The sequence below is a fragment of the Aptenodytes patagonicus genome, chromosome 6 (genome assembly GCF_965638725.1).
Source record: "Aptenodytes patagonicus chromosome 6, bAptPat1.pri.cur, whole genome shotgun sequence".
Classification (NCBI taxonomy): Eukaryota; Metazoa; Chordata; class Aves; order Sphenisciformes; family Spheniscidae; genus Aptenodytes; species Aptenodytes patagonicus.
Window position 1 is genome coordinate 52,757,484 of NC_134954.1, and position 144,179 is coordinate 52,901,662.

At 37.2% G+C, this 144,179-nt stretch overlaps 5 protein-coding genes and 1 long non-coding RNA gene across 18 annotated transcripts in view; 3 read left to right on the plus strand and 3 right to left on the minus strand.

Moving 5' to 3' along the window:
* Nucleotides 1-9,768, plus strand: part of SLC25A12 (solute carrier family 25 member 12) — a 50,961-nt gene extending 41,193 nt beyond the window's left edge. The window contains exons 14-18 of the mRNA XM_076342624.1: nucleotides 3,596-3,736; nucleotides 5,721-5,859; nucleotides 8,166-8,324; nucleotides 8,514-8,604; nucleotides 9,154-9,768. Of these exons, the coding sequence (XP_076198739.1) occupies nucleotides 3,596-3,736; nucleotides 5,721-5,859; nucleotides 8,166-8,324; nucleotides 8,514-8,604; nucleotides 9,154-9,343 (720 nt within the window). The 3' untranslated portion in view covers nucleotides 9,344-9,768. The remainder of the gene's footprint in view (nucleotides 1-3,595; nucleotides 3,737-5,720; nucleotides 5,860-8,165; nucleotides 8,325-8,513; nucleotides 8,605-9,153) is intronic.
* Nucleotides 9,769-12,523: 2,755 nt separating this feature from the next.
* On the minus strand, nucleotides 12,524-42,987 carry DYNC1I2 (dynein cytoplasmic 1 intermediate chain 2). Of its 6 annotated transcripts, none has more exons than XM_076342626.1 (17): nucleotides 42,911-42,987; nucleotides 40,921-41,038; nucleotides 38,843-38,957; nucleotides 35,353-35,497; nucleotides 30,824-30,883; nucleotides 29,467-29,582; nucleotides 20,614-20,703; nucleotides 20,187-20,349; nucleotides 19,995-20,094; nucleotides 19,354-19,479; nucleotides 18,270-18,416; nucleotides 17,828-17,941; nucleotides 17,320-17,453; nucleotides 16,162-16,306; nucleotides 15,178-15,318; nucleotides 14,041-14,166; nucleotides 12,524-13,315 (listed from the first exon to the last, which is right to left on the minus strand). In XM_076342626.1, exons 2-17 carry the CDS (start codon nucleotides 41,026-41,028, stop codon nucleotides 13,202-13,204), a joined length of 1,944 nt encoding a protein of 647 aa, XP_076198741.1. In that variant the 5' UTR covers nucleotides 41,029-41,038; nucleotides 42,911-42,987; the 3' UTR covers nucleotides 12,524-13,201. The 6 variants fall into 6 exon arrangements, with proteins under 6 accessions (XP_076198741.1, XP_076198743.1, XP_076198740.1 ...); XM_076342628.1 differs by lacking the exon at nucleotides 42,911-42,987 and adding an exon at nucleotides 42,748-42,828 and having other exon boundaries at nucleotides 35,353-35,443; XM_076342625.1 differs by lacking the exon at nucleotides 42,911-42,987 and adding an exon at nucleotides 42,748-42,828.
* A 121-nt stretch (nucleotides 42,988-43,108) lies between these two features.
* LOC143162369 (uncharacterized) lies at nucleotides 43,109-75,557 on the plus strand. Its single transcript, XR_012995692.1, has 3 exons — nucleotides 43,109-43,173; nucleotides 52,613-52,670; nucleotides 75,451-75,557. It is a non-coding gene; the product is annotated as an uncharacterized LOC143162369 (long non-coding RNA).
* Nucleotides 70,473-85,517, minus strand: CYBRD1 (cytochrome b reductase 1). Its single transcript, XM_076342635.1, has 4 exons — nucleotides 85,266-85,517; nucleotides 77,722-77,930; nucleotides 74,915-75,069; nucleotides 70,473-74,754 (listed from the first exon to the last, which is right to left on the minus strand). The coding sequence occupies exons 1-4, from the start codon at nucleotides 85,450-85,452 to the stop codon at nucleotides 74,454-74,456; spliced, it is 852 nt and encodes a 283-aa protein (XP_076198750.1). The 5' UTR covers nucleotides 85,453-85,517; the 3' UTR covers nucleotides 70,473-74,453.
* Nucleotides 85,518-94,483: 8,966 nt separating this feature from the next.
* Nucleotides 94,484-113,151, minus strand: DCAF17 (DDB1 and CUL4 associated factor 17). Of its 3 annotated transcripts, none has more exons than XM_076342613.1 (14): nucleotides 112,828-113,055; nucleotides 111,433-111,536; nucleotides 109,990-110,080; nucleotides 108,908-109,047; nucleotides 108,046-108,124; nucleotides 107,779-107,868; nucleotides 105,514-105,621; nucleotides 104,877-104,982; nucleotides 101,164-101,306; nucleotides 99,711-99,820; nucleotides 99,237-99,324; nucleotides 97,570-97,653; nucleotides 95,980-96,135; nucleotides 94,484-94,817 (listed from the first exon to the last, which is right to left on the minus strand). In XM_076342613.1, the coding sequence occupies exons 1-14, from the start codon at nucleotides 112,990-112,992 to the stop codon at nucleotides 94,725-94,727; spliced, it is 1,557 nt and encodes a 518-aa protein (XP_076198728.1). In that variant the 5' UTR covers nucleotides 112,993-113,055; the 3' UTR covers nucleotides 94,484-94,724. The 3 variants fall into 3 exon arrangements, with proteins under 3 accessions (XP_076198728.1, XP_076198729.1, XP_076198727.1); XM_076342614.1 differs by having other exon boundaries at nucleotides 94,728-95,203; nucleotides 112,828-113,151; XM_076342612.1 differs by lacking the exon at nucleotides 107,779-107,868 and having other exon boundaries at nucleotides 94,728-95,203.
* Nucleotides 113,152-113,262: 111 nt separating this feature from the next.
* The window catches only part of METTL8 (methyltransferase 8, tRNA N3-cytidine), a 36,651-nt gene continuing 5,734 nt past the window's right edge, over nucleotides 113,263-144,179 (plus strand). For 2 of the 6 annotated variants that reach the window (XR_012995691.1, XM_076342618.1), the window contains exons 1-9: nucleotides 113,457-113,602; nucleotides 114,195-114,307; nucleotides 120,470-120,625; nucleotides 125,045-125,136; nucleotides 129,833-130,224; nucleotides 130,817-130,866; nucleotides 133,359-133,422; nucleotides 133,755-133,894; nucleotides 143,912-144,034. Coding sequence is in view for 5 of the 6 variants with exons in the window: in XM_076342618.1 (XP_076198733.1) it covers nucleotides 114,303-114,307; nucleotides 120,470-120,625; nucleotides 125,045-125,136; nucleotides 129,833-130,224; nucleotides 130,817-130,866; nucleotides 133,359-133,422; nucleotides 133,755-133,894; nucleotides 143,912-143,999 (987 nt within the window). In the remaining variant the exon portion in view is untranslated. Of the gene's footprint in view, nucleotides 113,353-113,456; nucleotides 113,603-113,988; nucleotides 114,052-114,194; nucleotides 114,308-120,469; nucleotides 120,626-125,044; nucleotides 125,137-129,832; nucleotides 130,225-130,816; nucleotides 130,867-133,358; nucleotides 133,423-133,754; nucleotides 133,895-137,005; nucleotides 137,113-137,207; nucleotides 137,274-138,419; nucleotides 138,647-142,252; nucleotides 143,001-143,911; nucleotides 144,035-144,179 lie in introns of those variants that run through there. The other 4 variants (XM_076342619.1, XM_076342615.1, XM_076342616.1 and 1 more) reach the window with 4 other exon arrangements.

The window sequence follows — 144,179 nt, forward strand, 5'->3', positions numbered from 1 at the left end:
GTATTTTTGATGTGTATGAATAACCTCCATTCAGAAACAAATTTGTCAACCTTTTTTAAAGTGTCTGTTGTAATTTATGTGTGAAGAGAGGTTTTTATGGGGGGAAAATCTAGATTTAGTGCACCTTCTCCAAAAGAAATTCAGGGACTGCAATGTATACCTCTGTGTGTATATATACACGTGCACGTGTATTTAACATACATAGCTGACGGCTGAAGCAAGATACTTTGAAAAAGAATGATGATGATTGCCAATGATTTGCACAGAAGCATGGAGGTTTGTATTGCAACCCTGCACGCCGCCGGTTCATTTTTATTTGGAGATCCTTTGTGTCATTCTCCTCTGCACCCTCTTCTGGGGAGTGCTCTTCCTCTGCTCCCCAGGCAGCACTCTCCTCCGCCTCACATGTTCTTTGTCAGATAGTTAGGCAACCGTTTACTTAAAAAGAAAAAACAAACAAACAAAAAACAACCCTCACATTCATTTTTAAAAAACTACACAGTGAAAAAGTGAGTTTTCTTGTGTTACGTGTTCTGTATTAGAGTCAATGCTTGCCTTATCTGTACTTGTGATATGTCTAAGGACCTAACTCATTCGTGCAACTCCAGTGAATTCAGTGCCCCTCTTCACGTGAATCAAATCACTGCTGCGCAGAAAAGTTTCCTGAGCTACAAGTATAACTGTATGAAAAGTCAAGACTTGGATAGAAGTACATATTGCTAACAGGGAGTATTTAACTGGGTATCTTGACAGTTACAGCTCTTTTTGAGAAAGCTGCCTGTTGAGAAGTTTTTCAACACTGTAAATACTCAATGTTCAAAGTGTTAATGTAATTAAAGAGTTTTTCAAATGGTTTTCTACTGATTATATAAGCATATGTTAGGGTTTTCCGTATATTTTATTTTGCTCAATAACTGATCATCAAGTCATATTTTAATATTGTCATAATATATAATTCTGTATTAACAATATACAATTTGTAACATAGTATATATAATTACTATTGCTACTAAATTATTAAAATGTGTTGTGTTTAGAGTCTTCTCTTTTCATTTCTGTATCAGAAGAGGGCTGTTGCTGATTTTAACAGAAGGGTAGGCAGTTGTGCACCTAGGAGAGGAGAATGTTAATTGCAGGGAGATTGAATTCAGGGTAGAAAATAGAAATGTTTATGAATTGGCCTATTTGTGTTTCTGTGGTGGGTGTTGGGCAAATAGGAAGAGTTATTTTGGCTGCTCTGCAGGATGTGCTAATTTATAACATGAAAAATAAAAAATGGAATTTCACATATATATGTAAACAAAGAATGCTTATTTAATAGGCAGGTAGCAGGAGTTAATTTCTAGCTTACTGTCTAAATTTAAAGTTATTGGAATTTTTTGTGTGGTGCATTGTATTATGTAGTAAGAGCATTCTGCTTAATGTTTTATCTACCAAAATTATTTTTAAAAATGATGTAGGGAAATGATAAACATTTGAAATTGGTTTTCTGTTTAATGCAATACGAACAAAAGAATTGGTTATTGTTTAACAGAACTTGCCAAATGAGAATTTTGTAAGTTTTATTTAGATTGGAACTTTGCCTGGCAGGATAGCCATTTCATCTTGCATGAATAGGTGTATATGAACTGTGAAGGAAAAGGTGAGATGAGAAGTAAAGAGAGTCTGAAGAATGGCTTTGGACACGAGTGGTGTCAGGTAACAGGGTAAACACAATGCATTAAGTCCAAGGAACAGAAGATGGGATCAGTTTGGCTGGTCTGGGAGCGCCAGTGACCTTCCTGATGGTTGCGATAAACGTCCACGAAAATGTAGGCTTTGATTTTCTTTCAGAAGGGTGAAGAAGTGAGGGAATGAAACAAGATTAACAACCTAGACTGATCGTTTGAGTGGAAAGTGTTAAAGACAGTAACTGCTACAGTGGAGATAATTAATCAAAAGCAGAGGTTGTTCTCCCACTGTTTGCGTCAAGGTGCTTTAGTAAAGCCATAATGATGATTTTAAATGTCAATATTGAGTGAGGTAATAAACGGGGCTTGCAATAAAAGGGTGGCGGTGTGGTCAGTAAAGGTTCTGTGAAGTATCGGGTGCTTGGTCAGTGAAGATTTTGATGCTTCATGCGCCCCGTCCCATAGATACTACCTGAGTGCTTAGTCATTCTCACTAAGAGCTGTTGAGGTTTGCAATGCTCTTTTGTCTCAAGTCTAGAATAATTCAAGTTACCAACTTCTAAGACGTGCTTCAGGGCTAATCTCAAATTTATTCTGCCTGCTGCTGGAGAGAAGAAGATTGTGCTATAGACAGAAAGGATTAGCGTTCATTAGTTCTGAATCAATTAGCAAAGAACGCCGTGCATGCTGTCCAGGAGGTGCTGTAGCAGACTATTGATTTTCCTTCACGCACACACACCCAGCATCACAAAGAGCGTTTATTTCCTGGGGAATTTAGAAGTGGAAAAAAGCTTTACTTGCAGATGTTCTGCATCTTTTTCCTTCACTAAGATTTGATGGGTTGGAGGAATAGATCAGGATTAAAAGGAGCTTTTAGATTGTGGAAGAAATGCTTCTTAAAGTTGGCTGTATTCAAGTGGTTATATGCCATAAATTTTATGGAAGTGATTTTTAAATGAAAAAAAGGTGGCTTAGGAAGAGGGGAAAAGAAAGCTTAGTAAAGTTTAGCTGTTTTGTGATGAACCACACACTTCTCCAGAAGTGAATGGTAGTACCTACAGCAAACCAGGGAGAAATCTAAACATGTCATTTTAAATAGGTTTACATGCTTCTGCAACTGAACTGTCAGATTGAATCCCTCTCAAAACTGAAATATATTTCTTTGGAAGTCTTTGGTTAAAGTGCAGAATCTCAAGCAGCTCTGCAACACTATTGCTAGGAAGTATGCAAGATCGTCCTTCAGCACTGTTAACAGAGTATTTCCTGCATGTAAAATCTGCCATGCTCAGCTCAGAGAAGGATATGACTCCTGTTTCTATCTAGTATCATATTTTGAAATGTTACTCTTTCTGTTTAAATTTTACATTTTGTTTCCACTTAGAACAATTAAAGGCTGCTAAACAAAACCCCAAACACCTTTTCTAATAATTTAAAATTACACCATTAAATGCAAATTTACCTTTTAAACAGCATCACCACTAAATGCAAATAGCATGCCTACACATTGGTGATGGATTATTATTGAATAAACATAAGGTCTTCTTTATATGTGTTTGATGCTCTAGTAGCACAAGTCTAATGATTATTTTAGTTTAGTATTTTGTGTAATATCTGATAGACTTTTAAACACAGCCACGACTTCTAGAAAGTGATGTCAAGGAGAAAAGCAGAGACAAACTGAATTAATCCACCTCTGTGGACTATAAACATAGAAATGTGAAAATTTATTTCGTACAAACCCGTGATTTCTGGTTCGGGGCTTTTAACTTCCAGACAGGTGCTTTATTAAATCTCTCTCACATATTTTTACATGAGAATATCAGCCAATGCAGGGAGACGTGAAGGCACTCAGCGCCTTGCAAAAGTCAACCTGTCATCACGTGCTCTAGTAACGCAATCGACTTTCTTTTTCTTGGGGTTTGCAGGCAGGAGCTTCCCAGGTCATCTTCACTAATCCACTGGAGATTGTAAAGATTCGGTTGCAGGTCGCTGGAGAAATTACTACAGGACCCAGAGTCAGTGCCCTCTCTGTTATGAAAGATTTAGGCCTTCTTGGTCTTTATAAGGTATGTATCTCTGCTTTGAGTGGCTTCATCGTTTTATGTTTTATGCTAAACTTTTACATTGTTGAAACAAAAACTGTTAAAAACAAAGAAACCTTTTGAATTTAAAACCAATCTCTTCCTGCAGGGCAGCCCCACAGTGGAAAACTGAAGAAAACCCACTTCTATATTAATGGCAGTGGGATACAAAAAAATACTCCCCCATTCTATCCTTTGGGCTTTTATGCCAAGCTACAGGGAGTCCTGTATTGCAGACCTGCTGGCTTCTGGCACTGATCATTTCATTTGGTGGGGTTTTGTGAAAAGTTTCTTTAGCTTTCCCTGTGTGTTTTTCTTATGTTTATTTTGAATCTGTGTTATCTCTATTGTTATCTTTGCAGCAGGATATTCTTTTTGTCTTAATAATTTGATGGCAGTGAAACAGTAGTGGAGTTTAGTAGGATTCACATTTTTAAGAAGTTAAGTGGTGGGATTTGTCGATAACGAATTCCACTAAAAAAAAGCCCATACTGTACTGTACTACAGCAGAATGCCAGTCAACAGATTCCTTCCCTGCAGGTATACTTACTACCATCATTACAGATCAGATGTAATGGAGCAGAAGCTATTAGTTTTCTTAAACAAGGAAGAGTATTTCTTCCTGTATCTTCTGCCAGCGCAAGGGGTAATACGTAAATTCAGCAGTTATATTAGCTGTGCGCTTCAAAACATTGTTTTACGTGATTTGTCCATAGACAGGCAATAATACTATAAAAATGTGCAAATTTACTTTTAGAGCTGAAGCTTTTGTTTTGAATTCGGTGGATCAGATTCATGACCATTACATTTCCTAAAGATCACAGATGTTTTGGTACATGGGACAAAATTACCATTTCCGTTTGCAGTAATTAAACAATTGAGCTTACTAAAAATTCAGCTGTTCTTTAGAATTGCATTATCATTTGTGAATAACTGTAAGAACTCATTGTAGAGCATAAAGCATCTGCATGAAAATCACTGAAGGGACGAGTTTGTCTTTATCAGGTCTTCTGCTTAAGCCAGGTAGGGTTTGTAACGTGTGCTGTCTGTTATTATAACTACTGGGAGACTGGCCTCAGTTGGGTCCGTTGCGTGCAGGCTGCTGGCTTGGAGTATGCCGGTTGGGTATTTAGGCCAGGAGTGCTGTTTTTATAACATGCGCGCTCTCAGGGTATGCAAATGAGATTTTTGGGCATATAAGTGCTTATTTGAGCTTTGCACAGAAGGAGTTATTTTAGTTGGTAACAGACTGATGACTGAAGTTGCTAGAAGAAGAATATTAGATATGTTTTATTACGAGTATTCCGCTGTTTTTTCAGCATGCAAAGTTCTGTTACGGAACTCTTTAATGCCAGGTTGTGGCCAGGAGCTATTCCTTGCAGTATTATCATAGGCCGCTGGTTTTGTCTCCCTGTATCTTCCCTTGACTAAAAGACTCCCATTTTGCGACGGTTTCCCTCTTTTTGCTAGCCTTCCTGTGCAGCTTCTTCAGTCAACCAGATGACGATCAGTGGAGATCACTATGAGGTCTTACAGTCCTCACTGATATTTTAGTAATGCTTTTGTGTTTGGTGGAAATAATGGCATGCAAGGACTTGTCTTGCTGCTTCCGTGGTTGTGGGTTGTTGTCAGCAAGACATAAGGACAGACCTTTGTCACTTTCTTCATCGCATTTGGACACATCATATGTAAAATGTATTTATCCTAGCTACTGATGCCACGTATTGCTTACCAAAACTAGACGTGAACCTTGACTTCTCCTCATTCTAGAAACTTACTTTAGATGTGCTTTATTCTCTTTTCAAGTTCAACTCTACATCTTCTGTTTCCTGAGACATTTTATTTTCTGTGTTATTTACCTGGTAGGTCAAAGGAGTTGGTACTTCCTGGGCTCAGGCTGCTTGCTGGATGTCAATTTTAACCTTATTTACAAAATTTATTTGTATTATGTCTGTTTTCTGTGTGACAGGGTGCCAAAGCATGTTTCCTCAGAGACATTCCCTTTTCTGCAATCTACTTTCCTGTTTATGCTCATAGTAAACTGATGCTTGCTGATGAAAATGGCCATGTGGGAGGGCTTAATCTCCTTACAGCTGGAGCCATTGCAGGTAATTTTGCAGAATGTTTTCTGGAAGTAATTTTTTTCTTTTAGTGAGTAATATTTAATATTCATTCAGTAAGGAAGGGTACTGTACCATTGTATCTGATTTAATCTAAATTTGAACACTGTTATCCTTAGTGGGAGGCGATGTAATTTTGATGAGAGCTAATTACATTTGCATAATGTGGATAAACAGCGTAATGCAGCTCAGCAACTTGTAGTCAAATTTGATCTGTCTGTCTCAATGGGGTTTTACTTGTTACTGTGCTCTCAGAGTTGAAGGCTAATTTGAATCTTTGATGAACATAAAATGAGGTATCATAAGAGCTAAGAAGAAAATGACTTGCCTAGTTCTGGATTCCTGAATAACTGAGAAGAAACTTAGTTTAAATGTAATTGCTAAAAATAGGGCATTAGCTCGTAAAGAAGCTGAAGTTAAAGTATCATACTCTGAAATTTACAATATTTTAAGGCTTCTCAAAAACATTTAGTATAAAGAGAACAGGCAGCTGTGATAAAAAGATGTTTTTACTAAATGGCAAGTGGCATAAAAATACTAGATGTAGGAACTGCGGTGGTGGATATTTAAAAATGTGGATACAGGTGGCCAGATTCTGCACTGCCGAGGATTAGATCACTAGAATGAAAACCAGGTATCTGCAGCCTCTCCATCGTGAACGGTTCTGTGTTGGCATCTGTGCCGTTTAGAAACATCGTTGGGCTGAACAGACCTTTTGTTACTTGTTACAGTCGTAAGGAGTCACTGTATATCATATACATCAATCATGAGCCGTCTGCGTGTAAAGAGCAGTTTCCCATACTGGACTTGATACAGCTTGGCTGCACCTGCTCTTTGCCAGTCGGTACGTTCCTCGTGCCAGAGGGGAAGGGAGAGACCAGCTAGGAAACTAGTAACAGATTTGTAGCCCTGTTTATTCTCAAGTAATGCAGAGCTGCCAGAAATGGAAAATTATTTAGCTTACTGTACTCATAGAAGCACATATAAATATTATTATTTAACTTGTATCTCATATAAAGACTCACTGTTTTTAGGTTGCAAACTTCACAGCTTCGTTTGTTTGATTGCTGTTTCTGGGTCACTCATACTAAGCAATGAACCCTATTAAAAATGAGTGTAACTCTTGTAGGCCTAGTTTTACAGCGCGTACAGGAATCTGCCTTTCTGAACTGCAAATTTCAAATTCCCGATTGCTCGATCTACTCCTGTTATGCATGCGCTGCAGGGAAGAATACGGTCTGAACATACCTGCCTGTAAAGGAAAATCTGCATATGGTTGCTATTAGTGCGTGCTTATAGGCTTAACTACATTGCTTCTGTTTTCCTTTAAAACCTCCGGAATTGACCGGGAACACTTTGAGAGTTCATGATCACCTGTGCAAATCAGTGACTCGTTAAACTTTTAATTCAATGTTAACCAATAGTAGAGGTTCAACAGAAGTCAAAATCAATTTCAAAACTCTAAGTCAGAAGATGGTTCCTCTTTTTACGAGGTTGAAATTTTTACAGTATTCAGAAGTATTCAGAAATATCTCAGGTAACACAGTTGTATATAACTGTGGAGTACATTTCTGAAAACCTTCTCCTTTCCTTTGACTAGAAAGCTGAGAGTGGTGCCTTGGAAGTGGAGATTTGTTCTTCCGTCACTGTTGGCTAATATCACACTGCTGGTACTAAGCAGACTTGTAAAACACCTTCATTGTCCTCAGTCTTTTTATGGCTTGCCTACTGAAGTAAGCAGCATCTATTCTCCCACAGAACAGTCCAAACAGCAGTACAGACATATTTCTGTAGAATAGGTGTTTTAAGCAGTAGTTTTCTTATAACACTTTTAACAAATGGATGGGTAGGATTCAAGTTCCCAAATCAATCATCTATGTAATTTGCAAAATATGTTGTAGAGTATTAGCAAATACAGTAAGGTTGCACAACTAATTTTTGTCATGGATATCTCATTACATATATAGCATAAGTGTGAACTGAAAAATGCCTCTTTTATCTATATTTCAAACGACTGTTAATGACAAGACCACTAGAAGATGTTGAGAATTGCTGCGGATAGTAAAGAACATAATAATAAACTATCAGTTATAGCCTTTAAATTTAGAAGACACTCAAAAGGATTATACCAAGAACAACAGTTTATATTAGCATCAAGTGTAAGAACTTGCATTTTTAGTAATGTCTAATGCTTGCAAAAAAATATTGAAGTTTGCAGTTGTATTTTTCGGTTAGAAGCCTTTCATCTTTTACAAGATTCTTTGTGCAAATTAAATGTGGTTTTCTTCTAAAAGGTGTGCCTGCTGCTTCTTTGGTAACCCCTGCTGATGTCATCAAGACAAGACTGCAAGTGGCAGCTCGCGCTGGTCAGACAACATACAGTGGCGTTATTGACTGCTTTGGAAAGATTCTAAGGGAAGAAGGCCCTTCGGCTTTCTGGAAGGGAGCTGGAGGTGAGAAATGCACTCTGAATATTAAGGCTGACCCTGAATCTGCAAATTAGCAGTTGCTTCGTTAAGGACTCAAATTAGAGCAGTATTTGCAAGGTCTGATTCTGAAAAACGTAACATTTTGTTAAAAATGTTTAGCTTCTCTCCTGAGAAACTTTTCTTTGTTTGACACTGATTTGTAATATTTAACAGCTCGCGTGTTCAGATCTTCACCCCAGTTTGGTGTTACTTTGGTCACTTACGAACTTCTGCAGAGATGGTTTTATGTCGATTTTGGAGGCCTGTAAGTCAAGTATTTGCTTTTTAGCATGCACAAAAACCCTGCCAAGTTAAAAAAAAAAAAAAAAATCTTACTTTTCTTCACGCATGGGACCACTTAAACTTGGAGACTTTGAGCACCTGGACTTAAAATTACAGTATGCAAAAAATTCCCCCATCCTTCTATAATTGAGAGAAACTTGCATGCTACTTCTAAACAGATGAGGAGATAAAGAACCATTTCATATTTATTTTAATATACTACATAAATTTTGTATGTCCATTGTAGCAAGATATTTTGTCCATTTTCCCCGTGTCACTGAAATTAAAAGAACTTACAAAGCTACCAGTAAAAATGTAACTTCAGTTGCGGCCTTGATTTCCCATTAAGTAGTGGTCTGAACTCACAACTTTACCTGACCATAGAATTGACTTAATTAAGGTCAGCTTTAACAGTCTTCCATACTCAGACAAAAGCCTTGAGTATTTAGTCTAGATTTTGTAAAGTTATTCAGGATTAAGAAAACACTTTAAATAAAGGAAAGGCATTTTTTCTTTTTCTTTCTTCAAACAGCAAACCTTCTGGAGCAGAACCTATCCCAAAAACTCGAATTTCAGATCTTCCTCCTGTTAACCCTGAGCACATTGGTGGATACAGACTTGCTACAGCTACATTTGCTGGTATAGAAAATAAATTTGGTTTATATCTTCCAAAGTTTCGATCTCCTGGCATTGTCTCCGCTCAACCAAAAAGTAGCAGCTGAATCCTGAAGAGATGTTTCAACCTAACAAAGCGATGCAGTGGAAAAAGTTCACAAGAGTAGTACTGTATTTTTTCCAGTCAGCTGCATGTTGTTCTAGCTGAACTGAGCTTGCAAATCTAATTACTCCTTTCTAATATTAATATATACCTGCATTTATTTGTTTATTTGCACACAAGGAACTGGCTGAAGCTGTAGTTCCATGCCTCGTTTTAACCAGTGGCATGAATCTGTAGCCTAGACTTTGCCTTGCACAGCTTGCATTTAATGTTACTGTACATATTGTACATCTTTGTACAGAGACATCATGGCATCTACACACGTACATTTATATAATGGGCATTGCAGTTCAAAATAGTTTGAAATGTACAGAATGTTTTGAAGGCGTTTTGTTAACAATCATATGACAATAAAGTATTTAAAAACACTTAAGTCAGTTCACTTCTTCGCATTTATAGAAAAGTTGTCCGGTATGATTTCCACCCCCCCCCCCCCCAATAATAGATCAAAATTTAAAGATTAGATGTACCCATTTAATGAATGTACAGTACAGGACATAACCTCTGAAGGATGGCAGCAAGTTGCTGCAAAGGTATTAAAATGCAATGTGCTGGCTTGTAAGTGTAAGAGAATACAGTAATTAGATGAGCACATGCAATATTTTATTTTGCAGCCCTACTTTGTAACAAGGAATTCCCTCGAAATACATGGTAATACTAAATGTGTAATAGACCTTACCTCTATGGTAGCATATTTAAAACACCATGAGATATTTGCCAGTTATTAGCTGACTCAAGAATCTTTACAGATTTATTACTCAGAGCGCTTTTTTCCCCAGAATGGAAAACTTTTTGTAACAAAAATTGAAGGCATTCTCTTTATTTTTAGATTGTTTTACCATTGAAAGATTAGGTTATTCGAGGCGGGCGGGGGGAAGACTTACTTACTTTTATATTCTTTTTATATGCAAAACTGATTTTTTAGACTTCCAGGAGAGGAGAAAGGAAAAGCTTGAACTATTTTTGGCTTAATGTCTGCCAAAAGTCTATCTGGTGTAATTTTTAAATGCAAAAATGTCAGAAGAAATAGGGGAGTCTAGATTTCTACAGTCCTAGAGGAAAGGTAGTTATACTACCCATACAGCCAGAGAAAAGATGGGTGGGTTTCCAGCCTTGCTTACTGAAGTATGGCAACCTCCAATCTTTAGTTTTACATGTTTCTTTCAGGGTTAAACATCCTGGAGTACAGGTTATCCCAGCGATATAAACCGATGTGACGTTCTGTTATTTTCTTGCTCAGGTGACAGCAGGCCAATATGAAGAGTTTTAGTCAGCTTATGAAGAAATGGCTTCTTAGAAACTGAACACTGCACACACAGACAAGCCCTCCTCCAGTTCTAGCCTCTAAACAAGATGCAAAATCTTTTAGTGCTGAATACTATTTAGTGAGCTAGAGGTTACAATACATTGAAGTTGGGAGTTTGATCACTATTCTGCAACATGCATATATATATATATATATAAAAACCCATTAGAAGAAGGCTTCTGGTTTTTTTTTTTTTTTTCTTCTGTTTAAAGAATTACCTGGTCTGTACAGTTTTCTAGAGACAGGCTTCCCAGGAACTCTCCCATATCTATGTATTTGTTCTGCGCTTTTCTAAATAGATACAAAAGTGGTAGGTACCCACTGGAATTTAATCTTAGTCACAGCTTGTTGACTGACTCAATCAAGGCCTTGGGAGACTTCACAACGCAAGACAGCAGTTGTATTTCTTACAGCTCCAAAACCGGACAGTGTGGCTCCCAGGATGATCATTTACAGTATCTAGCATCACTGTTGGTCTCTTAATGTTGCAGGTATGGGTTTTACAACATTTTTAACCTGTACTCAACTATTTTGTGAGGGAGGAACACAAGCAGGAATGAATACAGAATAGTTTTGTTGAAAATTATTAAAAAGTTGAAGTTACGCGACACTAATGCCATATGACCTATATGTTTATGCTACAATCTACTGAAAGAAAGCCTTATCTACTGGATTTCTGAAAATATAAGTCTGAAGGAAATGGATTATTAGATGAGAAGTAACAACCTCAGTAAAAAAAAAAGACAAAACCAGAAAAACCCCAAAAAACCAGCAAGACAACAGAACATTCTGCTCGTTAAGAACTCCTGTGCCTAAAGGGTAAAAATCATCACATGATGTGCCTGGTCTTTATATAGTTCACATGTTTCTCAACGGAACAGATAGCTGCTGTCCTAAGGTTGAGGAAAACATACAAGGGAAATGTCAAACTGAACAGCATGGCTTTGCACTGAAAGGTGTGTGGGGGGGAGTTTTGACAAGTCAACACCAATGGAAGCCTAAACACATTTCCCTTTCAAACCCACTGAAAAAGAGAACCTCCTGAAGACAGAACTGCTGTTACTGCTGCCTGTGTCTCTATGAACTGCTTGTAACAGAACTGAGACAAGGAGAAATAGGAAAAAAACACAACAAAAAAAAAAACTTAACACACAAACAATGAAGAAACAATAAGAATACTTCTGGACATAAAGCTGATTAAGGAATATAAACCTATTTCCTACTTTTAAGCATATAAAACAGCTCTTCTGGCAAAACGATAAGCTTGTAGCAGATTAAGAATACCAGAAACAAACCTAGAGTCCTAAATTAAAAGCGTCAATCCTGGTTTAGTGCCTAATTAGTACAAAGTCAGAATATTTACTAAAAAAACCAAAAAACCCAAACCAAACACCCCAAAGCCCCCCCCAACCCCAAAACCAGTCTTCATGGGAAACTTTATAATGTCCTAAGAAAGATATACTCAAAAAAATTTAACCTTTAACATAAATTCCAACCATTCTGTTTCAAGCCATTGAGAGGTTTGGTTTCAATAAAAATGTTAAGCAATTAAAATATCTTTAACTTAATATGGAAAACTAGTAGCAAGTCTGTAGTTAACAGAATGCAAATCATTATGCTATAGAAATTAAGTCAAAATCTAGTTCCTTATCCTTTGGAAAAGAAAAATTTGACAACAGTAGACTTTTTCGTCTTGGCCGATTGCCATGGTAGGAAGCGGAGGTTGGGGGTAGAAAACAACTCTTGTGATGCGTGTAGTAAAATTAAAGCAGCAGCTCCCAGGAACTTTCTACTCTCAAACTACTGAAGGGACACAGATTAGGGGTCAGGGCAGCTGACAAGAGCTCATATAATATTTATTTGTGAATCAGTCTCACCTTTTAATGCACCAATTCAAACAAGAGAACTTGGTATTAAATATGTATTTCATTAATTCAGGTCCAATTATCAAATAAGTTTGTAACTACAGACAAGTTTTTATTCACGTATATTACCCGCTACCAGAGTCTGAGGCTTATCTATATATAAACAAATGAAACTTACTTGGAACATATGCATGCATATCCACGGGTAATTTGAAGAGTTCAAATTAAAGAATGCTTCAGAAATTTACTGCCTAATGAAGGTTAGTGTGTAACATAGAAAGTTTAGTTTAGAAACAGAACTTTTGCTTTTCAGAAATAGATGCTGTTACAAAGTGGAAATTTCAGAAGCCCAATAGCAAATTTACACCAGGTTAGTGTTTCAGCAAAAGAAGTTCCTTGCAAGTCAGTTAACTGTATTAAAAGTTACATAAATCCAAGAATGTGCTTATAATTGATATATAAAAAGTGGCAATGCAAGATCTGATTTTCAGTGATCTTAATACATTTTCGAAGTCCATAGTTGAATCCATATATTCCTCCCTTAAGCTATTATTTGAACCGACACATGCTTACACTTTTAAGATTTGCATCAAATCATTCAAAGTCTACCACTGCTGCCTATTTTAAAGGCCTACGCCGGTATGCGGGTTGCAGCTTCCTCTTCTGCATCAGCTCTGTTAGCATTTATTTCTGCCAGTGTTCGACCAAATCGAGTCCACTCATCACTGCGAGGAACGGCAATTTGCTGTTGACAAAGAGAATGTTATTTAAACCTACTGATAAATAAAACCTGAGCTCATTTTGAACAGCAGAGTGCTTAAGCAATGTTCAGAAGAGGTTCTGATAGAAAAGCTTACCTTTATTTAGTGTAACTTTTAGTTAGTAGTCTGAACATCAAAATCTCTAACTAATGAAAGAAGCAGAATTTGAAAATCCTATATTTAAGTATGTAATGATACTATTACAAGCTTGCATGATACATCTCCGTCTGAGAGACTGCCTCCAAAGGGGAATACTAATGCCATGTCCTCATCCAATCAATTAGTTACGTACTACTGCAGTACATGTACTTGCAATAGCAACAGCTTCCCCGTAGAAACGAAGTCAAGACTGCTTCACTGCAAAATTTTTTGTTCTGTACTTCTCAAGCTATGGTCAGAATTCACATGCACCACAGTTACAAAGAAGATAAAGTCTCTACAAACAAAATAATTGATTCTTTCATCTTATTTCACCAGCCTTACAATAATGTTTTTACTTGTTGATTAGCTGCCAGATAGCATGCTAAAAAGTTATGCTAGAATACCCAAAATAGACACAAAAAGGAAACATTAATTTGAAAATAAAGTTTAAACCTTATTCCTCTAATGACAGGGGAAAAAAATTGAAAGCAAGTTGCTAAATAAGAGTAAAAGTCAAAGAAACTTAAGTGTTTTGTAATGTACTTTGCACAATACATGGTATACATACCTCTCCCACGTCATATATAACTATTTGTCCCTCTGAATCACCTACAGCAATCTCTCTCCCAGAATGCGTCCATCTCACACGGTTCAGAGCAGGATTGCCCTCCACAGTAATGCTTGCAGTTGGCACCTGTACCCATTTAAAACACATTGCTAAAAATGCATGAAGATTCCATAAGCTATAGATTACAGAACACACCTAGTCCCTCAGTGTTGTATCAAAAGCGCCTCAACATTTCAACTGAGGCAGAGTACATAGATCTCAAAGACTCTCACTGGCCTTATGCTATCGCCAGTGACAAGACCAAAACAACACATCATGTCCCTTGGCCGAAGTACAAACATCCTCTATCAAAAAGCACGTCTGCACGCTTGTCATGAGACAGGAGGCACAGACACGCAGTCAGTCAGACAGCAAGGAGGAGCCCTGGGATCTCAAGAAAGATTATGACAGAGGGCAGGGATGAAATCGGCTGCTTTGGCAGGTCAAATCTTGTCCAAAGGCTAGAACCGGGTAATTCCAATTTGAAGCCATAGCCTGGCATATGCTCCTACAGAACCGCTCTTTCTTCTATATGTGGTTTTAAGGTGGTGAAATTTAAGTACTGAGCATCTGTCAGGTTTTTCCTCTCACCCATCTCTAACAAGTTTAAGTCTCGGAAAAGACTTATACTATAATTAAGTTTATAACTCACACTAGAAAACCCAAACATTCAATTCTCTAAGTTTAGAAACAAATTACAATTTCACTGCAGTATTACTACGGCAATAGTAATGATAGGAACAATGGTGGTGTGTGGGTAACAGGTTTGTTCACACTGTTAAGCTATAGGCTGCCAAGGCCATATTGGGGGAGGTCTATAATCACTTTCACAACATGGATCAGTGTTACACCAACAGATGTTTTGCACTCTTGTTACAGGTAAAAAAATTTTAAATTACTGCTGTTTTTCATTATGAGGAGTCATTTGAGTTACAACCCCGTAATCAAAGAATGATATCTATTACGCAGAAACTACTGGAATTACAGAATATTTAACAACAACAAAACACCAAAACGCTATGGTAAACTCCTGACATTTTTTTCAAAGTGTACAAACACTCTTCCAGCTACATTTGGCTATTAACCTGACTGCCTCACCTCAGTATCATTGTTGAGATTCCACAGGTCAAGCCTGCCCATCCCATCCACACAGGCAAACAAGGCAGGGTGAGTTGGAGACCACATCACATCATAAACATAATCGGAGTTGTCTTCAAAGGAGTAGAGAGGTTTGTTATTCTGAAAAAAGCAAACATAACAATGCAATACCCAAACTCTGCCCTTCAAGATTATAAAGCTAACGGGTAAAGCAAAATACAGAACTTCAACAGCATTATCAGCAATAATTAAAAAGTGATTCACATTCTGACTTACTTTAAGAAATGCCTCTGCAAAAAGCAGCCAAAAACTAAAGCTATTATTAAAGGGATGCTTTCCAAAGCATGCAGCCTTTTTGCTGGCTGCTACTATAAAACAATCAATAGCAAGCCAATATTGTAAGAGATTGTAAGTTTAATGTATTAAGAATCTTGTAAATCAAGCCAATGATAATTCAGTGATAGCACTTCAGATTATTACTGGGAGATTCTAACTCTGCTTCCTCTGCTTTGCATTTCTCAGGGCATCAAACTAAGAGAGAAAGAGGTAATTCTAGCAATTGGCGTGATAAATATTTCAATTGTGAACCTCGTGGAGTTTAACGGACATCAGTTTTGGTGCTGTCCTTTAGTCCTCCACAAAATTGTAGCAAAACATTTGCCTTATGCATAATATGAAGTAACTGATTTTACAACATGATTTACATTTGATTACATTGTAATCGTTGTTGATAACAAAGGGCAAAAGGATGAACAGAATGGATCAGAAGTATACAAATGATGTACAATCTGAAAGTAAAGCTTTATGTTGTTAACTACAGTTTTGTTCATCAGCTGTCTCCTCTTTGCAGGACTGCTGCTAGGAACTAGAGAACTTCACACGATTTGACTTCAGTAAACTGAAGTTTCTTAAGTAGTTTACGTTATAGCACCACCTTGTGTCAAGGACTATGAAGAAAGCCACTGAACTATCTATTTAAGTTACCTTAGTTGTCCAAAGCTTTACTGTCCAGTCAAAAGAAGAGGTGACAAAAAGATGTGAGAAGTCTACAGGTCCAACTGCTGCATGGCAGTTGATACCTGTGATTGGTCCCTGGTGTCCTTCAAACATCTCACTGATTCCAGCTTTGCTGTTTTAGAATATATAACCAAGGTTAATTTACCTGGAAGCCATACATCTGCAGACAGAGATAGCACTGAAATGCAATTTAAGTATAGCCACAAGAAGATTTTGCTGCTTTGTATGCATGTTACCCCACTGCAAAAGACTTCATCACAACAGGATCACAGAAGACCAGGCTTGAATATGGACCTTAACTTCAACATCTATTTTCTGCTAACCTTAGGTGCCAAAATATACCATAGGGAGAAGAGACTCATTCAGCAGGTACCAGTCCACACATTTAACTACATTGTTCTCCAAGCAATAGCCAAAACTTCCATTCATGCAAAGAACAAAATCCCATCCTCAGGAATGCACATAAACCTCCCACTGACTTAAGAGAAGTTGCATGTACCTTATGGACACAGAGTTCAGATATAAACCAGTAACAATATATCCCTAATAGTCTCCTATCAGAAGTGATGAAAGACGGGGGGAAGAGATGGGAAGGATGTTACACAAAAGTGATACAATTTGGGGTATTTTGGAACAAAAAAGCTGTGCAGCAAGGGTGATGTGTATTTGAAATGAAACCTGGACACTCAATTATATTTAAGAAAGCAATTGATAAGATACAGTCAGACAATTTCAAAATAGATTGAACAGCAGGAGAAAAGCTAGCCAATTTAAGATTTGTGCGTGATGTTACTGTACAATTATCTATGGAACCGATACAAAGTTTGGAATGTTCTGCTACAATTCAAATGAATAAAACCCCAGTAACCTATGCTGCCCTCATCAACACAAACAACTCCTCGTCACTGAAGACAGCATAGTACCAATTCAATATGCCAACTTCTGTTTTTAATGAAGCTCTTACTCAGGAAAAAGTGCGCACTGGAATTCATATACAGCGGTTTTGAACTCCTTCAAGACAAAGGAGTAAACATGCACTACAAATAATTTTAGGAGTGTAAAGCATGCAGGGACTCATCCTTTCACTATTTTTATTTCCTTTGAATAATTAAAGTTTGTATTTACCTGCCATGACGGCATGCAGTGTACACTGAGCCTTCTTCACTGCCAACAACAAAGTTGTTGACATCTCCAATAGGGAAGGACATGCAAGTAACAGCCACAGCCTTGGACTGTTTGTGAACCAGCTCCATGCTATCCTGTAGTGAAAATATCAGCAACTTAATATTTCCTTTTTTTTTAAAGTAACATCTACAAAGTCATTTACATTTTTCAATAGTAGGGTTTTTTTTTCTTTTATATTTTACTTGTACAGAATTGGGCAGGAATAAGAATGTTATTTCTTGTTAAAATTGTGTTCACCACTAACACAAGTGCAGCAAAAATATACAAAATGATCAACAGACAATATTTGATTCCACGAGTGGGGAAATATTTTATCAAATACTTATCAAGCTACCCCAAGTATAATTCTGTGTGTTGGGAGAATGTTTATTAATGCTTTTTAGATTCATTAAGTTTTTAGTATCTATTCCAGATGAATATATTGTATGTACATCCAAAGTTATCTTACCTGCGGTTGGGAAAGCATGTCCAGACTCCAAGAGCATATTTTCCCATCAGTTGAGATACTAATCAAATTATGAGCATTCTGGGTCCCAACAACATTTACACAGTACACTGGGTGCTAAGAAATGTAAAATACTATCAGAAAAAGGAATTTCCAAGTAATAAGCAATTCTGGTATAATTAATATAGTCAAATATACAACCTCACCATTTAACAAAGCATTAAAGATTGATCACAGTATGGTACAAAGAATACTCCCCTATAAAACTGATACTTGTTTTTCTGACACTTTGATTTTCATGAATAGCCCGGTTCTTCAGTGATAGCATTGGCAAAATATGGACATAAACATTTAAGCATTATCAATCAAGTGCACTGGACAGAGTTTCCTAGAGGTTAACTACATCTCAACAGGGAACAGTCCTTGAAGATATTTCACCCCCTACCGTGTGAGCAGCAGCCGAAAGTGGAGTTCTCTGCACTGGGGTTCTCTTATTGCTGCGATTATCCCATAGCACTATTTGGCCTGAGTACGTGCCACCCACCACCAGGTTGGGATGAAATTTTGCAAATGTAGCTGACATCACTGCTGACTGGAAGGAAAAAAAAAACAAGCAACAAAATACACAAGAAAACTATCATTCAACGATGCTATGTCTAAAACTAAAGAAAATGGGACCAAATATCGGAGTAAGTTCTTTGCCTAGATTTATTCGATACACTATTTCACTGTCCAATTACTTAGGGATTCACAAATCCTTTGTGAACCCCCAAAGTCTTTTAATTTGTATTCATAAAATGAAGTTTTTCCCCTCTTTTCTTTCATATGTATACATTTGTATTCCTCCCAGAATAGTCTGTTAGCAAGGGAAGGCCCAGTAATGCACAAGATTTTAATAAAGTTTTGCCACATTCTGTGGTCATTTTCTTAAGAGAACGTACAAATCCGTTTTGATACAATAAAGTTACTTTTGCAATCTGGGCTTTGACAGTAATCTGACAACATGAGATTAAATTTTGATTCAACTATATAATTTTTCAGAAGTGGCTATCCCAGGCTTGGCATAATGGAAGACATTTGCATGTTTTTATTTTTCAGAAAGCTACTAGAAAACCTCCGTCTGCATTTTTCTTGATGCATATGTTTCTAGTTTTCATCCTTGCTCCATCTCCTCAGGCCATCTTCATTTTATTCAGTAAACCAAACTCTAGTAGTATACAATCCCACTCAATCCCCTTACATACAAACCTTCTTTGTGGTTCAACCATTACACAAGGTTTTTTGGTTTTTAAATAAATTAAAGTAAGAAAATGAGTTCTCAAACAAGACTGAATTCTGAATGATGTCAGAAATTCTGAAACAGAATAATGTTTCTAAACTGAAATCTCTGGCTATCAACATCTGTTTGCAAATACATATGGTTAAAGTGAATGCCAGCCCAATGAAATCATCATGTTGACAAGCTTGAGGAAGGTACTTGTCCAAGTTCATCAACATAAAATCTTTAGCCTCCTGAGGCAGAATCATACCTGGCAGTGAAAGACATACTCTGGGGTAGTTTTCTTGTACTTCATATTCCATACGAGGGCCACCCCATCAGGCTCATGAGGTGCATCCTCATTGTTGTTGTAAGAGGCTACAAGTAATTCTGGGTACTGTAAAATAAGTGAAAAAGACTCAAAGTAAGCAAGATGACTAGCTAACGGTCCAGACAATCATAGAATCTTCGTTTCCTTTTGCCAAAATAGGGTTAAAAAAAAAATACCACCAAAAAAACAAAAGCCACCTTACATTATATATAAATGAGAAATTGTCAGTTAAAACTAATTGTTTCAAATTTAGCTCATAAAACAGCATTAACATACCTGTTCTTTCATCATAACGTGCTTTTAAATGTAAAAAACAGTACTTTTAAGTGAGCTTTTTTTTAGTGAAACTAAGTTACCTCTACAAAGTAGTCCATAAACCAGAGACAAATATGCCAAAGACTTTCTTCATACTACAAACACTTTGCTACTTTTTGCAAAAGACAGCTCTGTTTACTTTTTGCAAACTACGGAGCATGTAAGGAGAAATATAGCCTGTATCAACTGTACTTATAGAAGGGTCAAGCGCATAGAACTAGAAGAATTTACAAAGGTAACTGCTTAATGTAAGCATTATTTTTTACCTGAGATGACCAGTCCAAACAACTGACAACACGATGCTTTGACCAACGTTCATCAAAAAACTGCCTATTTAAGGACAGTTTTGCTCCTGCTTGAATCTCTCTATAAAGGCAATTAGCAGATATTAATCTTAGATCACTTTTTCAATTACAAATATTGCACATTCACAGTAAAGTATACAACATTCATGTTACCCTTCTTTGTCTTCTAAGTCTCTTCCACTGTAGTCAAAGAAAATGTTGATTTGCTCAGAAAGGGCTCTTTCGACAATCCTTGTGGAGTGGTCAAAGAAACTTAAAAATTCTTCAGAATGCAAAATTTGTTGTTTTTCCTCTTCTGTAAGTTCATGAGGGGCAGCTGGAAAAGAATTATACATATATTCTCTGGATGGCATACTTCCACCAATTCTTTCCAAGAAAAAAACCCAGAGTATTTATCATGATGTTGGAAAATTTGTTTCCTAAAATCCACAGATTTTAAATACATTTTTATATTTTATATTTTGCTAGCTGATTGTTAAAATGTAAATCAAAATAATTTCAACTTAATGGAAAGAAAAGAAGTTAAAAATTTATTGATGCCTTTCTTTACAGCACACTCAGAAGTCTTGGTGAACTGTACCTTCTTCCTCCTCCTCTTTTTTTAATGTTTTTTCTTCCTCAGGTTCAACTAACGGTTTTGGTGCAACCACATCATCTTCATCTTCCTCATCTAAGGAGAAACATTATGGTGAGTGTCTATATTTTTAAAAGAGGAACAGTAATATTCCATATGAATCTCAAATAAGCTGATGTAAAACGGTATCATTTAGCTTAAAACAGTTATATTTGTAAAATGTAGTCCCCAGGAAAACATTATCTCAAACCAAAAGATCATTGGAACACTGTCTACACCTGGATTTTAGTTGCACTAAATTATGTAGTTGTATAAACTGAAATAAGACACATAAGAAATTGTAAAGAATCCAAAGTGGAAATCTCTTACAAGCATTTATGATTCCACACAAAACTATGTGGTGGATGCATGTTCTGTGTAACATACTGACACATTAATGCTGCAGAATAAAGAAAAATCAAATGTCTAAAATAGGCTACAGAGCAGCTGCTTACTTGGATCTGAAACCATCAGAGTCTAATGGGTCTCCACATGGCATGAAGATGGCTTACATTAGCTTTCAGGTTGCTATTCTGAGAGGCAAATTTTGCTAAAGATAATAGCAGGGAGATTACATTTTTTCTGTCATTCTAAATGCAGGTCTCATTACCTGTATCATGTTTGGCAATGAGAACTTTACAGCAAAATGTGTTTTCCCTAATTGCAATGAGTAACGTAAAGTGTTAATGTTCAGGAATACTGACAAGGTTTACAGCACTTTTTTCATTTCTACATTTTATTCTTTGAATACTGTAAACCAGAAAATAACTTTAAATTAGTGTTGTGGAATATGCATTTCCTGGCTTTTCTTCATCCACCTTCTAGAATAAGCTTCTGAAAAGACTATTTTTATTGGTTAAACAGCTATGTCATCTGTCTATAAGGGAATGGCAGCAGGAGTCTGCTGCATGCCTCATCACAAGTAATGAGACAGTATTCAACAGGGGCTAGGCTTGTTTGTTGCAGCCATCTCCCTGACCCATGTTCAAAGTTATCTAACAAAAAAAAAAAGAAAAAAAATCCACATGCACGCACACAAAAAAAAGGGGTGGTCAAGGGATGGGAACCAGCTGCCAAGCCATGGTCCCAGCAGCCAGGCCAGCTGACTAGATAGCAACAACCAGATGGTACTGCTAGGATTGTCTCTCTGCTATGAGGTGGCAATGGGATGGCACAACATTTTTCTGCCTGACTGCTTCCAATCATGTCTTTCCCCAATGGCAAGCCTGTGCAATTACCAGCACTCCAGGAGGTCTACAGACAAGCCTTTACCCTGCAAACAAAATACAGCTTGTAGGCCATACCAGCTGCCAAACCACACACATAGTGATAGGTTTAAAGAGGTCTGAAAATCTTTCTAACTCCATAGTATAAGCAATAAAAATGTAACTGTACCTGCAGGAAAGAAAGCTTTAAATGACACTGTATAATGCACACAATAATACAAACTCCAACTTAATCAAAATGATAATGACGTATGCCAATCCTACATTACTTGAAATTGAGCGATTTTTACGTTCTGACAAGTTTACAGAACTAGGATAAATGGCATGAATGATTTCAATATATGCTCATACTTTTGAACCAAATGGTGAAGGTTAAAATCTTTCCTTTCAAGGGCCTCAATCAGCCACAAAGGAAAACAGTAATCACTGTCTTTTCAGCCAGCCCAACCGCATTTGTCAGCCCTTTCTCCGTCAATGCAGCCAGAGCAATCAACCTGCCAAACATTCAGAATGGAAAAACAATCTGAAAATACAGGGTATAATGCACCTGCCAGTGAAAATGGCCATTTCAAGAAAAGCTAGTGATCTCAGTGACCCTGCTGAGGAGGCGGTGGTGCAAAGGGGAAAGAACACGTAAAAGAATTCTTAGTGATCTCCACTCTCTTGCACATTGACACTTCCTTACAAAGCATGCCAATTACAGCTTTTGTGCTACTTAAAAAAAAGAGGCAAGCTTTTTTTGGCAAAATAATCACGCAGAGAAACAGAAAGACACTGCTCCTTTTTAGATGGATTCACTTGTACAGCGGGCTAGTAATCCGAAAACTGTATAACTTGTAACAATTCTAAAGAACGGAATTCTTAATGTCAAATCACTACAGGTGTGAACACTGATTAATTAAAAAAATGTAATATGAGTTAACACACATGATTTTGAGAACAACAAGTACAGGACCACATATTCACATTACAGCCACTTGGATAAAAATCCCCCTCGTGTTCGCCCTGCCAATCAATCTTGCAGATTTAAATGATGCCTTCATATTCAGAAATTTGGTTTTGGGTCACCCTGGATACATTATTCTAGCTTTGAAAGTCCCAAATTAGAAATTTCAGCCCAACCCCCCATTAGTCATACTACCCTGATTCTAAGTACCATTTTCAGTGACAGGAGTCAAATTCTTGTCAAATGCAGATGGCCAACCCCTTAGTGCTAAGTGACCTTCTAATCTACATATTTTATTCAAAAGATCATATAGTTGATTGCTCCTGCCTTTTAATGTTTGAAACATAAATGGCATATATTATACAGAGATCTAAATTCCTTCATAGTACTTTCACTGCATACAGCCAGCTGATACAACTGCATTTAAATGCAGGATACAGCACTTATTTTAATATTCTCAAAGTATCAGACTTGAAATTGAACATGTCATCTCACTGTGATTTATCTGTAACTACATAAATCTAAAACCTTCTCTCTAAAGAAAGAAGTCATATGCAAACTTTCTCATTAAGGGATATGGAGAAAAAAAAAACAAACAACAAACACAAAACAAAACCCCCACATACACAAGTTTTTGACCTCATTATCCAAAACTAGGATGCTTTCTTATCCAAAACTAGGATGCTTTCTCACAGAAGTTTACAATCAAAAAAGGCAGCATGAAACTGTTGGACAACATAAGAAATAAGAAATTTTTGTTTTTAATTACTTCTCCTGTCTCTCCTTTATCTTAAATTTATTTAATAACAGACCAGGTGCTGGTATTTGCAAGGAATTGGCATAACAATAATATATTACCCAGCAAACACTGAAAGATTGTACGTACTACTTCTGAAAAAGTTCCATGTCTAGTAAGTCAAGAACCCATGATACAGTGGTGTACTGCATTTATTTCAAGTCACCTACATAAATTTGGAAACCTTAAAGGCACTGTCTAACCTCATCCTCCTTATTCATTATTGGTTGTTATAGTTTTATGCCACTTCAATTGTCAGTGTACCAAATACAATTTCACATTTAAAAAAGGCTGCTAAGACTTGGAAAAGTCATAGAGCCATGAAGACAGGAAATGGGACTCTATGTCACATCAATATATTGATGAATATTCATTATAATATGCTAAGGGATTAACTCCATGTTATTTCTAACAGGCAAACAGGGTATCTAAGGTTAGAAACTGAGCAGTAAAGATTGCATAAAAATAGCAGCTACTTTAATAGTGACAAATTTCTGGTCAATGAATGCTAAAAACAGGTTTAATGAACCACTGAATTTTTACTTTGAGTTAACATCAAAATAGTGATGTGTTTTGGCAAGACAGAAAGAAAAGTAGTGCTGTAAATTAGGCTGCACCTAGCAATAACACTATAGACTGAAGTTCCAGTTGTCTGAGTAATCTGTTGCTGCAGAGTAGGTTAATCAAAGTTAAATCATCTGTGAAATGGGTGGCTTTTGTTAAGCCGAATGTCTTCATATCAAGTTTTCCCATCTATATTTCACTGTACATGTACAGGATAATACATGAATATATAAGGGTCCATTATTTCTTTTTAAAATATTAAAGTGTAAAAATGCTACATTCACTGTAACAGCATTCAAGAAGCAAATCCTATACACCAAATTGTTATTACTCAGCTTAAGTCAGAATTAAAATGACAAAAATGCTTAATATTTTCATTCTGTGTCTTGAAGACTTTACCAGACAATAATTCCTCAAAGAGTGGAACTAATGCAATAATACTGTCTGCAGTTAGTTATGATTGCACATGCACAATATTGTACAGCAGCACTAAACAAGTATCCCATTAGCCCAGGAAAAGCCTTAATTGTGACAGCTGAGCAGAATCATATTCCCCTATATGCCTACCTTTCTTTGGATTAACTACTTCAAGGACTCATAACATCTTTATTGGGCATACTGGTGATTAATTTCTTTCCATTCCAATTTGAACAATACGTTAGCAAATCACAAAGGAAGAGATCAAGCAGTATAGTAGAAGCAGTGTAGCAAGAAGTACAGGTAGGAAAAAAAATTTAGCACTAATGATTACAGTACTCTGCGTGGTGGCCAACATGGAGCCTGCAGAACATTAAGACATAAACCAGAGTTCACATCTGAATTGCATCTCTGTTGCTGAAACTGCTTCTGCTGCCTGCTAGAAAGAAATGAGTGTATAAAGGTAACAAAATTTCAAACCTATTTTCAGAGAGTAGATCTGAAAACCTGCTGCCTGATAGAACATGCCAAATAAAGGCTAAATAACAGCCCTAATAACCAGTTGACCACACTAACTAAAAACCATGTCCACCAAAACTGGACAATGAGGGAAGCAGGCAGCAGCATTATACACAGCATCATGGGAACTGAGAAATGGATTTAGATAGTAGAAAAGGGGATGGCAGAACAAGGATGCTGGGGAATGGAGCAGCCTAAACGCAGGATGTTCATGTTATGATGGTGACAAAAGTTATTAAAGTGTAATAATGGCATAGAGATGTAGATACTTAGGCTTATTAGTTATGAAATAAGGGACAACAGACCGAGTATGGCGCAACAATTTTATCAAGCCAAAATAAATTTATGTGGTCCCTAAACAAAAAAGATGGCCATCATTACTGTATCACAGAATGACAAAAACCCGAAACCAGAAACAGGACGTGCCAAGAGAACAAGGGGAAAAAAAAAAAAAAAAAAGGCAGCGTATTTTCTCTGCTGAATTCCTCAGAACAATGAACCATTTCATGATTTCACTTAATTTCTTTTACATAATAAATACAGCTGCTACAGAAACAGTAGGGTTAGAAGACTAAGGCTACTGAAAATTCTGGAGAAAAAAAAAAACAGAAGTTGGGGGGGGAAGTACTGAAGACAGACACGCGTCAGTATTTTCATCAAAGCAAGAAGTTTGAAAGCACCAAGATCACCACCCCTGACACTATTTCTTACTGTTTTTCTCTTCTTCTATATCCTTAGTCACTTACTTGTATACATGGGACCTTGAGGAAAAAGCAGCTGTGGGAAAAAGCACCCATCATACAAAGGGCCCATAAAACAAATATTGCAGATTTACCTTCTAATTCTACTTTGGATGTGGGCATCTTCCTATAAGAACTGTGAAACATGTTTATTAATTTCAATTAGTGGGGAAATTTAATATTCCATACTGTTCAGAATACAGTGAATGACTTCCTGCGGCAAAATACTTAGTACTCTAAAGATGAGACAATCTCTAATCACAGAGTGAAACCGATTTCTAGGAGAGATCCTGATTTTATTGTTTTACAGTATTATAAAAAGAATCAATCTTCCTAAGACAGGCAGTTTCTCAAATACTTCGAGGTCATAATAAATCAACATATTAGTACTGCAATAAAATAATGGAAATTGTGAGAATTGTTAGCACACTAAATGCCTCCACCTCCTAAGGAAGCTGTCACATTTCAAAATTAAGAGCAGGGCATTGCATAAGAGACAAGGCTATCTACTATTTTGGATACAACACTTCAAAGGGGTGAGGGTGAAGAAATGTGGAAAAGTCGTAATTCCAGCAGTGAATTGAAATAATAGCATAAAGAGTCTATAGTGCCACCAGCACTGAGGTCACATTCTAGCTCTAGCATCTAGGGCTGCATGCAAACTGGTCATTCTTTCATTACAAATGGAGAGGATCACTGGCTCAAAACAGTTTCAGCTAAGAAGCCTCGTATCTGCAAGATAGTGGGGGTGAGTTACTTCATATTTGAATATTATCTAGGATGGTGCAACATGTCTGCACTATACAGAAACATGAACATACAAACTTAGTCTACCTCCCTTCTCTAACTACGGAATTTTCCAGTTTTGGATTTCTCAACTACTGAATGCAGTCTTTTCTATCAACTTCTGAGATGAGTGACCTTTGCATTTTAAAACCAGAACTGTTCAGGTGAAAGGTACTCATTATTTAAATTTAACTGTTTGTTACACTGAATCTAAAACGGGCATCTCCAAAGGCCAACTTTAAGTTGAGGACATGAAATCTCCCCTATGTAACTGTCATTTTCTTTGTGTTGCCATAAATATTTCCATGACAATTAGGAACTGTTTTAGGAAGTAGGGGAAGACTGGTGTTAAACTATCTGTCCCACCAGACAGATTAGTTGTAGCTTGAATGTTTCCCAATTCAGGTTACAACATAACTACATAACACAGAAGTGGAACTGTTTTTTTAGGTGGTTTTTTTTATTTGGTTGGTTGGGTTTTTTTCCCCCAAAGTCTGTTAGCACAATTCAACCTACAGCACAAGTGGACCTAAACCTGCAGAATGACTGCACAGCATATCTAATAAACCTGCTTCTATTTTCCTTTGTTCAAAAGCACAGCTCCAAAAACATTTTAAAATCTCAAGATATGATAATTAAGAAAGGTCCAGTCCACTTCCTTTTATAAGAAAGTGTGAACATTGGAGCTAACCTAGCTGAGATGCAACTTGTTGCTGTACAAGGGAGCTACTGAAGATTACTTGTATGTGTAAATTCAGTTGCAAGCTCAACTTTCAAGTGTACTTTGTAAGATTATCTTTAGTTTACAGTATACTCAAGAAAATAAAGAAACCCCTCAGATTGTGAGAAGAAACAAGAATCAATGAGATAAATTAAAATTAGATAGAGTGTATCTAATTGCACTCTGAAAATTCAGCATATTGCTTTTGTCCATTGTTTTAAAGACTTCAACATTTTCTTCCCATAATCAAAATCTCTCACCTACTGACTCTTTTTTTGGAGGCAGCATGATTTTTTTTTAAACCCATGTCCTATTTCAGATGTTATCATAAATTGCGAACATACAGCTTAATTATGAATGTATTTAGGCAGTCTTAAGACAGACCTTAAAAAGATCCTCAACACTGAAATGATGAAAAAGCATCTGTAAGTGACTTTTGTGAAGTACACATATATAAAACAAGGACGATGGCCCTCAAGAAAACAGTATTATTTTTAAGGTGGAATGGATCAGGAGACAACATCTGTATTGAGAGAGCTTTCTGGTAAATGCAGAAATACAGATGACCATCTTTCCAGCTCCACTACAGTAAACCTCAGCTACAGCCTATGTACTGAGTGTAAAAATAAGATCATGCAATCCCAGGCAATTTCCACTGACAGCAGGCAGCAGCAGTAAAACTCTTCAAGCACACAGACTATGAACTAAGTCTTCAGATTCCATGAATCTGACAGAAGGGAGAAAAAAAACCTGAGGGATTAGAGAAAGGAAAAGGTAAGGGCATGGGAGAAATGAAAGCAGGAAAACCCAAAAGGCCTATCTGTGCAGGGATACAGATAAAATGAAGAATGGAAAAGAAACGCAGTTAGAGGAAAAGCATATCCTCTGTTATTCTGGCTCACTGAATAATTAAGTTTGAAAGATCTGGTTTGTGTTCTGAAGACACACCAATCTTTTATACTGAATACCCAGAGATAAGAAGGGAAGAAACTTCTCAACAAAACGTATTGTTGCAATTTACTTCCTTTCTTTTCCCCTCCCCTTTCCCCCCTCACTTAGTCTCATTCACAGTGTCATTTGCATCTAGTTAAACCTGCCAAAGTGACTTCAAGACACACTCCAGACAAGTGCGGCATATTGATGTAGACTGGAGCAACAACAACAATTCTGCATCACTTGTCTTATACTTTACACTCTAGATCACCTGTATTACGCTTTCAGGTAAATTATACAATTTCTGGAAACACCAGCATAAGATTTCAGTTGAGTATTCTCTTAATGTTTTAAAAAGTGCTTTTATCTCCTTGCATAAACGCCCAAAAGTTCACATATCAAAGAGCAGGACAATGCAAAATTATGAATGTAGAATTAGGTCCTAAAATTGCTAGCAAAGACATACTCAGTTAGTCATATTAAACAACTATGAAATTTTGTTGTAGAACTACATACAAACTAGGTCAAGATTAGTATTTTCATTTGCAGCTAAATTCAAGTGTTTCAACATTGAAAGCAAATTTATTAGCCATCTATGTTTTCTTTGGAAAAATTTCTTTTTTGAAAAGCAAACAAATCATGACAGAAGGAAAGCATATGTTCAGTTGCTGAGAACAGAAACTGCATGGGTTAATAAAGAAATTAGTTCCTTCTTTTAAATCTCAATGTATAAGCTCCAGGTATAAAAATTCAAATTCCTAAAGAGTGGGGGGGTGGGGGTGTTTAATTACTAAGTTTGTTGTAAGGATACACAGCCTTCAAGTAAGTTGTGTGTGGATTCTTAAGTGTCATAAATGCAAGATATATCCCACTTTTATTTATCAGTTGTCAGCTAATTAAGCAATTCAGTGTCTAATCTGAACATTTACTAGGAGTGAGAAAATACCATGTATTAGTAATAAAAGCAATGTTAAACAATATGCAGAATGACAGTAACACTCTTAAGCAAGACCTGCATGAATTTAATAATTGAATTTATATCAATTATCTCACATATCAACCTTCTTTCTATCTTATTAAGTTTCAAGATCACAAGTGCTGGTTCTAATTCAGTCAGTCATCATTATTATAATTAAAAAAAAAGAAAACTTATTACTAAGTTAACCATTCACCTTCCTTTGGCTGAGTCATAACAGGTGTTTGCGTCTCCTTTGTATATGTAACAATTTCTCGAGGAGGAAAGTCAACTTGTGTAATTTTGGCCATTCCAAGTTTAACAGGTCCACGTCTAAATAAAATTAATAGAGAAATCAGAAAAACTATTCAACTTTATGAATTACTTCACATTTTGCCTAGAATAATACCCAAGTCACCATGTCACAGCATAGCTTAGTCAAACTTAAATCCAGTGGAAACTTAACTCTGAAGAAGTCACATGATTATGACTAATATTTTATTATTTGAAATCAGCAGCTATTTATATCTGCGACAAAAAGAAAGGTATGCAAATATATGTAAATACCTGGATTATAGGATATAATTTTAAAGTTTTGCTCTTTGTGGTTGACTAGGGTACTGCTACATATATGACATAACCCTATTTTCAGTGGAACAGATCTGCTCACAAGTCATGTTTGTACAGCAATGGTTCTAGGATTTTAAAGCTTAAAAACCAGCTTAGTTATTCTGAAGGAAAAAGCATTTCATAGTCCTTTTAACTTTGCTGCCCTTTTTTGTCTACCTCTAAGGTACTATTTAGAATGCAGAACTGCAAGACTAATCTGAAACTCACACACTGACAAGTGATTTATCCATAATACATTACTGCAGAATACAAAACTGAAAACCTCTGAGCTTTCTGACTTTAGCTTATGGAAGATCCTATAAACACAGATATAACTAGTATCAAACTACAATGCATAATGTACTTCCAAAAACCACATAACATTAATTCAGTCACTGTAACTTCCTATAAAAGCTAGTTTCAGTATGTATTGTAGTAATACTGAAATGATCCAACAACAATTTACCTATATCAAATTTAGTTTCTCATTATCCACCCTTCTCCTAAGATAAAAGCAAAAGAAAAAAGAGTAATCCGTTTTGAAAGGTTTTGGTGGGTAGAATCATAATTCTTACAGCACGACATGGGTTTTAGTAAGTGCTTACAATGAGCTACACCTTTATAAACATATTTATAAGAAAAGATGCGAGTCACTTTTTTAATACAGTTATTCTAAGCTTTTTATTTTAAAGAAATTACTTTTTAAAGTTTACATTTTGCCAAAGAAAGACTCAAAGAAAAACATTAATAAGCAAGTTTTGTTCTTAGAAATAAGCATCTTATGTATATTAAATAACAAAAATTTCCTATTGCAAGCAAACTGCACTAAGTCTAGGGATAGTGAATTTCTGCTACTCACAAAACAGTCTCTTAGCAACAACTTGAAGTCTTAAAGAAAAAATAAACTCTTATACTTATTATCCATAAGTACATGAAAGAGGGAATATAAGAAATCTATGCAATACCCCAGATCGGAATCAGAGTGGAGCTGAAGAACTGATGGATCAGTATCCCAATGCAGCGTCCTGATACCCCAGGTTGAACAATCATGCAGCATTAGCAAAAAAGGCCAGAGATTAGTGAAGCAAATACACACTATGAAATGCTAGAGTTACAGTAAGCTTACAGTTATTTCATTGTTCACAAGAAACAAAGCAATGTAACATCAGTTAAGGGGAATTCAGCAACCATTCAGTGCAATAATACATGCAGTAAATACAAAAGTTAAAAAGCAAACACAGAATTCAGAGCTATTAGAAAAGAATTAAATTATTTTAAAGATTGAAAGTTAAAGATCTGCAAACAAACATAGCCTTTATGAGAGGCAAATAAAAATATTTTAAATGCTGACAAGAACCATTGAAAACTTCAAATTCCTTTTTAAATCTGTTCAGATTTGTTCATGTCATATTAAGACAGATTTGTTAACGTAATGCAGTCTTGCCCAGAGCAGTAAATATGTGGAGGAAACTGTCATATTGGTAAAGGAAATGAGTCAACACATAAGCCTTTTGGTAGAGGGGCAAAAATGCATTTCCACTGGGATAGAGAACTACTAGAGTTTCCAAGATGTGACATTGCAGTAATTATGGGTTAAGCACTGCCTTGGGCTTATAAGTGTCATCTGATTTAGAGCCAACTCCATTTAAGATATTTAAATCTCTTCGAAATAGTGGGCTTTATATTAATAACACATTTCAAAGTCATGTGGAATAATGAACAGAATAGATCCATTTCAAGTAACTTTTGTATCAGAAGAAATACGAAGGGGGAAATAAATCATCCCTCTCCTTTCATTTTTAGCCTTCATCCCTTATCCACAAATTTTCATTTAGTCTACTGTCTGCTATCAGGCTTAGGCAGAATTTTAAAAACAAGCTTATAAGAGAGATTAACAGACGAACATGCATGGTTTTTCTGAAGTTCTTATAAAATATTATTTTTAAAAAATAATATAATAGCATCTAACAAATAAAAAATAAATAATATGTAATATTTTACTATGCTAAGTCAATAAAAGGTAATTTTCAATTTCCATCCCATAGAAGGTAATGTTCTTATAAACCAGGTGCAGAACTCCTAAAGGTAAAGACAATCTCAAAAAAGTACAGGCAATGCCATAAAAAACTCAAATATGGGTGTGCCACGCACTACCTTGTTCTTGTAGAAAGTATGCATTAGAAGAATAATTAATTCTAGTTTAATTAAGAATTACAAGTCCACTGTCTTCATATTTAGCAAGTCATTCTACATAACTGCTATTGCATCCACAGCAATAGCTTAATACCTCAATCTCTAAAACCCTTCCACATCTTTTGTGCATCAAAAAATACACCATTTTACCATAAAGCAAATTATTTTGAGCATACTTATTCTTCAGGTCTCTGCTATTGTTCTTGACCAAATAGATTTAACCTTGGAGTTTAATTTGGTGCCTGAGACTTCAAGCTGGATATTGCTCATATATTGTTCAATCATGCATTTTAAAAAAAAAAAGAAAAGAAAATAAAGCAAAACCAAACCACACCCCCCCCCCCCCAACCTTCATGCTGCTTCTGCAAAGGATGACTTATCTACAGATCCAAATGCTGCATTACCACAATACTTGTCAAACAGTTGCTCAACTTTTTCAATCCCACTTGAGACCAACTTGGGGAAAGGGCTATGAATTTAAAAGGCTCCAACTTTTGTGCCTGCTTAAGACCTAGCCCTTACTGAGGTTTCTTTCCTGCTTTCAAAGCATTTTTTTAACTTTCAACGGTTGCTTCAGTGGTACCAGGGATAGTCTGCCTTTTAAAATAGTTCAAGTCAACAAGCAGTACAGGATATACAGTTAAATCTTTCTCAGAGATTTTTTTTTTTTTAAATAAAGGTAACATTCTGAGAAAAAAATTCACCTATTATATGTGTACCAAAATGATGTAAAATACTATTCCTTTCACTTTCCAGATGTTTGTTATGCCTTAAGTTAAATGAATTTATCTACAAGCTTCAGTGAACAGAAGTTCCTATTCTTCCACATATGCCCGAACTGCTCTGTATCCAGGCATATTCCTAATGCTTCCTATACCTCTAAAAAGTATTTTCTGCATTTAAACTAATTCTATGAAGCATCCACCTAACCTAAAAGTAAATCAACTGTACTAATTTCCAGTCTTGAATTTATATACTTAACTCGGGAAAGAGAGAGAGAACAGTATCAAACTGGGAACCAAAACTCTTTACTGAGAAAAATAAAGCAAGACAGATGGAAGTAATAGCAGGAACACAGTCTGAACACTGCTCTACTAATTACTAAATAAGTAAAGTTACTGGCAAGATTCAGCATCACAGAGGAGAAAAGACTAAACTAACAAAGGAGATGATCTTTGTAAAATATAGTTGCAGCATGACCAGAGAACAAATGGCCACAGACCACAAAAAAAGAACTGAAATAATATACTAATATGAAAGGGTTTGTTCTAAGATTGTCAAGCATAGTGGAACAACTTGGGCTTTCTAACGTATCTCTTATTGATATGAAAGTCACCTGTGAAATGCCAGGTAAAACGCTAAGGGATATCACACAGTCCAACTTTTCCCGTTAACTTTCAGGTTCAAGTGTACGTGTACATTAGGAATGCTGTACTAACTTGTACTAGTAGACTAGGATATAGACATCTGTTTACTAGGGGAGGGGAAGAACGTTATCCGGTGGTCAGAGAATAAGCAAGAGGACTCTAACAGTGACTCTACATAGCCTTCAATTTAGCTATACATTCATACCTCCACGCCTTCAAGACCACAATCTTTTTATGCTTCCACATCTGGGAAATTGTCAAGAGACAGATTTAGTTTTAAAGTCTACAAATGCATGAAGTTATAGAAGCTTAGGATACGAGTTTTCTCAAGGCTTCATAAGAAAATGTACGCATACAACATTACGTTACTATGTCCGAGGAACACACAATCAGAGAGCACAGTACGCTTATGAGATGGAGATAAATTCAGTACACAATATGGCGTTCAATTACAGATATGTGGCCTATATGTATTGTTTCATATTGAATTTAAATTATGTATGAATGGAAAGAAATTCTTGGTTTTTTTAAAACAAGTCATCATCAAATAATTCTTGGTTTTTTTTTCTTTTGGACAGTAAATTTAAATGTAAAATGACAATTTAATAAGCAATAATCAAAGATTTCAAATAATTTAAAATTTGCTTATTACTCAGTTAAGGAACAATTATACTCGTTCTTTATTAACATGACAGGTGAACTTCAATTGCATAGTGAATAAGCTACACACAAGATCACACCTGGGCACTGTTAAAAAAAAAAAAACAAAACCCAAGAGTTTAGGTTCATATCTGCTGCCTGATGTATTCTCTGTTTTAACTTAATGGCTGCTGCTTAGAAATAGGCATCTTGTAACCTTTGTTCAGGTCATTAAAATCTTGACTATTTTCAGATTAAGACTGTATACAGTTATGCATGCATAATCTACACACATACAAGATGTTACTGCAGTCTTTTTAAAAGACATTTCAAAACAGTGTAAGTATTCACTCTTTCTCCAAAACTAATACTCATATAAGCACAAAAGTAGCTGATAACTGCCTTAGTAACTGTGCTTTAACTAAACTTTATCCACAATGCATACTCAGTAATTTTTAAGTACATGAACTTAATTTGTTGAGAAAGTGTTATCAATATTAATAGGCAAATACTGCTCTTATTTGCAGACTGTGCAAGGGAAACAGTAGAAATACCCTTCAGAAGTAGTGTTTCCCACTTTATCACCCATATATTGCCACTTTGAATTCCTAGTTTAACAGAAATATTTATCTGACTCTCTTTAGAGCAGCATTTCTCAAACTGTCATGCACAAAAAAATGGTCAAATAGATGTAGCAAGTAGTGGAACTGGAAAAAACTGTGGCCGTACTAACATGGTGCTATGTTTTGGCCAAATGAGAGAGATTGTGAGTAGTATAGCTGTGTTACAGGGATGGCTGCAACGTGAAATAATGAGAAATACTGTTCTGAGTAAGAAAAAAAAAAATTAAAAATCAGAAGCAAGGCAAAGTTGGTAGACAGTATCTTTTATTAGACCAACCAGAATAGAGGGAAAAAGGATATACAGCCTATCATCCATACATACCCTCCTTTAGAAAAAGCTGGGAAGAGCCCAGAAGTTGGACTTTTCCAGTTTTCTATTGTCCTGAGACATTCATGTTTACAACATTACTGCAAGACATTCAGACTCATTTTACTTTAAACTTACAAGTTTAAACAACTCCATGTTAATGTTGGCAATTTCAAATTAGTAAGTGTAGTTGCATTTCAAATCTTGAAGTACTTCTGTAAAACAGTCACTGTTCACAGACTCAGTAACACTGTAACCTCATATTATTATATTATAATCAAGTAATTAACCTTGATTTCTTCTAAAGCTTAATTATTCAGAATATGAGTATTAAGCAAAGGAATATGACAAGGAAAGTGACATACCTAGATCCAACAGCGCCATCACCAGAGTCCTGGCTTCCAGCCTCACTTGGCGTACTCACAGATTTGGAAGACGGAGAGGTAGGAGGAGGGACTAAATAGTGAAACAGACAGGTATCCGCTGTTACTACTCGCAGAGGTTGCACAGCTTAGGATGTTTTCAAATTAATTTAACATGAAGTATCAAAAAAAAAGTGATGGCAAACAAAAAATACATGGATGAAAATGAACAGTAGAAAGAGAGGGGAAAAGACAATGTTAACAATTCATGCTGGATTTTCATGCAATTGTTTGGCATTTATGCATCTGGTGCATACAAACAGACATGGAGGGAAAGACATTTAAGAAAAAATGAATTGAAAATACATTTTTAAACTGAACTTCTGACAAATGATGGCATCAATTTTCAAAGGGTAATTTCCACTAAATCATGTTGCTTAAACGTAAAAGGAAGATAGTTGTTAATATAGCTTTGACATCAGGTTTTCTTAAAAATTAGACATTGAATATATTTAACTGGTAATTTTCTTTCAACAATATATAATCACCGAAGCTTGGACCAAAAAAAGTGGCTTTGTCATACAGCATACTGTTGTTTTTGTTCTAGTTTGAATCAAATCAACGTAAATCCTGTGTATTACAACAAAGTTTCTAATGTTGGGTTTTGGGGGATTTTTGTGTTTTTCTTTTTACTTGACAAATAGTCCAGTACTGTTATATTGAAACTTTTTCTTAAATGTCAGTTCATTTTCAGCATGTAGATGAAGATTGCAATTACCGTTTAAAAAGCAACATGTTTTTTGGAACTGATATATAATAGTGAATGATATCATGCAATCTGATACAAACACAAAGCTATTTCGATATTTCTTTCAACTTTTCTTAGAAATAGTGAAACTCATTATTTAATGAAACTTAGGTTTATGCTTAAGGACCTTCAACACACCCCCCGATTCTTACATGCTTCATTTTTCAGCAATATGAAAAACATTCATAGAACACATTCACTCTTTAGCAACCCTTAAAAAAGAACCTCTAACCACCTGAACACAAATTACATATATCAATTGGTATCCACTCTGTCAGGGGTGAGGCAACGGAGAATTCTGAATTTAGATCTGCAACATTTCTAGAGAATTTCCTGAAATCACAAGTATACTGTGGATTCTGAAGAATGTTTCCATCCCATCCCAAAAGAGAGACATGACTCTAGTTGACAAAAATTCTACCCTAAATTTACAAAATCCCAGTGAATACTTCAATTTATTAAAAATTCATTCCTCCTACAAGAGAGACTTTTATATTGGTCTAGAGTTATAATTCATAAATTCACACATACACACACTTACACTTTATACATATATCTATATAAATATAGGTGTATATATGAGTATATATATGTATTCTTCCAACTCATCATCGCCATCTACTGAATAATTTATACTAAAGGAAATGCCCATAGGCCTTTATATTCCTATGTTATTTTTGAGTATTATCAGAAACGATGACATTTTAATGTCACCCTTTCTTAACTGAAGGGGTGACATTAGAAACATATCTTGTCACCATTTACAAAGTCAGTCAGCTCTATCTAGCAGTAAGCATGGCCAAAAGAATTCAGTAGCTTAGTTTTGATGCTACAGTGCCCTCTTGTGGGGCACACTGTTTTCAAGAAAGTCTTCCCGTTAGTGATGTGAAACCTATTTAGAGACCAACAGTCTTATGAAAAGACCAAGTAAAATTCCACCTACCCCAACAGAGGATGAAACTATAGTACATTCTTGAAAGTTATTTTGGTTCACTAACTTATGGCTTCTTATATAAGAAGTATGGTAGATATCAAAAGCATACTTAGATTATTAAGGTCCCTTCTCCCACAATGGAGCTACCTCTCTCTGGCAGTTAACAGGACTGTATTAAAATTCCTAAGGCAATTACTATTTTCTACGAAGGAATCTAATCTCAAGCTATCCACCTATACCGACAATGCGAGTTTAAGCTATCTGCACACCAAGCTGGTCAGCTGTGAGTCAGCTTCAGTTCAGGCTAGCACAGATCACTGTACTATCATACTTTGCCAGTGTCCAGTCAGCAGACGCGAGCCTGTGCCTCAGGCATGCTACTGAGAGGTAGCAAGTAGGACATTTTAGCTTGACATAGGATCCAGATCAGATCTGGGTATTTTCAAAGGGAACAGAATGAATTCCCTGAGAATCTGTGTACGTTGAAGGGTGTGGTTAAGTAGATGCTCAATGGAATTAAACACAACACTCGCAGGGTTGTGCCCGGGTCTTACACACCAGCACCTCAAAGAGCTTTTCACGAACAGCTACTCTAAGTCTATGCAATGACTTGCTTTGAGGACTGACTATCCTGTGGTTTTTAGATTCTCTCACAGATTTAAAAAAAACAACCAACCATATGCATTTCTGCAAGAGTCTCATCAGCTGCCTTAGCAAAACCTCACACAAGAAAGTGTTCAACTATTAGTATGCCAAACAAAATCTCTAGTAGGTAAGAACAGATTACTTATAACGCTGTACGCTAGTGCTAACATATCCCAAATGCAGCCTCTAAACTATGAGAACAGTTCAAGCTACTAAAAATGACTGCTGAGGCTGTTGGAATGGGAGCAGCTTATAAATGGTGTTTATTCCATATTCACTTTTGAACACTTGAGGACTATGCAAGAGCAATTATGAAGATATAGTCACAGATATACTATATCCATAAAAATTATTATTTTTTTATTTGCAAACCCAGTTGAAATAGACCCTCACCATTGAGCCAAACTGAAAAATAAGTTTTAAATCCTTTAGATTTCAGAGCTAGAGACAAAAAGGGGAGTTGAATTATCACACTTTTCACTTTCATCTTCCCGAGAGATGTAGCTATGTAAAGGCAAAAAGCAACAACCAGTAGGCTAACCCATCCAAGAGTGGCACAGATATGATTATCTGTTAAATTTTATACTTAGCCTTGCTATTACTCCAAAGTCAGTCTGATATTTGAAATAAGGAAAATTAGGGTGTAAAAGATGCAGAAAGGAAACAAGCCAACTCTGCACAAAAATATCAGAATTAAAATTTGGCATTAAGAAAAAGAGAAAGGAAAAAAGTACAGAAGAATAATGTGCAGGGAAAATAGGGGGGGGGAGAACAACAAATACATGATATTTATATATTTTACCTAAAAGACTCCAAATAATCCACTAAGTGTAAAACATACCTTTTACAAAATAGTACTAGTAATATGTACTGAAGCACATCACTTGACACTTACAACAGAGATCACGAAGAACGAAATAGTACAAAAAAACCAGACATGTATACCCCAAAAATAGTGGCCAGAGATTTTTCATGCTAGTTATATAAATACCACAATCCTAACAAACAAACAAACCACCACCATCAACAAAAAAACCAAAAAACCAAAACCACACCCCCCCAAAAAACCCCAAACATTTATCTCAAACTAATATTAACATTCCTACCAACAGGAGACTCAGGTGTCAACCCCATGCTCTGAAGTAATGCTTCAGCTTCTCTTCTCTTCTTTTCAAGATCAGATTCTTCTTGTACAGGAAGAACTTCTTTCTTCTGATCAGTCTAAAAATAATTCAGTAGTTAAGTTATAGCATTTAACAGGTATTAAAAACTGTTTCATTTATTTTTGAGATCTCATAGGTTTTTTAATGCTACTGAAGCTTATCATCTTACAGGTTAGATATTTGACTCTAGTAATTCTGATGGTCCTTTCTGTAGATAAAGTAAACAGCAGACAGGAATCACAAAATTTTGTAGCTTTGGTACTGTCTTTAGAAGACATATAACATGCAAAAAGTATCTTCTCATTTGACAAAATGACTGACACTTCATAAGATCAAGAATACCTTATTTACACTAATGCTAAGCACTGTAAAATGCAAAGACTGAAAAACAAAATATATCATATACCTGTGTATAAAAGTATTTTAAAGACAGTCATATTGTTCCGATTTTGAAATGACAATAAGTGTGTCAAAGAAAACACTATAGGGTTAGAATGACGGTAAGAGATGCCCCTCTTTGGTCAAGAAAGTATTAGGGCACTTGGCTAGATAGAGCACATGCTAAAGTCTGTAGCAATTAAGAAAATATGTGTAAGATGCAAAAGTGATGATTGTCTATGTGTACATTTTAAACTATTTTTTAAAACAAAAACATCAACAAGCTGTTTAGTGAGAAAGCTTTCTTCTGAACCTCGGGTTTCACAAAAAAAATAGAAAGTTTTTAAAAAAAAACTTTGCAGTAACTTCAGGTTTACAGGGCAGTAGTTTTCTTTAAGTTGTGTTATTATCTGCTAGATTTCACGCAAAAAAAAGAATAAAAGTTACACCCCCATCCCCATAATTGAGAAATAACACAAGCTCTACTGTGAAAGATGCTGAACACTCCATGCCTTTCCACATTCATTTAACTGCTCATTCAATTACAGAAATATAATTCACGGCTTAAGGTGTTCACAACTCAGCCATTGGCAAATGAATATTTTTATAAATATAAATTGATGATACAAATACAAGTCTTTAATAGAAGCAGCAAAATCTAGACCAAGCTATTCTATCCCTACACCATGATTAAAGACTAATTGCTCCTCCCGTGACTGCACATTATGCTTCTAATCTACTGCACAATTCCTTTTAAAAAAGCAACTGCCAAATTTTAGAGCAAGTTCTCAACTGATAAGCTATTGCATCACATGTGGAATCTCAGATACAGGCAATACATTGTTACAAGATCATCAGAACACAATTTGAGATATTTCCCTCTCCTTTTTGTCCGAATCATGTAGCTGGCAGCTTCCCAGCCTTCAGGCATATGCTAATGTAGAAAACCTAAGAGATCATAAACCAAAGCACAGAGAAGTCCTGAAAAAGTACCCCAAACCACCAAAACATTCCAGCAAAAGTTTCATTTATGAGGTATAATCAGCATTCAGGAGAAACATAGTAATAAATCACTGATTGTCACATACTTTAGCAGAGAGAAATCCAGAAGACTGTTAACAAACGAAGTCTAACACACAAGTAGCATATACATCCTGAGTGTTGCTCTGATTTTAAAATTCAGGCTAAGGATGAGTCAAAAGAGTAGACGCACATTGTTTGGACAATAATAATACTGACAGTCAGACAATTCATATGGACATCCTCGGAACTGCACTTCAGAAATGAGTTCTCTAAATAACACCATTACAACTCATTAAGCAGAGCTTTTGTGCAATACTTTACCAGTGATTTGATTAATGATGTCCCATGCACACAAGTAGTTTTAGAAATCCAAACTTTATGCAAGTGTAAGATTTTAATTTTTTTTTTTAAATCCAACTTACCATATGGATAATTCTAAAGAAAAAAATAGGTGTTTGCTCTTATCAGAAGATGAAAGTGCTACATTCGCATCAGCAACCGCCCATTAAATAGACACTCCCTGAATAACATGTAGCACAGGAGTAAGTGAACCTACCCTTAAATTTTGGGCAACTTACATATGCAAACAGTCAAATTTCAAAGAGAAAATTATTTCTTACTTCTTTTTTCTTTCTTTCTTCCTCCTTTCTTTTCTTCTCCTCTCTGATTTGAGCTAATCGTTGCTTCTTGCGCTCCAACTCCGCCTTCAGTTCACTTTTGTCAGACATGGCTGAAACACTGATCAACAGAAATCATGCTGCTGTTTGGTTTTGGTTTGGGTTTTTGTTTTGTTTTTTAAGATAGCAGCCTTCCTTTAAACAAGCTATCATTAAAGGAACTACACTAGCTTACTAAAACCAGAACTGTGAAAAGTCTTAAAATAATAATTAAAAAAAAAAAAAAAATCACATTCCTATTTCCACATTTCTTTCATTTAACACATTCTCAATACTAAAGGGATTGATTTAAAACAAACAGACAGAACTATGATATGGTGACAGCATCCATTCCTAAGGTAGTTCTGACACTGTTTGAAGGAACTGCTTTGGAAGAAGTGTTAGGCACCGAAGATGGGGCTACCTGATCTTGCCATAGGATTTGGGTACAGCTACAGAGCCAACTATGAGACCGAAAACAGCAAGGACAGTACCAACACAACATCTATCTTTTACTTTTCACCTCAACAGCTTAAATATTGGCATGCTATAACTTAGCTGTATGTAAGCCATATATCCTTCTACATACAGTTGTTGGATTCAACATAAAGATTTATTGAAAGATTTAGTAGGATTACTATAAATTGCAAGGCAAAGTAAGTACAAGTGTGATGGCCAAAAAAACCCTGTAAAATACATGCATTATCATTTTTTTCCCCAAACTTTTTGTACACTGCTAAGAAACTGGTGGATCTTTTAAAGACAAACATTCTACAAAAAGTTTTGCTACATAACTAACTCAATTAAATACAGACAAGAAGGTCAACAATAAACAAAAGGTAAAAAAAACCCCACTTCAGAACTTAAAGATTTAGAACACAGGTATGAAAAACTGTGTGAATGGCCTGAGTGAATAAAAGCTTAATTTTACTGTTTTTAAGCAAATCAAAGTCAGTAAAGAAAGTGCAGAAGTGGTTCTACAACAGACGAGGGATCTATAAATGCTTTTACACTAAGCTTGATAACAATGACACCAGATTAAGCATTAGTAATATAACTATTCACTAATTCAAAACTAAGAATACCTGCAAGTGTTTGCATAGCATATCTAAGCACAGAAAAGAATGCAAAATGATGCAAGCCACATACACCTACCCCACTATACTTAGTGGTATGTACATTGGAGTAAATGTGTGTATTCCTCCATGTTGTCTACAAACATTTGAGTGCTAATAGATAAATAAATAAAATCTATTGTCCGCATTTTAAAAGGGCATTCCCGTGTCGCTTTAAAACAGCACTAGGAAGGAGCGTTGTCACCTCACCACGGATTCTCGCCCCCACCCCTCTTTCTAATACCGAGCCAGGAAAGCAAAGCGGCACAAACCGAGCCATCCCTGAGGAGAGGAGCGCCCACCCCGCCCAAACTTAAGATGACAGCGGTACGAACCAGATGCCGCCAGGAGCAAGTTCCCCACCCTAACCCAACACGGGCCGTACCGGGGAGGGAGCCTAGCAGCGCACCCCCACCCTGGCAGGGCCCTACCACACCCTGAGGCCCGGGAGGAGACAGCACTGCCAAACCCTCCCCAGAGCCCGCCTGTACCCTCTCCCACTTATTGAGGGCCGAGCCCCGGCGCGGGCCGCCCCCCGGCCCCACCCTGCTGCCGCGCCCCTCACTCGACAGGGCGAGGCCGAAAGAAGGAGGGTCCCCACCGGGAGGCAGCGGCGCAGAGCCAGGAGGGACAGCGGCTCCAGGCGCAGCTCGGCCGCCGCGGGACCCCCGCGCACCTGGCAGCAGCACCTCCTTCTGCTCCAGCCGCCCCTCGGCCACAGCGCCCCGCCCCGCTTCCGCCGCTCCACAAAGGCGCCGGCGGCTGACAGGCAGCAGCCTACGGCGGGCGCCGAGGATCAAACCAGCTCCGAAAGCGTTGCGGGATGCGAAGGAACTTACAGGAACTGCGGAAAGACACGGAGGCCTGTACAGGACCGCGGTGCGCTCACACACCAACGCCCCACTCGTTCGCACCGTCAGGGGCAGCGAGCTGAAAGCAACTCACACGGGGAACGAGCGTGAAGCGACGCGGGGATGGGGTGCTTCCAGAGGCTTAACACCGAACCCCTCCTGCGGAGCGCTGGTGAAGCTGCCTTGAGAACAACGACGCCCAACATGCAACGCGCCCCGCTGGGCGGGCCTCGTCCTCAGCACCCTACGGCGTGAGTGTGGCGCGGCCGCGCGTTGCATGATGGGAACTGTAGTCTTTTTGGGGGGGGGACCACCACATCGGCAGCGACCGCGGCCGCGGGCTCCGGGAAGCGAGCGCCACCGCGTGCCAGGGGGCGGGCGAGCGGTGTGGGTGCGCGCGCGCGCGCTCTGCTTTGGTTAGCTGGTAGCGGCGGTCCCGTGGCTCGCGCGGCGGCGGGAGCGCGCGGGCAGTGGCTGTGACACTCTCGCGGTGTCGCCTCACGGGGGGCCTCGCTGCGCCTCGCACCCAAGGCGGCGGGCGGCCCTGAGGAGAGCAGGCCCAGACGGGACGCCTGTGCGGGGCTTCTCTTTCTCCTTCGGTTTGGCTTCCCGGGGAGTGAGGATCCGCGCTGGCCACCGCCGTGCCAGCAGCCAGCAGTGACACGAGTCAGCCCCATGCGGACATTGATTGAACTGGATGATTTTAATCGTAGGCTAGAGAGGCCGGTAGCCATAATCACTTCACTGACCTGACGACAAAGTATGTAAAAGCCTGATTAGCTGTGAGTGTTGGGCTAGCGACAAAATTACCCACGCTAAATCTGCTTTGCGTGGATGTCAGCAAGTGGAGTTAGGTTGTGAGGTTGATACGGCATTATACATTAGCAGACTGCTTCATTGTGTGTGCTGAATGGGGTAAAGCTGTGCCAAACCCAAACTGCATCAATGAACGTCATGTGGCAATGAAGTTACATGGTTCATTTTGATACTATATTGCCACTTGTATCCTGCGGAAACATGATAGCAAGTTTTTCAACCTTTTTTCCTAACTGCTGCGCTAGTGCTAGTGACTACTATCTCAGTGAAGTGCTCGATTCCTCAGACTGCTGATCTTCCAAAACTGTGCTTGCCAAAGCAGAATTAATATGGACAACTCATATAGTTCAAGTGGAACATGTGTTCACAACACTCTATGAAATGAAGTTTTCAGAGGCAATAACTGTCAGCTCCAGAGAGGGTTAAATGTTCTGCTATTACAAATTGGAATAATTTATTTAAAATCACTGGATCTACAAACATTTATGTCTGGTGAGTATAGCTTCTGAACTCCTGCTGACAAGCACTGGGAAAAGACTGCGTTTGCAGTCAAGCTTTGTCAGGCTGCAATCCTGTTATGTATCATGAACAGGACGGTTGGTACTGTGCCGGGATAGCTCCCAGGAGAACTTCAATAGCTGCAGGAATCAGTGTTGATATTTGCTCCTCTGTAGTCTTCCATGTGAGTCAGGGTTCATACTATACCTTAAGAAAAATTAGAAAAACTAACTGTTCTCTAGATGGCTCCTGATCATTGCATAACCCCCATGCATTTCATAAGAGTATGGGTGTTACCATTCAGAGAAACTGTAAGTGAAACTGTCAAAGAAAATTGTATGATGTGCAAGAGAAGGGGTTGCATTTTTCTTCAGAGGCGGAAATATGAAGATGATAGTAATGAACTTCCACAAACAGCTGTCATCTTTGAATTTATTTGCCAGAATTTTCTAATATCACTTACAATAATGTGTGCACCTAAGAACAGGAATATGTGGGTTTTTTTCTGTATTTTACATATGCTTCTTGTTTGGCCATAAAATATTAATTTTGTATTTGAAGCTTTCCAGTAATATTTTTCAAGTTTACATTTAAAATTATGAAGGTAGGAGCCAGGTATTTCACATTTGTAATGAATTTAGCCAATCGATTTTTGATAATTGATCTTCAACACTGAACTGTATTTCTTGGTCCTGAACCTACATATATTTGCTGAAGGTCATGTTATTATTTTTTACATTAGTCTTTCATTTTAGAACACAGTAACTACGATAGCTAATTTTTGCAGCACTGACACCCCCCTTTTTCTTTGTAAATGATAGCTATAGTTTTCAAATAGCTCTATCTGGGTCAGTTTAGCAGTGACACAAACATTGACAGAATGCTAACTCTATACAAAGACATTTGTGATTTTTTAGCAGTCATTGATCTCACAAGTAATAGCAGTTTAAATAATCTGATACGTTTTTCATTAGCTGGACGGCTCATGAGGTATATGGTGGGAGGACAGGTTTGAGAAAGCATGCTGTTTGTAGATGTTTACAAGTGAGTGTTTTCTTCTAGCCTCAGCTTCCTGGTGACAGTATCTTTTGGTATAGTGAATCCTAATTTTATAATGGTCTCTAAGAATGTGGAGAAGTTACACTGTGAGGGTGGACCCTTTCTATATCTAGGACCGGAAAAACAGCTTGTAGGGGTTTTATGCGCCCATCCTATGCATTGGGTCTAGGATGACCACAGCTTGGTTAAGATGTGAACACCAGCTTTACCAGTGATTGTGTACCCATATAAACAGAATTAGTGTATTACTGAGAAGTTATTTTGAGACATGTAAAGGAATGATAAAGATAAATGAGGTCTCTGCTGCAAATGGGCAGGAATCCAGACTAAACACAAGAAGATATCATTTGATTTAGAAGAGCCTCTACTTTTGTATTTTGGAGAACATTAGACTTCTGTGCTGCCTGAATCAGAAGAAGGGTAGATAGCAAAGGCAAGTGGCTTTGTCACCTCCTTGTGCTGCTGGAGAACAGTGATTTGCTCTGGAGCATGAGCCCAAGATCTATGCTGGAGAGGGTAGTTCCCTCCTCAAGTAACTGCCACTACTGTGCTGTCCTCTCTAGTAGTAAGAGAGACTGGGAAAAGGCAGCTGGCCTACCTTTCTCCATTAAGGCTCCATTTTAATTTTCTTTTTTTCTCATATTTCAAGAAAATTAAAAGTCCATCTTACAGACTTACCGGAATTGAAATAATCAGGAAGATCTCATCCCATAATATAACAATATAACTCTTCTCGTATCATTTGATAGTCTGTGCTTTTCCCTTAGAAAATTTGCTGCATTGCTAATATAGGTTTCTCTCTGTCCTTCTCCCCCCTTTCCTGTTCCTGCTAGATGGACTTATTTTTTTTCTGTTGTGTCAAAATAAGGTGATGGTGACTGATGGATCCTTTCTGAGATGAGAACACTTTTGCAATCTGGTAACCTTTGGCACAAAAAACATACACTAGTGAATGGTCCAGCACTTAAGAGTGATTCACTACTAAGCATTATAGAAAATAGGTTTACCAGCCGAAAAATTTCAAGGCAAGTTCTCCTTCCTCAGTGTGTTCTGTGTACGGTACTCTCATTTTTTTCTATTATGTGGTTAAGAAGAGAGGAGATAATGGGAGCTTCTTAAGGAATCCTGTAATGCACCAAAACCTTCACTAGTTCTAACGGTTTTAAGACAGAGTATGAAAACTGCCAAGAGATCAACCAAAAGGAACTATTTTAAAGTATGTTGTATGCCAGGCTATATTCTACCCTCAGTTTGTGTGCCTATCTCCCATTAACCTTTATGGAAGTTTTCTGTATTTATCAAAGGGAGAATATGTTTGAATATTTGTTAAGATGATAACAGAGTTCCTTTTGTATGTATTATGTTAGCATTATTAGCCAAAAAGATAATAGAATAAATAAGGAGAGAGAAAGTGTTCACTTTTTTCAGGGGCTTTTTTTAACTTTTAATTACAAACTCAATTATTTTTCTGTATGTAAGCAAAAGGGGTATCTTATATAATCTTAAAGTATATTTTAGACTAGAATTAATATGAACAAAGGCACACTAAAATACTGTTTTACTAAAAGTGAATACACTTTTCATCCAGTGACATCAAATTATCTCATTCTAGAAATGTTAAATAATTACCTATATCAAGTACTTCATAATTATTTACAAATGAAATGAGAGTTAAAAAGACTAAATGACAAGACCACAGGGATTAGAATTTAGGATTCCTAGGTTCCAGTCTTCTATTCTTACCACAAAGTAGTATTTATTCTTCTGAAACTGTTAACTGTAACAGTTAACTTTTCACATTTTCACATTCTTTTGAGAATTAGTTGAGTCACTGACTCACAGCATCAGTCAGTTCTATTCAGTAAAGACTGGTGCCATGGAGTCATTTTACTGCTAACAGCAATGTAAATAGAGATAGAGTTTGTTCCTTTTTTGAGTCTTTAATAAGAAACTTGCTAATGTGTTGGAAGAAGGTCTGAAAAATTACATGGAATTAAACTATAGAGTAAACACATAAACAGCAATTTTTAATATAAAAATTTTCTCAGAATATCTCCTACTTTTTAACTTAAATAAATCTTTACTTTTAACGTAAGTTGCAAGGCAGTAGATAGTTGGAAATGTATTTATTACTAGCAGAACCCAAGCTCCTAGGCCGTGTTTATAAAACACCTGAGCAGAAAGGAGATGGCACAGTAAATCTCCTGTAACAGTTACTGCAGCCATCTGGTTTATAGTAAGCACCCCGCTGGAACATATCACAGGTGGCAGAGCAAATGCAGTGAGAAGGTACAAGATAACAGGGATGTGTTCCATGTCCCAAACAAATCTATAGAGACTTGGTCCAAACTGGAAGTAGCCCTTCTCTGGCTGAATATTTACCAGAGTATGGTAGAGCTTCATCCTTCTTGTTCACAGAGGTAATGTGCTAACAGTGGTGTTTAAGCCTTATATAATTCAGAATGTTTGTAAGGGGATTTCCTGTGGATCTTGCAACAGTTTTTATGCAAGAAAACTTCTATTTTGAAAATCTGGTTGGCTGTCAATGAAGACTGTTGCAGCTAAACTGTATTTGAATTTGATTCAGAATTTTGTTACATTTCAAAAATGTTAAAATCGGTCACTGAGAATCTGCAAAATTTGTGTGCATTTCTATGAAAAAAAATAGAAAAAAGTTTAAAATTCAAACCACATATAATGTCAGTAAACATGATTTGGATAGCTAAACCCATCTACTTTGTAGTTTAGGGCTAATGTTAGTTTAATTTTATATACTCCAAACAAACAGGATTTCCTTTGTTTTATTTATAGATTGGTTTTCTAGACAAACACATCATATTGTCTTAACCTGTTTGTAGTTTGTTTTGTTTTTTTTTTAAATCAGGATAAATTTGATTTTTCTACTTTGCTTGAACAAAATTTGACCACATAAATATCCTGTTACTTAATCTATTTGACAAGTGTTTCAGATTATGTTTTCTTGTGAAATAGTCTGATCTGTGCAAGTAGTTTTTTTTTAAAAAAAAACATTTTGAACAAAAGTCATCTGTTTAGGTTTGAATGGCACATCATTCAATGCCCTTGATTACATTAGTGGATCTGTATTAAGACAGAAGAAGAGAAAAAAATGCAAAAGGCCTTCTGTAAAAGCCTGTAAAGGCTTGTAGATGGAATATACATGTGTGAACTTGTATAAACTTAAGTAAGTGTACATCTTTCCCATGACACATGATTTTAAGACTCAAGAAAACCATAAGACAATGAAATGCACATATTATATAATGTTAGGAAATTTAAAAACTGCTGATTTCAGTTTTTTAAAGGCTGAGAGAAGTATACAATTTCCTGCAAATAAGGTATATTTTGCTGGTTTGTATGTGTATAAGTGGATACTCTACCGCTGGCAAATTTTTATCCAATAAATGCTTTTAACCATAGGCGTCATCACCACAGGTCTTGATAGCTCTCTGTTCAGTTTTCTGTGGAGTCAAATCTGTCATTTCTGTCAGAAAAAGCTTTATAAGATATAAACCTGTTTGTCTCAGAGAAAGCAGTTTGTGCTTTTGTTTTGTTAAATTTGCTACTGGAAGCTATTCTATCTGGATATTTTTAACAGGAGATTAAACAGCTGTTATATGTTAAAGGACACTGATTCTACTAAAGCAGGTTGGACTAGATCGCTGGACGTCCTTTCCAAGTCTGTCTTCCTATGGTGCTGTGAGTGCAGGAAGAAAAAAAAACTGATTTAATTCTTCTCATGCAACACCTTCTTGTGAAACAGCAATCTGGAATCTTATGCAGCTTTAGTAGTTTACAATCAAACTTTGCTTCTCTGCAAAAAATAAACAATTTGAAAAAATTCAATTCTTCAACTACATCATACTTGCAGGAAAATATGTTTATAAAATTTAAATTTCATTTCATTATAATAAAATATTAAATATATGTTTTTAGCTGGCAAAGTCAATTTATTTTACAGGAAATAGAATATGTTCAGATATTCTTGAAAAAAATCTACATGTATGATTTGACAGGTTTTGTTCTGCATTACATATACAAAGCAGTCTAACCTGTTTAATTTTTTATAGCAATATGACAAAAATTAAACAACATTATTTCTGTTAGTATTGTGTATGCTGGAAATGCTAGCAAACTCCAACACATATTTACAGATATGTGTGTAGGAGCAAAATGTACTTACAGCTGTTTTTAAAGTCAGTGGAAGTATGTGATATTTAACCAATACTCTCATTAATCAGGAAAATTATTTTTCATTTCACTATAGTTATAAAGTATTATATCTTTTCTTGCTATTCATTACCCTAAAGTTGGCTGCAGTTCAGGAGTGAGGAAAAAATCCTTTATAGATGCTTGCTTAATTCATTGTATGTGTCCGCAGATGGTTACTGACCAACTGTTGAGATATATTTACAAGAGTCATTTAGAGTTCAAGATGAAGTAAAAAATACAGATCCTTTAGATTTTATAATTTTATGTTTATCATTTTTATGTTTACTGATAAATCAAGCTTTTTGTAGAATTTCTTTCTCTGAGAGAAAGAAGCTTGTAGCTAGTACATAGAACAATTCATCTTAAAAGGGACGATTTTCCCAGCTCTTGCCCTTGCTCTGGAATTGTGGGGGCAAGTGACTTAAGTCATGACTTTTTCACCTTGATATCAAAGGAGGAAAAGTGGTGTTTTGCCACCAGTAGTTTTTGCCACTGGTTCCTAGGTTACAGACCTGTCTTTTTTTTTTTCTTAGTCTCAGTTTCTTAATATGTCAAGTTAACCATATTTATTTCAATAACAATATTTCTTACAGCTAAAGCTATGTGAATTGATATTTGAAAGGAAGCTTTTTGCACGTAAGACACCGTATATAATTTTGAGTGTTATTAAAATCCTACCTGCATAGCATAGATCATAACTTCTTTACTAACAAAGAAATCGACAACTGAATCATACCTGCATGATTTCTGAGCTTTTCCTCCTGCCATGTTTCATAAACTGACAGAGTTACCCTCATGACACAGGTATAAAGTAAGGGTGACAAATACTATCCAGAGTTTTACAGGAGTTAACTCAAAATCAGTCACAGATATTCAAGTGACAGTTAAAAATTGCCCTTCCAACTCCTATTTCCATGATCAACTCAGAAGAACGTACTATTTTTCTTAAATATCAAATAATATTTAGAAGTAAACACTTTAAATGACTGCAAATTCTAAATTTATGAAGTTAAAAGATGACGTCTGTAGGGTGGAAATTTCTATGGGCCCTTGTTTGAACTCCTGAAATGTACTAAAGCAAATTTCATATTTATCTCCATTGAGAAGGCAAATTACTTTTCATAGAAAAGGATCAAAAGCATCAGAGTGGATATGGTATGTTAATAATAGGAGGTGGGACAGTGAGGGTAGAAGAACTGATGGGACACTTACGGTTCAAGGAATTCAGCACTTTTCATTTATGCTGGAAAAAATGTAAATGATGTCACCCTTGCCTCCTAGTGCAAAGTTATCAGACAGACATCACTAAATGATATCTCTGACATTAAAATGACTGGAATGTTATTTCCTTCTATTTCTTTTCTTTTGGAAATCTTACAATATCTTACTGCAAATGAAACAAAAATCCACATATAATGGTGTAAGAAACAAAGATCTGTCTGGAGTCTCAACACTGGATTATTGCTGTTCTATCTCAAAGCTAATTGAAATCCATGATGTTTGCATCAAAGCTGTAATGAGGCACTGACAAATACCTTTCTGCCCCACTGGAAACATAATCTTTCTATTGAACATTTTGTCTTGGTAAGTTCCGTCTGCAGTAGGAATAGGCATTTTGCATTTGAATCAAGAAGGTCATTACTTTGGATCAGATGATACGGTGTACACTCCACTTGCCTTTAGATGAAATTGATCCTTTACTGTGTTGAACATAAGACTGTGAATTTTTTACACCTGATTATCTTATTGTTTCATCTGGATTAATTTGGAATGCTAACACTACCGCCACTTTTTGATCTTTGCATATATCAGTGTGACAGTTCTCTTAAAAGCCAGTTATTTCCTAGACAGTAATACATTTTAAATATTCAGTTGCATTTCTTTACTAAATAAAACAGAATAAGATCACAGTGTTTCATTTATTGATAATGTATTTGATCGTTTGATAGAACTGAATATTTGATAACATTTTCCTCACTTTTGCAGCAGTAAAGCAATAGTTCTATGTATAATTACTCCAACTTGTTTGAGTAAACTTATTGACTTCTAAATACCTAGAAACTAAACTATGTATTCAACATTTTGGTTGTTTTACTCGTAAATAATCCCATTGACTTCAGTGAAGAGAGGCACCATAAAATGGAGTGGCAGTTGCAGTGTGTTCACTCATCTTCAATGTTAAAACTTTCATTACCTTTCTTTGCAAATGTGGCTTGGTTTTTTTTTATAATATAAGGTAAATTATGCCAAGTGTATGTACAAAATCAGTATTTTTTTCCTTTTTTGTTTTGACATGAATATATGCTCTTAGCATTTTCACTTCACATCAAGTGTGTAGATTGTGCAAAAAAATTGGTAAAAGATCTCTAGCTATGGAAGGGATAATGTGAAAGTCATAAATAGCAGCTACTCTCTGCAGGTATGAACCTGTTCTTATTTAAATCGATAGAAATTTCACTGCCGACTGCAGTGAATGCAGGATCAAGTCCTCAACTCTTTCTGAAAATCAATTAGATGCGTTCTTAATAGGCTTTCATGCCTTTGAAAATCTGTCTCTAAATTACTGTTGGAAACTAATCAATTAGATATTGGAGTTCATTTTATGAAAAAAATTTCCACAATTTTGTGTAAAATGAAAGGAAATGCTTTAATTCACTGGCTTTTTATTTATTCAAAAAGATTAAGCTATGTCTGGGATTGTCAAATCACCTTGTTTTATTTGCTGAAACATGTAGGACTCAACAGAATGCTGATATGACTCTGTGTATTTGAATTGTTTCTGCACTGTGAAGAATAGTGGTATACTAGGAAGCTGAGAGATGAGAAATTGCTATGGCAGGCATTGGACTGAAATACATTTTAAATAGACTTTTTATATGGTACTGTAGCAATTGAAATTCTGATTCAGTGTCTGCTAAGAAAATGTTGGAAATGCTTTTAGAAGTTTCTTAACCAATACTAAATTTGTCAGTTCAGTAATAGTGGATAACCCAAAATATAATCATTAAGGAAAACTAAACAATTTTTACTGTAAAAACTGTGGCTTATTCTGATTTGGATTTATTTTGAATCTTCCATTGTTCACAGGAGATTCAGTGATGGCTGAAGAGTACATGACACAAGCTGGCAGGTGGTACAGCATAAGGTTTGCATAAAGCTAATTTTTCCATTTCTCCCATCCTCATCTTCTGTCTTTCAGGCTCAATAATCTGTTTCCTTAAACTGCATTATTGTTAAATGTTATATTGACCATGAGATCATATAATGTCATGATAAATATTATGCTACACTGTGCTGTATTTACCTAGAGAACGGCATAGTCTTTTGAAATCTTAGCTAATTATATAGTTTGTATAGATTTAAAATTACAACGTTAACAACTATTTTATATGATTAAGATACATTTTAATTGAGATATTACAATACAATATATTTATGATTATATACATTACAATTATGTAATGTAGGTAATATATCAATACATGCATATAGTACGTATATTAACTTATGCATAATTCATATAACAAAGATATTGATGTTGTTATTAGTTTTATTTAATAAATTGAGATAGTGAGTCAAGTCAAAAGATGCTCTAAATACCTATAACTTTAACAGAACCAGACAGGAGACAAACTTCAGGAGGAATTTCAAAACAAAAAATTTTTGAAAGTGGTGTTTAAGGAGTTATTATATATTACTTATTTATAATTAGGAGGGGAAAAAATAACAAATTTGAATGGAAATAAGGAACTATTGTAATTGGTAAATATTTAATAAAAACAACTGTATCTGTATATATTTGAAAGCCTGATCCTCAAAAACTATTGAATGCATTCTCTTTAAACTAAAAATGGTAAAAATGTGATTGTTAGTCTGAGAACAAGCATGACAAGTATTGGCCTAGAGGTAATTTTTTTGAAAAGTTATTTTAAACTAATGAAAAGAAGGTCATAGAATTTAAGTGCCATTTCAACCATATAAGTGTAATAAAATCAGCTAAGGCAGGAGTGCATTCTGGCAAGGATAAATAAGCATTGCAAAGCCTGATATGGCCAGTATGGAATACAGAAATGTATCCAAGTGAGTAAACATCAAATAAAGGATTATCCCTACTTGTGAAGAATCCATTCCAGCAAGAAATTGAACCATGGACTACTGCATCTGAAATTTGTAGGACTCCCTAGAGAGCTAAAAGGGAATCTCTAGATTCTGTCATCGGTACACCAAAGATCTCTGCACCGTAATGTAGTGCACAAAAGTACATGTTTCCCAGATTTCCCTTTTTAAAGGACTTCTTTCAGAATACTAATCAGACCTTGGTGTTCTGAGTTTTTACAAGTACAGCTAGGTTCTCTTTGCTGTTGCTTTGCATTTGAATGCAAGAAAGAAGTTCTGATTTTCTAAATGTTCTAAAATAAGAACAAAAATATTGTAATATTCTGAAATGGCTTGAAAGGCAAATAGAAGGTTCTAAAATGCTACCAAATGTGCAAGCTTACAATAGTAACAGTAACAACAGTAAAAGAGAAAGGATAAACATTTAAGGAGAAATACGTTATTCCCTATTGAGCTTGAAATGGAAAGAGACTATCCAAAGCAAATAACAAAAAGACAGCCAGATCTGTGAAACTAGGTGTCAGGAGACTGGGGAAGTGTGGATTTCTGAGGCCACAGAGTAAAGGTGTTAGCTATAAATCAGAACTGATTTTGTACTAAAGGACCTGCCAAAATGATGGTGCTAGAATATATTGATGCAGGAACATCCCACATGTATTGCATACGTCTCAAACAACTTCCGGAACACCACACTAGACAATTCCAGAGCAAAGAAATTATCCGTGGATAATGAGTTGAAGAGAGAAAAGATTTTTATATGCCTTTGTTAATATGGTATAGAAAATAGAAAGAACTGCTGAACAAGACAATGACAAATTGGATACTCTTAACAAGATTATTAACTGTGAGTCAGAGATGATGTTAATATGTATAATGCCTGCCACAAAAAAGCTTTTGTACTTGAAGCCTTGAGCGTAGTAATTTAAAACATATATATTTGAACAGTTGTCAAAGAGATAGGAGATAAGTAAGTGAGGATAAAATCATGAAATGACTATTTCTTTCAAAGTGACACTGATTTTTCATGACCAAGGGGTATTACTTTGGGGTTTAATTTTGTAGCTAAAATGAACACCAAGAACTATGATGACTTCAACAGTCAATTATGGATATTCAACCGTTCCACAAAAAAGTCCTAACACATCTCAAATAGACACACATAAATGGACACATGCAAATTCAACAGTCCCCTTGAACACTGTGGTCAAACAGCACAACTATCTTTTACTTGGATACCTGTTTTGTTTGGAAAAGGATCATGTTATGAGATTCTGACTCTGGACTCGAGAGGTAATGTGATCTGTAGAATCAATACTACAAAAGACTTTACAATTTTACTGGATTTTTTTTTTTAATTTTGTGTTTTGTATTTCTCCTGCCACACATTCAGATGGCAGGCTCACTATAGTGTGTTATACTTCTCATAAGATCAGGAAAGCTGTGATATAAATTTTTTTTATTTTAGAAACACAGTGTTGCGGTTTTTTCTTAAACACTATTCCCTGATTGACTTTGTCAATGTAAAAAGTGTGATTTTGTCCAAGTCATCCTTTCATTATCTTTTATTTGTAAGCCTTGTTTGCACTAAAAAGTATTTTTAACTGAATAAACTTCTAATTAAAACTTAACTCAGTTTTAATTGAATGAGTGCAGATTCCATTCGCAGAATTCCCCAAGTTACTTTAAGATACGTCATTTTAACTTAGGATATAGTTTGCATAAACATTTCTTTCATTGATTGTCGTGGTTTAACCTCAGTCGACAACTGAGCACCATGCAGCCACTCACTCACTTCCCCCCTCCCCGGTGGGATGGGGGAGAGAATTGGAAGAGCACCGGTGAGAAAAACTCGTGGGTTGAGATAAAAACAGTTTAATAATTGAAATAAAATGATGATAATAATAATAATACACAAAGCAAGTGATGCATAGTACAATTGCTCACCACCCGCCGACCGATGCCCAGCCAGTCCCCGAGCAGCGGCCCCCCCGGCCAGCTTTCCCCAGTTTATGTACTGAGCATGACATCACATGGTATGGAATGTCCCTGTGGCCAGTTTGGCTGTGCCCCCTCCCAGCTTCTTGTGCACCTCCAGCCTTCTCAGTCGGTAGAGCATGGGAAGCTGAAAAGTCCTTGACTAGTGTAAGCATTACCTAGCAACAACTAAAACATCAGTGGGTTATCAACTTTGTTCTCATCCTAAATCCAAAACACAGCATTGTACCAGCTACTAGGAAGGAAATTAACTCTATCCCTGCCAAAACCAGGACATTGACTCTCCTGGTTAAAGTAGGTCTCACTGTGGATGCCCATTCTCACTCACATTCCTCTCTTAATTGGGCTGGTTGGTTGTGTGATCATGTGAAGAACTGGATCGGTATTCTAATACAGTTCACCACGTAACCCTGCTGACACTTACATTACCGTGATGGAGGAGGAAGTTATGAATCAGAAAGAAGAGGTAGGAAGTCATGGAAGTTCTTCTGTCCATGTACTTATCTTGTCCTTACTGTAAGATAGAATACATCAGTTTCATCAACTTTCACCAATGTTTCATTGAGTGAACCCATAGAGAACATGAATGCACACAATTAGGACTATTCTGTTAATTCTGCAAGCCTTCGTAACTTGATTTTTTTTCAATCCTGTGTCCGGCTGCATAAAGATAGTGGATTAAGGCTTATCATACACAAAACTGTTCTGAAGAATCAAGATGTTTTAGCAGAATTTCCCAGCAACCAGAACTGTGCAGAAGAGTCAAGTTAAGATATGGTTAAATATTTTTGCCAACCTTTAATGAAAAACACTGTTGTAAAACTTACAACAGCTAAGAAACATAAACATATATTCAAGTCAATGAAAACTAATTAGATAAGCTCTCTGACATCAAATTCAATTTGATTTGATTATATATCCAGAAAGGAAGCTTCATGTTTATGAAAGCTAGATTTCCAGTAACATAGTAATGAATTGCAGCACATCTTTGCCAGTGCTTTTTGACCCAGTGAAACATAAATGATTTTTCATTTTGTTTATTCTATAACAAATGGCTGCATGTGTGTGATAACACTGTAATAAACAACGTTGACTTGTGGAATGTTAATGAAAAATCTCATCTAGAAAGTGTGTTTATTTCAAGCAAAGCAGAAGTATTCATAGTTTCGTCTTTGGGGTGATATACAGATACTTTTACTGTAGAAATGTAGGCCTGATCCCCTTAGACCTTCAGTCACAGAACTCAGTAGCAGTCAATACTTCGGACCTTACCTACTGTACTCAGTGAAAAGCTTTCTTCTTATTATTTTGTTTCTATTACTGACATAAATAGGGGCCCTAGTCAGGAACAAGGAATTTGCTGTACAATGGGCTATACAAATAAAAAGAGAAAAGATGGTTCTTCACCGACGGGTCCTATAGTCCAAGTATAAAATAGGTTGGACAGAGGTAGACAGTTTAGTATTAAAAAACCCACGACAATATTGGCTAGTATGATAGATAGTGATTTCAGTGTATCAGTGACTGAAGCACTGTTGAGTTTTGGTAAGCATCATGGAAAAAGGTAGTTTTAAGGGAAGAGCTCCGGACAGCTGGCAAAACTGGATCCCAACAGCTTAGACAACTGCTTAGGCAGCTGATGATGTCTGTCGGTAAGCAACACTTAAATCATGGCAAATGTTTATATGTTCTGGCTGGCTTTTTTACTTTTACTACAAATAGAATACAAGGATGAGTCCTCTCAAACTGGCAGAAGCTAACCCATGCTTAAATATACACTAAAAACACCTGAAGGGCAGTTGTGCAGAGTAGCACTTGGGTATTTGACTTTTACCATATCTCATTATGCAGTAATTTTCCAGTGTAGATACATCTTTCAATGAGCATTAGTTGGATTTTATTATACTTTTAAGGCATCAGAAATGAATTACTGCCTTCCATTTAGAAGAACAGTCAGTTCCATCAGCGCAAACAAAATGATGGCACGTAAAGCTGCCCTGCTAGTTAATTCATATGAAAAAAATGTGTTTAACGTTCAGTTTCTAAGTCAAGCTTGAGGTGACTAGTTGGGAAAAAATCTTATTACATGAACAATAGACATACTGGAGTTATAAGTCTTTGAAATACGGACAGTATTCATAGAAACCCTCTATGCCTTTATTTCAGAGGAAATATGCATCTGCACTTCAATGTATCAAAAAACCTGTTTCAGAGTAAAATGTATGCTGAAATCCAACTTATATCATTTATCTCATAACTTTGGCAGTAAGCAAAAAAAAAAATCTTAAATAATTATGTTGTCTTTGGACCAACAATCTCAAGATGTCCTTCTCAATACAATTGAGGAAAAAAAAGAAAAAAACCCCAAACCTGCCTTCAGGGAGAACGTCCTCAATTTTTTTGTTAACTAGCACTTTGTAACAGCTCTAATAGTTATATTCTGTGGCTGCAGTGTAACTTTGAATGTAAACATTCAAGCTTCTGATAGTCCATTGCTTACACAGTGCTGCAATTGTATAAAATTACTTATAATGTCAGCAAGAACTGTGGACAGGGGTAAGAGAGTGAACAGTGGCATCTCCAAGTTAGTTTCTTAAGGTTGTATCGTTGTAAAGACAGTAGTGGAGCATGGCATTCTGAACTATGACGCTTCTTTAGTAATTTCACCTGAAAGTCTAAGAAGACAGTTGGCTAGAACACTGCTTGAACTCCTGTCTCCACATAAGTTGGTGGAAGAACAACTGTAGCAAAGTGTGGATTCTACAGAATATATACTGTAGTGCATGTATGTATGTATGTATCTGCATACACACACACATACACACTCAGTAAAGGCACTTCTTTTCAGAAAAACCTTCAGTCTGCAGAATTATGCCATTTCTAAGCTATTTATGTAGTATCTATTGGTCAGGAGGATACACATTAAAGAAAAAACTGTGCTTCCAAGAAGAGGAATAGAACTCTCTAATTGTGAAAGCCAGCTACCTGTGCATTTCTTCAGTTGCTTATGCAGTTGGAGGTGATTTATTAGGCCATTATTAGATGTGTAATTTAATAGTCCAAAGTAAAAGACAATTTGACATTTGGCAAAAATAATAGATTTAGCATGTTCTATGTTTATAGATAACTTTTTTAAGGTGTTAAAGTTAATCCAGAAGTTTTGGATCATGACAAACTGTAGGCTCAAATGCTAGTTTTTAGATATCTTAAATTACCTACTGCCTGGGGCAAAACCTGCCATTTTATGTACACCTGGATGGTGTGTAGCCTGTTACAAGATTTTTACTTACACAGCATGAGAAGCCGTTTTGAAAAATTTGGGCTTCAGAATGTATGTCTGTCTCCTACAAAGTAGCTAGCACCAGCTGGCCATATGCATGTGTGTTTGTGTGTGTATGTACCTGCACTGCTCTGTGTTAATTCTTTCATTCTAAAAGGTGTCTAAACTCAAAGTAGATAGGCAGAGTTCCTTCCTTTAGGTACTCTTCACAGGAATTAATCAGTTAAAAAACCTCAGGTATGCAAATATTGTATATGCAATGCAAAGCCATCCAATTTTCCTTTTCAAATAACTGTATTACTGCAGCATCCCTAGATCAACAAAAAGTGGAAAATTTCTACTACCAAAAAAACTTACATGAGCCAAGGGAAATATTTTGCTATAAAGGGCTGTGGAAGCTAGTTATACATTTTTAAAAAAAAAATAACAAAAACTGGATACATAGTAAGATGTGTAAAAGGAAAAAAAAGTGTAATATTTCCCTACGGTCAAGGAACTATTGGACTATATGACTTCACTTAACGTTTGTTCTTTTTCTTTCTTCATATTTTGTTTTGACAGTTTGATTACTTGTGAAGTACAGTCGTGTTTAAGAAGCTTACATCCATAAACTCTGAAGTAACTCAATTTCTTTAAGTTAATATTTGGAGTATATAACTAAGGTCAAACTTTAATTCCTTCTGTATTAGAGATTTGAGATAGCCTCAAATGCAGAGGAAGTAAAGTAGTCCTGCACTTGGGTCACAACAACCCCATGCAATGCTACAGGCTTGGGGAAGAGTGGCTGGAAAGCTGCCCAGCAGAGAAGGACCTGGGGGTGTTGGTCGACAGCCGGCTGAACATGAGCCGGCAGTGTGCCCAGGCGGCCAAGAAGGCCAATGGCATCCTGGCCTGTATCAGAAATAGTGTGGCCAGCAGGAGTAGGGAAGTGATCGTGCCCCTGTACTCGGCCCTGGTGAGGCCACACCTCGAATACTGTGTTCAGTTTTGGGCCCCTCACTACAAGAAAGACATTGAGGTGCTGGAGTGTGTCCAGAGAAGGGCAATGAAGCTGATGAAGGGTCTGGAGGACAAGTCTTATGAGGAGTGGCTGAGGGAACTGAGGTGGTTTAGCCTGGAGAAAAGGAGGCTGAGGGGAGACCTCATCGCTCTCTACAACTCCCTGAAAGGAGGTTGTAGCGAGGTGGGTGTCGGTCTCTTCTCCCAAGTAACAAGCGATAGGACGAGAGGAAATGGCCTCAAGTTGCGCCAGGGGAGGTTTAGATTGGACGTGAGGAAAAATTTCTTCACCGAAAGGGTTGTCAAGCATTGGAACAGGCTGCCCAGGGAAGTGGTGGAGTCACCATCCCTGGAAGTATTTAAAAGACGTGTAGATGTGGTGCTTAGGGACATGGGTTAGTGGTGGACTTGGCAGTGCTAGGGTAATGGTTGGACTCCATGATCTTAAAGGTCCTTTCCAACCTAAATGATTCTATGATTCTAGAGTCCATCTGACTTCCAAATAAAGGCTAAATTTTATTGAATTGCATCAAGTTATAGTTTTATAGATACCCTAGAATTTGATAGGTTAGTCAGTATCAGAAATTATCACCCTAGGGCATGTTCTAGAAAATGTCTGTTTCTGTCTTTTTTGGTGCCTGAATTTTATACTACAGGATGAGTTTATTGTAATATGTTGGTAGAGTTTTTGTAATTGGAGTTTCATTAAAACTCCACTTGAAGAAGAATCTTAATACTTGGAAATCTCAGTCTAAAAAGTAGCACCTGCCTTGCTCTCTGTATGTTTCCTCTAATGTCCTATAGTATATTTAGCTTACGCTGTAAGACTTTCGTACAGCTATTGATCATAAGTTTGCTTTGGAATTGTAAAGCAATCATGGCACTCCAAAGCAGTATTTATCTCAGGGGGTAGCAGTCTCTGGAATGGAGAACAACTGTAAAAGTTGCCTACCTGTTTACTTTTCTTCACTTCATTGTCCTTCCATGTCATTCTGAATTATCCAGAGACCACTGGCCTATATACAGATAGAGTTACATATTGCATGGGTACCTCAGCTGTGAGTCTTTTTCATTGCAAAACTTTTTGATAAAAATCCGTTAAGTCACAATGAGCAGATAAGCTTGTTTTGTGAGAATATCCATGCTTGTAGCTTTGAGTTGAGGAGCATGAAAAATTAATAACATACTCCAAGCATCTCTGACACATGAGTATTTGGTGGTGCAGAAATCTGTGTGTTCCAAATACAGAAGAAAGTATACCCAAATCAAATATGTCAGGAAATATATATGGAACCACAGACTGCAGTGGCTTATCTCTGCTACCCATTTTGTATGTCTACCAGAAACTGGACTAGCTCCTCAATCCATGTCTGAATACTCAGTTGAACCTGGCAGTGGACGAAGCTAGACCTGCTGGTAGACCACTGCTACAGCCAGGCAGAGAAAGAGGAAAATGAGACAGTCTAGCGATCAAGAGCCATTTGATGAGTTGTCAAATGAAACGATGTCAAAACAAACAGTCTCTTGCCAGAGATAAGATATGTTGGTCATACAAAGCAAAACTGAGTGCTCTAAAACTAATGTGGGATGATCTGGTTAACCAGTGACATTTACATAATTAATTGATATACCATCATTTGACATCTCTAAATTTCCAATTGTATAGATGATTGATATAGATGACAGTGGTAGTGGAAGAAGGCGTTATATACTGTTATAAACTCAAGTTTACCTTCCAGGTATTTTTTTACCGGGTATGAAACAACACACAGTAACATTCTTGAAAATATCCTTGCAGTATATACTTACTTATATTTTATTATTAAGTACAGGAGCAGCGTGCTCGTCATTTTGCAAAAATAGCTCAATAGGACTCAGTTACTAAAGCAGCAGCAGTCTGGAAAGCTGGGACGCTGCCAGCAAGACTTCTGTTTTTCTGCTTGAAATCCAGTTTGCACATATATTTAAGAGTTTTGACAGTTTTTTTGTATTTTATAGGAAAGCACTATGTTTCTAGCTAGTTTCCACTGATATGGTGTATATATAGTTACATATACTGTTTCCTTTTCATTGGCACTTTTTCCTTTCCTTTCAGAAAGGCTCTCCTGGTTATATTGCTAACTGTAATCATGGCCGGCTGGTTGCTTTTAAAAAATCTCATTGTACAGGTTTCTGTGTTGGGTGGAAATAGGATCTGATGTTTTGTCTTTCTGATGAATCTGATGAATTGTCTTTCATCTTAATAATGTCACCTCCTTGACTTGTGCTGCAAGCATAGAAAAGAATTGAGGCAAAGAAGTGCTGTCAGCTGCTGGTAGTTTTGTCCCAGTCCTGCACTGAACCATACAAATGAATGAAATGTCCAAAAGAACTACTGGAAAGAAAGTGACCTGTTATCCTGTTACAAAAGTCAATTTTATTCCAAATCTTTACGAAACTAAAAAAGACTTTATTTTTCATATGAAATTGTGAAAATTTATGTGAGCACATATATCTGAAAGAAGTCCTAAAGCCACCTTTGTCATATATAGGATGGTTTTATATTGTATTTTGCAGGAATAAACATGAACTTGCTCTGCCTCTGCACTGAGGCTGCTGGACTCTGCTGAAACGTGATGAATATGGTGACAGTTTGAGCTAGCAGTGACAAGCCCAAGCTTGAGCTATTAAAAGTTTTAGTTTGGTTATCGCCCTGTGTAAGGGTGTAAAGTGATCCTCCTCTGTGTAGTCAATTTTGTGAGGTGGGTTCTTGCATTTTGGACAGAAGAATGAACATTTTATTCCTTACAGTCTACCTTTTTGGTATGCAGACTCCCCATTTAGCTTCATAGAAAAGATAGTGAGTTGTCTTGGTCATAATTATAAATATCTATATAGAAGGAAAATGGCTGATAGTAGAAGATCCTTTAGTTACCAGATAAAAGCATAAAATCCAATGATCAAAAGTTGAAGGTTTGACAAATTAAATGATAAATTAAAAATATTAATTAGATACTTCAAAAAATGTGATTCATTGCAATTTGGAACAATGTATCTAGGGTAGGAGGAATATTCTATCATCTAAATTATTTAATTGCCTTTTTTTTTCTGTATACCTAACGCACAATTTCTGAACCGATATGGGAATTATTGATTAAAGGCCTACAACCTGTGCTTTGTAGGAGGTCAGAATAGTTCACAGGAGCTGGACTTCACACTCTCTGAACTTCCTGCTAAGACCTCTTGCCCTGAATTTCATCGTTAGAAATCTCATTAGCCAACCGTGGGAAACAGATGGGAGAAATAAGGCACCTGTTGTTCCCCATAGTGCTCTCCTCCCCATGAAAGAGAAATTAAAGTCAAATGTGCCATAGCAGGAGGTAGTAAAAAATAAAAAAGAGGTTTTGAAACAGAGAACCTCCATGTCATCACACCATTCTAAAAGGGGGGAAAAATGTAAAACCCCAAACCAAGTCTCAATTTACCATGTTTTGAAAAGAAAATAAATGGTTCTGGAAGGTAGATCAATGCTAATGAGTCTGCCATAACCCTTGTGGTAATTTTGTAGCTATGTATCAGGTTATTAGGTTTCTCTTCAAAATAATTCTGTGTTCAGGGGAGTCTTAGTAGAATGGAGGGTTCACTAAGACTTTGGGTAGTACCAATTGCTCAGAGAAACTTCTAAACTCCAGGAAGCTTGTCTATATACCCCAAATTCAAGGCTTTGCTAAAATTTCCATTCAAGAAACGCTGATACTAAAGTTAATCTTTAGCATATGCAAAAATACCAAGCAATTATTATCAGTGGCCCTAAAATGACACTTTTTTTCAAGAAATGCCCTTTGCAAATCTTGCAGGTGATAACTGAGTATCTCAAATATGCTGTTTTCTAGCAGCAAAACCAGTACTGCAACAGGCACAACTTAAAGGATCAGTTATCCTTAATAACTAAATTTAATGAGGTAATCATAACTTTACAATCAACAAGATGCAAGAACATAAAATCAGTCATTCTAGTTAGATGATTTGATTTTAAGGTCAGGATAAACTGTTGTCCATGCAACTGACTGAAGGAAAAGGGAATGATGGGAATTCTTACCCATTTTTCTATTATATACATCTAGTTCAGGAACTCCAGAATATTTACCTTAGTAATATGATACTGTCTTCCAATTACTGTATTTAAACTTTTAGACCAAGTAGATAATATTTATTTCTGGTTTGTTTAATTACTGACTAATTATGGGATTTAATTTTATTTATTCAGTGTATATGATTTAATTAGGAAAATTACTAAAATTTTGTTAAATGATCTGTTAATAATTACATTTGAAAACCTATACGCTCTCAGTGCTAAACTCCCTCAAACTGCCTTCTGCCCTCAGTATTTATTGTCTGCTTACTGTGGAGTCTTGCTTTGCTTGTGAAATTCCCTGTGTTGTGATGCAAACACATTTCAGTATCTCAAAACATTGCATTTTCCGTAGGTACTGTAGGTTAGCAAAAGATAACAGTCTGACAGCTGGCTGTGAATGATTTCATGTTGCACAAGTCTGCCTTATTAGCAAAAATCTTAACCCCTGTTTTAACATTCAGAGCATGTAATCCAAAATCAAAGAATGCACAAAAGACTAAACAGACAATGAATTGCTAAAATAACTGTAGTGATGCACAGTTCTACAACCACCCTTTTCTCTCTGCTGAAGGACCCTGCATATAAGGCAAATCTCCACCTGGCAAATTCTAATGACAGTTTTTCTTAATTACACATATGTTACAAGATGCACTATGGTCAGCTCTATATAAAAACAGTATATTGCTTCCATTATAGTTGGACATTTGCATTAAAACAAATGGTTTCTTTGCTTATCTGTGTTCATGGCTTGAGGCCAGTAGCTTTTTTGCCTCTTATTAGTTGCAGCATAATCTAAAATAGAGGCTGAATAAAATAATTGACCAAGAATATAGCTTCAGATAATATTGTTTATGTGCCCCACTCTGTCTTTCCCTTTTCTGTCTCTCCCTAGGGGAAAAGCAGTTATCGTCCTTATGCTAAATTCAGTTCCTACCCACAGCAATCATGTAAATCTTGGCATCAGTCTCACAGCAGAATAAAAAGTCAAATCAGCAGGAAACTTCCACATAAGAGCAACAGGCAGCCCCAGGAAGAAAAAAAAAAACAACAAAAAATATCCTCTCAAACTCTTCCGTTTATTTTATCTCAAAAATAAGAGTTCTACTCATTAGAAACACTCAGGTTTTCTTGTAATTTTTAAGATAATATGCCTTCAAAGAATAACAACTCATTGTTCAGCAAGCTTGTTAGCCTTTCAAAGCCTTTTATTTCAAAGCTTCTTTCTGAATAAACAAATCTATAAAGAGGACAAATTGGAGTTTCTGCTTTTCCTAGTGTTTTGCATAGAGGCTACACAAGCTGTCTTCTCTCAAAATGGGTCAGACCTCAAATTATAGATTTAAAGTAAACAAAAATGGTTGGATGTAGCTGGTGGGATGGATTTTATGTATTTTACATACAGACTGACTCTAAAGCCACAAAAATATTTTAAATTGAAAATTCAATATGTTAGATCAAAACCCCAAGGTATTCTTTATTATTACAGTCCTACATATTCAAAAATATTACTAGTAATTTGATTAGGGGTATTTAAATCTTTAGAGATAGGCAAAGGAACACTAAGTATAATACAAATAACTATCATATAAATATGTTGACAACATAATAAAACTAAAAGTGTGGTTTGTAATATAATCTGAATTTGTACATATTGGACTGATGTACAAAATGTCTTTGTATCCAGTTATTACATTCCACAAGAGCTTACTTCAGAGTGAATTAGTCTTTTAAGGCATTAGGAGGAACTGTCTTAGTCATACTGAACTGACTTGCCCTCCCCAAAATGAGAGAATCATTACCAGGGTTATAAAACAGAGAAAATGTACTCAGAGATATCAAGATTTTGTTTGCTAGAGCAGAGATTCAGGGAATACAGAGTTAGGAATAAAATGTCCTTAGAAGAACTGGAGAAGGGAGGTTGGAATAAGAAAGAAATGTTTAGTGAATGGAGCACATGTAACTCAGTGGCTTGGAAAGCTTAATGTTAGTAAATGCAAAATAATGCAATTTGTAGGGAAAATGGGAAGAAATGTCTGAACTCTTCATGGGATTGTAATCACCTCTTAACTTAGGAAGGAGACCTGGGCATTGCTGTGAACAGCTCAAACCATGTGTAGATTCCCTGATAGAGGTTCCTATATTCATTTCTGCGTTACTACCTGAGTAACAATTGAAAATTCCAGAGGCTCAAACAGAGTATGCAAAACTCCCTGATGACTGGTGTAGGCTTACGAAGGAAGAAATCAAAATGAGCACTGTATGTAATTCTGTGCCAGAATATTTGACTTTATAGAAAAAGCAGGTACAGAGTCCAGGTACAGTCAGAGATCGAAATAACATTGAACTCTACTGTCTCTGAAGTCCACTAAAGACTCTGGAAGCAACTCTTACTTAAAGATACCTTTTTTCAAAGTGGAGTAACGCTACTGTGGGGGATTTGAACCCCTGTTGGTGTGGGAATGGCTGACTGCCTGTATTGCCTGTGAACTTTCTCGCATTTATTTGAGGATAGGAGAGCAGTGCTTAGGTCTGTATGCAAATTCTTTGAGCCAAATACTGCTTTTGATTATACACTTACAGTCTTGTGGATAGGCAAATTCTTTCCAAGCTTTTGCAGTGCCATTGTCAGGGTCCCACTGCCTGGTAGCAGAGAACAGTTCATCCAAATCCATGTATAACGGTGCCTTCTTTGCTGGGCAGCGGTCGTTATTTTCAGTCACCAGCTGTATAACTGTCAGTACAAACAAAAGAGCTAGGAAGTCTTCTACTGCTGCATTTTGAAAGCTGCTGCAGTTTTGTTTTGCGAGGCCCTTCCAACTTATGCTTACAGTATGCAATAAAGTGAGGAGAAGATTTATCTCTGATTTTACATTGCTCCAAACTTTAAGCAGCATACTCATACATTTCCAGCTGCTATTCTTACTAGGTATGGAGAAGTGATGTGTATAATTTTGTATCACTCTGTAAACGCAGAAGAAAACGTGCTCTATTTTTTATTGAGTAACTGTCCAGCAAACATCTTTGTTCACTCCACACACCTCATCCTTTATTTGTGAATTATAACTAAAATATAACTTTAAGGCTTTTTAAGCAAAGTATTTCCATAAAACCATATGAAGAGAAGAAATAGTTATAGATGGAAAAGCCACTGCCTGTCTACAGCAAATACTCCATGAAGACTGATCTATCCAGTTCAGAGTGCAGGCTGAATATACAGGAAGATTGCTGTCAGGGAGCAATGAGGGCTGGCTGGGAGCAGGGCAGGCATGGAAATGGCAACCAGGTTCAACATCATCAGGCAACTTCGTGGTGCTGAGGCAGGTCGACGGTCATGCTGCAAAGTCAATCCACAGGTCATAACCAGACCCACTGAGGGTCAGAGTCCTGTGATCACTGAGCAGGTCCGTGGTGATGGGGTCAGACAGAAACCAGGCCAGGAAGTCAGGTCCAATGGGGCACAGGCAAGGACTGAAACACCCAGGTTGAGCTTAATCAGAGCCCCTGGACTCATGGGCTGGGGTGTGTGGGTGAGGGTCTCAGGTGAGGCTGGTCAGGGCCATTAAGGCTTATTAATGTGTTCAGGCCCCTGACAATTGTAACATTATGTAAATTATTATCCATTGGAAGTCTTCCATTTGGGACAGACTAAAATGATTTCAGGGGCTGTGTCTTACTCAACTTTTGTTCAAATTCCTCATTTCAGATGCAGTAATAACTGCAATGAACACTCATGCAAATTTTCTTATATTTTTAATCCCGTTCTCTATATCTGCTCAGAAGCAGTAGCCAGACAGTATTAGTGCTCCCATTGCCACAGTGATCTATGAGCTATCCCTTAATTGCAACAGCAATTGATGTTTTTAACAAAAAGATCAACCACTTAAGCTGAATTGCTAAGATAATACCTATACTGGAGGTCTTTTAACATAGTATTTCTACCAGATCGGATAGTCATAGCAATAATGAGAGTAATGTCCTGGAGAATCAGAATTATACTGAATTTTGCCACTTCATTGACCTAAACATGAATACTAAGCTTTGTGAAAAACCACAGTGCCCTTTCTACATCAGTACTCCCACTGTTACTAACACCAAGAAATCACTGCCGTAGTTAGCTATAGGAGACAAAATATCTTCCAGTATAGCCTGAGAGGACAGGTAAGCAAGTCAGATCAAGCAGTAGCACTAGCGTACCATGTACAAAACAGCTTTCAGTATATTCAGTGGAATATATCAGAAAACATGCTTACAAAGTCAGTATCCACAGAGTAAATGAAGAACAGAAGCTGTTAGCTTGTATCGGAGGGGAGAACTTTACTTTTTGGTTATTTGAAATTGGCTCTAATGTTCACTTTTTCAGGGTCAAATTTTATGCGAGACTGCAAGATCAAATGGCAAAAGTACTGGAAGTTCCCCTTTTTCTTCTAATTATTGCTACTTTCGTATCTTGTATATGAGCTTATCCCTAAACTTACATGCTCTTACATTCTCTTTGTTGCGTCTTTTAACTAAGCTTGTACTCGCACAGAGGTTACAAACAGGAGTTGAAGAAGTCTGAGTTAGAGCACAATAAAGAACGATTTCCAACATCAGAGATGAAGTAATACTGTATTTTAAGTGAGCCCTTTAAAAGAATATAAAACTAAATATATACATTTTGACATGACTGTGTGTTTTATGTCTGCTAATCTTGTAATTTGATTTTAAGGCAGATGACTCATTGGATTGTATCATCTAAAGCAATGATAGACTAACATCTGCCAAAGGCCGTTTTGGTAGTGGTTGCCACCTAGTGGATTACTGATTGTATACACATATGAGAAGGGTCATCTGCTATAAAAATATTTGAAAATCTGCTTATTAATCACACTATTTAATAATATCCTGCAGACTTGGAGTACCGGTAGATGGAAATTTTTTTGTTGGAATGAAATGCTAGTGAAAATTGAAATAAAAATTGCAAGCATTTTCACAACTTCTATCCATTTTTGGATAACTATTTATAGCTATTGCTTGACTTGGCAATAGGCAAAAGATGGAATGTGAGAGCCAACGGGTAGTCAATATACATGGCCATGGACTCAACTGTAAACTCAAGCCCCAAGCTAACATATGTTGGTTGGTATTCTATGATCACCATATTTGGCAAACATAAGTGAGCTCATTGAAATTTATACCAGTTGTTTCTACTTCTTCTGTTAGAGTTAGCTGTGGCCTTGCCATTTTTGTTACAACAAAAATTCTGATATGTGTACAGTAGTAACTGGATTTTCTCAACCTGCTCTCTTCTGTTAGCCGCATCGCTTGGAATGGTTGTCATCCATTTTTTTGACCTGGGCTTCAGTCTCTTCCTGTATAGTAATTTACCCTTCATTACTGCCCAGTAGTCTTACACAGATCAAAAGTGTTGCTCATACCATGACACAATGCAAAAATCTGTACATAAGTTACAAGGGTTCCATCAGCTACTTACAAAAAACACTTCTCCACACAAATGTAGTCCTCCTGCCAAAATTTTGAGCCCCCTCTTTCAAGTGTGAATACAATTGAGCTTTTATTGAATTTTGTAATAATCAATGTATTGAAAAAATATGGACTGTTTTACCAGAACTTTCCCCAAGAAATCCAGCCTACAGGAGACAGTTAAGAGAAGTTATCAGCAACAGGGAATTGTCAGGTTTGAATACAGCAAGTTTTCTGCTATACTGATGATTGTAACAGTATTTTTTACTCTTCCGTGATGATGATGATGATGTTGGAAAGTTTCAGCCAACAGCTGTATGATATCCAGGAATAATGAGTTTATACTTTACTCTTTTAGAAGAGCTTCCAATTACTAAGCTCAAGAACATACTCACCTTAATTCTTATTTGTTACAGATGTCTTCATATAGATGTTTTTGCTATTTATAGCATTTTATGATCAATAGCCTACTGATGAGTAACTTGATGTGCAGATGTTAAATCTGGGTCAGAAGATTCCATGGGGTCAAAACTTTTGCTCTGCATTCAGTTTGGCTGTTATTTATCTGAAGGTATTTGGATCTTACAGTGCATTATGTGACTGTCATACATCAGAATTTATGATCTTCCCGTACTTGCTATGGCAATCTCATGACTGAGGATAGTTTTGGGGTTTTTTCCCCTCTAACAACTGCTATGGGGAATTTCTATTATGATCAGAAGGTGAAATACAGCTTCTTTCTTTATACAGTGAATTCCTTCACTTTCCATTATATACTGATTATACTTCTAACACTACACAGTACCTAAATTTCATCAGGAAGATCATCAGGAATACTTGGAATTAAGAAATATTTTAGAAATTTTGTGCAACCATCCTCCTGTTTTCAAAAAAGTAATCATAAGAATAATCTGATCTTTTGCTAAAGTTAGAAAGATGTATTTTAGTACCATAATATAAATCTGTAATCAGTGGTATCATAAGCTTGAAAAATCATTTTTATTAACATACAAAAAAGAATAAGGAAAATAGACATTGTAATTAAACATTTGCTTTCATCTACAAATAAGTACCGTGATTAACAAAACAATAAAATAATTCTTTAACTTCCTGTGAACAGTTAGAAACAGGGTAAGGAATTTTCTGACATAGAAGCAAAAGAGTCTTCTGAAATAGAAAATATTTGGCAATATCTTTTAGTCTCTCAATAAAATATTCATGTAAACAAGTAATCCATATTTACAATATCATATGCAATCTTCTTGGTTACGTGTAGTAAGAAATGTACATGTAATTACTGTACATTCAATTTTAAAATCTAGTTTGCACCATCATTTCTCAATTTCATTAATGTTGGAAAAAACACTGCTCTGCTTCTGGGTGCAGTACTGCATGACAGCATGTAAATACATTAAAAAAATAATTTTTTTTCAGGCATCTTAAAAAAATAGCACTTTTAATGTTAGGTTTTGTAACTTCCTATGTTTTTATAGGAATCCAAATTTGGAATGTAAGCTCTACAATCACGTCCCTGTAAAAATAACAATGTAGAAGATTTCCAAACATGCAGAAAAATCCTGATAAAAAAGCTAGAGTTCTACCTTCTATTTATATATTTGAAAATATACCTTTTTATTTCCCATGTTGCTACTATTACACATAAATACAGGTAAGAAAAATTGCATGAAAGGAAAGTTAATGGAAGGCCACTTTGAGAAGCAGCTTTAGGAATATGTTTTTTTCCAGAGAAAGTTACTCTCCAAAAGTTCTATGTATTTTTATTTAGCACTTGAACTAACCTCATATGTTGCAAGGATACTTAAAGACCTTTTTAATCAGTTTAGAACAGAAGCCAAAAGACTATAGCATGTTGAGTCTGTTTTAAATTGCACACACCATGGTTGAGCAAGGTTTAGGAGCTCACAGCTACCGCATCTCACGGGGACCGTCCAAAGACCAAAGCAGCCAGAAGCCCACAGCTCATACACATGAGAGATCACTGATTATAGTAATTTCCCAGAATGGAATCTTCCAGCTCCCACTGAGTTTCTACTATCACGTATAACCTCGAAGTTGAATAACAAAAATATAGTCTGGCAGATTACCCTCAAAAGGTTGCTAATCCTTGATTTTCAATTAATTAGTTTTATATCATCAGAATACAGAAGTAAAGAAATGCCACCATTCTTTTTCAAGTATCATTACTCTTGACAGTACATGGAATAAAATGGAAAACAGAAGGCATACTGGTTACTATAGCTTAACTTTAACAGCATATAGAACCATTTACCTAGAAGCTGTTGATTTCAATACATCCAAGTCAGTGTTATAACAAAAGAAATCACAGATTTTGTGGGTTTTTTCCCCGATATACTGTACAGCTAGAATTTCTTCCAGAACAATCCTTAGACAAGTGACTACCTTCCACACAAACACATGCTTTTATTAGATTACTTAGTGCTATGAAAGGATTGAGTGAGCTCATTTGCACAGGTAGATGAGTCATAGTAACAGGCCAATACGTACCAACTTAAAATGTTGTTGCCTGTGTGAGTGCAGTATAGGAAGCTAGCATGGTAAATTACTATGCAATTACTAGTTGAGTTCATTTATTCACTTCATCTGTTATACTTCAAAAGTGTTAATAGAGCATCTCTCACAAAGACTAAACGTGCATCCACCAGCTGTAAGATGCTTACTGATTTCACCAAAAAAACAGACTTGTTGAGCAGACCATAACAAGATCAGAAGAAGACAGCACAGTTTAGTGTTCTCCAGAAGGTACTGCGAATCCCTCTTCCTACTTAATGTTCAATATATAAATTTGTAATAAGATGCATAACATAATCATGTCATGTCAGTTGAGCACTAATGTCATGTAAAACAAGCGCTCTTGTTTTTCTCTCAGAAAGCTGCTATCAGTACCATTTGGATTTTATGCTGAAGCTGCGCAGAACAATTTTAGGGAAGACAGATAGTTATATGGAACTTGAAAAACAGGGAAAAAGCTGTCCGATCCATTGCACATAGTGGAACTGGAGGAGTGTTCACACAGTAGGATAGTACTCCTTCTGTCATACCCGAATTCTACACTAAGGCATTTTAAAGCAGGTGTTTTCTCAAATGAAACAATACACCAATGCTAGGTGGCTCCACAAACATAGGTAAATGAAAACATAGAACTCTGGGGTGTAGTCCTTGAGTACCAAATGGTACAGCAGAAAAGTTTTTCAAATAATTTAGTATGCTAGCTTTCTATACTGCATTCACCAAATAATTAAATGTTATTACAAATCAGATAACAGAACTGAGGTGCTTCTTGTCAGAGAAGATCCAAAATAACTCATGACCAAAATTGTTTGTACTAACACAACACTGAACTACAAAAATTGCGTATTTGCTAAAGTTTAATGTGTTTAAATATTTTAAAAAGCTGAAGTAGATAAAAATTTATGTAGTCTTTAAAAAAATAGGAAATTATATGCTGTCTGAAACTGTTTATTTTGCAACACAAACAGTGGTAAATTTGGACTTGTAGTGGGCTCTGAAGCTTTTACAAGAGATTATAATAGAAAGGCTCATCATTTTGGACATGTGCAACCAAAAAAATCTAGTATAATTATTCTTCTATAGTAGTAAAAAATGTAAGTATTGTTTATATCTGTGAAAATAATGAATGAGCATAATACATTAACACTCCGATTACTAGAAAGAGCTATAAAAGTAAAGTGCCAGTAGAGACTCAAATTGCATTATTTAACACTTTAATTTCAAATTAAAAAGTCATAGAGTTTATATAGTTTGCGTATAGACTAAAGTATATCTTCATGCCCGTGATGATAATGATTTTGACACCAGTGTGGAGATACCAAAACTGGTTTTCTGTTAATGGGTAGCGTTTTAATCAAATCAGCACAGCTCAGCTGTTTCTTGGAGGAAGCATTTCTCACTTCAAGCTCCTTTCTTCTGTGAGACTGCTAGCAGTCTTTTCTGGTTTCTAACCTAATTTCTAGTCTAGTGCCATAAATCAATAGAACTGTGCAATCAAATAAAGTTTGATTATCAAAAGTAAAATGTTGCCTTCTGGGATAAAAGGAAGGCTTGGTTTAAGTGATACATATTTTTCTAAGTGTGTATCTATAGCTTTCCAAATAAGACAAATTCTGCATTTGCATGTCTTCCAATTTCCTTAGATTTCAGTAATGATCACACATAATCCAAAGCCAAATGTTGTCTGTATACAATATATTTGGTAGAGTTGGTTAAAAAGTCAACACATGCGTTCTGATTAAAAAAAACCCAAACCATAGAATTTTTTAAAGGAAACATAACACTTAATGAAGATTTCAGGCAAACTTTCATTTCTTTTTTTGAATTCAAAATTTTAGACTAAACGTTTTTATGGTGCAACTCTGCAAAGTGCTGAATGACCTCAAATCCCATAGATCTTAGCAGCTGGTGAGAGGGTTAATCAGCTTGAGAAATCAGGGCTTTAAAAAAGTGAACATTACCAGAAAAATTATGTGTGACCAACTGAAGTTTGCTGTCCGGTATACTTCATGACTCTGATTCATAACCTGCAAAATCTCTCAGAGCAAAATTTAGTCTGAATCTTGTTAACTTTTCATGACTATATGAGATATAAGCATTAAATTAAGAAGTGATATGGAAAACATTTTCCAATTATGTGATTTTCCCATTATGTGATGTCATTCACACTCTCATTTTTTAAATGAGGACCGAGCATGAACCAATATAATATGTTTGGGACTTACTGGAATTTAAATTCATGTGCAGAAAACTTGAGTATCTTTGAGCAAGCCATACTGAAAAAAAACCCCAACCTATTTATATGTTATAACTAAACATTATATATTATATTATATTTAGTATATAACTAAATTGGAAGGAACTGGGGGGGGGTTGGCAGTATAATAGTACTGTTATTCTGTGTATTTTCTTTACATAGTTGATCGTTGGCCTGCTTCATCAAGTTTGAGGTTTTGTTTTCTGGCTGCTTCACTATTGATCCTCAGATCAGATTTATCTGCATTGCTACCATCTGTCATTGTGGATTCTGCTTCTGTGCCTTCAGGAGTCCCTCCAATGGGCCGCAGAACTTTAGCATTCTCTTCTGGGGGGCGCTTCCAATGGGACCTGCTTGCCATCCACAAAATAAGTGCACCAAATATGACAAGCAAAAGACCAAGACAGTTGACAAAAGTTGCCTCTGGTGGGGATGCACTATATGCAGGATTTTTCCTTTGGAAGGGGGAAAAAAAAAAGGTCAGTTGTTTTAGAGACAATCCTGGTCTAAAAACAGCAGTCTCTTTCTAGGTAGGAGGTCTTTTTAAAACAAAACAAAATGGAAGTACAGTTTGCAATGATTAACTTTAATAAACAAGTGAAAAAAAATACTTACAATGAAAATATAAGCTTTTCTGTGATTCCCATGAGAGCTGTTGCAATCACTGTTGCAAAGATGGTAAGACCCGAATAAACATGTATTGGCATGAGAGCTGCTCGGAGAGGAACTGGAGCAAAAGGGAGCAGAAAGACAGCGAAACCCAAGAAAAGCTAAACAGAAAACAGATTCATAGTTAAAGCTATATGGGAAACAAGCTGTACTTCTCAAGCAGAATAAAAATCATCGTAAAAATTCCATATTGAGATGTCTTCAGGTACAAATTTGAAAAGAATTGGCATTTTTATTTCTGAATATGTTTCTCTTCAAAACCTAAGCAATAATTTTGGATTAGCACCTGGGAAGCAGAAATGAAATATTTTATAAATAATCCCACCTAATATCAGTGTCCAAACTTACTGGTAATGCTAAAACTGCAACTGCAAGTACTGGAAACACAAGTTTTCAGTGTAACTAATGCAGTAACATATTAAAGGTGTGAGTAGCTACATTTTTACAGTCTCTTCAATTCCTGTTCTCTGCTTCTGTTACAGATTTACACATAAATGAAGATCGCAAGGCAGTCTAACCTTCTGACTTGAGTGGACTAAATAATTTTACCTTGTTAGAGTTTTGGTGAAATTAAAGTTCATGTCTTTAGAAGAGCAATGGTCTATATCTCAATATATCAATCAGCTGGCATTTACAGAGTGAAGATGTGTGTGCGTGGCATGAAGTTATTCAGGGGACATGAGTCCTCCCATTAGCACTAATTTTGTGACGGAAGATAACCCATCATGTCACATGGTTTCCATCACAGGCTTGCCCAGTCATGTTGAGGTTGCATCCCTTTAGTTTGTTCTACCGTTACTCACCCCTGCTGCTAAATTAGAAATAGTGCATGAATTTGTATTTCATCTTGCTTTAACTTCCAGTCTTAGTCCTTGTTTTGTCTTTCCATGCTGGATTAAAGAACCTGGTATTTCCTCCCTGGGAAGCTTTTTAATACGCCATAATCAAGTCATCTCTTAATCTTCTTTAGATCTGCTAAACAGTTGGAGCTTTTTAAGTCTTTCACTGGAAGACAGTTTTTCCAGCTCTCAAATTACTTTTCCAGATTTTCTTTGCTTCTTTTTTTTTTTTTTTTTACATTTTTTAAAAAAAATTATTCCATAGTATTTCGTATTAGTTTTGCCAATGCCATATATGGAGGTTAAGATAATCTCTTATTAGAGAATTTACTTTTCCTGTTGTCACAGCATCGTGAGAACTCATTTTGAGCTTCATGTCGTCTTTGAGTACTTCTTCCCAGAGACATTGCTTTCCAAGAGGCAGTCTCCATTTTATATTTCTGCCCTATTCTTAAATTCATGTCCTTGTGCTATACTGTATTAACATACATTTGGCTTAAATACAATAAATTTACACTATTGTTCCTGTAGGTATAGTGTTTTGTGAGCATCCCCCCTCAATAATTTTTCAGTTCTGAGATTGACATACCATTTCTGGCAAATGCCAAGTGTCTTCTCTATTAACAGAGATACTACTTTATGACTGTTTCTTAACAATAGTGCTCAATCACCTAACAAACATCAGTCTCTGACTGGAGACTTGTATCCCAGTTTGGAGGAAGTAACACCACAGTTCTATTGATGAGACAGGCAAGGCATTAAGTGCCATTGATCATGTTTATAGTAGCAAAATGAAAAGTAGAATTAAGATCTTATTCACAATTCTTTATCTTAACCATTAGAAAAAGTGCTGATAATATAGTGGCAGCACAGATTTCCCTGAAATAACTGCATTATTAAGACAAGGAAAATCTTCACACTGTTCCTTCTTACTCATTAGCTGTTGTTCAACTATAAAGAATATACTCAACAACGCTGCAATATGCTTTCTTTTTCCTAAGTGTTAAAACCACTATTTCAACACTATTTCCTGTACCTCCTAGCCTGAGCAGTGAAGGGTAAAAGTCCAGAACCCGAATCGCTCAGCTGGGGATTTTCTGTGCTTGATCACCAGATAATTAAGTCTATTTTTTTCTTTTTAGTGTTTTGGCAAAACAATTAAGAATCACAATTTGAAGAAACAAAATAAATTTCCATAGTGTAATAACACAATATAGGGAATTCAGAATGTATATGCATAAACATCACATCTGTATGTGTACACGAAATGTCAGGGCATGCCTGATCTTCTTCTATGCCAAATGCAAAACATACTAAGTTAGCTCATTTTAGATTATGATAACTCTAATTCTTTGCCAATAGGAGCCGTTAAAAGCATGCACGTGAACATCTATCAAAGTTTTGCTGATTCAGGAAAGCTGGTTAGCCAGTAGTAGCTCATTCAGATGTCAGATCCTTTAGATCTGCACTGCTCCCTGCTGCGCTTGTTCTGCTGATAAACAAAAGTCTTGAGGCCAAGAAGTAGCTACTTAAAATTATGATAGCTGGAAAAAAAGAACAACATTTGAGACTTCCTTAATAAAAGCTCTAGCTGTATTTAAATATGCTGCCAACAAACCAAATCACTTGCTTTAACTTCAGCAGTTTATAGAGCTTAGAAGCACACTACTGTATAACTGGATAGTAAATAAACTGCCATTATCCCAGCAAATAAACAAAATATGCTTTAAAATACATTTTTCTTTGAAGTCAAGGATCCAGTATTTGCACATTTACATGCTAATTTGCCAAATCACAGAATGTAAAATGGGTATCCCAGTAGTTAGGGTGTATTAGTGAGGGCCTATTGTGCCTGAATTACTCAACACGTTCTTCAAATTTACAACCTGTTTATAAATACAGTTAGATTCTGACCTGGAGAGAATAAAATATAACAGCAGTCAGCCCAATCCAGCTGTGCAGACTGTACATGTTAGGAATGTTCCTGGCATTGTGGTATTCAAACACAGCTACCATAGAAACAATTGCGAGAATCATAGCTATGGTATTTAATCCAGCATGTATGAACTTCATTAGGAGTTTGCTGCACTTCCAGGTCCAGGGCAACCTGTACACAATAATAGCTGAAGAAAGAACAGAAACAAGATTTTATGCCTTATAGGATAACTTCTCTCAGATTTTAATAATCATGCATCATTCACATAGTTCCATTGTAAATTACAGGAAAATCCAACCTTTAATCCTCTAAAAAAGTCTATTAAAAAGCTGCTTCTCCTACACATAGCATAGCATAGCATATTCCAAATATACAGCTGAGGCTTAACTATAGCTTTTAGGGAGATTTCTTCCTAATTTAAAAAAAACTTAAATGTGTTTCAAAAAAAGAACAGTAAACAACTTGGTGTCGTCTTTTCCTCATTCCTTAAATTGATCTAACAGGGTTTCTGCATAGGATTTTGGGTTTTTTGCTACTAGTCAGATTGGAGGAATAGGGCCCAATTCTTATACGCAGAAGACCACCTATTGAGAAAGTGTGTAAGAAAGATAATTTTTTAATATTTATTCTCTTTGCCAACTTTGGATAATACTATTCTCTAATTGCATAGATATTTATATGACTATCTATTGCATTGATATTAATAGGACTACTTTAAATGGGAAAATGCTACTCAGCATAAGGGAATCATAATATGACTCTCTTAAGAGACAAAAGGATTTGGCAACTACAACTCTTCCAACACTGTTAGATGAAGGTAAGGGGGTTTTGCCTATATTTACATTAATAACTCTAACAGACAGTGTTTTGTCCAGTCTGAACAAAACAACTTCTAGTGATCTAACTCCAGATGGTCCATAAGAATAACTTAGCCTAGAGCTGCTTATTGCCCAGCTCTTTCCTCAAGGTCCCCACTACTCTTTCCCTGCCACAACTGTCCCCCGCCTGTCATATGACCCAGGTGCTTTCCACAGGGGGGACACACAGACCAGATTAGATCACTGAAGCCCCAGGTACATCTGATTACAAACTAGGTAGTAATTCTGGATGTGTGACAGCACATAAGTATATTCAGATAACAGGGAACAAATATTTATGAGGACACCTGATCACTTGACCAATAAAGGCTAATGCCCGCATCCATAATGTCTTGCCTGAGCAAAAAGACTGAGCTCCATTCATCTGATTGGTCCCGTCCTCATTTAAGGTTTCTGCTTATGAAATGACATTAAAATCGTTACATATAATTAGCTATACTAAAACAAAAGAATAAGAATATATGCAGGTTTTTTAAAAAGTTCCTGTTCCAAACATTAAGTAATAGATGTGCACCAGAAAAAAACCCTATTACCTGATAAATGCAAAGAGTTTACTTAAGTGACTCTCATATGCCTTACTAATTACTTCTCCATAACCCTAACTTTTTATGCAAAAAGCATAGGTTATGGAAAATAAATAGGATATTCATTCTGTATGTTGTGATGAATAATAATAAATGACAAATTAATTTCAAAGTTCTGTTTACACATTTTTGTTTACTTGAATGCATGCCAGGAAATACAGTACTGCACTAAATAATTCACAAAGAAAACACTGTTCACAAGTGAAATTTCCAGACTATGATCAAATTTTAAATCAATGTATGTGTGACTGTGTGAAAATATAATACTGGAATGAAAGCGTCCCTTAGAATATTTAAATATATACAGCACTTAGGTAGTTCTCAGCTTTCTACTTTTAAAAAGTAACAAAAGTAAATCCTACAAAATCAGGAAGATAGAAGCCTTGTTTTTAAGATAGTTTGACAGTTATCAATCTATATGACATAGGTATAATTCAGCACACCAAGCTTATGATCGCCTCCAACAGTTCCCCAAAAATTACACGATAGTCTTATATCTTGTTAATATTGAAATAATTGCCTGCATCAGACTATTATTAATTAACTTAGTACTAATGATTATGATTTCTAATTTTGTAAAGCAGGTACACCAAAAGGCCCCAAACAAGCCGTAACATCCCATGAGGATATTCCCAGTAAATCCTCCTTGCTCCATCTTACAATATGGCCCATAGTATTGTCAACGATTTATTCCAAGTGCAGCAGAGTACTGGACTCTGTATGTCTTGAAGTAAACTTCATGTGCATAGGTCCTGGTCTCAGTTTTCAGTCTTTGATCTCAGAGGGTCAAGTCCAGGCTAAAATTTTTGTATAACATTTTTCTTTGGTGCATAAGATGCTGTCATCTAGTTGATTTAACTTCCAAAAATCACTATCAAATTCCCTAGTCACTCATCCACACAACCTCAGATCTCTATCTGGGCCATGAATTTTCTGGGCTGTTTCCCATAAACAGTATGATAGAAAAGCAAGGAATACAGACCAATGGCTTGGACACTTATTAACAATACCATGCACATGATATAGCCCAGGACATATGCATGATAGTACAATTTGGTTTAATCCTCTTTCCATTTAATTCCTTTTTCACACTACGTGTGAAGTTATACATTGCAACTTGAGCAGATCTGACTGTTTATCACTGTGAAAAGACACAGTCCCATCTCCCCCTCACCACTTTTGTTCCACTTCTGTGTGCTTCCCCGTGCCTTTGTCATAACTGGTGCTTTTCTGACCAGCAGGAGGAAGCAAGACAATGTGGGGAACAAAGGGGAGAGGAGGAGGAAGATTCTGCTTTCAGTGGGCCAAGCTCTTAAAAACTGACTCAGACATGATGTGTAATTTAATCTCAAAATTAAAATAGCCTGGGTTAAAAGCACATACACAATTACAGCATTTTTATTGGTGACATGCTAAAGCAGTCCCGTGAAGAACTTTCTCTAGGTACACCATCTCTACTATTGTTAAGAGATTTGACAGTCTAGGCATCCTTAGACACAGCTTCTTCACTCAGATCTCACTCCTGTTTTGAGCTCTGATTTTAAAGCACATCACATAGGGCAGAGTGATCTTGCAATATCTTTTATGTGGCATGGGACATCTGTTCTTTGCCAAATGTACAAAGCAAAATTCTAGAGTTAGTTTTTTAGTATTTGACTGGCACGTGCTGCATGTGCTGTGGGGAGGTGTCATGGATTGCTCATGAGATGCCTTCCACCTTAGAAGGCACACAGCGTGGTTCTGTGAGTGCACTGGGGGTGCACTGCACAGCACCTCACAGCTGCCAGAAAGGAATGTTCCTCTTCACTCCTCGTATTTCCTCTCCTGCTCCTTCTTGGCTGATCCTGTTGCTTACCTTCGGCAAGTTCCGAATGCCCACTGGATTCTTTGGGAGCCACTTTAACACAGAATGGACAGGTGCCCATCTGTGATTTCAAAGGGACTCAAACCAAGCTCATCAAGAGAGCTGCCTCTTCACAAGTTGCCTGTGATGAGACCCTTACAGCTCAGCAGTCATTTGCCCTTCCAATTCTTGAGAATTCTGCAGCCCATTGGATGTTAGAAACTCCAGGAATTCGCTATTTTTCCTTTGAACAGATGTTTTGTTATGTTTGAGGCAGAGGTAATCGTGTTTGTCAGATAACTCAGAGCAAGCATTATCTTGCTAGATGTGATTTCAAGATGAAAGACTATGCTTACTTTAAAATAGATTCGCACTCCTTCTCCTTGCTCTTGCTCATTGTCCACCATCTCCCTTCTCCCATCTGTGGCACTTTTGAGACCCTTTGTGCAGACAATTCAACTTTGTATTCCGGCAAAAACTATACTTGGGGTGGGGGGTGGGGTGCGTGTGCTAGTTTTCTGCTAGTTGAGTTAATTCAGTTTGTAAGTCTGACAAGGGCCAAAGCTGGCACAAACAAACCAGTCGGAAGATGAAGTCTGAGTCAAGGAGAAAGCTGAAAGGGAGAAGTGGAGGAAAACAGTAGGAATATTTCAGCCACAGTGAGCTGTTAGATTGTCTCACCCACCTAGGTAATTCGTCTATACAGATGAAATTTATTTGACTCTGTAACACCACACAGCAATGTGGCAGACCAGGATTTTTCTTTCTCTTTTCTCTGCACGAACTCTTAAAGTAACATTCCTGTTGTATTCCTTTATTAATATACTACTGACGTTAGGCTACATCCTCATGTTTTGCCTGTTTAAAATACAAGTTATATGATATTTATAAATCATATATGATGAGGAACATTAATTGTGCAAGCATCTTCCAAGATTCAGTGTCAACCTACAACTTTATTGTATAGAGTTTACCTGTGACTCATAAGCAGTAGAAGACTGATCTGAGGATGGGAGACGAAGACTACCCCACCCTCCTTGTTCTGACTCACTCTTTATTCAGTCTTCCACAACCCCAAAAACCACCACGCTGCTCCTCAGTCTGCAACAGAGATTGTCACATCTCTGCAGAAAAAAATTTTCTTTTATTAGGTGAGTAATGGGAAATCTTAAAAAATAATTTATTCCACATTATATTTTGATGGGTTTCTTAATTAGTTCTTTGGGAGAGAACCAAACATTATTATCATTTGCAGGCCAAACACAAACTAGCATGCAAATAATCCTTTGGAGCATGCCCTGTGTCTACAGTCATTGTTTAACATTTCCACATGTAAAATAAGATAGAATTCCTTATTTACTTACTTAACCCATTCTATCACACTACTATTCCTTCAAGCCCTTCTTAAAACTCACTTTTTCCTCATGTTTTTTTCCTATCTTATTCTTTTCAAAAATGTTGCTGTACCAATACGCACACAGACTTTTATTGCCTGTGTTTTTCCCACTTTAAGTCTAGAAAATCATCTGGACAATTACCGTGCACTGACAGTGTTTTGTCAGGTATCATTTACCTATAGGTTCTGATCCACAAATAGTAAGTATTAATATTAACATGCCTACAGCTTTTTCATTTGATTGACAAGATATATACAACACTTATCAGGGCACATCTACTTCCCAATATGCACATTATTATAGTCATCCCTTCTACCTCCTACAGACGAACAATACAACATTTCTATCCTTTGTATAGACTTTAAAGAACTCAAGAAATGGTTGATTTGGTTATTATTTCAAATCCTCCACACAATTTAACCAAGATATTTATTAGCTATTCCTTTCTACTTTTAACTACTTAAAGACTTCTTTTTCTTTTATGTGTGCAAAGAGGTATCCTATTCCCCAGTCTCATCCAAATTACTTTGTATTCAATGGCAAACTTCTGTCAGCCAAATTTGAATCAGATTCACAGTGATATCTTATCTGTTGATATTTCATCTGATTTACTACAATACTCCTTTGGTCTCTGACTTGCTTTTCTTGTTACAGAATAGGATTTCCTCCCCAAATAATGCTCTATTATCAATGAATTCCTTGTGTACATTCCTTTTTTTTGGTTTTGACCTATGGTAAACTTCCATTTACTTTACATATATCCTTACCTACACAAGGCTTAAGGCAACATCCTTACTCTGTGACACAGGGACAAACTGAGTTTCACAGGAAAAAAAAGAAAATGCATAGGAAAAAGCTGCAGAAAACCTCCCCCTGTTTTCTCCAAAAAGTCTAGGCTTATCTAAAATGCAGTAGTTTGATCACAGTAAGTAGTATAGATCTTAGTGAAGACAACAGGTGTTTCTCGTTGCTTATTTATAGCCGGAAATTACACTTCCCACGACCTATTGAGCAATATTATGTAAAACAACTTCGAAATACTGTTTATTGCTCAATAGTAATTTGTAACTTGAAGCCACAAAACTGAGAACACACCCCACTCCCATTGAAAAAATGAAATGTGCAGCATATGTTCAAATCACAACATTCCTTCCATAGCCAGAACTAGACAGCCACCCACTCCTCCTGCATCTTCCAACCTCTGACTGGCTGGGCTCCTGCCGAAGAGCGAGTGAGCGAGCACACATGTGATGCAAACAACATGTTCCACTGGAATGAATGTCCAGATGTGCTGGACAAATTTTCTGGCTGGATGAATGCAATATATCATTCAGCGGTGAAGCAAATGTAAATAAGGTTATTAGAAATGAAATTCTAAGTTTGTCTAGACAAAATTCTAGTTTGCCTTCTGTTACAAAGAAAAAAATACTCCTGCTTACATTTATACTGTAAGTCTCCAGAGGTTCTTCACTACTTAAGAACAGTAAAATCTTCCCCGCCCTCTCCCCCCAAAAGTCAGTGGTAAAACTGTGGGAGAATTTCCACTGTTCTCTGCAGTATTTATTTGCCCTTCTTGGAGATGTTACTAATGTTTCACTTAGTTCTTTTCATGTTGAAACTAGCAAGAATTTTGTCAATGCCTTTATAAAACATTACTGTTGGAAGCTGTTATTTGTGTCAAATCTCCCCATTAGTTTTAATGCCATTAGCATAAATTGACACTCCCAAATGTCAGGATTTTCAAGGTACAGTCCAGTGCCCTTATTTTTGCAATATTTAGCTCTAGTTTAAATATATTCACAGGCTAGATAATCCCCTCTGTGGTGCTCTATCATTATCTGCTTTTTAAACTTTACTGAGAGCATTGTATTTTTCTTTCCTATATTGATACCATTTATCAACTATCGTGTGCCTAATTTAGTCATTTTCTTGGAATTAGCCAACTACACTAACAGCAAAAACACAGTTCAAACTCCAGTATTCCTGTTGGCCTCAAGGAACAACCCTTGCACTTACGACCTAACATACTAATTGTGTGGGATGGAAAAAAAGATACTGTTCATGTTGAAGTGTAATGGGAAACATTTAAAAGTCAGTCCAAGGCTGAACCCTATGCAATCAAAAGTTCATACACTCTATAAAAAACCAAAACCCACCACTGCATCATAATAATTGTATGTTATTTAGGCAACAGAATTAAGAATGAATTTAAAAGATATATTTTACAAAATAATTTACGCTACGCCTGGGCTGATGGATTGCATTTAATGATGCTTATGGTGCTACATTTTCTCTGGCACAAACCCCGTTCCTGGATCTAGCTTCAGTGGTGCTGAACCTTCCTTTCTCCTCTTGGGACATGGGAGAGAGCCAAAAGAGAGGGAGCCAAAAAGAAACTTTCCTAGGGCAGCATTTCTGGCATTTCGATTCCTAACTTGCATAAATTCAGGCTGACTAGGAAAACACACCTCGCAAGCGTTACTCAAAGTGCAAGGCAATCCCAGGCCAGGGTAAACAAGTGCTTGCAGAAAGAAACATATATAGCAGTTTTGGCTTATTACAAGGGACTCTTTGTCCCTTCTCGGGGAGCGCTGGCTTTCCTACACCGCTCCGGCCGTACACCGCGGACTGCTGCGCTCCCGCTGTCACCCGCTACCGGCCGCGGGCCGCCCCGGCGGCTCCGCCCAGCGCCCCCCGCGCCCCGCCGCCCCGCTCCCCGCAGCCCCGGCCCCGCGCAGCCCCGGCTCCCCCGCAGCTCCACGCCGCTCCGCCCCGCCCCGGCCCCTCCGTGCCAGCCGCGGGCCCGGGCCCCTGACGCACCGATGCCCTGGATGAAGACGAAGCCCGTGATGACGAGGACGGGGTGCCAGTTGAACTCCCGCGGGCTCCCGTCCCAGCTCAGCCCTTCGCGGTAGTGGAAGACCCAGACGAGGGAGAAGATGACCGACACGAAGCCGACCAGCAGCGCCGAGACCAGCAGCGCCAAGAATCGCCCGTAGTCCTCCATCTTCCGAGCCCCGTGCACGGCAGCGAGCGCCGCGAAGGAGGGGCAGGCCGGGCGGGCGGCCGGGCGGGGTCGGGCCCCGGCCGGCAGAGCGGCGGGCGGTGCCGCCCCCCCCCCGCAGCACGCTGCCGGCCCGGCGGGGACGCCACGCCACGCCGCGCCTCAGGGGCGGGAGCAGGGCGGCACTCCGTGCCCCTCCGCCCTGCCCGGCGTCGGGGCAGCGTCCCTCGGTGGTCTCAGCACTGCTTTTTTACGAGGAGGGTGCTGCTTTTTTTTTTAAAAGCAGTTTTTACAAGCTTGCCGAGAGTTTCTTTCCCTCGCATTGAGAACTGCGCCTTAGAAAAGGCGTTTCTGTGTCAGCCTGTCCCCTGCCAGGGCGCCGGCCCCACAGCTCCCCCCGCTCCCCCCCCGGCACTGGAGTATGGGACTGATGTTTGCGGGATTTGTGCACGTGGTTGTAGTGGAGGTTGGTGGGTGTGGTGAGTGAGGACCCTGATGGGCGACAAGAATTTACAGACCTGCCATAAAGATAAGCCAACACAGCCATAAGCACTAACAGATAAAGCAGGAACGCTAGTGTGATGAAGAGGCAGAGGGCATACAGAAAATGCAGAGTAGGAGCATGCTTCAAGACACTGACGGACTGTACTCAGAGCACGCTTTCTGTCGTGATCATCCCCTCTACTTCCCACTGGATTCACTGAGTGCTGTAAATGCCAAACAGATACTAACCAGTTTCATATACGGACTCTGGCCTAAGTATGCAGGAATATTTGGGCATTGTTCTGTTGAATAGCATCAAATATATCAAATGTCCACTAGCTAAGAAAGGGAGCACACAAACCTTAAGACAATTCCAACAGGTGTGGAAAGGCCCATTGCAGGGAAGTTAGGAAAACAGAAGAAAACAAATTGCAAGAATTTTGGCAGCGCTAGCCAAAAATACAACTTGATAGATCGGACCAGTTTTGTCAAACCATGTATTCAGTGGCTTGTTCCTTTGATGTGGAACATTCAGCTGGCTCTGAAGCCTGTCAAATGTAGTAGGAGGATATGCCCAAACATATACGCAACACCACTTTTTCTGGTATTTGATTAGCTTACTTTTGAAATATATATAGTGTCAAAATACATATGAATTAGAAATTCATTAACTGATTGAGAGAAAAAAATACTATTCGCTCTGGCTAGTCTTTGAGCTGTCTGATATCTCATGCTCAAATTGAGGCTTAAAAAATGAAAGGAAACAGTTTTATGGAACTTAAAATAGTTTCGGCAGAGTATCTGCCAATTCACACTCAGTACTTACTAAAGTATTGGAAACATCTACATAGAGACGTGAAGACCAAGCCAGACTGGATGCAAATATATTTCTTCATTATTCTCTCTAATCTCCTAAAAATAGATGTTGGGCTCTGACATTTTAAAGAAAAACTTGACTTGAGCCTCACTTGTATAATGATGTTTAGCTTTAATTTGCATGCATTTGGTGTGACCTGCTCTCAGGATTTAAGCGGTTGCTCATTCTAGTCACTGGTAACTAGAACATCAATATTGTTAAGTTTCACAAGTCACAGCATCTAAGAGAAGTGAAGATCTAGGCCCTGAATCTTCTGATGAATGCACTCTTGCATGAACTTCAAAGGATGCCAGATTGTCATTAGCTCATGAGGCAAGCAGGTCATCTCAAGATTATGTTCATAAAAATTTTACTAAGTTTTCTGTGGATTGCTTAAATGAAGTGAATCTTTCTATTCATTACTTGCAAACCAGCATATAATAAAACCATGAATCTGCCTCCTTGTGTACAAAAAATGTCATGTGGCTTAAACAGCGTAGTATTTATACATGACCAATTTTGGGGTATTTTTACCTGTTAAAAATATCTTTTTCTCTACTTCTCTGGAATCCTTTACTCATTGTCTTTTAAACAATCAAATAATCTCTGTTATATTTTCCAAAATTTAGTATTTAGTTAAAGAGTATCATAAAACCTTCAGGTTTATGTTGAAATGGTACAGATCACAAAGCATCAGTTTCATAATGCTTGTCAGTTCCATACAGGGAATCGCAAAATAATTACATGTAATTCCAAAAAAAGGATTCATAGGCCCCAAAATGTGGCCATTCTTTCCAGCGGTGGTCTAAAAAAATGTCTTTTGTCTCTGTAAAGCCTACAAACTAACATAAAATAAATATTTATTTTAATCTACCTTCTATGAACCTAAATCTCCAGATTGCAAAATCCTTCCAGTTCCCACTGATTTCAACAAGCTTTGATTACATCCAGTCACCCTGACAGTCCCCTATAGAAACCTTCTATCCAAGTGGATTTTACTTACGCCTAAAACTATATATCTCAGAAGACCTTAATGAATTCCTGTAGCTCAAACTGGTGTACTGTGTTAAAGCAGCCAATAACAAAAGCAAACACAGAATTTCATTGAACTGAAAAATGAAGGCCAGTTTTGCCAGCTAACCGTGAACAAATTGTTTTTAAAATAGAATTGAAGAAACGTGAAAGTTTACAGAGTGTTAAATAAACCAAACCTGAACAAAGTGTAAAATAAATTGTTAGACAAAGTGAAATGTACTTCACGGAAAATCTGTAATGCAGAAGAGATTTCAGAGAGCACAATTAGTTAACTCCTGCCTGTATTTCTCCTTGTTTCCTGTTCTTCCACCTCTTCTTGCCCACTTGATACAAATGTCGGATTGGTATAGAATCGGAAGCAATCTTTAGCACAGCTATGATGTCCGAGGGGATTGCATGTTTACATGGGGGTGGGAACTCGACATCATACAGCTGACTGCTGAGGACTGAATTATGCATTTGGTAATCTGGAACATAAACCCCTATTGGCATAAAAACGAAACTAGCTCGTATGGGGTTTTCAAGTCTCTTAGATCAATGAACACCTGCTTTTGTTAACCATTACTGTGGACAGGTGCCACAGCAGTTCGTAATCTCTAGATTTCCCAGAGCCTCTGTCTCCTAGAGCACGTTGATGTTTTTCCAGTACAGCACCAACTGTTAGCAGTTCTGTCAGGACGTCACATCATACGCACTTCTTTCTTTGGGTTGCTGCATTGTCAGATGTAGGAGTAGGATGACTGTGACTTCAGACCTGGAAGAACCTACAAAGTAGACAGACAAAATAAGACCTACAAAACAGACAAAGATTCACAGATTATTTTGAAGAGGCAGCAATGGACTCCTGCCTGTATTGTGCCTGCGGTACATGGCTACTTGGCAACTTCTGTCATGGTTGCTATACCACTCACACATTTTAAGAGCAGCAGCCTAGACATAAATGTACATGAATGTTTATCTAAGCAACACCCCGTGTCACCATAGATCATTATTTTGTGCTTTTGACGTAACTTCTTACATATAGGAAGTGTTTCTAATTTCCAGTGACCAGTAACTGACTTGTCAGAGCTGTAGTTAGAATGAGGTCTTTTACCACTTGCAACTTTATCTCTGTTTTTCCATGCTGGACAAGTCATTGAAGAGCCAAGCCTTAGAACAAGACATTCCAGACAAGTTACAGTGTCCCTCAAAGCATTTGGATGAGTTTTTCAGAAGCCTGATGGCTGTTCTTCTTGTAAACAAACAAAACTGCTGAGATAGTCCAGCCAGGTTTGTCCTGGCAGCTAACTTAACTGACTCTTGTGGAAGCTTTAGAAATATCCCCTCAGAAGTTGTCTTACCAGGAGTAATACTGACAAATGAGTTTAAGTAATTAGCGTTTGAATGGCACAAACAAACCAGAATGATCCTTGTACTCTTTTTGGCACTGACTTCCATGTCTAAGCAGCAGAACCATTTGACCTTTGCTATTGAGGGCATCACTAATGTATCTTTGCAAAAATTGTGACTGTTGAATGGGACCCTTTCTAGAAATAATCTTTACTTACTCTCCACCCTGGGGAGAGCTTTCACTGAGATAGAATATGGCACATAGTGCAGCTTTTGTCCAAAATTCTATACTGGTTATAGGCCAGTCATTTTTACCTGTGCAATGAAACTCTTCATTGTGCTTCAATCCATAGATATTTTGCTTCTGTGAGTTGTAAAATAATTTTCTAATGATTTAAAGTATTTTGTAAAAATTTTTGAAAATTGTGGAACCATGGGGCAGTAGTTGGAACTGCCAAAGGAAGATTATAAAATTTTACTGCTTGCACTTTTTATTTGGCTTGTGCTTTCTCATTTTCTTCCCCACTGCTCAGCAGCCTTGTCAGTGAATATATACTCAATGACAAGAGAAAGACAGGATGTGTGCTCTTTTTATGCTCAAAGTAATTCTTATCAAGAGAAGCCCGTCCTTCCTAACTTTTCAGTCCCTAGGCACTGGCTGGGAAACTCCTCCTACGTTTATCAAATACAAATAAAGATAGGGGTAGCACTTCTGGGATCCCATTTTTGCTTCTCTGTCCAGATAGCTGATTACTGAGACATCAATGGTGAAGCAGAAAAAAAAAAAAAGTGATTTTGTTGAAGTAGAAATGCTGGAAGTATGCTGCTTTGGTCCACAAAACAAATGTTTATAAGGCAGTTATAAAACCAAGCCAGTTTCCAGGCAGCAAAAAGAAGAGGCAGTGGCATTATAAAAGGCTAAAACAGTAAGGGCGTGGCGTCAACAGTCGGGTGTTTCCTAGATCTCTGCCCCAGAGCATGGGAATGTGCCGCAACCATGCTGCAAGTCGCGTGTTAGAGGCAGGCAACACACATACAGACCCAAAGTTGAGGCTAATTGCAGATCCAGAAGATAACCAGGAAAACTGCCAATGTAGGAGTCTGAATGTGGAGCATCCACGTGAACATGTTAACAGAATAATTTTCCCGTCTGGCTTCTGGCAAGCAGCTGTTACTGGGGACTGGCTGGTGAGCCTGCAATCCTATGGATCACGTGGAGCGCATTGCTTCTCCTGCAGCATCTCAGGTAAGCCGGAGCTCTTGAGCCACTCTGCAGAGTAATTCCAGTGAATTTTAGCTTCCCCTTCCATGCTTCCTTTATCTCTTCCTGAGAAGAATCTGCACTTACTCTTCCTTAAAAATACGATATTCCTAGGAACACAATATTCCTTCCCCACTCAGGCAGGAATAAGGCATTCGTACTCCCAGTTTACTAAACGAGTTGTTACGCTATACAAACCAAAGCAGTTCTTAACAATTGTATCATTGTAACTCTTGACTCTGCTAGGATACCTAGTTCCTTTTATTTAAAAAAAAAAACCCTATTTCTGCAGTTCCTTTTAATCTCTTATTATCCAAAGCAAGCAGTTTGACCACTTTAAATTTATTTAATCTATAAACAGTAGAATGCGTTGACAGAAAATTCTTTTGGAGCTCCTGAAAGTTATTTTGGTCATTTTGTAACTTCAGTAAAGCAGAAATAAATACTAAAGTTATAGTTGTGTAAATGCCAAGTCTAGCAACCAGAAAGCTTCAAGTGGTCCTCTCTGAAAATCTAAGATTGTGAAATAGGTGCAAAACAAAGATGTTCCCTTACATATCTCTAACATTGATTTTAAATACTGGAATACTAGTTTCCTTCTTTTAGTACTCAGAACCTATTTAGTCTGCATATCGGGAGAGACACCTGGAATTCATGTTGATACATAGAAACTTTCTTCAAGTATGAATAGGGCTAGTTGACAATTACTATACTATTCATCCATTCTTCAAAAGGAACATTTTTGCAGGAAGAGTTTGAATTCTTTGTTTTAGCAGGGACTAGTTAAATTTCTCCAGTTCATGGAGATAAAGAAAAGGTTCAGAAAAGGTTCAGATACGCTGTGCAATTTTTATTAGTCAGGCATTGCTACATACACATCAGATCAATTCACACACCTTCCAGAAAAAAAGTTCTTTAAAGGGTTTGTCCTGGCGACTATAGCAATACTTGGCAGTTACGAAAGAACTCAGTCACTGTTCTATAAATTCTTTTGTGGTTCAGCGTTAGAAAACCACGTTTTGACTACTTCTTCCCCTTTTTCGCTCAGATCATTTAGGTTTTGTACATTCTGGCAACAGCAGAAAGCTTGTATCAACCAACCTTAGGTGAAACTGAACATGAATTCACTAGTCCATGACCTTTTTACTTACAGACCAACATTTTCCCTTTTGCAGGCAGAGTGCCCGAAGTCTTTGCTCGAAGCAGCTAACAGCAGTTCCTCACAACTGTTCTTTAAGAAAACACCCAGCCTACATGCCACCCCATACGGGTGTCCTTTCTAGCAGGTATTCCTAATAGCAATCTTTATCATAACTGGGAAGCAAATTAATTTGTTTATTCGCTGTTCTATCGTGTGGGATAGCTGTCACAGTTCCATAAGGAAAAAAAGTTTCTTGCTGGTGAGTTTTTGGCAGTCTTCAGTTACTGTTAAGTAATATAAATGGTATTTTTCTCAACAACAAGAGGAAAATAAAAGACAAAATGAGAATAAAATGAGCAAGAAACTATGCTGTAGTTAGTAACGGGACATATCCAGAAAAAAAGAATAAAGAAACATTTCTCCACACTGAAAATGCAGGAAGTTTGGATGAAGTTACCTAATTGGGAATGTTGGCAAAAGTGGCTAAGATTCCTTCAATTCTATGTTTGAAATACACATTTGAGAATCTTTACTCATGCTAACAGTTCATATATGTATTTACATATATATAAGTATATACGTATATTCTTTTTTCCTTGGGCATCTAGTCATAGTGAAAATAATGGAAGCATGAGCTTTTCAGCTTCAATCTTTTAAAGTATGCACTTGGTCCAGTTACTTGAGACTGCATTTGATCTAATTACTTGAGGCTTTAGCTGCAGACTCTGGAAGCCATGGCGTGAGTGGTAAGCACCCCCTGAAATACACAGGAAGTAAGGGAACTCAGAATTTCACACTAATAGTTCCTTAGTCCGATTTTTGTAAAACAGAAAGCTACCAGTAAATGGGTTTCCTGATCATAAAGCAGTTAGCTACTGCCTATGAAAAGTGAAGAATATTTTTGTCTTCTGTATTTTATTCATCTTAATTTCTGAATTTATAAATGGGAAATAAATGACATTTGAAGAAGTTACTTCTGTTTTTTCAAAGCAATTTTGTTTCTCTTTTCTTGTACTAATGTCACACTTCGGTGCTTGCAGAGATAATTATGCTGGGCATGTGCATAGGAATATTTTTTCCTCTGTAATGGAAACCACATGAGTATCCTCAGAATTTCTCCCTTTTACAAATACAGTTATTCTTTAGTATACTGAATTATTCAGATTGTGTAAGAGATTTCCAAGTACCTAATTTACTTTATGAAAAAGAGAAAGATAAGTGCTCTAGAATCATCATAAATGGACATCAAACTGTAGGTCTACAGGTCAGATCTAATGCATGTATTCAAATTTCTATCAGTTTGATACTGCACAATAGTACAGCCCTGCCAGCAACAGTTACCAAAAAATGCTTACACATAAAATCTCCTGGCAAAGTAAAGTGGTACCTTTTTCTGGTGGATGGGTTTTGTTTCAAAATTTAACTTGAAATAAAAGCTGTTGATTCAGGTGGGCTGCCACCAAGCATGTGTGTTTTGTGTTTGGTTCAGATACAGGGTTATTTTTAACAATGTAAAAAACTACTGGTTTGTGGCCAGGATTTTCCTCCTGTTCAACTAGAAGTTTATTTTTAGAATTTTCTGGGGCTCTGCATAGGTACAGAAGGCAACACTGCTGCTCACAGCTTGAAAAGCACAATCCATAAGCATTTACCGATTCTGCTTCTCTGGTGTGTCCCAGCCCATCCATAAGCAGGGTTGTGAATATACTCATAGAAGTGTTCAGGGCTAGTCATTCTGGATTCTCAATTCTTAAATAGCTTTCAAGGTGTTTTAAATTAAACAGAAACATCTTAACCTGTTTCTGAATGAAAACGTCTATGCGCAACCTTCCAGGATGGAACATCTGCCATTACCTGTAGTGCAGCAACACACTGTGTATTTAGAGTGATAGAATTTCTTACTCAAAGCCCATAATCTTCTTCATGGAAGTCTGGGCTGCCTTTTGGTCATTACAAATTGCTGCATTTTTCCAAAGATGGCTACTGATGTACAATTGTTGATTTAGCAGAATATAACTACAAAAGTCTGCAATAACTTACAAACAACAGTCACTGGAAAGTATAACAAACTCTTGATGAGCAGTACTTGCACTATTTAATAAACAATGAAGTTCAAATGTCTTGCTATGGGAGGAACTGCTTTAATAATTCAAACAGAAACGAGCATAAAATATCGGTATCTGCTTCAGAGTTGGATCTTCTGCCTAAGGGTATAGATTCATATTAGTTTTTACCCTCATATCTTACTTACATAGTTACTTATATAGTAGCAGATAATGTACGAGTGCTCTTTCCTGGATACTGTGTGAAAACTTAGTGAAGCTAGGGCGGGAGTAGAGTATTGCTGCTGCTCTTTATTTCTACAGTTGTTTCATTACCTTCTTCGATATCCTTTTTGTGTTCTTTCTTTCCACAATTGTATTTCACTTTTTCTTTTGCATTACAGTTTTTATAAAAATTATCAATTCTGAGTTTTTATAATTCTTCTAGAGCTCTTCACTATTGCATCAGCTAGAATGATCCACGCTTCGTTAGTAAAGCTTGCAGTGAAAAGAAGTATTATTTGGGTTTAGAATTACCACGCTCATGATAATGGTGGTGGTAGTGAGAAAGCAGATGTTGGTCATCACTCCAAGAGCTACTCCCCTGAGCCCATCTTTGGCTTGCATATGGAAACACTCTTTATCACCATGAAACTACAGCCTGTGTTTTGTTGTTGTGAGTGTTTTTTAATTTAAAATGAAAGCTTGCATTCTGCAGAATCTGAATATACCACATGGAACTCCCACGCATCAGACAGGCTACACAGAGTGATCTGGCTGAGCATCGGGTAGCTTTGGCTCAGACTGAACAACTCCTGACCCTTGACACAGGGAGAACCAGAGAATTGCTTGGTTTTATATATAAATAAATAAATAAATATTAAAAAGGCAGTAAAATACATAATTTATTAATACTTCTCTTTAAACCAAAACAAACAAAACCAGAAAACCTGAGTGATTTTATTTCTCACACAAATCTGTCTAAGTGGTTTAATGGTAACTCTGCCATTTTCAGACTACATATAAAATTTATCCTATACAGTTTTACAAACTTTGTTTAATTAACAGCCTGTATTAAAGTTGCATAGGTAAAACTACGTAAGACAGACCGCAGCAGATGGTACATGATCAGTAAGTCCACATCTTTCTCCTTGATGTCCAGTATTTCAATCCAATTGCTGAAGAGAAGCAATAAATGCTGCATCTAGCATTAACGATGAACTGGTGAATACATGAAAAGCCATTATGGACTACAGACAACTGTACAGTGTTACAGAGAAAAACAGAAATAAACCCTCATGTAGTAGTACAAAATGTTAAGATTAAATCCTGCCTGAAAAACAGTAGTTGACTAATGCATATGTATGAAGTCCTTCAATAACATCCAAATTGAAGTCTCTGTAGTTATTGCTTATGTCTTAAATATATTCAAAAATTCTCCCTCCTTTTTTACAAAACACTCTTTCTGTTTTTTCGTGGCTTGAACATTCGTCATCTTTTGCAGTATCACAGACCATTTGGTAAACGTAACAACTGAACCTCCTGTTAGGCTTCTGTTCTATATGTAATACAAGGTCTTTGTCAAAGTAAACTTCATGACTGTAAGTCTGAAATGAGAAAAAAAAATTCTAATTGCAGTCTCCATTTCCATGACTTGCTAATACCCATCCCATTTTCCTTGGGGAACAAAAAATATTTAATATTGGTGACCTCCGTGATCACACAGGAATTTTGTGTGGATACACACAGATTGCTCTTCCAGATAAAGGACAGAATTTTAAAACTTTGAGACGTTTCCCACATGCCTAGTTTAGGAATCTCAGTGCAATCCAGAGCATCTGATTTAAGATCCTAAGTTGCCTATGCAGTCAGTGATAAAAGAGGTGCCCAAGGTGCTGAATATTTCAGATTATCTAAGTCGGATGTCCACCTAAACTTGGACTGTATGAACAGCCCATTCCATCTCTCCAAATATACACAGAGTGAGGTCCATGCTTAATTCTATGCAAGTAGTGCAAGTTAAGCTAGTGAGACTATTTACAAGTTGTAAAGTCAAGCTGATGTAACTAGCCAGAGGGTGAGTATTCAAGTTGATAAATACTTCAGAAATACCTAAAGACAACCCCTCCCCCAGCCAAAAAACCAAATGAATCAACCAACAAAAAAAAAAAATCTTAATTTCAAATCATGGAGATTTTTAGATAAGTGAACTACTGTCTGATGGAATACTCAGAATTTTTGAGTTATGATTATTATTTTGTACAAATCTCATCCATAGCACTTGGCAACACTATTTATATATCTCTTCAAATCTGAAGAAAAATGGTAGGTAAATGGGTATGGGGAAGTGTTAGCGTAAACAAAAGACAGGAATTCTCCTCACCACATCCCAGGACTCCAGTAATGGAATACTCTTAAGTAGAATCCCATGTTCATTACAATGAAAGTCAAGGTGAGCTCTTCCATCAGCTCCTATTTGAGTAACTGCCACAGTGGATAACAAATCCAATTCATCTTCATAGTCCACAATTTTGAATGTCTTAGGAAAAACAAAACCTCAAGTTTACAAATCAAACATAAATTCACATTCCCCTCTACCTAAATTGCATAGCTCTTTTTCTTTCAGGTGATAGCAGAATTGGAAAAATTGTAGTTAAGTCTTCTGGTCAAAGAAAACTTTGCCAGCCTGATACCCAACAGGCATCTTTCCCAGCATGAGTTGTCCAATGTATTTCAGCAAAATTCCTTAAGACAGGAGAGAAGAAAGTGATGTTCTGAACAATCCTAATGTGCAAGTAGATGTATTTTATATATATCATACAGGAAATAGAAAAAAGTACTTTGAAACTGGCAGAAGAAACATATTTAAACTCCATGCCCTCTCTTGAAGCAGACACGTTAGAGACAGTATAGCTTAAAACCATTACCAGTTTTGAGGGGATATGTATATTAGGGTAATTCCATTCACACAAACACCTGTGTGTCCTGTTCAGAGCTCTCTCTTGCTCCACAGAGTATGTGACAGTGAAGAACTGAGACCACAAGGTGAAGACTGTAACTGCCTTAATTGCCTCTATCTCACTGTCATGAACCTGGTAACATACTCTTTAAATTCAGCCAGTTTTTTTCTTCCATAATGGAAAAATATCTAGTGGAATCACAAGTGTAACAGCAAGAAAAAAAAAATAGTGTGCAGACTCTAATTTTTATTATGTTTTAAAAAAAAAAAGTGGATAGAAATGAACTGCAGACCTTAAGGGTTATATTGGACTGTCCTGTATTTTTACCATAGTAAAATCTATTTCCTCAGAAAAAAGAATAGAAACGACTGCCAGAAACTGATGAATTTTAACTGTCGTGCTTATGTCAATTACAGCTCCAGCTCTAGAGAGCGAGCTAAAAAATATTCTTCATAACCTCTTGAAGACTCAACGCCAAGGCATGTGGTGTTTTCACTCTTAAGAAGCAGTTACTTAAAGGAAAAGTGTTAAATACCTTATCCTGCAATCTAATTCAAGCAATTGGAAGAGAAAAATATAGTTTAGAGATACTATATCAAAGACTAGAGGAACCTAAAGCAGAGAAAAAAAGAAATATGTTTCTTTCATTTCATAAAAATAAATGTTTAAAGGAGATGTTTGAATGAAGAGAAGAGTAATGGTTCGTCACATTAACATCTCATTTCTGTGCCACTGAAGTCGCATAGAGTTATGACGGTGTCATGGGGCATAAGATCAGTTCTTAAAAGAAAGAGACTATCCAAAGCACAAATGTCAACCAAGGAGAAAAGACGACAGAGAGGGGAAATGAAGTAATTAGAAGTTAAGACGACAAAGACAGCCACAGAAGAGGAATAACGAACTCAAAGATTAACACATCTAATGGTTACAGCCACTGCACCTGAAACTAGAATGACTTCTAGCTAGCTAAACATCTTAAATAATCCATGAACTGCTCTTAATACATCAGTTACCTCTTGTTCTGGGTCATCATCCAGCAAGTTAAAACGCTTTTTCACCACTCGACCAGAAGCTGTTACAGTAACAGCGTTGTTCACCTTTGGAGAAAAAGAAAAAAGTGGCTCTAGACTTTGGAGCATTTTAGTTTCTTCCTGTCTATTTGACAATTTCATGTTTTTTGCTTTCTGACCTTGTTTTAATCTTTCAGATGTTGTTTTACTCGTTAGCTATGCATGGCCTTAGTGCTACTATCTCTTCTTTAGAAGAGGGCTCATGAACTTGGTGGTTTTAGTTGAGATATTACTGATGTTTACTCGTATTCAGAGGTTCTCAGTCCTGTAGAGGTGCCAAAGGTTCTCAGCTACCATAATTTTTAAAACAGAAGTGACTGGAGCCAAGATGCTGGAATGAGAATTGAGACAGCGAAGTCACCACCAATTTGTTTCTTAAACTCTTACTTCCAGAAGATGGGGAAAGTAGCATCTTAAACCACCACAGCTGCTTCCACTGGGCATCATTAACACCAGAAACATTCAAAACTGGGGTATTAGTGTCTTAATGGAAGTCAAAAGGAAAAGGCACAGCACAGACAGGATTAGAACTCATATTTCTTTGCTCTTATTGCAACAGAAGTTATCTAAACAAACCCTAAAAAAAAAGTATGGCAAGTCATTAGATGACAAAGCCTCTCCTTTCTTAATTCAATGGAAGTTTTATTCCTGAGTTAGTGTAGATTTTTAATACACAAACTTTTCTTCTGCAGAAGCTTCAAAATTAGTATCGCTGATTTCCAGGGACTTTACAGCACTCAAACTATAAAAATTTGCTTTTATGTAAGACATAACTTTGTATGCTGAAGCAAAATGACAGTTCCAAGCACTGCCAAAAAATTTTCTTCACAAGTGTGCTCTTTAACCTTTTTGACGTTTAGATTGTCTTTGTGATTTTCTATCACAAAAGACTTCATGAAACAACCAAGGTGATTTAACAGCTCATTTCTACCAGAAGGTTCAGATCATCCCCTTGCCACTTGGTTCTACCTTTCTGCACTCTTCTGACCCACTGAAGATTCAGTTCTGTTCTGCTCCAGCTCCAGTTCAGCTCACCGAGCAAGCAGAAAAGTACTCACCTTTTCTGCTGGGTTATTCTTCTATTATTTTAGTGCACTGATTTGGCTCACCAAGTGTTAGATGAATGCCAAACCTGTCACAAGGGAGTGACAGATGTGCATGGCCAGGAAAAGAAACAGACTTTTGGAAGCAATGTATTGTCTTTGTTGTCTTATGAAGACTTAGTTATGAGAGACTTGAAACATTTCTAGCATTTGTATGATCAAATTACCTGAGCACCAGGGATGCACACAATTATCACTTGGTAGCACCTTCTTTTGAAGGAAATCTGTCACCATCTTTTAAGCATGTTTTATATCAGTGATACATGGTTATACTGCACACCATAAAGAATGCTGAAAACTAAAGAAAAGACTGGAGGTTTCAGAAAGCTATCCTGAAACTGTTGCTGTTTTCAAATTTTTTTCATACTGCTTAAAGTCCAATGAAGAGACGGAATGTCTTTCAATAAACTTTGAATTAAGCCCATAAAACACGGTGATTACTCACATACACGAAACCCCTGTGTATTGCTCAAAATCATACATTGTGATCTCGGACACTGAACTCACAGAGTTTTCTCTGTTGGCCACAATCGTAAAATCTTCTGCAATCTCCATTTGATCTGTATTATTTTTAACTTCCTTGAGCTTCAAGACTCTACAAAAGAAACAGAAATTACAAAGTCATGTATTCTAATCCACTACTACAACACTTCTGTATTTACAATTTAAAAAAATCAGGTATATTAAAACATCAGAAATAATTGAAATAAATTATTTTTGTTATTTGTGTTTATCAGTGAAATTTTAACAGAATGGTCCTTGAACATTTCCCATATCAAAATCTAGTGTTGCCTGCCAGTGCCCACATTCATCACGTAGAAATCTGCAGGTGTTTCTACCAGAACTTCCAATTCTGACAAATTAATAAAGTTTACAGTTTCTAGGGCTTGATGAGTGTTTTGGCCTGCAAATTGTCAAACTACTGAATTTATGCAACTTTTCCTCTAATGAAAATAAGATTTGAGAAAAAAGGCCTCATACTTTATCAAATTTGGTCCCACGTGGATTATTCTACCTGACATATCTGGATGGAAATATATCCAATCAGGTTCCAGTGAACAGCACTTCATATCCTGTATGCCATTTTTTGCCTGAAGAAGGAAGGGAAAGCTTAGAATATTAGTATTTTGAAAGTCTCACAGATCTAATTAAAGAGGAAATACTGAGCTCCTCTCCACATAATTCTGAAGGTTTTTAAGTATTGCTCCTAATCATGACCAGAAAGGATGGCAGTGGAACAATAATAATAAAAAAAATACTCAGTTCCAATTCTTAAGATATTCCATGGAACAGTTTCAACTTTTTTAATATGCAATAAGCAATGACCTTGTACCACAGCTATACATGGTCCTACCTCTCCTGAAACTAAGCAAAATGAAGATTTAGCCTACAATCTGCACACACTTCAACAATTCCAGTAATTTGAGTGTCAAAGACATGAGAAAAGCATTAACACAAATTTTGACTTGAGCTTCAAACCTCAGGCTCAGCCTCTTTTGTGCAAATATTTGTGGAGCGTGTAAGCCTGGGATAGCTTGCGATTTCAGCTGCAAGCTAGTCAAAATCTTGGGATTTTGGCAGCGGCTTTTTGTTGTTAAATTTAGCTGACCCTGCTCATTCAAATTTTCAAATGTATGAACCCACATAGAAGAAACTAGGTGCGAAAGGATTGTACAAGTCCCTTTGAATCAAAATTGATCTTCAGCTACGGTTGTGAAAGATCTGTTTTGAAAATAAGAGATAGAAGGGGATCACTGATTTGATCAGGCTAGTAAAAGAGATGAGGACGTTTACAGGCGAGAAGTTTTTTAGTGAAGAACGCTGAACTAACAGGCCTAGAAGCTGCTTGTATTACAGAAGTATCTTCAGGTCAAATCCAGATCCAAAATAAAAGCTGAGATGAGGAGCTCACGCAAAAGAATATATGATGAATAGTACATAAACAAAAATAATTGGGAACGCTGGATTAAAATGAGTAATAAAATCTTTCTAGGGAGAGAAAGGGAAGGTACAAATCAAGGATAAACTACAAACATTAAGGAAACTTATTCTGCAATGTCTTAAAACTTAAGATGTTTCTTTAGTCATGCCATTTGATAGGCTGACTAGTCAGAATTGCATTAAGATGTTACCACGCAAGGAATCAGGTAATGAGATTCTGCTTGAGCCTTAACTTTTAAGCTGAGAATTCAGTGCTGTGTAGCACTGACAGTGCTACGATTATATTGGAATGAAGGAAATAGCAGAAGCAGTACTAATTCAGAAGAAAACATTTTACACGTGACTCCACTGGGTAGCAGATGTAACACTGTGGGGTGATCCCTGTGAGAGCACCACACTAGAAAACAAGGGTATTGTTACCTCGAGCACTACTCAGAAGACGACAAACGTGATACACATTCATTTCAGAGAAGCTGCTATCTGAATATATTACCAAAGCATTGTCTTTCAGAGAACAAATATGGAAGACTCCTTTATGTTTTTTCTTGTTAGGTGTGATGATATAATGCCAAGGGTAACCTCCAATTTGAAATGCATTCTCCAGAGAAGATGCTTCAAATAACAAAGGTGGGGTATCTGCAAATATTTGGTAATGTTAACACCATTAGTAGCAGAACAATCATAATTCCATTGATCCTTACAATTCTAAATTCCAATAAAGCTACTAATTCTTCAGAACTTTTGAAGGCCGTTGGAAATACATTGGCTGCGATCTTTTATCTAGCACCAGCTATGCTACCTCACCTAGCATCCAGGCACACATCTGCAATTTCCTGTGGAAGGTTACTGCCTTCTTGGATCTTCATGCTGAACCGTGCTTCTGATACCTTTGACTTACTTCATTCCAAATGAGCTGGATAAGCAAAGACGTAGCAAACAATTAAAATTAATCTTAATCCAGCTCATCTGAATGAGAGAGGACGTACACACGAACAGATCAAAGAACGTATCAAAAGGGTCACTATTCTCTTGGGAAAAATAGTGATAAACAGCTGGAAACAGGCTAACAGTAGCAATCTCAAACAACGGAATTAAATGCAGAAAGATACCTGAATCTGAATATTCCTTCTCCTTTTGCGTAATACAACAAAATAGTGTGGACCACAAGGAATGCAATCTGTAACTGAGTTCATAAAAATCAGTAAAAATCTAGGAATTTTTGTAATTAATGGCAAAAGGTATCTAGTTTTCCCTTCAGTTCACTTGGGATAAATTATACAGATGTAATACACCATTCTTACAAGTCTTCTGTGTACTGAATGAGAGAAGCATCTTTAAGTGAAATGGACTGCACAGAGCTTTACAACTTCCACCAACTAGCTAAATAAAAGAAATCTCTACAGCTGCTATAACTGAATCAATTTTAGACTGAAGATCAGCTCTTTCCAACAGTACAGAGAAGTGCTGGAAAAAAAAATTGACAAAACATGGAGAAAATCTGCAATTACAAGGGGCATTTAAACAGGCAGAATATAAAAACCCAAGCTGAATTACTGCGAGGAGCACAAGGTTCTTATCTGGACTTTTGTGTCCCAAAGGTCTCATCCAAATTTTGACTTGTTCTTGTCCTCCTTAGTCTAAATAATTATCCAGATCCTAGCCAATGGTACTAAGATGTCACATGACATCAGAAATTATGTTTACATAGTGCTTCTCTCTTTTTCGTTCCTTCATGTTTCCAAGAACTTAGCCATTTAGATTGAAAGGCATTAGTTCACTGCCCATGAAAATGAAGTGTTTCCTAAGCTGGAAAGTGGCAGTCTTCTAGTTGTCTTTTGGACTAACACATAGGAAATGGGAGATTCTGTGCAAGATATAACAAAGTAGAGGTTATAAAAACCGAGGCACCTGCTGAAAACGTAGAGAATGTTGAAGATGGAGGCATAAGCAGAGGACCTACTGATATTAAAATCTGTCAGAAAATTAAAAATTAGTCAAGAAAATTTGTTAACATTTTACCCTATTGACTTTTTCTTTTTAAATAAAGCGTATATAGCAAGGCCCCTCAAAAATTGTGCTAGATGGACTAAATGATAGATTTAAATGCGTTTCAGTAATATATCAATCCCAAGCAGTACAGGCTGCTGATAAAATATGCCTTTCTTTTTATGTTCATTTGGCAAAGATTTGCAAGATCATAGCCACCTAAACCACTGTCATAGCATGACTCTGCTGCCTCAACTCCCTCCTTCCTGCCATGTGTCACTTGCTCTTGTTGCTCCACACCTCCTGTTCTCATTGTTTTCAAGTCCTTTCCCTGGCGTTGCCAGTTTTCAATCTCCTGTTGAGCTTCTTTATTCACTTCCTTAAAACTCTCCAGCCTCATCTAAACATAGAGCCATAAACTTGTTCCTGGCAGCTCTAACAAGTATTTGTTCTAAATGTAAAAACAATATGGGCAAAATATCTGCCTCTCTGTTTTTTTATGAAATTACTGTATCCTCTAATAATAAATCAGACTACAGTTTTAAGTTCTGGACCTTTCAGAAAGTGACATAATGAAGATTTATAGGTAGCTTTTCCATTCCTTCCACTGTGACCAAAATCAAATTCCTTACCAGTCAATAGCTGTAAATGACATGGTAGGTACATGCTAGCCTATAAGTTTTGATCTCTATACACCTCCTCTTGGGTACCTAACACACCATAAAAACATTACTGTAATAACTGCCATCCCTTCAGGCAATTTCTGTAGGGAGGCTAGGACTAAATAAGCAGGAAAATTACACAGTTAAATTACAGTAAATACAAGCTTAAACTCTGAAACTCTTAAAATCTCACTCACTGAAGCATTATGTCACATTGAACAGTCAGTCGGCCATCTCATTCTTAAAAGAAAACAGCTCAAAAACCACAGGAATGCAACTATCTGTAAAGAGCAGCCATGGCAATTGTCTGTCATGAGTTCAAAACTTCCCAACCACAAATTCTTGACTATGATTCAAGATCAAAAATGTTTTCTCCAGTACATTGGTTTTAAATTTCCACACTAAAAACTACAATGATCTATAAGACATGAGAACAAATATGGTATAGGCTTCCTATTAAAGCTCCCACAGTATGTTTTCCACAGGGCCCCTAACATTAAACTGTGGTTTTGCAGACTGAGACAGAGAGGAAAGTGAGGAGAAATTTCTCTTTGCAGAACCTGAGACATCAATTATAGCAGCCTATCACTTTGTTTGATAAAACAAAGCCTTCACTATGTAAGTCTGTATTTTATCTTTGTATATTTCCTTAGGTTTATGTAAATCTGGTTTGGTTTGCCTGTTATTATCTGATACTGTTTGCAAACATAAAGACAAAAGCATTTTTTTATGTGGACAGTCACCTGTAAAAAACATTTAATGCAGAAACTTTCAAAATTAAAGAAATAAAGGCATGCATTATTTGATATTGGTGAAACCTACTTTTTTTTTTTTTTTGGAAGGGTCTCGTGTTAACTTGTGAGAATGTATTTCTAAAGTAAAAAAAAAAGTTTCAAAGAAAGTCTCAGGCTTTGGTCATTCATTAAGATTCTTAGCACCAAATTCTAATCTCAAATGCACCAACAGAAATTATTGTTTGGTTTCAGAGAAATTAAAGTCATGACATAAAGCAGAACATTCATCAGTTAATGATTTGAGGCATAAGAATTGCTTTTAATAGACAATTTGTTCTCTCCTCAGGAATTAATTTTATTGAAACTGGCACATTTCTGACAACTTAAGAATTATCAAAATGCAACTCAGACAAATTGTATTCAGCCTCCTTGAATTCCCTCTGCAAGTTAGATTAAACGTTCTCACATCTTTTGCTTACATACTGTATACAGTTTCTGGGTGTTACTAACAGCTGTCCTAGCCCTTCTTCTTTCCCAAGAGCAGCTGTGTCTCAGAAATAAGGAAGGGGTTTCCACGTCATGCATTGCTTATGAAGTTTTTCAAATAGCTTCGTTGCTGTACTAGTTTTCTAGGTAAGCCCTATGTAATTAATTCTTGTAATTAGAAGCAAAGCAAAGCACATTTTTTACTGTAACGTAAACCCAGAAATAAAGCTACAGCACAATAGGAGTACAATAATTTTAATGTTTTTTCTTGGTGTGAAATTAATAATAAATTAATCCATAAAAGCCACCAGCCAAGATAATACAGAGATCATAAATACCTGTTATTTTAATGTTACATGGAAGACCAAATGGATACTTTCCTACAACTCCCACCTGACCATTCCAGTTGAATTCATGTCCCAAATCAAACGGCTGTTCCATGAACTAAAATAACACAGAACAATTTAGCTTTATTGATGCGTATTTACTTGCTGTTTAGTTTTACTGCTCTGTTACTACTGCATTCTTTATCTTGTTAAGATACTGCTTAAGTCTTATTTTTGAGTTAACGTTTGATTTTTGATTGGAAGAATATAAACTCAAAAGTCTCACTGCAGTTCTGTTTCAGATCAAACAATCTTCCACGCCCATCAGTTTCTAGCCTTAACACTCATCTATAACTACAGACTAGGTGTGTAAAGAAGAGCACACTCTGGTCTAGCATTTACATAGCTCCTCTCCATATATGCTTAAGTGCCTGTCTGACCCTGTATCTCTTATGTTTTGCCACCTGAACTGATGTGGGTAGAATTTTCTGATAGTGTACCCATTTGCATCTTCTGGCTGTAAATAGATTTAGGCAAGAACTGTATCCTTTGACACATTCCCCATGTACCTATGTGGCATTACATGAATATTTATGATTTGTTGCCTCAAAATAGCATGGACTGTATGAAAAATTTTGTATTTCATTACCTGTTCAGAGATGGCCTGGAAGTTATAGAGCCTGACCAGACCCACGCTATACATTACAATCAGGATTCCATTAGAAACAGCAACATCTGTCACACTATTACCAAATATCTGGGAAAAAAAAAAGGAGAAGAAAAATAGTCTATTAGGGAAGAAATAATTGAGACACGATGCAAAATACTGCCATTATGTCCTTAAATTTGCAATCGCTTTAATTTTTTACTCTGACCAAACCCTACGATCAGTGTTTTAGTTCATGAAGTTTTCTCTAACTCATCTGTTCTGCTGAGTTTCTATAACACTTTGCATTGCAGTAACACCTGAGGTTAGATTAGTCATATTCTGCAAGCAGATTCATTGTCTAATCAATTCTCAGTATATCTTCATATCATGTTACCCAGTTATTATAATACATGAATAGATTATATTACCCAGCATCCCACAGGAATGTTAGCAAAGCTAACAACTCAATCTAAAAGTACTGATTTCAGATCTTCTTTCTTCATCACCAGGGTAAAATACTAGTCTAATCATGGCTCTATGACTGTGTACAGCTGTACTAAAACTACATTATCCAGCTGTCACAGAGTACAGGATCCTCTCTGAATCCAAATTAGACACATACATGAGAAGCTGACTTACCCCTTTTAACAATTATGCAGTATTCATTTGTGCCACCGCTTAACACATCTCCACTGAGAAAAACCCAACAAACTAATTCTTAGTATTTAATGAATAACAACACGTGAAGTTCGTAATTTTTGTAATAGAGATGCTTGGAAATGCAGTTTTCATTTCTTTAATCTGAATCACTATGTGAAAAAGCAATTAAAACAGGGTTAAAACAGGCTTAAAAACAATTTAAAAAAAAAGAAACCCAAAAGCTGTAATACTCCTAAATCACTATCAAGGATCTTGTGATCACTTTGGTCCCGAAAGATACATTCACTCCCGAGACCTTGCCTTTTATTTAGTCTTATGGCTCTTTCTCAATACATTTGTTAGCTTAGGTCCCAGTGTCTTCCAGACCCAGAATCTAATAGTCTTCCAACCCTAAACTCTCCTTCCTTGAGACCTTAGCTAGCCTGAACTCAGAATTTATTGTGGTATACCATCTCAGTAAAGCTGATGCATTAGATGCTTCTGCAGTCTTGAACAGTAACCCTAATCCTAACTCTAATTAAACAGTTACATTCCACTGATCTGTATCAGGTTTGGCATTGCATTCACTGGTTGCTTCCTCTGCTGGGTGTATTCTCAAATCCCAAATTCTGTCCTGACATTATTCCTAGCTGTAACAATTACTCTGATGAGTACTCAGTACAGGCCCAACTGAAGAAGTACTCTTTTAGACCTTTTGCCTATTATGTCCATGATGAATCTGGCATGCCATTCTTAACCAGATTGAGAATACCTTTGAAACTGGTAACAACTGTTTTTTCCAGTCCTAACTACTAATTTTGAACAGAACAATACACAGTGCCCCTAAACTTTCATGGGCCCAAATGAAAAATATTTAACCCTATTCCTTCACTTGCCAGCCCAATCTCAATTACAGCCTCAACCTAACCCAGCACCCCCTAAAACCCACTAATAGCTCTGGACCCCAAATGAGACTAGCTCACAGAGCTCTGAAGACAGAGTCTGCATGTATGCACTGTTCCATTTATAAGTAGTATCCAGAGCGCTTTTGACTTAACACAGAAATGTTTCTTCACCAGAACAGTAAAACTTGCCATCTGGTTTGAGGTTTCCTAATATATACACTCTTACTTACAGGTCACAAACCGACCTCAGAAAGGTTGTTTGCTCTTGACTGATAAAGCAAGACACATATTTACATTTTGCCATTCAATATCAATGATAATACAAGTTTGAAACATTTGTAACTGCATACAGAATTCATAGACTATTACTAGGAGTGGGTCAGAAGCACATCTATCTTTCTTTAAAGAGGTGAAAAGAAGTCTACAAACACTTTAGCATTCCCTAATTCTTATGATTGCTATAAGTAAAGGCTAAAGTCCTTCTACATGTCAGAGAGTAACCCAACAGCAGAATGCATTTGTATTTTCTCCCCTAGTCATTTGAATTAAGAATCTTCCCCCCCAACCAGACACAAGAAGAACATTACTGCTAATTAACGTTTCTGGGCACTATGCTTTTATGAGCTGTAAGTATGAATTCTGAAATTCTGGGACAATTGCCTAAACCATGCCTCTTGTACAACTACAGTACAGATCATGATTAACAGAGGAATTAACTTACCTTTTTGTTTATTTCTAGCATTCCAATGAATGAAAGAGGCAAAACTTGGAATACAGCAAGATAGAACAATACAGACTGTTGGATACCTGCCTGGGAAGGAATAACAATACTGAATAAAGTTATTATACTTGAGGCATTTATTAACGGTAGGACATCTTCCTCTTCTACCATAATAACAAAGCATAATGTCTCCATCTCTGTCCTTGTAAATTTTTTTAATCTATTTTGTAAAGATTTAAGAATGACAGATTTTTTCAACAAACTTACCTGTCGTGCTGCTGCAGGGAGTTTATTCTGAGCTGACTTTACAACCATTACCTCTTGAGGAGTATCCCAGCTCAGATACCTATTTGTGACAAGAAAGGCCTATCTTAATAATTTAAAAATCATTTGATAATAAATACATTATTTCAAATAAAATATAATCTACTATAACTAGGCAGATCCCTGTGTCCAGGCAAACTGTTCAGTATCTGATTCAGGAAAGGTGCCCGAGATGTTTGCTGTTTGCAATAATGCAAAACCCACAGAACTAGGAATGGCTTATTCCATACAGGATTGTGAGAAAAATCCTGAAAGTATGAACATTCACTGTCTTAATTTTTCTCCTTCCCTTCACAAATCACTGCTTTCTTATCCTTCAGTCTAAAGGAAATAATTTCTTCTGAGAACTGAAAAAAAGATGCAGTTTACCAGAAGCAGTAACTGCTCTGCTTTTAAAGAGCAAAATAGCTACCCTATGGAGAAGGGTACGCTTGCAAGTAAAAAATGGCTTAAACTTTAAATGTATTTTTCTTATGTTTTATGAAGTTTGTTTTACAGCTCTTAAGGGTCCTCTCCTAGTATGTTGCCATTGCAATATTAAAGGCTGTAAAATTGTCAGAGAAAAGCCAATAGTAGCCTAGTTTTTGTGGCTTTTGTGGAACTTGATACCAAATTTGAGACCGTAATACTTAAGCTGCTGAAATTCTTCTATAGAAAACAGCATGCAGGAACAGTACTCCAGGTAATATGCTAGACTAACAAACCTGAAGTCAGCCATAGGATAGTACTAAAATAAACACGATTCCCTTTCTCCAGTATAGTACTAATGATTTTTAATTATATAAGCCTAGTCAATGTTTAATACCTGAATTTGCAACAGGAACCGGCAAGGTATATTTTTTCCAGTATTTCTCCACTATCAGCAGAGAGACGTAGAAGCCAGTTCTGCACTGTCAAGACTATCAGGGAAGATTTATAGTCTGATGGACTTGGTAGCATTTCCCCCTATGTAACAAAAGGTTATCAGAACAAAGTTTGTATGAGGAGAATACATAACATTCTGACACAGTAGCAAGAAAAGAAAAGTTAATACATGTTCCTCAAAAACTAAAGGTGGAAAGCTGCCGGCTAATCACATCAGGATCTCTAAGCTCATGTCTGTGCTAAATAATCAGCTGACTATCACATAAATAATCTGTTGTCACACTTCTCGCAAGGCAGTTACCTCTTCTAGAAAAGACACCTTTTAAAACTTCTTTGCCTTGCACAAATGAAGTGTAACTGCTTATTGATCTAATTGATACCAGTCTTGAAGAGACAATTGTTTAAATATTGTGGAATAAGACATTAAGTGGTAACTCAACAGTAACTGCTAAGAATGGTATTCACGCTGCTTTATTTTTAGGCACCTCAAGGATAGGGCTAATATTCCTAAGCTCTGTGGACAGTGGAAGAGAGAAAAACTCCTCAAGGAGGAGGGAAATTATATCATCTATTAGCTAGAAACAGCAGAACAGCTTTTGGGCAGAGTTGCTTTAATGGGTCTTCAGTTTATCTGCTTTTTTTTTTTTTATGTCAACAGATCTCGTAAAAACTAAAACTCCCACCTACTGCCATTGCTAATTAAAAAATAAAGAAAAAATTAAACAGAATTTATGTTGTAAGGAATTAGAGTTAGTTGCATAAGCATAAAGGTACTGTTTTCAAAATCTTCCACGAAAGCTCACAAAAAAGCATTTGAATGCGCTATTGAGAAATTCAGAGAAGTATACCTCTGAACATTCAGTCAAAATAAATAAGCACGTTGCAAACCTTAAATGACCTAACTCTATAAAAACACTGAGAAAATAGTTCAGAGGGAAAGAACACTCTATTCTAAATATGTTTCACTGAAAGATATTAATTTGTTTTTTTCCACAACAATGCTTTATTAAAAAGTAATCTTACCAGTGGGCATTCCAATAATAAAGCATCTTCTATTTTTTCTGACTTAGAACACTTTGGCTTTTGATAAAGTATTCTTGGCTCTTGTGCAATGCTGGAGGAAAATGATTGCTAATCATTAGTCTACTTTATGAACTACTTTCTATCAACAAGTCATTTCATACAGTTTTATAAATCCTGCCTTCTCTTTAGGCAGGTCAGAAATCTAAACATCTCATTTTTACTTTGTAAATATAACCTGAAATTGCTCTCAAAATAAGGCCTAATAAACAATAGTTAGTATAACGTAATATTTAAAAGCTAACCTTCTCTGTATTTTGTGGTTTGGTGTTTTTGTTTTGTTTTGTTTTTAAATAACAAACTTAATAGTAACATTCTTACTTTACTGATATATATTGAAAAGAAGGCATATTCCAGAAACTAACGATCATCCTGGAACCTTCCCCTCAAGCTCTTTCAGTGTTGCCTTTCATAATATAAAGGCGTGGCATCATGTACAGATATTTAACCCCACCCCCCACCCCGCCCAGTAGAATAAAAACTTCACAGTGTGCAGAGTTTTCCCCTCAGGGCTAGGATGAGACAAAAGATAAACCTGAAAGATGCTAGATGGGTTAACCCAGAACTGGAAAGCATTCAGACAATGTAGGAATAAACCACGGCTAAGTAGATTCAGATCTCTGCTGTAAGTGATAGATTAATTTAATTAACTCTCAGTGGTTTACAGTGACAGAGTAATTTGTCTTATGTATCATATGACACTGTCTCAAAACTGTTCTCACCACAACTTACTCAGCAATGCAGTTCTCCAAGTCCCTGCTACCTCCCTCACAAGAGGGATGGGCAAGAACAAGGACTGGTGTAAGCAGCATTTCCCGTCCTCTACCCTGCCCTGTGCTGCCTCCTAATCTGTGCCTCTGCAGCTGATCACAGAACAGGAGAGTACATCAGATCAGAGAACTGATCTGCAAAATACATTAACAAAAACCAGCAAGTACTCCACACACTGCACTTTTACGTGAACAATGATTTAATTCTTTAATGCAGAATTTATACCAAGCTTGTTACATAGGCTGATTTTGTGACACATTCTTTAACACACTGCTAGTTACCAGATCACAAAGAACTACCGTTCATTTGGCTTTTTAGTGCAAAATTATAAAATGCTGATAATCTTCCACTCCTGTTAAAGTGCTCTGAAAGCTGAAGTTATACAGCACCAGTAAGATCAGACTTTCCTTCGCCAAAGCAGGTGGCACGTTAAGACACAATGGCATCTGACTGTAATTTAACAAAGATTTATGCACCCGGTTATTTTTTGTTCATAAGTAAATTCCACTCAATTCACAGGGGCTATTTGGATGAGTAAAGTTAGCAACATATCTAAAACAGAATCACAGCGTTAAAACTGTAAGCCAGGGTAACTTTTAATTGTAAATTTATTACCTGCTAATACAGCACTGGTAATTGTCTAAGTAAATTCTTCCTCTTTCATATGCAATAGGAGATGCAGAATGAGTTGTCCAAACGTTCTTGAATTTAGTACTTTCCTGAAACAGACAGTGATTGTAACAGTGATGGCTTTTGTAACAGACCTGGCTTTTGGCAAATATTTTATTTGGCTCTTGCAGCTTAATAATTTACTTTAATTCAACCTTTGCTGTTGAATACATAAGGAAAAATCTTACTTTTTTTTTTGTTTTAAACCAAATTAAAAGACCTTTTTCAGGGAAATTGTCTTTTTTTTTTAAACCACATTAAAAGATCTTTTTATTAGCTATTATGGACAGCGTGGGTAATGAATATTTTGTCATTAACTTGCCTGCATTAAAATTAAAACTGGCAACTAAACTTTAATGGCAACTTTTAAAATCAAGGACAAAACTCCCCAGAGTGGAGTTATGCACATAATCTTTTATATGTAATTAATTGAATTTACTGAACATCTGACTCCATTCTGCTGTTGGTGTTTTGTGTGAAAGGTAGAAAAACGCGTTTACGGTTATTTGCAAAAAGTGCCTGAAATGTTAATGGGATAAACTGCTCACACAGAGTTTCTTGCATGCATTAGAGACATCAGGAGCTCTAGACCGTTAACAAAGGTTCCAGTCTTACAAAAAAAAAAAAAAAAGTATTTGCGTAAGTCAGATGTACTCATTTTTATTTCAATAAACCTTGCATGCCCATTGATCTAGTTGTATAAGTGGACACTTTAGCTGACTTCCAATAAATATATTTTTAAAATAAGACAATTGCCAATTCACTTCCACATATTCACTTTCAATGCATTTCAATCAACGACTGCGTGGGAGCAGTAATCGTTTTGATAAAAAAAACAAACAAGTTCACTTTAGTCTATAATTGGTTTAATTCCTATTTTTTCTGTAACATAAATTTCACTGACACATTAGGGGTACGTTTACCTGAAGACCTCTGCTGATTATCTTATTTTGTTGTGAGAACTTCATTCGAATTTAACATTGATGCTCGCTAAAACACTATGAATATTGGTATTAAATATTAAGCCATCTTAGGGGAAGAAATAAGTGATATAAAATCGCATAAAAGGCTATTTCTAACAGGATTATTAGATTTACAAGTGCTTCTGCAGTTTTTCCACAGCATAGTCCCCTCTACATTTCTAGGTCTGAGCCTCATGAAATAAATTTAACCATTTGTAACTCTCTCCAGCAAAACTGCAGCTTTTTTCTCCGCAAACTTGTTAGTCAGCGTGACCAGGGACTTCCCAAACACCCGGGTTGAGGACTGACGCTCAGACCACCCCGGCTGAAAGCCAGTACAGGCAGGGGCTCAGCCAGCGCCGGAAAGCATCGCTATTACCTGACATAGTATCTTTCTGAGGAGTCCCAGGTTTTTTCTGTGGGCGACACCAGCATCTCTGGCATAAAAGCCGTGGGCCCTGCGGGTGAGGAGGCGGCAGACGTTGTGAGCCCCAGGCGCCCGGGAGGGGGCCCTCCTCCCGCCGGCGGCTGCCTGCGGGCACATTCCTGGGCCTCGGGGCAGGCTCGCCTTTGTCCCCCGTTCTTGGCGGGACGAGCAGCCTGCCAGGGCCCGCACCGGATTTCTCTCACCCCCCCCCGCCCTGCCCGGCGAGAGGTGAAGCGAAGCGGGAAAAGGCACTCGCGGGCCCTCGCTCTCTGACTCCCGAGAGACTCAAACCGAGGCCTTCCGACCAGGCTCCGCCGCGGCCGCGCCGTCCCGGGGCGGGGCCAGGACCGCCGCCGCGCGCAGGCGCCCACCCGGCCGGGTGCGCACCGCGTCTCCCCCACCACCGCAGAGCCGAGTTACCGCAGACGCCAGGCGACAACCCTGCACCGCCACCGCCTTTCCCCCGCGTCCCGCCGGGTACTGTAGTTTTCGCGGGCGGAATTCCGCGGCGCGCCCGGACTACATCTCCCGCCATGCCCCGCGGCAGCCCGCCTGCTCCCTCAGGCGCTGCAGCTGTAGCCCGGGGCGGGCGCTGCGGCCGCGCGGGTGCCCCCAGCCAGCGGGAGGGAGGAGGGTCGTATCCCCCCGTACGGGGGTGCTGCGGCGTTGCCGCTGGTGAAACGCCGTACGGAGGACCGCGGGGCGGGAGGAGGATCTCTGCGCAGAGGTCGGTGAGAGCCGCCGGCAGTGGTCGCCCGCCGGTACCGGCGGAGTTCCCCCCCGCACCGGGACCTCTGCCCGAGGCCGGGCTCCGGTGCGGCTGCCTTACCCTGCGCTGAAGGGTCTGAAGTAAAGGCGCAGTGCGCGTCGGCATGCGGGGCGCGTCAATGGAAGCATTTTAGCCGTTGTCTTTTAAAGGCAAGAAAAGCAGGAAATAAAGGCAGGAAAGCCGGTAGTTCAGTTAAGAAAAAGTGGGAGCTTACCTCCTTTATTTTAATTTTTTCCTGCAGGGGAGTAAAGCCCCCCGGAGCGGGGGGCGGGGCGGGGCGCGGCAGGGCCAGCGCCCCCTGCCGGAGAGCGGGGGGCTCCCCGCGGGGCACGCCCGGGTGCGAGCAGCCGGGCTGACATCCGCGAGTAGCGGTCAGCCCTGCAGCGTGCTTGCGGCGTCGGCCACGGGTGATTTTTGGATACTGCTGTGTTGGTTGGAGTGTACCCGGGCTTGGGGGGGTGGGTGGGTGGGATTTTAAAGAATTTGTTTAAAACTTCAGGGTCAACGACAACTTCTTGAGATTTATGACACTTCATTTTTATATTTTTAGAGCTACGTCCCGAAAGTTGTCACTATCATCAACAGCTACTTGGCAGCAGAGCAACTGAAGTCTGTGGAAAAACTCGTTTCCTTTCCTTGCCAGAGGCCAGGCGCCCAAATGGGGTAATGTGGAAGTTGCTGACCTTTTATGTGTTTCACTGTCTGTTCTTCAGGATCTCTGAGTGGAACCTTTAATCTTTGCTGATACTCTAACAAAAGACAGATTCCTGTGATTTTCTGGTGCTTTGCAGTTATTTGGATGAAGTGAGCTAAACACACTAACACGGTGGTTGCAGTTGCTCCTCTGAAGAGCAGGATCTACAACATTGCCAGTGACTTCAGAGCTGACAGGACAGGTTGCACCTGAGCAAAGTCCACGTGGACATCCAGAGTCTTGCAGGGATGTAAATGAACGAGGTTCTTCAATGTAAATTATAGATAGTAGTAAAATTCATGTTGCTCTCTCTCTGTTCTCAGCATCTTTAATAAAAGAAAAACATGGTTTGTGTTGAGACAAATCATCTTTTGTTGGGCAATACAGTTACATGTTCAGTATTTTGTAGAAAATAGGGTTGAAAAACAATTTAAGCGATTGAAAGATATATTTGGAGACTTAGATGTATGTGCACTGTGCATGTATATATATACATAAAGTCAACACAGCTTTTTTTTTTTTTTTTCTTCTTCCTATGTAAGCACCAGCCAGCAGAGGGTGCACAGGTTAACTAGGAAGCGTTACTTCTGAGCTATGTTTACCACTGATGGCTTCCTCTTGATGTTAAACTTGTGAATAGATTAATTTAGTAAATCAGTTTCGTGTTGTATTCTGCTGTATAAATAACAGGAAAAGACATGAATTACCTCATGGAAAAAGGGGAAAAATAGGGGGGGGAAAAGTAAAGGATCGCACAGAATACTTATGTATTTAAATCTCATATCCTACAAACACTCATTGATATGTGGGAAGACAACTTGTCTGTAAAGTTAAACAAATGTACAGATATTTACAGGATTGTAGCCTAAAGAATTATTTGTGAATTTGCCTCTTTGTTATGCAATATTTAAGAAATTTGTACTAAAGTGACTGGTATCTTCTTAATTTCTGTTATTCAAATTATTTTAGTCAATAATATTTATAACTACACTGTTGCTGAGTGTGCCTTTAGTAGGTGTTACAAACAGGGAACAGTAGAATAATTAACAGTGAAAACGTTATTATAAATAGATTCAGTACAAAAGTAGAAATTCCATTCTAAGAATGATTCTAGGATATAAAAAAAACAGTTTTAGCTTCAGTTGGAATGAAAGTATTCTTCACAAGTTGAAGTATTTTGAATTCAGTTAAAATACTCTATTGAAGCTTCATTTTGAAGGCAAAATAGTCTTTGATAGTGAAGTCAGAACGTCTCTATTATAAATTGAAATGATGATGTTTCAACAAAACACTTGTCCTGATCAGAACAAAATCTTAGAATCATAGAATCATTAAGGTTGGAAAAGACCTCTAAGATCATCGAGTCCAACCATCAACCCAACACCACCATGCCCACTAAACCATGTCCCTAAGCGCCTCATCTACACGTCTTAAATACTTCCAGGGATGGGGACTCAACCACTTCCCTGGGCAGCCTGTTCCAATGTTTAACCACTCTTTCAGTAAAGAAATTTTTCCTCATGTCCAATCTAAACCTCCCCTGGCACAACTTGAGGCCATTTCCTCTCGTCCTATCGCTTGTTACTTGGGAGAAGAGACCGACACCCACCTCGCTACAACCTCCTGTCAGGTAGTTGTAGAGAGTGATAAGGTCTCCCCTCAGCCTCCTTTTCTCCAGGCTAAACAACCCCAGTTCCCTCAGCCGCTCCTCATAAGACTTGTTCTCCAGACCCCTCACCAGCCTCGTTGCCCTTCTCTGGACACACTCCAGCACCTCGACGTCCTTCTTGTAGTGAGGGGCCCAAAACTGAACACAGTATTCGAGGTGTGGCCTCACCAGGGCCGAGTACAGGGGGACAATCACTTCCCTACTCCTGCTGGCCACACTATTTCTGATACAGGCCAGGATGCCATTGGCCTTCTTGGCCGCCTGGGCACACTGCCGGCTCATGTTCAGCCGGCTGTCGACCAGCACCCCCAGGTCCTTTTCCGACAGGCAAAGGTGGTGTAAGAACAGGCTCTTCTTACTCAATGCTTCTGTACATGTGGTTAAAATCGTATCTGGTGGGGTTTGCTTGTTTGTTTTTATCTGCTGTTGCTTTTTAACCAATGTTAACTGTGTTGTCTCTACAGGAGTCAGAATAAATTAAAATTTTTGTTTTGTTTTTCTTTTCCCCTCAGTAGTCACTGCTCTGCAGTAGTTTTACTGAAGTTGCTGTGTGCCCACAGGGAGGTCTGCATCATTCCTGGTGATGATGCATGAGAAGGAAAAACAGTTGAGAGTTTTAGATCTGCTGAGTTTGAAAACTTGTGAAATATCGTATTGTCTAAAATGTGCACAATTTTTTTTAAGTATCTCATTGAAAGACTAATCATGAAGCCCCAAGAGGGCATGTTTAGTCACTTGATAGAATAGAATAGCATTAAGCATTCACTTAATGAATGAGTCTGGTTGACAGTAAAGTCCCCTCCTCTCCCCCCGCCTTGATTTGAAATATTAAGAAATATTAATATGTATGTATTTTAAAAATAACCACTGGTAATTCATAGTTATGCCTTCTGTGTTACCATTATCTTGAAGAATTTTTCACTTGTGTCCATGATTGCCACTTGCATCTGTTTTGTGTAAGGTGTTCTGAGTTTTGGTAGTGTTTGATGGTGATAAAACAGATTAGCTACGCTTTACAGGAGAGCATTGGGGATTAATTGTCAAATGTTGTGTAGATAAGCTTCTAGGTGCCCAGCAGAAGTAATTGTATGAAGTTCATTGTTTCCAGAATACTTTTCTGTCTAGAAATGTAACTTAAGCTGCACATACTCTTCCTAATATAGGCTGTTGTTTTGCTTTCTAACAGAGACTCTACAAGTAGGCTTAGTGATTGGAGATGGAAGAAGTTGTTAGCTTTGTAGTTGGAGATCAGTCAAGTGTCAAAATGGTTTCATCCAGTAAGTTCATTGAACTAGGTTCTTGGACAAAAATGACGGGTTATTTCTGTTCTGTTCCTCCCCCCGCCCCCGACATCGCTTTCAGAACTGATACTTCTCAAGGATTGTACTCATCAATGAAGTGGTTTATGTATGTTTGGGTGTGTAATTCACTATTTAAAAAACAAGATTAGAACAGTTCTTTTCTCCTGTGTCTTTAGTTTTTCCTCTGTGGATGTGACTGCTCAGAGGTTTTAATGCCAACATCAAACAGAAATTTATTATTTCAGGTCTAGCTGGCAGTTGATATGTATACCTTCTTCTGCATGTCCACCTTCAAAAAGCTGTACTAAAGGTGCTGTGTTAGATTGTTCGGGGAGGGGAGGAGTTTTAAGGCTGTTTTCTTAAAGTTTCTCAACTAAACTGAGGACCTGATCTGTATTTGTAACAATGACAAAATTCTAAAGGCTAAATGGCAGTGCTCCATAGGGAAAAAAGTCTTCCATGTTGCTTTTCAGTGTGGTTACCAAATGCGTTGTTTCTTTAAATTTTTTTCTGAAAAATAGTTATGCTGCCACAAAATACAGGCATTTTTAATGTAATTCAGTTTCATGATAATATTCTTAAAGATGAAGGTTGAATTGCTTTGATTAATAATCAAACGTAAAGCCTTCCTGACCATGGCTCTGAACAAGGAAGTAACTCCTAATTCTTTCAGACAACAACATTTCTTGCTGTCATGGCTTCAGGGTATGATCATCTTATCTGACAAAGAGAAGGGGTGTTTGCCTGTTTCATTAACAAAATCAATTAGAGAAACAGTCGAGCAGTGACTTGCTTCTGAAAATGTAATTTAGGCTTCCGAGTCATTTAGATGCTTTTTGAACTTTTAGTAGCCAGATTGCCCGTTAATCTCATGATCCGTGGATCACTCTTAACTCTCAGGGATATACATGCATGTCTCCAAGGAGTTCCTTCCCATTTAACACTGGATGCAACAGTAAACTTAACTCCTCCACGTACCCCACTCTCCTTGCATTTTCTTGATGTTTCAGAATTTATCAGCTAAAATTGTGCAATTATCACTCAAAGGATCACATTCTCATAAAAAGAGTTGCATCTCTGGATTTTACTGATGCAAGATCATCTTAGTCATCTGACTATAATTCCCATCTGTGCATCTTTTCATGTTCTTACTGAGATATTTAGAAAGCCAAAAAAAATTATGTGACTAGCCTAGCAGCTGAATCATTGTATTTTATGTTGAATATCAATGCTGGCACAGGAAATGCAAAGATACTAACTCAGATCTTTTTGAATGATTGAAGGAGGAAGAGGATTTGTAAACAGTTTGCAACGTAATCATGGAATCTTTATCCAGGCATTTGTGTAATTTAATAATAATAATTTTAGATCAGATTGTGGTTTGGGGGTTTGGGGGATTTTCTATTTGCTTTTGTTTTCAAGACCACTGCCTTTATGTAAATTACACATTTTGCAGAAATTGTCATGGTGTCTTAATTTTCATGTCTCATAATTATTATTTCATAATATCCCATATATGTTAATAATTATGCATTATGTTATGAAAAATGCATACATATTTTCAAAAACAAAGCATGAACAGTTTGTAGTAATTGAAGTATAAACTGGAATTGTTTTAGTTGCTGAACCACATTAAAAAAAAAAAAGAGCCATAATAAACTCGTTAACATTAGGAGAGGTTTTAATTTTTTAATAGGACTAAATGTTACATTTTCACTGGATGGTGATGCCCCATATCCTGGTAACATTGCAGTCCCAGCAGCCAAAATTTATTGGTGTTTTTATTTGGCATTGACAGCCAAAAGGAAGACCCCATTTTATTTGATCTTTGACAAATAAAAAGAAATTTTAACCTTTTTTCCCTCTTTTTTTTTCTTTTTCCCCCCATAGGCTTAAAATGAATAAACAATGCCCTTTTTAAAGCATGACTCATTCAAAAGTACACCTTAAATGAGGAATTGTTCATTTAATTGAAATGATTCCTTTGCCAGGCTTTGTATTGATGTGTACAAATTAATCTTTTTTTATTCACAGTACAAGACTTGTGATCAAATAGTACTATTTTCCTCAAGATAAAAATCTTCACTTTGTAACCAATTTGCACAGAATGTTTTCTAATAATGTCTTGTGCCTGTTCTTTTGTAACTACATTTTGTATTTCCAGTGCATTAAATTTGTATGTGTGGTTTATACAGAAGCAGCACTCAAAAAAAAAAAAAGGCACGAAAAAATAGGACTAAGGATAATTTTTAAAGTCATATGCAGAGCACTTGAAGGAAAAAAGAACAAAGGCACATCAGGGTAAAAGTAGTAGGAGGGTTATTTTGTTTTACTCATCTCCTAGAAAGCCTACATTAATGAGAATATACAAAAAAAACCCCCCGACCAAAAAAAACCACCAAAAAAACCAAACCAAAAAACCCCAAGACAAAATGCTGGTACTAGCTACACACACTTGTTATCTTTCATTATTAACACTGTATGAAGAGATTCCAAGTAAAGTAAAATATAGCAATGTAATAGAAAAATCTCAGGCACTTTATAATTTGCATGAATAGAAATTTAACATTTAAAACCATTCATTTCAAAGAGGGCATTAAACAGGGATCAGGAGAATACACGGCAGAAATTTTGGAAGGCTTTCTGGTGCATGATGTTTACACTTCAAAAAAAAAAATCTTTCATTTCCTATCTAAAAGCATAAAACCACAGTCACAGTTCTAGAATTAAACCTTTTGAAGATGGTTACCTAGTGAGTGGGGTGAAAAATGTCAATCTCAATGACAGTATATACCCACTAGAACAAGTGGTTTCTTTACTGATCACTTCTTGCTTTTCTTCTTAAAGGTACAATGTCAAACTTGGTTTATTGTTTTACTGTGTATTTCTTTTGTTTTCCCTGCCTGATAGGTCTTTGAAATGATACCAAATAATTCATCTTTCAACTGGTTTCATTCCAGTAGCCTACTTTGGGATTATTTGGGCTTTCAGCACACTGAAGGGATGTTGCTATTTTCTAAAAAGCATTTAAATTTGTATTATAGTAAAAGATTATTACTAAAGCTGATATTGGTGCTTGATTATTTCACCAGTTTCTCATGTAAGTGACATAAACAATTAAGTTACAGCAAAACTGTAATTTGAGTTAATTGTGTTTTCAGGTCTCTTAACAAAATGAATTTCATTACAAGGCTTTCTGCTTTATGTCTGAGGAAAAGCAAGATGCAACAGAGGCACCAAAGTAGTAGACGACCAGCTGTTCCACTTGGATCGCGGATTTTAACTGATCCTTCTAAGGTTTTTGAGCATAACATGTGGTGAGATGTTTCTTCAAGGCTGATTTTTCATATATTTTTGTATATTATTTACTATGATGAATAATGGGGGGTGGTGTGTATATATAACAATGGACTGCCAGAATAGATGTGTAAAGGTAGTGCTAGAGAAAACTTGAGATTGTCACAAGTAACCTGACAGTTACGAGTTCTCAGTGACTTGCTTAAAAAGCTGCTGAGCAAGTAGTTAGTCATGGAATGAAAGGCAAAATATTGTTATAGATCTCCTATAGATATAGGAGACAAAGTGTAGAGATAAGATAGTCCATGTGATTTATAATGGCTGAAAGTTACTAGTTAGGTACAGTAACGCTGCATATTGGATTAGTGCTGTATTCTAAAATTGACACCATTCTGAAAGGAACATGTAAATGACTTGTATTCTTCTAAAGGTGTACTGAAGATGTAACAGATAGTTCAGCAGAGATTTCCATACAGTGCACAATTGTCAAAAAAAGTTAACTGAATCTTAACATAAATAAATGATATAGTAGTAGAGAAAACATTAACGTGTAAATGTTAACAAGAATAAGAATTGCCCTGATTTGCAGCAGTACATCTCCATCTCTAAAAGGTATTTTTATGATTAATGGGAGCTCAGAAAAGAGTCAGAACACTAGTCAACACAGTGGGAAAACTGAGATTGAAAAGGCTAGGATTTTTGACCATGGAATGGAGATGAATACAAAACAGTAAGTGATACAGGAAGTGTTAGAAGGATAGAAGAATATCTAAATCTCTCTAGAAAGTAGAAGAATATCTACCTAAGATTTTTGGAAGACCAGGAATTTTTATTCCTGTAGTTCATAACTTAAGAACAAGGAATATTTGATGAAAAGAGAAGTGGGGAATTTAGAAGCTTTACAAGAAATTATTTTCTACATAATTTTAAAATATATTTTTAAATTCTGCCACACACCATTTGTGAAAGCAAGGCTTTAGCAAAATTAGAAAAGGGACTGGATGTGGCTAATGATAATCAATGGGTAACATAGGAGTAACAGATGACAAGTTTCAGGACTTAAGCTTACTTCATAAAAGTAATCTGCAGTTCTTATACCTTCCTCGGAGGTGTTCCCTGCTGGCAACTGTCAGACGTTATTGGACAAGCTTTTGTTCTGAAATGAAGTTTCCAACTTGCTGGGTTTTTAAAAAATTATTATTCTTTTTAGTAGTCCATTTTATTTGTTAATTGGCCCATTTTACTTTTTAATCTAAATTATTTCAAAAGTTTCTCTAATAAAATTCTGATGAATAAAAAGGTCTTAAGAGAAGACACAGACACAGAAGATTGTCTTCTAGTTGATAAACTAGTATCTTAGTTACTCTATTTAGTCTCTAAATTTGGGCTTAACTCATGAGGTAAGATACGCAACTAGATCTGTCACCTATTACTGTTTTCTAAACTAGATATCCTCAAGCCATGGTCCCCAACACATACCACCTTAAGGCCAAATCTGGAGTTATCTATATTTCCATAAGTTCCTTGGTCAAAGTAGCTGGCTGGTTATTGTGTTAAAAGAATGTAAAGTTTATCTCCGTGTTTCATAAATCTATATGCAGTGTAGTTCTTAAGCATCTGCCAGACTCAGTACCTCCTGCTAGGTGGAAAAATCCTTTACTTGTGTGAATGCTGATTCAAATGTAGGCTGTATAGTCAAGGTAGGGAAAGATTTTAAGAAAAAGGCCACCCTTTTTCTGTAACATTGTACCTTGACGAAACTCGGTTTTGTTTCATTTTTTAATTTCCTTCCAAATAAATGATCATGTGTAGCTTCAGTTTTTCTTGCTAGCATTCAGTGACAGTAATACAGAGTTATCAAACTATGATGCAGGTGGTTGGGATGGATTGTGAAGATGGGATTGAAAGGAACAGGGTTGTTCAGAAAGTGGATCTGCAGATGAATCCACATAGCTCAGAAGGGAAAACAGGTGAAACTGAGTTGGAGCAGAGGTTGCATGGAAGTTGCGAAGGTCTTGATAAATCAAGAACCTGGCTATGAAGTGGGGGCAGGTCATTGGATCTGAAGCTTGCTGAATGAGCAGGGTTCTCACAACGGAGATAAGGGGGATCAGGACGAGTGGTGGTTGAGCTAAATAGATCATGCCGGGTGAGCGTAAGAGATTCATCTTCCCTAGCATTGGTGTATGAGGATTTATGTGCTTTTGTTTTCCACTCATCTTTGCTACTTCATAAAGTGGCATCTTTCTTTGCCTGTATGTGAATTGGCAGGGAGCCAAGAGCTGTTACCATTGCTGCTAGGAATACTAAGCAAATTAAATTTGGGAACTAATGCTGTAGATATTTGCTGTGGTGCTTTTCTGTCATTTTGAGAGAGAAGTAATGAATGATGCTAAACATTGGAGCAAAAAATGTCTGCTTCTATTCAGGTTAGTAATTGGCATAGTTTTCACATGTTAGTAGTTTTCAGAGATAATTAAACCCTATGTTAGCAAACAAGTTAATGGAAAAGGGCTAAATTGTATAGGCTGAACTGAAAGTAGTATTGCTTGATCTCATGTCAGGCCTACTCATGTTAACAGTTCCTGGTGTGGTTAAAATGGATAGCTTCCTTTGCTGCTGTCAATGTTCAGCTTAAAACACTTCTGTATTTAAACACTTCTGTGCTTAGAATTCTTCTGTATTCTGTGTTCCTGCCGGCTTGTACTGTGGAAGGAGCTGCCTCATTTGAAGCATCCAAACTATGTATAGTTTGCATAAGAACTATGCTATGTCCCCTCTTTTCCAGATTTTGATCAAGAAGTGCTGCTGCAGTCCTGTTGTTTGGGGTCTTCCATATAGAAAGTTCTAGGAAAGAGCCGAAAGATCTTTTTTCAGCTTTATGAATTTCCAAGGAGGGACAAAAGGAAAAAAAGTTGCTGATGAAGATGGAGGACTTCAGGCACCTATAGTATTGTGTGTAGAGCCCTTAAGGGCTCTGACAGACACACAATGATGGATTAAAATTGATCAGCTAAAGGTTATACCACAGCAATCATCTGTCAGAAGGGCTGACTGTATATTATTGGCATCAGAATAGTCCTTGGTTTCAGCTTGCTAGAATAGGCAAGGTCAAAAACGGTGATAGCAGTGAGGGAAGCAAGTCTTTCCAAGAGGATGGCTGCCTAGTAATGCTTCAGTCATTCAGTTTTCTTTTACTACAGCATGACTGTCAGAGCCTTGACACTGCACAGGAACATTTGGTATATGAACAAATACAGGAAGGGGAGGGGCAACCTGCTGGGGACAATAATGAGAAATATTTCAGTAGAGAATGCGGAAATCAAGTCTGAGGCAAGCAGACAAATACGTACCAATTAGTCTCCCACTATTAACAAAAGAGGAACAGTGACAGTCTAAGAATTAAATTACCTATATGTCACCTTGCATGGAACAGAAAGATGCTTGTTAGCTTTTGGAGACGATCAACTCTTTTCAAGTTGGCACCTTGTTCCTTTTCCCATAGTAACCAATGGAATTTTATTTACAGGCTTTCGGTTAATTGATTTCAGTAGGATTAGGATCTAATAGATTACTTGGATTATATTATCTAATTTAATCTGATTTCTAAAACTGTTCAGACTGGATGATTTGGAGGGACAGCTGATTTGCTTTTAAAAGCTGCCAGCAGCATGTTTTTGGGCACTCCCCATTGTGGCCTGATCCAAACACAGAATCTGCAGGGAAGGCAGTTTAGTCATCAGGGTCAGATCTTGGCTTGGTTTTGTGACCATTTAATGGATTAATATAACATTAAGTGAACCACTTTACACAAATATAGATAGCATAGACTCTGGAAACATTGCAGCACTGCTTGTCTTAGGACTGTCTCATTCTTCTTTTTTCTAAATGTTTCCTGTCTCTATTCCCCAAATAAGTAAAATCCTGTTCATCAATTCCACCTGTTCCACTTGAATAGGTGGATTATACTCCCTGTTTCAGGAACAGCTGGTTCCTTTGCTAAATGACCTTTGTTCCTCATCATAAACATTAGTAATGTGAGAAGTTTCTTGCATCAGGGTGTTTGTTGATAGGTCTATTATTATATCCAGCTGAACACAATTCTAATGGGACACTCAAAATACATTCCTATAAATGCACTCAATTTACAAGATATATGTTAATCCTATTATTAAGAGAAAAAATGCATACTACTTCAGCCTCTTTGCAGTTGGAAGATTTTTCTTAATCGCTTGAGTTTTACCTAACTAGTAATTAATTTTTATCTTATCATAGACTGAAACTTAGTTTTTAACTGTCAGTCTCCTTGTGGTCATTTGCTTGCATTCAAAAAGAAAATGTATTTGAGACAGTGTAGCTAATTTGTGACTGTTTTCCCTGGAGAAAAAAGATTATGGAAAATTCTGTTTAAAGGCTGGTTCTTCAACTGCCTTTTGCAGGGACCACATGCAGTGGTCACAAGAAGAAGAGGAGAATGCCAAGGAAAAAGCAGCAGAGAACTCACTTGTGAAAGTCCAATGGGAAGACCAAGGTAACAAATTCATAGTGGCTTAAAAATTCCTATTTTAATGCTATTTTTAAAGCATTTAAAGATTAAAGCATTAAAATCCAGGAACACTCTTTTTATTTCTACATTCTCTTGTCTAAATTTGTTGATTTTTTTTTTTTCCTTTGTTGCCTCAAAAGATTGTCTCAAACTGTGGTTTTCTAGCAATTCAGTTACTTATTTGAGCAATTTTGCATTTGCAGGGGCAACAGGCTCTATGTAAAACAAGTACATCACTATGGTGCAGTTGCACGTTCTGGCTCCTTTTGCAGTTCTTCAGAATAAAACTCCTACTACACAGGACTGTTACTTCATTAAAGGGAATGAATTTGCAGCCAGGATGCTGGGGATGAAAGTTCCCATGTACAATATTCAAATGCTTTTTAATGATTTGTGGACTGTTTAGAGAGCTAGTGTTTGTACATTACACCATATTTCAGTTAAGTGCCATGAAAGTTGTGCTGGTCCCAGCTGGTCCCGGCTTGCTGCCTTGGCCAGGCTGAGCTGGGAGTGCTTCAGGAAGCAGTGTGTTCACTTTCTGTGGAAGGTGTTCCAATACATCATGCAGAGTCTGCTCTGTAAATGATTAAGGAATTTCGTGCCTGTCTTCAGAAGGGAAACAATGTATTCTGTGTTTCTGAAGAATGATAGCTCTAGGTTCAAACTGGTAAACTAAACCCTAGACTAAACTCTAGGATAGTTATGTGTGCTAAAGCTGGAGTATCAACTTGATAGTAACATAGAAATCTGTTCCTTTATTAGAAAGATATTCTGAAAACAATTACTTGGATGTCCTGGGCCTCAGTTTACCTAGAGTGTCTTGAACTTGTCAAATTATTGTCGTTATGATCCTGTGCTCAGTTTCATTTATGTAACTAGGGCACATGTTGGAGTTTATTTGAATTACCTGTGAATGTGTCTTGGATTGTGTGCCCTTCATCACTTTGAATGCTCTGGGATTGTCGTCCTGCCCTTTTCTGTTACCTCTCGCATTCTTTATCTAAATACAGGAGTACAATGTTTGTTATTCAAAAATCATATCTAATATTTTCATTTGGTTTGTATAAAAAGTTGAAAAAGAGCTCATAATTGAAAAGTAAGCTGTGTAACCATGTGGCTCATGGAACCTTTCATTCTTCATCTACAATCAATTAGAACTTAGTTTGTGTTGGTGAGAAATGGAATAATCGGGCATTTGTCTATTGCCAAGAAATACAAGAATCCAAGGATGTTGCCTCTGAATGCCCCTCTGTTTAGAACTTGAATAGGTGAGCATTGCTGATAGTGTTCCTTCAGAAAGCTTCAGCTTCATTCTGCAAGTGGAAGTACATTTTGGCCTATTTGTCTAAACAACGAACTAGACCGAAGCTAACAAGCAGGTTATTTTGGGGCCTTGGAAACTACAGTAAGGGGAAAAAAGACAACACAGATTTCAACAATACTATTATATCACTGAAATAGAATAGTTCTGGTGAGCCTCGTTAAAACAAGAGAAGTTAAACTGAGTGAACTCATGATACTACTTTTAGGAATTTGATTTACTTACTAGCATGTCCAGTTTCTTCTCAGGCATGCCTGCTAGTGTTGAAAGATTCTGTTAAGGAGAAAAATCAATCGATGAAGTAAGGGATTTTTTTTGTCTCAGAAGGTTATACGTTTATTAGTTTTGTCATTTTTATATTCTTTGGAAAATCTAGTAGTCAGGCTACTTAAATACACAAAATGAAACAACAAATTATAATAATACTGCATGTGTGGTTATTACACAGTGGTGCAGGAGTGACCAGTGAAAGAATGGAAAGCAAAGTGTTCTTTCACTTGAACTTACGTAATACCATACTAATACAATTTGAAAGGCTGACAGCTATTGCTTTCCTTCAATTCTGAAATCTGGAAAACTTGATGGGAATTTAAGTACAAGGGTTCTGAGCAGACTCGTAGAAACGTAGTGACTGTAACAAGGGGTGATAAGATTTAAGAACCTTTTGAGTAGAAGGTTTGTTTTTTATACTGAAGCCAAGCAATCTATGAATGTGCAGCTTACACTACTGAAGTCTGGTATATATGACCTCAATCAACTCTGTACTTATATTATAAAAAAAGTCTCTACAATTACTCTGCACGGTTGGGTCTTGCCCTTTAATAATACAACTGGATGTATTAAATGTTAAATTTAAAAAATTATGCAGATTTCTAGGACAAGGCATTCTGCCACCTCCTTGCCACTTCCCACTGCCTGTCTGTGCCTCTAATGATAATTCTCAGCCTTGTTTATCTCTGAAAAGCTGTAGCGATTTAGGAAATAGTATGTTAAGATTTAAATGAGAGTAGTAGGAGAAATGCGCCATATATTTATCCTGTGCATTTATATTAAAAGAATTAATGGGTCAGTGTAAGTGAATAGGGACAAAATAAAAAAGGCAAAACATATGATGTACACTTAGCAAGAGACGTCAAGGTTAACAAGAAACAGTTCTGTAAATGCTTTGGGAATGAGGGGAAAAAACAAGAAAAAGATTTGGTTTGGTACTTAGGAGGGATGAGGAAGGGAAAACCATCAACAAAAGAGACATTGAAAAAGCTGTAATTCTTATCTTTTTATCAGCCTTCCTTTGAAAGGGTTATCTGCAGTCCAGTGGCTAGCACTATTAGTGCTAGTGAGGAGGAGGAAAGATCTTGTTCTTGTACTGAGAAAGAACAGGTTACAAAGTACATCCATAGAGTACATGGATGACTGGGAAAGCAGAAAAGAGAATATTTACTTTTTTAAAAAGGGAGGTGGGAAAAGAGAAGAGTCAGATAATTACTTTCAATTCCTGGAAAAATACTGGAAGAGATAATCCAGAGCTTGCAGACACTGGGTTTGGAAGATCAAAGGAGATGAATACTGGCCAACAAATATTTTTCAAGAATAAATCATGTAAAATCAAGCTAATTTCCTTCTTGGAGAAGGTTACAAGCCCTGGGGATAAGGAAAAAACAGCACACGTCCTGAAATTTATCCTTAGTCAGGCTTCTGACTTGCTTTACTTGACATTTTCATAAGCAAGTTAGGCAAGTGAGAGCTAATGAAACTGCTTTTGGGTGAATGAATGCCTAGAGAGATCCTTTCAGAATGGAAGGCTGTGCTGGGCAGAGGAGTGTTTTGTTCTGTGTCCAGTTCTGCTTGGTATTTTCATTAGTGACCTCAGGAAATGGGAGACTTGAAGATGATATTAAGTGAAGAGATGTTTCAAGTATGGTGAAGGATTCGATTAGGATTCAGAAAGATCTGGACAAACTGTGGAAAAAAATGATCTGCAAGATATAAATTTGCTAAAAATAAATGCAGAATACTTTGCTTAGGAATAATTCCTTGAAAAAAATACTAGGTTCTGGAACAATTGGCTAGGTAGTCATTTTGCAGAAGAAAATCTGAGGGTTGTGGTGAATCACTAGCTGAATCAGCAGTGGCAAGCTGGGAGTTATAAACAGGTTTACAGCCTGTAAGCCTCGTAAGATATTCCTTTTGCTCTGCATTGATAATGCCTTTACCAGAATACAGCACCAAAAAGTAGTAAATCAATTGGAGAGAATCTAGAGAAGAAAAATGAAAATGATCAGAAGTCTAAAAATCATGATTTACGTGGAAAAAAGAAGAGAGGTTTAGACAATCTGGAAAAGAGATTGTTTCTGGGAAACATAGTAAAAGACTTCAAATAAGTAAATAGGTGTTGCAAAGAGAAGTGAGTAATCTTTGCTTTATCTGCTTGGTTAATGGGACAAGAATTACTGGACTTAAATTGCAATAAGGAAATTTCGGGTTAGGTAGTGGAAAAGATTTCTAACTGTACAGATGGTAAAGGACTGTAATATATTACTGAAGAAAGTTGTCAAACCTGTAAGGTGGTATTTTAAGAACAAGTTGGACACATTTCTGTGGAGAAGGGGTATGAATTCCCTGACTGGGTGAAATCCCTTCCGATCCTATTTTTGATTTTCTAACATTCAGTTAGAATGTTTTGTGAATTAAAAGTTAACACAAAGGTCTACTGTAAGACTCTCTGAAGTGTTTTGAAAGTAAGAAAGCCAGTATGTTGCTTCTGACTGTATTGTTATTTTCTGTCAAAACTGCGCTGTTGAATGGTTAAGAGGGCATTACTGTCTATTGGCTATGCAGTAGCATTTATCACTCCAGTTCACAGAACTGGATTTCTAATTGATGGTTTTTTTGAGAGATGTCTCGCTACCAACAAATTTGCAATTGTTCGTAGAGTTTCATAAATCATGAAATTAATTTCAGCTCAGTATTTCTTAAATAGGAGAAACATGGACAACATTTAATTGAAAAGATGCATTCCTTTTATAATTTGAGCCATGAAAGCTTGTCTAAGAAACTTACGATTGCATATTTTGGTGATGCTGTTCTATTATGTCACTACATTTAAAAAAAAAAAAGATGATGCAGAAAGCCTGTCTGCCCCATCCTAAGTGACATAAAATCTAATTAAACCCTCCTGGGAGTTATTTTGAGCACAGATTAAGGTAAGACCCAAAATCCATATGTTTTTATTTAAATGTGTGTAATGTGGGAAACTACGGATTTTTAAACTGTAAATTTGGGGTCCATATTCTGTGTTGCTTTACAGTATTTTGTAGCTAAGCTCATATTCACCAAGTTTTTGTTTTGTTTTAATTTCAGATAAATATGAGAGAGAAGCCAGTAAATATTGGAATGAATTTTACAAGACTCATAAAAATAACTTTTTCAAGGATCGCAATTGGCTGTTTCTGGAGTTCCCAGAAATTCTTCCAGAAAAAAGGAGAGAAGAGTTGAAAACAGAAGAAAGATCTTCAGAACACATAAAAATAAATAGTGCCAACAGTTTTTCGCATAAAAATGAAATGTTTGAGGAAGGAGAAAAATATTGGAAGAAAAATTATGGAGGTGGTTCCACTTCTGTACGACGATATGTATTTAATAAAAACCAAGCAAAATCTCTTACTGACAATCCTCAGGCTAAAAACTGTGGAGAAGAATTTGGCAGGCTAGAATCCTTCCCTGGTAGTGACGCCACTTACAGAATATTAGAGGTACTGCACTGCAAATGTTCTACCCATCATCTAGAACTCCACTTAATTGCTCAAAAGCCTGATAAAGATGCTTAATAAGTATCAAGAAAGTAAACATTTGGAATTTGCCGTACTACATTCATTTATGGCAGAAACTTTCAGAGAAACCTAAGATCTGGGCTTTGTTTTCCCTTTCAAGTTTCTCCCAAATCAGAATTTAGGGCTAGATTGTCAGATTCCATTTTCACTGGAAGTTGGGTTTCTAATTTCCTAAGGAAAGGTATGTCTTACAGTGCTTTGTTCTTAAAGTGCTCTGTTTTAAAGTGCAAGTACTTGACACATTCTTGCCAAATGGTGAAATTGGACAAGAATATTGCATTTTCCTATGCAGTTTGAGAGATGGATTCTCTCTTAACTTTAGAAAGACATTGAGGAGAAACATGATCATAGAAGTGATTTGAGAATTGTGGTATGAGCTGTTTATACATTTTCTGTCCAACATACCTTCAGGTCTAATGGATCCTACCTACCAACTAATTTAAGACAAAAATAAAAAAATACGAGGTTTTATTTGTTCATTTATTTTGACTTTTTGCTTCTCTTCTGATTTTAGGTTGGTTGTGGTGCTGGAAACAGCGTCTTTCCTATTTTGAAAGTTCTATGGTATGTAGTGCTGGATTTTCAAATATGAAAGTTCAGTTCTCATCTTCATTTTCTTCAAATGTTGGTGCTAGACCACTGCTGCAGGAAGTGTTGAGTGGACTGTTTTACAGCCCTGAAATTCTGATTGCTTGCAGACCACAGATAATGTTGGTAGCATCAGTACAAGATACTCCTCATATTGGTCAGCCCTAGTCTTGGGGGGATCATATTTGCTGACAATGTTTGTCTTCAGGTGCATTCAGATTGATTTCTTGTAGTTAATCTCAGGCAGGTGAAATATTCTCTTGTCTTATCTGGTAGCTTTATGGTGACATATATCTCTTCAAAAGGCCAAAATCAGAGACAGTAGATAATGGCATGTGATCTACTGGTAAGAAGTTGTATTATTTCTGAATTTGGCTGGTACACTTTGTCATACTGCTTCAGGTTTTAGTGTCAAGGAAGGCACAAGTCCTGTATTGCATTACTTAATTCCTTGAAACATCTTAATCCACCTAGCTTCCAGTTTTAGAAGAAGCTGTTATGACATCATGGCTTCCCTTCCATGTAGGCAGGAAGGTTTTATTGGAAAGGCTGTGTATGTATTAAGGGTTGAAATAGATTTCTTCTTATTCGTGCCTCCAAGAGCTTAAGTATGGCACAGTTCGTTATTCTATAAATGAATTCTGATTGCTAGCATCACCACTATACAAAAATACTCCATTTTGCAGATACGGAAACAGAGAGCAGGAGGAATCGAGTGACGCACCAGGGTCATACACGAAACCTATTAGAGTTAGCAATGCATCTTCATCCCACAACAAATGCTTTGCTTTAGACAGCATGTAATGAAAGGGGAGCCCTGTTTCATATGAAAAGTTTGGAACGTAACACTATATAGGGAAAAGATATCACGTGGCTGTATTAAAAAGATGAGACAAACTTTTGTGTTTTCCTCGCAGGAGGCATTAGTCATAGTTTGGCTTTTCTGGTAATTAAGAATCCACTCATTAGGTATTTTTCCCGGAGATCTCTATTCTTACGCAAATCCTTCAGTCAATCACGTTGGTTGGTACATTGAACAACTCACACATTTGTCTTATATATGACCTGATGGAAACATCTCTTACCTCTTAGCAGGCCTGGCATTATAGCACAGTTGGTTTTACTCTGAATTTAATAATATAAAAATTGCCTTTTGTATGCATATAAAAAGAAGTCAGTGTCAAGTATGAGCGTACCCTGGCTACAAAAGAATTTTCCACTTAGGTTTGTAATGTAACTTTTAAACTGCTTCCCCCTGCCCCCCTTAAAATCTAAGTTATTGTTTTTTAATACAATGCATCATGAAATCACCATCCAGATCAAGCTGTGTCTTTGTTTTAAGTAGACTTTCTACGTAGCTCCTATTCTGCTCTAAAAAAAATTGAAATAACATCCTAACAAGTCAGTTAGGTAATCTGCTTAACCTTTCCCAAGGGACTGGCTGGGTCCAAAGCCTGGCTGCTTGTCCTCATCCATGATAAATATCTAAACTCATCAACTGTCATGGTGGGCACAGAACTGATAAAAGTTTTGCTCAGCGACAAGGATGGAGTATATTTTGGTCCATAAGGTTGTCCTGCTGAGCCCTCAGAGAGAGGTCACTAACTCAGCTGTGTATACTGTGAGATCGTATAGGCACTGCCAGAGTTTATTGACTGCCTTTCTAAAGAAACGGTCTGTCCAAAATCTCAAATATTTTTTAAGAGAGATTAATTGATCATGAGTTGACTATGAGGTCATCCCTCAGTAGGCTTTGAGGGGCTTGCTTAGTTTCTCTTAAATGAATTTTTCGGAGGTGAAAAAAATTTCTCCCTAGAGTTACTAGTGTCTGATGAATGGTATGAGGAACTTTGCAGCTGACTTAGTCTTGGATGGGAAAGGAGGGGAAAACAGTGCCACAGGAAATTCTTATTCATCTTGGCTTACAAAACAAAGGGGATAATGGAGGGAAACAACCAATACCGCTTAATCTAATCAAAAGCACAGCAAGGTGGCACATGGGAACCCAAACCTCTACAGAACTGTGGATGACTTTTGCAACACCCCACCCCCGCCCAAATCATACTGCTAATTAAACTGCATATATGGGCTAATGATAGAGACTTAATGCAGTGCTTCTGTAAGAAAATGTGACCTATTAATGTGCATTTATGTAATACAACACCAGGACATTGTCATCAATCCCGACAGCCCTCTGTGACCTTCTTTCTTTTCCTTTTCACTTCCTGCCTGACAAGGCTATAATTCTCCATTTTATACTAACTGCCTGTTGGTATTCTTATGAATTTGTCTGCCCTATTGGTTCATTACAACGTATGTGGCTTTCCATGTGCTAGACATCAATAAGGCATGCTTGATCAAGCCTGTGGAGAACCCTAAAGGGCCCTCTGTAGTTCCATGAACACTGATGTAGACTTTAATCTTTTACAATAATAATTTTTTAACTGATGTTGGTTTTGTTTTCCTAGCAATACACCTGGAACCTTTCTGTACTGTTGTGATTTTGCTTCAGGAGCAGTGGAGCTGGTAAAGGTAATTCATATGCTCGCTTTAGAGTACCTTATAAGCCTCTAATTCAGGAGGCTGCCAGGAAGCCGTCTTCATGAAAAAGAATGTGATGGCTTTGACAACTTTTAACTGAAGTTTTCAATATTCGAAAGAACAAAGTCTTACTCTGTGCAGAGAGGAATGAATACCATCAGTGAGCTTGCTTCTCAGCTTGAGTAAGATACCAGACAGAATAGGCTTTTATATGAGATGTTTTACAATGCTGAATAATTGAAGAAAAAAAGTTTCTTGAGTCACAGTAAATGTATTAACTACTACTGTTCTCTCTGTGCCTCTTTTCATCTTTTTCCTGACAGTCACATTCGTCCTACAATTCAGCCTGGTGTTCTGCCTTTGTTCATGATGTGTGTGATGATGCTTTACCCTATCTTTTTCCAGATGAGATCCTGGATGTCATTCTCCTTGTCTTTGTGCTCTCTACTATTCATCCTGACAGGTAAATGAAGACTAAAGGGCAAAGCAAATGGGTTAAATCTCTTTTATCACTGGAGGTTTTCAAGAATAGCAAAAGAAGATGATGAATCTTTAATTTATTATTGAATAAGCTACAGTATCTATAAAACAAGGTATTTTAAATGCTGTTTCCCATTTTCAGGCTTCAAGAGAAAAGCTGTTCAGGCTAATTCATTAGTGAGACTCCTGTCTCCATCAAAATACAAGGGGTATATTGTAACTAAATACATCCATATGAAAAGTGACAGTGACTCAAGAAAATTACAAATTAAAAAAACCAGACCGCTAGTCTTCTAGAAGGAAATTAGTTTTAGTGATCAAAACCAAACATTCATGATTTAACATCTTACAGTATGTTGATAAAGACTTAGGTTGCTGATTTAGCCACACGCGAATGCTTACCTGCAGGCCTTTTAAACCAAAATACATTCAGAATTTTGTAACTTGTTTGGTTGATCTATTTTTCATGCATAGTGTTATGTTGAGTGCTGTTAGCCTTGTTACTAATGCCTCTCAATGTCTGATGAACCAAACTTTATGACTGTTAAGGCTGGCTGATTGTGAAAATGCCCTTTTTTTTAATGGGAAAAATGCAAAAGAGGACATGTAAGTTAAACGCCTTGACTCTTCCTTTAACTAGATCATATGAAGGGAAATACATGCCGTATGTGTGGTAATACATTTATCACTTTAAGAATCTCATTAAAAGGGGCTTGGCAAACAGAACAGTATTTGCCTAAGTCTGAGAACTGTTTCCCTGCCTAAGTTATTAATGATTAGTTTTACAGAAAAATCTTTCCCATATAGGATATTGGTCCTTCCTGTTCAGAGATGAGCACATGAGTCATGCAAAGCCTGGGTTCAGATTTCAAAAGCAATTCAAGCAGTAGATGTCAGATCTCTGTAACTGCGGTGATGCTGCCAGGAAGAAATTGGACAATAGAGACACATTCATTCAATCGCTTTGCCTGTAGAAGCAGTAATCAGATGTTCTGTCAGAATTTCTGTGGATCTTTTCCTATTAGCCAGTTGAGAATGTGTTTGTCTCTCCCCCCCCCCCCCCCCCCGTCGGTATCTAAAGGCTGACATGGATGCTTTTGTGTGTGTGTGTGTATACACACATAAAGATTTCCGTGTAATTATCTGTGTTGTGAGACCCGCTTTCCAAAGATTTATTAGTCATTACTGTCATCTCATAGCATTAAAATGACTGCATAAAGGCAAATGTAATCCAGATTCATCTTGCTCAGTATATGTTTTTTTCTGGAAACTTTGAAAGTGGGAAATGAAAAAGAAAACCAAGAGAATGATGATGCAGAACTTATGTACTTTGGAGACCTGGAAAATATACATGAGAGGGACACATTTGTATTCAGCACAATTATTACTTAGTGATTTCTCTTCAGGCTGTTGTGTTTAGTTTTTGATAATTGCTACTCTTGCACCCCATTTTTAACACATTTCAGTTTTGCTAGAAGGCCCCTCTAAAAGCTGGTTGCAAAATTTGAAAGGTATTAAATTTTCTTCAAACTATATAATTAATGTGCTCTAGTCCTATGGGATGAGATTTCTCAAAGCACTTTCACTTTTTGTGCATGTACATTTTTTTTCTATGTGCACAAAACTTATGTTTATCTAGGCAAAGTCTGTAATTCTGTGCACAACTATGTGTCTTGAAGAGTCTCTTATTCTTAGGTGGTGCTGCCTTTTCTGTCTGTGGCAGCACCCTTGGTTGCCTGTGTTGAGCATGAGCAAAGAGGACAACTTTTAAAGCACTTGGCTTCCTCTAAGGGAATTCCGTGCTTAAAAAGCGTATGCTGCTTTTTGTTCTTGTTTGTTTGTTTGTTTGGAGATATGATATTATTTTCTGCTGAACTACCTCCTAATTCTGTCCCTTAAAAGTCAAGGTAAGATGCCTGCACTACTGTTGCATAAGGACCAAATTGTATTAGTGCTTGAGTTCTGACATTCTTGGGGCCAGAGGGTAAGGCCACCTGAGAGACAGGGATGGTGTAAGGATGTTGTCTTGGTACACAGTAATGGTATGCTGATTTTGTATTGTTAAGTAGGACTTACTCTTCTTTAGCTTTTTTCAGATACAGCACGCTGCCTTTCCTTTACATTAATTTTGCATTCACTCTGGCTCCACATCTTCTACGTGGTCTATCTGCTTCCCTGTGGGAGGAAGGGTTGAATTAGGCAAGTGGACTTTTCTACCTCGCAGCCTGCCAGGTGCAGACTGCCTTTTGTGGTCTTTCATGAATGTGGAAAACCTGAGTCCTTCAGTTTATTCTGAAAGAGTGAGGCAAACCCAAGCTATTATTCATTAGTAATGCATTTTGCAGAGTAATACAAATGTATTTATAAGAAGCTCCAAGGTAAGGTTAAAAAGTGAGAATGAAGATGCTCTGGTCTAGTGAAGGGGAAAGAGTACTGTATATGGTACTTATTCCTATCATACATACAGCAGGCTGGTGTAATCTTGATAAGGAAGGGCTGATGTTAGATACCATCAAGGAGGATGCAGACTTTCCTCCTCTAACTAGCAATATCTCCAGATGGAGTTCTGTCAGATTCCTCTCCTGAGGTACTACTCAGATTCATCTTTCCATCCTCAACCATTAGGTGTGGAGATACTGATTTTGTGTGTATGATCAATACCTCCATAAAGAAATCGGATAAGGTTTTGTCTGCCTTCCAGGCCCTTGATTTTGCTATGTACAGCAAGAAGGCTCAGTCTAGCTCACCAATGCACATAGCTAACTGTTCATTCATTGTTCATCATATATCTGCCTGACCCATATGACCCATATACTCAAAAATTGTATTTTAATCCAGCCTTGAGATTCTGTTGAAGTGAAGGAAAAGGGCTCCTTTGCTCTTTCCAGTTTGTATTCTCTTACAGTTTCTTTTAAATTTTTGGTTTAGAGGCTTTTTTGTAAAGAGTTCTTCCTGTTCACAAGTGCCTGGTCTTTTTATAGTAAATATAGACACATCTTCTCACTGTAGTTTTGGAAATATATGTATATTCCAAGCATCTAGAAAAAAACAGTTATGTTTGCAAATTTCACCAGTATCCCATCTATTTTCTAAGGATGCAAGGGGTTGTAAATAGGTTGGCTAAACTACTGAAACCTGGAGGAATGTTGTTATTTCGAGACTATGGAAGATATGATACAGCTCAACTTCGTTTTAAAAAAGGTAATTCCTGAATGCTTTTGTAGTTCACTGTTCATTTTAACTCTCTTTGAAAAAAAAGTGACATGTCCTTTTTCATTACTGCTCTAATTTCTTAGGGCACTGCTTGTCAGAAAATTTTTACGTACGAGGAGATGGAACCAGAGTATATTTCTTTACCAAAGGTATGAAATGGTATAGTTTTATAGAAAGGGTTGAGTGTCTCTCAAGGTGATTTGGGTTATAAAAGCTCATCTTACTACAGAAATTTAAAGGTTTTATTGGCTTTTTTTTTTTTTAATTCTCTGCTCTTACAAAGCCCAAACTAACTGTTGTAAGAAATTAATTCCCTTTATGTGTACACTTGTTGCATCTGGGGTTCTGCAAGATTGCTTGCAGGCATCACTGGAAATTTCTCTCTGTCTAAGCATCTTGTGTCTAACAGTATGCTCAAATTCTGTTATTTAAAGATGTACTTGATTTCTTTCTAAAAATTGAGATAAACATGCTTGGAAGGACAGTTGGTAGCAGTGCTCTGATATTTTGTTCTGCTATGTTGGTGAATCTGAGCTGGGAGGCTGCTCTTTCTGCAGGGGCTAAACTTAAATTCCAGATTATGGATACTATTGCTCTTTGCCCATCCACTCCCTTGGTTCTGTTGGCAGTCATCTTAGACTGGTATATTTTAGCCCAGCTACTGGAAACTGTGGAAGTGAGCATCACAAATTTTTTTTTTTTTACCCTCTGCAACCTAGACTGTAAGCAATAGAGATGGATCAGGATTTATCCCAGCCTGAGTAATTTTAGAAGCGAGAAGGAGGATCTGGGACATGTATGGGAAATTACTTGAATTCAAAGAGCCTTCTCCATTTTGAAATGTCTTGTTTTGTGCTTACTCATGACAAAGAAGCTTAAAGTTTTCCAGTGGTGACTGACAAGAAGGAGATAATGACGCTGGCATAAATGTGTGGATTGTCATTTGGCAGGTGAAATAGCTTTATCTCGATAATAGCAAAGAGCGACCAAATGGCATGCATTTGTTTTCCTCAACTCTGGCATACTGAACCCTCTGAAGAAAGGGGATCTATGAATGCCATGGGTAATAACCAATGTGGTTTAGGCCTCAACATAACATTTTTTACTGTAATATAAATTGAGAGCTGTGAAAGTGAATTTCTAACAAAAGACTCCTTACAGGTGGTTTCCTTGATCTTTCAAATCACAAAACAGATTTAGTTCCATCTTTGGTTGAACTGCAGGTTGTTAATTATGACATTCTACAAATATCTTTTTTTTTTCTAATTACAATAATTCTTCATATGAGAAAATAGATGAGGTATGGAACATGTTCAACTTGGCTGGATTAACTGAAGTACAGAATTTAGTTGATCGGCGATTACAAGTAAACAGGAAGAAAAAAGTGAAAATGCAGCGAGTTTGGATACAAAGCAAGTTCCAAAAACCGTTGCTGCTATCTCTGAATAATCCTGAAGAAACCACCGAAAGGCACCCTTATAGATGATTGTGCCATGAACTCCAGAAACTGAAGCAAATTTGAGTACGTATATTTCCTATAAATCTTGTGTTAGCCACTGAAAAGGAGAAATATATTGAATTGAAAACCTTTTACTGATTTTTTTTTTTTTTTTAAATGTGTGTGTGAAAATGATCTGGGAAAAAAAGAGCATTTCTGACTTCTGCTTTGTATGCAATAAAGGGATATGCATTAATATATTCATAACTGTGACCAGGCACTGTTTTACTTCCTTAAATACGAATGGTCAATAAATATAAGCATGTATCTTGTTCCTGTTGAAATTCACAATATGTAAAAAGTTTTTGACTGAAGCATAATTGTTTCAGAGATTTAGAGAAACAGAATATCTGTTCCCACTATCACTACAAGCTGTGCTATGTTAATTTCTGAGTCATGTCTCTTTTAACCATTGTGTGTCTTGCAACTGTATTTCCTCTTTGGGGGAGAAATTTCTTGGTGCATAAATAATGAAGACAAAATCTCTTTCTGATTTGCATGTAAGCTATCATTTCATACTAACTGCATGTGATATGCATGGGTATCAGATTAGTCAGGGATTGGTGTCCTCTACTGTGACTGACTTACTCCTCTGAAGTCTCCACTTTCCATCTACATGCTCATCAGAAACATGCCAAACTCAAGTTTCTGTAACAGCTTAGTGACACATACGTTATATTTGAAGTGCCATAGGTTGTAAACTGAACATCATGTAGAAAAGAATTATCAAAATGCCAAAACAGTGCTGAAACCAAATAGTTAACATTTGCCTGGATAAATACAAGCATTATTTTTATGCTATGTCAGATACGCTAGAGGGAGGAGCAAAAAGAGTAGTCCGGAGTACATTTTATTGATATTGTTATGGGGTAATGTAATCACACTGAAATGGTGATCTACATGGCAACTGAGATATTTTTGTTGTTTACAGAGAGAGGTTGCTTTCTTAGGGCTTGAGTCTTAGAAAAAAGACACAGTGTTTTTGTATTGACCCTGTGGAGAGACAGTAAAAGGACAGGACTACACTAGTACGTCAAGTGCTTTTAAGAAGAAAACCAAAATGAAAACACTGTTTTCAGGTGCAGACCATGATACTGAGGCTGTTGAGCTAGTATTTAAAGATGCCACTTCTGCTGTTTAAATGTAATTTTACAATCACTTAGCCACAAGGAGGAGAGGACAAGAAGCAGGTGAATGAATAAAATAAATTTCTTGCTTCAAGAAGGGTATAGAATGCATGTAATCTATAACATGCATGCAGTTTTGAGTGTCATTAATATAGTGACACTCTCAAAGTCTCTTTTCTTGCTTTTGTTTTAGTCTGAAGGGTAAGCATGTCACAGCTGACAACCCATTTTTTTGCAAGTTGTTAGCTGCTAAGCTAAGTAGAACTGATTGCCTTCTAGAAAAAAATAAATTATCTAAATTTAGATGCTAAGTATCTTCATACCCTTTGACAAGATGAGGGACCTGCTTAATTTCCGTAAACCCAGATCTGTTTCAAGAATGAGGTGCAATAAGGGGTTGTCCTGGTTTCGGCTGGGATAGAGTTAATTTTCTGCCTAGTAGCTGGTATAGTGCTGTGTTTTGGATTTAGCATGAGAATAATGTGGTAACACACTGATGTTTTAGTTGTTGCTAAGCCGTGCTTATACTAAGTCAAGGACTTTTCAGCTTCCCATGCTCTGCCAGTGAGGAGGTGCACAAGAAGCTGGGAGGGGGCACAGCCAGGACAGCTGACCCAAACTGCCCAAAGGGACATTCCATACCATGTGACGTCATGCTCAGTACATAAACTGGGGGAGAGCTGGCCAGGGGGGGCTGCTGCTCGGGGACTGGCTGGGCATTGGTCAGCGGGTGGTGAATGGTTGCATCACTTGTTTTTTCCTGGGTTTTGTTTCTCTCTCTCTTTTTGTTGTTTTCCTTTTCATTACAATTTATTATTTATTATTATTTTATTTCAAGTATTAAACTGTTCTTATCTCAACCCACGAGTTTTCTTACTTTTGCCCTTCTAATTCTCTCCCCCATCCTACCAGGGAGGGGGGAGGGTGAGCGAGCGGCTGTGTGGTGCTTGGTTGCTAACTGGGGTTAAACCACGACAGGGGTCTTTGAAGGTAGGATCTGATCCTGCATTTCTGGTGTATTCTAAACTCCCATTAGAGTAAGATACTGTTTTATGAATTAAGTGGCTTAGGAAGCTTTGGTTAGCAGTGGCATTATTGTAACCTGCAATAAAACTCTTGTGGTATAAATCAAAGGCTAAAACATATCTGTGTTTCTTCAAGCCCTAAGTCTTAAGAGACTGTAGCATCTGCATGGGAAATGTAAATACATATCTGCTTGTGTTTTAATTAGGTTGCTACCCTGTGCTATTAATCGTGACTTCTGAGTATGCATAGCTCTTAGTCTAGTACAAAGCATTTTCAGTTGTAGAATTTTCCAGGGGGGTGATGGTGATGATAAGCTCTTGAGCACCATGCAGTCTTATTCGTGTGTGATGTAGATTTTCCATGTGTAGAGGCTAATGAAATGTTTGCTTTGGCTCTCACACCCATATGTTGATTCTGGCAAGATTTTAATATGCTATGTTGTTAGTTTAACAAAAAAGTGACATCAGAAGAAACCAAACCCTGAATTTTTATATAGCCTTGAGCAAAATTGGCTGTTCCTCTTCCACACCTTGCAGCGTAAGTATTGGCTGCCTCTTTTAGAATAATGGTGCCTGTTTTAGAAGTAGTAAGATCAGCTACTATTTGTAAGTGTAGAATATCCACTGTGAAGTGAACTGTAACTAGTCTGAACAGTTGTAAGATTGGTAGAAGGGGAAATGGACAAAGACATCGTTCCCGATAAGAACTTTTGAATCTGAGTAGGACTTTCTGTATTTTGGCTTTGTGACATTTCAGTTTTCGAAAAGCTTAATCAAGGACACGTTTTTAAAATACTTTCAAATTATCTGTAGTAGTTGGGAAAACTAATAGTACACTACTGGCAAAAGAAAGGCAAGTAGAACTACTGAAATAAAAGAAAGAAAAGAGATGCAGACAACTGTATAGGAAATGCAGTTTAAAATGGCTTATTGTTAATTAATTTCTGGGGGAAAGAAAAATTAGGGTATTGCAAACAAAGTGTGCCCAGTATAGAAAAAGGCTGTAAGTTTCACTTTTGAAATCTGAAGTTACTTCTTTAATCAGATATGTACCTGAAATCTCTAATTATATAAATTTATAGAAGTACACTTTATATAAATTTTAATTGTTAATTGCAATTTTTAATTTTTTTTTTTTAAGTTCAGCATGACTTCCTATGCTGGTGAAGCAGACTTGTGAATGTATACAAATGGCAATTAGAAAAAGATAATCTTGTTTGAATTGAGCTTTGGCTTCATTGGCTTTGGCTTGCTTTATCAATAGTGTGTACTTTTTGCCCATCTCCACTGGTATTGCATTACACTTATGTACAGGGATACATGAGAATGGTACTTACTGGTTTAGACCTTGCTTAGTTTTTAAGCAAGTACAAGACAGCTATAAAGTAAAGAAAGTGACCAACCTTTTTTCCTATACTAATTCTGAAGTATCTAGTCAATAACAATTAACTCATGTAAAAAATGTTGTTTTTTTCCAGCAAAACCAAGGCAGGTGCTTGTGCCATATCTGCAAATCCACTGAATCTGAAGAGGACAACCAAAATGCAGGGCAGACGGGGAGACAGCAGGAACTCTAGTGACACTAGGGAAAAATTTCTTGTATTGGAAACTGCTGTTTCTGTTTTGTCTTTTGCTTGTCTTTTGCTTGTGATTCGGCTAATCTGCAGGTTCTGCTGTTTAATAATGACTAAAAATTGTAACAACCATCCTGAAATTTGTATTAAACATCAGTCGAAACCACTTCACATAAGTTTTGCTACTTCATTTTGATTTGTGGTGTGATCTTTATTCACTGCTCGGATGTGCTCTTTGATCTGTTGACATATGCCTCATTTCCCCTTTTTCCTGTGCATAGTAGACAATTAAGCAGTTTCCACAGGAGTTATATACACAAACATTTGCAGTAAAGTTTGCTGGCTGGGTTATTTCTAGGATTGAAGCAAGAGAGTTTTATTTCCTTCTGTACAGAACAGATTGCTTTTTCTTTTTGTGTGAATGCAATGAATTGTATAGATGCTAAATTAATATAGTGGTATTGGCTGTATTTTTTGATTATTTTAAGCCAAATATACCTTAGGGTATGCTCTGTTTGTAATGGCAGTGATAATAGTAGACAGTTCATACATAAACCATTTCTTCTTCATAGAGCATCTTCATAATGGGTGGTTGATCAACCTTGGAAATAAACCATATGTACACATTATAAAAATATTAAACATTGCTATTGTTAATAATACAGGTCACTTTGCCTTTCAGTATCTGTAAACTTCTCTCCATGTTTGGAACAAAGATTGGACATGAGGGTTTTTTTCCATCAGTTACGTGCCAGTTGAGAATCAGCCAGAAATTGGACAAGTCTAAGTCTGCTAAACGCAATTACAGTTAGTATATAGTTAGTAAGAACTACATGGGTTGCCATGGGCATCTTAGCAGGTTCTTTGTCGTACCTGCTGGTCCAGGCATATAGGTCGTGCCTGGGCTGGGCTTTGAGCTGAGAAGAGAACTTCTCTGTCCAGTGACCATCCACCCTTTGCTAGTACCAAGCAACTCAAAGAAGAACTTGCCTGATTTGAAAGCAAGAGCCATACAGACAGGAGGGGAGGAAGATAAAGATGCAGCTCAGGCGGACAAGAGAATGAGTGAGTGTTTCATCTGGGAACTAGGGTAAGAAGGAAGCTTGGATGGACTGACAAAGCAAGAATGAGATGCAGAACTGAACAGCAAGCTGAGGAACAGAACGCCATGGGCACCATATAGGGAGATGATGTATAACAGGAGACAATGTGGCAGGGTGAGGACATTGGGCCTAGAAACGAGTGAAATGAAATGGAGGAGGCAAGAGGGAAAAGGGGACTGATCTCTCACAGAAATAGGGTGAAATCTGGGTAAACAAACAAATTGGGGTAAGGATTGGAGGTGGAAAGACCTATCTTCAAAGTCTTTTTCTCCCAGGTGGTACTGTATTTTCACATCTTAGTGGAATATTATAGACTTTGTCTTTCATCCATATGTGCATAATCTATTTCAATTTATTACAAAGATGGAATGTTTCATTTGTTGTAGTTTATATGTGCTATGCACATGTTTGCAACAGTGCAGGCAGGTTTATGATACACCTGCTTTTGCTTTTTCCTTAGGGAACAGTGTTTTTACCTTCTTTCAAGTAGAACGCTAGTGACAGAAGCTACACTCCTAACCTCCTGGGAAGCAAATACAAAAGAATAACAGAAGTGTCGGCATCCTGATTGTGTTCAATCAAGGTAGGACAATTAAATTTACTCCGTATGTTCTGATGTTGTCCCATTTAAATCAAGACCATAGCTGCAGATTATCACCTTGAAGTGCCTCCCAATCTCAGTTTCTGTTATACTTGCATCTGTTCAACAGAACTTAAATGAATTTGTA

What these genes read in the sequence shown, in the direction of transcription:
- CYBRD1 (XM_076342635.1), bottom strand. Translation starts at nt 85,452, where the DNA reads ATGGAGGACTACGGGCGATTCTTGGCGCTGCTGGTCTCGGCGCTGCTG. An exon ending in CGTCTTCATCCAGGGCATCG is followed by an intron (nt 77,931 to 85,265) that starts GTGCGTCAGGGG and finishes TTCTTTCTTCAG; the next exon opens with CTATTATTGTGTACAGGTTG. An exon ending in GAAAAGCTTATATTTTCATT is followed by an intron (nt 74,755 to 74,914) that starts GTAAGTATTTTT and finishes CCCCTTCCAAAG; the next exon opens with GAAAAATCCTGCATATAGTG.
- DYNC1I2 (XM_076342626.1), bottom strand. Translation starts at nt 41,028, where the DNA reads ATGTCTGACAAAAGTGAACTGAAGGCGGAGTTGGAGCGCAAGAAGCAA. An exon ending in AAAAGAGGAGGAGGAAGAAG is followed by an intron (nt 20,350 to 20,613) that starts GTACAGTTCACC and finishes ATTCTTTTCCAG; the next exon opens with CTGCCCCTCATGAACTTACA. An exon ending in TAAAGCTTTGGACAACTAAG is followed by an intron (nt 15,319 to 16,161) that starts GTAACTTAAATA and finishes TGCTTTTTTCAG; the next exon opens with AATAACAAACCTCTCTACTC.
- DCAF17 (XM_076342614.1), bottom strand. Translation starts at nt 112,992, where the DNA reads ATGTGCCCGCAGGCAGCCGCCGGCGGGAGGAGGGCCCCCTCCCGGGCG. An exon ending in TCAGAAAGATACTATGTCAG is followed by an intron (nt 111,537 to 112,827) that starts GTAATAGCGATG and finishes TGTCTGTTTCAG; the next exon opens with GAAAGTACTAAATTCAAGAA. An exon ending in TACCAGTGCTGTATTAGCAG is followed by an intron (nt 110,081 to 111,432) that starts GTAATAAATTTA and finishes ATTTTCCTCCAG; the next exon opens with CATTGCACAAGAGCCAAGAA.